The sequence below is a fragment of the Salmo trutta genome, chromosome 26 (assembly GCF_901001165.1).
Source record: "Salmo trutta chromosome 26, fSalTru1.1, whole genome shotgun sequence".
Taxonomy (NCBI): domain Eukaryota; kingdom Metazoa; phylum Chordata; class Actinopteri; order Salmoniformes; family Salmonidae; genus Salmo; species Salmo trutta.
The window spans coordinates 4,636,633-4,780,811 of NC_042982.1; the positions used below are offsets into that span (position 1 = coordinate 4,636,633).

At 42.6% G+C, this 144,179-nt stretch overlaps 5 protein-coding genes across 10 annotated transcripts in view; all 5 read left to right on the forward strand.

Annotated features, from left to right (window-relative positions):
- Positions 1-3,318: 3,318 nt before the first annotated feature.
- oafa (OAF homolog a (Drosophila)) lies at positions 3,319-25,666 on the forward strand. The gene is made up of 4 exons (XM_029714461.1): positions 3,319-4,185; positions 16,624-16,758; positions 17,227-17,407; positions 24,709-25,666. Exons 1-4 carry the CDS (start codon positions 3,955-3,957, stop codon positions 24,984-24,986), a joined length of 825 nt encoding a protein of 274 aa, XP_029570321.1. The 5' UTR covers positions 3,319-3,954; the 3' UTR covers positions 24,987-25,666.
- Positions 25,667-27,744: 2,078 nt separating this feature from the next.
- On the forward strand, positions 27,745-31,560 carry LOC115162936 (transmembrane protein 136-like). The gene is made up of 3 exons (XM_029714467.1): positions 27,745-28,079; positions 30,098-30,300; positions 30,611-31,560. Exons 2-3 carry the CDS (start codon positions 30,105-30,107, stop codon positions 31,141-31,143), a joined length of 729 nt encoding a protein of 242 aa, XP_029570327.1. The 5' UTR covers positions 27,745-28,079; positions 30,098-30,104; the 3' UTR covers positions 31,144-31,560.
- Positions 27,751-45,713, forward strand: LOC115162937 (transmembrane protein 136-like). Of its 3 annotated transcripts, none has more exons than XM_029714470.1 (3): positions 27,751-27,800; positions 35,564-35,766; positions 43,637-45,713. In XM_029714470.1, exons 2-3 carry the CDS (start codon positions 35,571-35,573, stop codon positions 44,167-44,169), a joined length of 729 nt encoding a protein of 242 aa, XP_029570330.1. In that variant the 5' UTR covers positions 27,751-27,800; positions 35,564-35,570; the 3' UTR covers positions 44,170-45,713. The 3 variants fall into 3 exon arrangements, with proteins under 3 accessions (XP_029570330.1, XP_029570328.1, XP_029570329.1); XM_029714468.1 differs by lacking the exon at positions 27,751-27,800 and adding an exon at positions 29,744-30,054; XM_029714469.1 differs by lacking the exon at positions 27,751-27,800 and adding an exon at positions 31,309-31,396 and having other exon boundaries at positions 43,637-45,631.
- Positions 45,714-46,780: 1,067 nt separating this feature from the next.
- On the forward strand, positions 46,781-120,440 carry arhgef12a (Rho guanine nucleotide exchange factor (GEF) 12a). 4 transcript variants are annotated; one of them, XM_029714463.1, is made up of 42 exons: positions 46,781-47,361; positions 48,365-48,495; positions 88,570-88,590; positions 89,391-89,485; positions 94,282-94,338; positions 95,855-95,953; positions 96,770-96,819; positions 98,121-98,178; positions 98,427-98,629; positions 98,865-98,942; positions 99,691-99,810; positions 101,186-101,302; positions 101,560-101,697; positions 102,004-102,102; positions 102,388-102,498; positions 102,676-102,774; positions 103,537-103,579; positions 104,365-104,470; positions 104,709-104,846; positions 105,038-105,070; positions 106,054-106,168; positions 106,281-106,389; positions 106,710-106,928; positions 109,233-109,377; positions 109,632-109,664; positions 109,930-110,084; positions 111,772-111,918; positions 112,097-112,182; positions 112,847-112,972; positions 113,391-113,505; positions 114,361-114,461; positions 114,817-114,894; positions 115,185-115,260; positions 115,489-115,656; positions 115,962-116,049; positions 116,296-116,373; positions 116,504-116,598; positions 116,921-117,142; positions 117,371-117,619; positions 118,024-118,250; positions 119,274-119,349; positions 119,485-120,440. In XM_029714463.1, the coding sequence occupies exons 2-42, from the start codon at positions 48,464-48,466 to the stop codon at positions 119,493-119,495; spliced, it is 4,416 nt and encodes a 1,471-aa protein (XP_029570323.1). In that variant the 5' UTR covers positions 46,781-47,361; positions 48,365-48,463; the 3' UTR covers positions 119,496-120,440. The 4 variants fall into 4 exon arrangements, with proteins under 4 accessions (XP_029570323.1, XP_029570322.1, XP_029570324.1 ...); XM_029714462.1 differs by having other exon boundaries at positions 46,781-48,495; XM_029714464.1 differs by having other exon boundaries at positions 46,781-48,495; positions 89,394-89,485.
- A 23,295-nt stretch (positions 120,441-143,735) lies between these two features.
- LOC115162938 (glutamate receptor ionotropic, kainate 4-like) overlaps positions 143,736-144,179 on the forward strand; it is a 462,700-nt gene continuing 462,256 nt past the window's right edge. Inside the window, exon 1 of the mRNA XM_029714471.1 lies at positions 143,736-144,179. This exon is cut by the window's right edge and continues 307 nt beyond it. The gene's annotated coding sequence lies outside the window, so the exon portion shown is untranslated.

The following is a 144,179-nucleotide window of genomic DNA, read 5'->3' on the forward strand; positions in this document are numbered from 1 at the left end:
AATAGTTGAACAATTAGTAGGGCTGTAAGTATACCCTGGGATGCATATTTTATATTACAATTGAGTAGGGCTGTAAGTACGTTTTCTATCACAATTGTACATATCATGTAGAATTCACTTGTAGAAGGGACAGCAACAGGTTCCCCCATTGCCGTGGAATGGCAGTGACCATTTAAAGTAAAACATTTCAACCTTGAGTCATGTTTATGTGGCACCTTGATAAAGAGCTGAGTCTCCACAAGCCCTCATTGCATAAAGATGAGATCCTTATGTGACTCTGTGTGTGTGTGTGCGCACGCACATGTTTGTGTGAATGTGTATGTCAGAGTGTGTGCGCTTGCGTGCATGGAGTGAATGCGTGTGTATGTTCGTGCATGTGTGTGTGTGTGTGTGTGTGTGTAGGGCAGATAATGTGGGGTACAATAGAACACAAACAGTCTTGGTACTAGTTACCGCTTGTTCATAATTTTGAACTCCCAGATACCACAAAACACCTGTAGGCACTGTTTAGACTGAGAGATGCAATATGCATGTACGTATATAGCAGAGCAGAGCAGAGAGTTGAGTGTGATCATTTCTTCTCAGAACTGGTACGGTTAAAGTGTGATGTCCAGGATAGGAAACCTCTGTAGCTGTACTGTGACAATGACGAAATGCAAAACATTGATGAGTTCACAGGCCAAGTAGGTAACCATAATGTCAATGATGCAGGTCCTACCTCAGGAATGCAAACACATTTCCTCCATCTACATCTCTTAGCCAACCAATTCTACACAACCCTCCTCTCAACAATGTCAGAAGCAATGTCGGAATGAGACATCGCTTGTGAAAAACGGTGCATTGTACCACAAGAGACACAGCTTGTGGCACAATTTGTCAAATGAATTATAAACAAACTGTAGCTCTTAGTTGTAAGAACAACAGGCAGATTAAACATGATGATCACGGAGCTTCACTCAGTGTCATTACCTATTACGTAGGATGGTTAAATCAACTGAGACGTAATGGCTAGTGATTTCGCAACCCAATATTTGAAAGGCTGTTATTTTGGCTCTCCCCAGTCATGCAGATGAGGGCGGTTGAATGACCCGAGTGTGTTCCCATCACAGTTGGTCCCTGACATCCACTCTTTGTCTGACCACAGACTAATAATTCAACACTTTTATGGGTCTGTGTATGTTTTTATTGGTCAAAGGGGTCCTTTGATGTAGAGAGGAAATTATACAAAAGGCAAGGCGAACAATCATCCATACACAGACAGGCCTTTGTGCTCTTTTGATAGCCGGATCACTAAATGCTTCGTTAATCATGAACACCTTTTGTACACGGCCGTGACTAACCTGTGTACTGTGCACTGGCAAGTCAAACAGTCCTGCACTTTGGACTGAGATGTTTGGATATACAATACGGAAATTATTAAGTAAATGGGAACAACGTGCCATATAAGGCAAGGCAAGCAAACAAATAAAGTCTGATGCTGAAAAAAACAGTATAAAATTGTATCTCTCAAGCTTCTTTCATGGGGAAGTGAGGGGTTATAATTCTGGCATGTCCTTTGTTTACTCTCTGACTTACACAGTTGTAAGCCTTTATATTTGTATCATTGATTCATAATGGGCTATACTGGTATTATCGACACTTAGGTCAAGAGCTTGTTACAAAACCTTGGTATTATCGACACTTAGGTCAAGAGCTTGTTACAAAACCTTTGTCTGATGTGACAGGTGTTACGCACTCAAGCAAGTAAGAAAATTAAAGCCTCAATATGTAACTTTTTGGGTGACCCTACCAAATTCACATAGAAACATGAGTTATAGATCTGTCATTATCATTGAAAGCAAGTCTAAGAAGCAGTAGATCTGTTCTATGGGCGCTAATTTCTATGCTTCCCGTTCTTAAGTTTAATTTTTGCATCTTTTACTTTCAGTTTTATACACCAGGTTCAAACAGCTGTGAAAAGACATTTCACAGCGGTTCAGATGGTACAATGATTTTCTGAATTCTCTATGCTTGTTTTGTCACAAACTAAAATTAGGCAAACTATTTGAATTTTTGCAACCAGGAAATGGCAGAGCGATTTCTGCATAGTGCACCTTTAACCATAAGTCGCTAAATGAAATTATCCCATGCTAAACACATACAGAGATCAGATAATAATCAATTTGATGACAAATCAGCATGTTCAACAAGGCTCTGCGCTAAGCCCATAACTGCTTGAGGTTTGCACACACACCACAAAGGATCTGTTTGCTTGACCTTCTTGGCTCCACCAATTCACCAATTCATCAATGTGCCTAACCAGCTGACACTGTTTGTTCAGGTTTAGAGCCCTGGTTATTTGTTTTCCCCTTCAGTGGAGCGCACCCCCACTTGGTTGCAGCAGTGCGTAAGTGCTCCTCCACAGGGTCACCAACCTGGAGGCCACCCAGCAGGCAGTGCATCACCTGGAGATAAGAGATCTGATGATGAGGTCTAGCTGTGGAACATCACCGCCTTCAGAGGTAATCTACCATTTAAATGTGGCACTTTGATTGAGCCACCGGTCTCCAGATGTTGCTCTCTGTGTGTGGCACTTCCTTTTACACACCTCTGTATTGTCAAAGTTCCCCCTTAAGGACATCATAAAAGTATAATAACACGAGTGAGTAGGAAAGAGGAGTGACTTTTTCCAACAAGGAAATCAGTGAATAGCCCATGTAGCTTGACACAACTAGTAATTATCTGAAGTTCACAAGCTATAATTCAATGGCCTCATAAATAATGGATGACATTGGGTTAGATAGTGGATGACTTTGGGGCGGCAGGTAGCCTAGTGTTTAGAGCTTTGGGCCAGTAACCGGAAGGTTTTGGATTGAATCCCTGAGCTGACTAGGTAAAAATCTGTCATTCTGCTCCTGAACAAGGCAGTTAACCCACTGTTCCCTGGTAGGCCGTCATTGTAAATAAAAAATTATTCTTAACTGACTTGCCTAGTTAAATGAATAAAATAAAAAAGATAGCTTTTAAGCGCAAATAAAAACAATGCCGCTTGTATGTTTTGAAATCATTAGATGTTTTTAGCCACAAATTTTATATAACGCCATATATAAATTCAGAAAAGAATACGGACTATTTTGATTAGGTGAATTAAAATCCATAATCAAATGTACACAATCATTTTCACACAAACGCTTATAACAACTGCAGTAGGTTTATCTTCTTGTGCAGTAGTGGCAACAACGCTTCATAATAACAAAAACGGTGTTATAATTATTCAGTTTACCTTCTCTTGTGGCCTATACCATACCATATGCTATAATTATTGCGACAGCTTGGATTTTCTTGTTGGATCACAACCAAATCATCACATGCCCTTGTGCTACCTTTCGAGGGTGCTGTGCCTTTAAGTGTTTGCAACGCTCATTGAATTCACAGCGCCGTCGCTGAAAGTTTTTGAGGCCATGCAAGTAGGATACTCTGCTGTGGTTTGGATACTGAAGGAAGTGACCGGACTGAATGAGAATAAAAGAAAAAATATGAGGATAAAAACAGAGAAGCAACGTGCTGTGTTACGATCAAGAGAGAGTGTGGGATAGTACATCGCGCATGATTCTGATATGCATTGAAGTCGTTTTAGTTGTTAAAAAATATCTGTGAAATTAAAAGCAGAGATTGAAGTCTTGATCGAGGTTGGTTTACCTACTGTATGCGTTTGACAATTCACCCGAGTCGCGTTAATGTTTGTACAAAATCAAATCAATCACGGCATGAATTATAGCGTAAAGCATGGAAGACGAACAACTGCTTGGATTTCATATGTATATATTTTTTTACAAAGAATAGATCGCAAAGGGGCTACCTGTTGAAACTGAAATGCAACTAAATAATTATCTGTTGATATTGAATAGAGACGGTTGGATTTCACCTGGACTTTAGTATTTTTCCTCTGTCAAGTTCAGTTCTGCGTCTTCTGGAATGTTTGGGAGTTGTGTTCCACCGGTTTCAGCTCGGATAAATGCATTTCTCTGGGCACTAATATTTTTAACAACGTTCGGACTTTGTTCAGAGCTGAAAGTTCGTGTTCGTTTAGCTGATGGACAAATCACAGAGGAAGTTCTAGAAGCAGACAGTGAAAAAGACTCCATCACACTTGAGTTCAAACAGGAAGATGGAACTCTCATAACATTTGTTGCTGACTTCAAACAGGTGAGTGGCTGCAAATGTGTTTTGCCCCACACCTTCACTGTTTTGTGTTGGGTTATTGCCCAAATGACCACCTATGTTGCCAGCCTGATCAGAGGTAATGCAGATGTTGAATGTAGACTAATATACCTCCATGTAACTAACTTAGAAAATAGTACACCATAGCCTAATCGTGTTAGTGTAGCCTGTGTCATTTCAGTGCTGATGAGTTGACTCCCTGGCCATGGGCCCTCCTCTCCTCATGCTGGTAAATTCCTCAACATGCATGAGTGGATAATCTGAGGTGGCACAACAAACTGAATATTGAATTAAGCTCTCGCTTGTAAGGATCGGTTTAGGAATGCTATTCTTACTCTTTTGCAATACAACTCATGTCTTTACTCTGAGCCTGCTCAGTCCTATCAACACAGAAGGGCCTAGTCGGAGAGCAAGGACACCCATCTACTCCAGTGGTTCACAAACGTTGTTGTGCCAGGGACCGGGAAGCTATGGTCCTTCTTTCTTGCAGGACCAGTTACGTTAAACAATGGCTACATTTTAAAACTAGCACAAAATAACCGACTAAGCCTAAACCAGTGTCGGCTAACCGTAAGGGACCTGTCATGCAGTATCTGCAGGACCGGTGCTGGTCCATGGGCCAGAGGTTGAGAAACACTGATCTACTCACTGCTTCAGTGTGACATGTGAACCAGCAAACATGCAGCCTGTTTCCCGGGTGCCTCTGGTCACTGTGCACTACTCTCAGACACAGACCAAAGGCATGCGTCTGTGATTGTTGCAGTCGCACAGAAACTGACAGCCTGGCAAGAAGTGAAGGGGGAGATTTTCTAGGATTAAGTGGGCATGTCTGACCTTTTTTGATCTGTGGTATGGTTCACAAATCAAATGGGGAAATTTTGTGATTAAAAGAGGCCGTCACGTTGCCAAATCGGTGATGACACATCTCTGAGCACATCACACCATGGCTGCGAAGCCTGTTTAGCCAAATTAGCTACAGGCACTCTTTCCTCTTGGTTTCCTCTCTGTTTGATCAGTTCCACTTGGAGGCCTGCCTCTCCATTCCGTTTACATGTGGTTCTCATTTAACTCTCTATCTCAAGTATATATGGGAAGTTGGATCAACTTTGACTTCAAGCAGCCATGCAGAATTTACTGCTCAGATCCGCATATGGAAAGGAAAGCTCTTAAACAGGAGATAACAATGGGTAGCAGTAAATGGAGTAGATATCTATATCAATGGATTTGTTGCTGTAATGATTTTGTTCACGGGACCAGCCAGCTAGGTGTGTAGATGCTGTTATTATCAGTCATAGCCTCATGCCAAAATCCCCATGAGTTGGCATGGGTTGTGGGAACAGGAGTACTGTAATCTATGGGATCAGTACAACTATGAGAATCGGAATGAGTCATTCCGTGATAAGAAGAGGGGGGATGAACTGAAAATTTTACACAAACATGGACGTGTGGTGAAATGATATGGCTACCTAACAAACCACACCTCAATCTGTAGGAATGGATTATTCTTATTCTCCATTTGCATGAAAACGGCTGGAATGTGTATATTAATTTACCATGTTCAAGCAAGCACTTGACCCCAAAATGTAGCCCCTGATTCCCAAAAATTACATTTTACTAAAAAGGGAGATGCAATTGCCAAAGTCTCTACACTAAAATCAAAAGACCACTGCTTTACATTGAACTCCAATGTTGTGGCACATTCAGAATTACCCAGGTGTAGCAGTTACGATAACAGAACTAGAGCCATCATAACAGTGCTTTTGCCAACCTGATAACAAAGTAGGGCAGGGTACCCCAACTGAATTTGGACCTCCAGTGTTTTTTTTCTTTATATATAATGATTATGTGTGTGTGTTGTTGGACTGTAAAAACACCAGCAAATCAGCACTAAGTTATTTGAATTTTGTAAATCTGTTCCAAAGTATTCCCATGCATAATAGAGACAGAAACGGTATGTAATCATGTACAAATGTAAGCAAGGTTTGAAATATTGATTTAGTTAAATATTATATCAGTTTGGGCTTCTTGCGGTCTATTTGCAGTTGACAAATTATTTGTAATTATGTTCCGGCCCCCTGACCATCCTCTCGGAAAAAAGATTGGCCCGCGTCTGAATCTAGTTGATAATCCCTGAAGTAGGGCATCATATTACAATTCTTGCATTTTTAAGTCTCTAGTCTAAGACGACCTAATGTAAAACAAGTGTAATGTTACCTTGAATGAAAAGCAAAACCTCCCCAGAGTTTCACTTCAGGGCACAACCTCCAGCCCACGACACGGGTGGAATAAAATAGTTTGTCCTTCCTTTTTGAAGACAATCAACTGGGAATGTCTAACATTTTTGAGGGGGAGAAATATCTGGGAATGGTCACGATGATGCAGGCCAGGCCCGCACACACTCATCAGTGAGAGAATGTTTGTGGTCTTTCCCAACAGTTTGAATGTGAACCACAAAACTAGCTTGTCTGTGTCCCAAATGGCACCTTATTCCCTAAACACTGAGTATACCCTTTCCCCTCAAAACAGCTTTAATTTGTCGGGGCATGGACTCTACAAGGTGTTGAAAACGTTCCACAGGCATGCTGGCCCATGTTGACTCCAATGCTTCTCACAGTTGTGCCAAGTTGGCTGAATGTCCTTTGGGTGGTGGACCACTCTTGACATGGGGAAACTGAGTGTGGAAATACCCAGCATTGTTGCAGTTCTTGACACAAACCGGTGCACCTGGCACCTACTATCATACCCCGTTCAAAGGCACTTAAATATCTTGCTCATTCACCCTCTGAATGACACACATACGCAATCCATGTCTCAATCCTTCTTTAACCTGTCTTCTCTCCTTCACCTACACTGATTGAAGTGGATTTAACGGTGACATCTATAAGGGATCATATCTTTCACCTGGTCAGTCTATCATGGAAAGAGCAGGTATTGTTAATTTTTTGTATCCTCAGTGTATATAGGGAAAACACCAGGAGACAACAAGCATACTATTTACACAAGGGAACATAATATTATTTACAGTACAGTTAAATTGGATCTTTAGAAAGAGGATACAATGTTTTTTTTAAGCTAAACTTAGCTTTTTGCCTGAGTAACCTCTTGTGGCAGAGCATTCCATGATGACATGGCTCTATACATAACTGAGCAACGCATTAAATCTCAATTTTTGGGTTTGGGTACCGCAACGAAACCATAGTGGCTTGTCTGGTGGGGTATGTACTCTATATATACTAAAGTATACCCTGGTTCGAATCCAGGCTGTATCACATCCAGCCGTGATTGGGAGTCCCATAGGGCGGCGCACAATTGGCCCAGCGTCGTCTGGGTTTGGCCGGGTTAGGCCGTCGTTGTAAATAAGAATTTGTTCTTAACTGACTTGTCTAGTTAAAGGTTACACATACACACACTGACCAAAACGTTATTTTGTTGGAGTTACGTATGTCCCCATTACCAGTAAAACATAATCAAAACCTATTTGTTTCACTTACTTGCTGTGCTGTTCATTTGTTCAGTCGTTTCATTCTCATCCAGGATTTCATCATACATGTCAAGCAGTGAAGTTTCAGCTCTCTGTCCGTGGCCTTTCTTCCTCGGTGCTGTCACTGTGTCCATTTCCATATTGTTCAGCTGTGTATGTAACATTTCACGTAAACCCTGTTTCTTGTCTGCATTGAAGTAGCGGTCCTTGTACATAGCATCGAGCATGGTGGCGACACAGTAAAGAGAGAATGCCACCGACTCGCTTGTTCACAGCCTGTGTTGGCAGTTTTGTTGAGCAGGCGTTTCAATGCCATGACAGAGGGCATCACGTATGCTGCAGGCGCAGTTGATGAGCTTATTTCTCGAGTCAGTTGTTCGACTGGAGCTAGCTAGTGTGTTCATGTTTCAAACATGTTCTCAAGTGCCATTGAAATGGCAGCAGCGGTATGATAACCAGCATATTCATGAGCATGCAATGCGACTTTCCTCAGTATGAAATCCTTGACGACCCAGTGTGCTATCAGACTTGGCATGCTCATGGGGCTGATATCGCTGGTCCAAATGTCACTCGTGACGCTAATAGCAGTGACGCTATTACTGTGCAACTCCGGTAGGGCAACATCTGAAAAATAGCTCACTTGGTAGTGTGGTCGAGCACCGGTACAATCGGCGAAAGCCAACATCACCCACAACAGAGAACGGTTGATTGTCAAGGGCAATGAATACCATTATCTTGGCATTAATGGATTTTGCCTTTTGAGTTCTCGCTGAAATCTTCTTACTCTTTGGATTGACTTCTCGACTTGTTGACTGCTCGATCCACACAGCAGACATTGTGGGCTAGGTTAGGAATGCTGGGTTGCACGTGTAGCGCAAAATTTTACGTGGCGTCATTACGTCATGTACCTACACTGACATTTAAAAGTATGGGGTCAGTTAGAAATGTCCTTGTTTTTGAAAGAAAATCACCTTTGTCCATTTTTAAATAACATCAAATTGATCAGAAATACAGTGTAGACATTGTTAATGTTGTAAATTACTATTGCAGCTGGAAACGACTGATTTAATGGAATATCTACATAGGCGTGCAGAGGCCCATTATCAGCAACCATCTGTCATGTCTATGGCATCATTAAATTTGAAGACTTGTTTTATCAAATCAATTCTCTGTAATTATTGTTACATGATTAAACTAATCATGTAAATGTAATTAACTAGGAAGTCGGGGCACCAAGGAAAATCTTCAGATTATAATGTTCTAATTTTCCTAATTGTCTTCTAATTAATGAATTATACTTTACCTCACGTTAGTCTCATTCCAAACATCGTAAATTGTTGGTTATCTGCACGAGCCCAGGCTTTACTATGAATTATCCATACATCAATTGTCTTAATCATTTATTTACTAACTAAGTAATCACAGAAATGCATAAACAAACACAGTAGATATGGTTACAAGGAAACGATAGGGGAGGTTCCCCAGTGGACTAAGCCGATATGACGGCTCGGCGGACAAAGGGAAGTGGGTGTGGACTGAGAAGGGCGGAAAAGACAGCCACTACACAGTTGATAATTATGTTAATTGAAATGCTAATCCTTTGCACTTGAACGCTCACTCATTCGGGAATAATTGCAAACAATATATATATATATATATATATATATATATATATATATATATATATATATATATATATATATATATATATATATATATATATATATATATATATATATATATATATATATATATATATATATATACACACGCCCAGTGTGTCATCGTGGCCTCTGTTGGAATCGTCAGTCCCCTCTGTTGGAAAGTTCATCCGAGCGTCTCTCTCGCTGCTTCCCTGAAGTCTTTCGTGGTTAGAATGGATACTTCAGAGTACCATTCAGAAATGTTCTTATAGAATAGATGTTTTGTCGGTCTTCGCATCCCAGGTTGATATAATTTCTAGCTGCAGACTAGTAATTAGTATCTAAGATTTGCTCTTATTCTGTCGGGATCGATATTCTCCGATTTTTATTTATTTTTTTCTCCGATTTCCAGCCGTGTAGCCAATGCTCCATGTGGTATGGTTAGGAATTCAACAACCATTACAACCTTAGCTTAAACTGAGGTTTTTGTGGTCTAAACTCAACCTGTGCCCCCTCTGTGTCCATCGATCTGAAGAGGATTTCTTCAGGAGGGGGTTTTATTCGTACCAGTAGAAAAGGGCTGTTCAATGACGCTAGATCATGTCTGTGCTCACGAGGGCAGGCCAATGACTTAGTTAAACTTTAAAGGGAATACAATTCTTTCACATTAAAGGTTTCACATCATATTACATTTCACAAATAGTTTCATTTTTACTCATTTATTTTATACAAGAATTAGATGCAAACACCATAATTGAGAAATGTACATATTCAGAGATAGTCATGTGTGTTTCCTGTCTTCTCTGAGGTCACCAAATGAAACACACTCGTCATACCCGTCCCTTTAGGAGTTTAGGAGTTCGCTATGTAAAATCCTTTGTTCTCTCTGTCTCTTTCTGCATGGCCCGGGGGAGAGGGTCTCCTCCAGGAATTTACGACCTGAGATAAGTGTGTATGTGAGAGAGTACCCAAAAAGGGCCACATCATGACGCATCACTCCTGTGTTCCAATGGCACGTTGATAGCTATTCCAAGTTTATAATTTTTAAAGGCTAATTGATCCCTTTTGATCCCTAGAAAACCCTTCTTATGTTAGCACAGCTGAAAACGGTTGTGCTGATTTAAAGAAGCAATACAACTGGCCTTTAGACTAATTGAGTATCTGGAGCATCAGCATTTGTGGGTTCAATTACAGGCTCAAAATGGCCAGAAACAAAAACCTTTCTTCTGAAACTCATCAGTCTATTCTTGTTCTGAGAAATGAAGGTTATTCCATGTGAGAAATTGCCAAGAAACTGAAGATCTCATACAACGCTGTGTACTACTCCCTTCACAGAACAGCGCAAACTGGCTCTAACCAGAATAGAAAGAGTGGGAGGCCCTGGTGCACAACTGAGCAAGAGGACAAGTACATTAGTGTCTAGTTTGAGAAACAGACGCCTCACAAGTCCTCAACTGGCAGCTTCATTAAATAGTACCTACAAAACACCAGTCTCAACGTCAACAGTGAAGAGGCTACTCTGGGATGCTGGCCTTCTAGGCAGAGTTCCTCTGTGCAGTGTCTGTGTTCTTTTGCCCATCCTTTTCTTTTTATTGGCCAGTCTGAGATATGACTTTTTCTTTGCAGCTATTTAATCAATTTTAGAATAAGGCTGTAACGTAATAAAATGTGGATAAAGACGAGGGTCTGAATACATTCGGAATGCATTGTATGTGTGACCGATTACTATAATTGCAGCTTATTTGTCTCACACATACACACTCTGGTTGAGATGAGCAACAGATGTTGGGAATATACCTGACACACTATCACTTTAAATTTACTATGCCTCTGTACCAACAATGCCACGGTCGTGTGAACGAGAGCATTAGCTCTCTCTTAAGTCTTTTATCTGTGTTCATAAATGTATTGTGTTTCACAACTCCCTTAGCCCTCAGGCTGTCTTATGTCTAGATATTCTCTCTTCAAAGAAAAGGTATTTATGATACGCCCAAACAGTAAGCGACTCTTGGGATGAATTGATTTATTTCTATCACACACCCACTTGTTTGTAAAGAGCAGCGAGCACAGCGGTTAGCCTTTTATGAGCAGACTCCCATTGCGATATATCTCTGACCCGTTTGGCAGCTGCCCATCCATTTTTATCCTTTCATAGCCATCGCATATCTCCCAGTAACCTTGGACAAGTAGTTGGAAACTTGAACAAGAACTTGGACCCCGTTGCAGCACAATTACCATTGCACCTTTTTTGTTTCCAACTTCTCATTATTATCTGGGTGGCTTACACGTTATTCGGTTGCTCGTGTGGGAATTCTGGGAAATTTCTCTCAGCATTTCCTCGTGAACATGAAGTTGGGTCCGTGCAATGCATCTGAAGTCAACTCGTTTACCAGATCTTATGCTTGACTGAGGCCATCCCACTTTGTCACTTGCACAAACTTGTCAGACTTTTTTTAAACAGGCAAGCAGTGTCACCTTTTCCAGGAACTATTGTGGTTTTAGGAATGGATGCCATACAGGTTAGAACTCTTGGACCACCGGGGCCATCCAGTGAATCCATCCACTGCAGTTGTGTAAGCTCCCACTACTGCACTGAGTCATATGGGAAGGATATGGACTCCAACTCCCACCATGTATTGATCCCTGTGTGGAAGATCTGCTCCACAGATAAGAAATGGGTAGTTGCTCAATACACAGGAGCTGCAGGGCATTTCCTCAGGATATCTTTTAAGGTTAGCAGACAGCCAGCATGCACACTAAAGAGGGGAGGTGTGGAGGAAGAATGGTGTCTAGTTTCTTTTTCTTAAGACAAGCTGCTTTCTGATGGTAGCCTTGTTTTGGTGTAGAAAAATAATTTAGGACGCATTGTTATTTAGTGGTTCACTCTAGGCCAAGTTTGCTGTTTTGGCAATTTTTAGCCTGCTGTTTTCAGAGCCTGTTCCCATATTTAAATATATATTTTTTTCTCACTCCTGTGGTTGTTGGCTACACAGCACAAACGGAGCCTTTCTCCCATACTCATTGTCCTCTACTCTGCTCTCCCTGAGGACTGCCTCCTGGCCCCGTCCACTAGCGGATGTCTTTATTCTGCTCTGGGTCGACAGGCAGATGTTGTGCTTTCAACACTGCTAATAATAAAAAGGTCTCACAGTCAAAGACCGGCAGGAGGGGAAAGGGCAGGCACAGTAACGCCGAATACCTTTTGAACTTTTCGCAATCAAATGCACCACAACACTAGACCTTTTTTTTATATTTTATTTTTATGACAATGGATATGATTTCTGCTTGGTTTAGCCTGTCTATACTCCATTTTTGGACTGCAGCTCAACAAGGAAAGCAAGCCACCTTGTAAAATCAACACTAAGAGATACGTTCTATCAGATATGGCCAATTTTCTATGTAATGTCAAAGGGGCCTGAACTCCAGTGTGTTTTTAAACTTATCAAGCAACAGATAATGGGAAAATGGCCATTCCTACACATTGTAGATGACATCATTGATAAGACCTGTTTTGATGGTGTTATTTATTTTACTTTAATGCGTCTTTTCTTTTCAAGGGATAACCAACTCAATCTCAAATTGAAGTTCGCTATGTTTATATTCAGGATCTTCCTGCCTGTCCTGTGAGGGTACTTTGGGTTGTCACTGTTGTGGTCTCCCAAACGTGATTGAGCTACGAAACGTATGATGGTCCATAAACAAATGTAATTTTACCATTTTCTTTGGGTCATAAAAATATACAACTTGTCTTATCTGCGTCGCACCATTTACAGTGCTAAAGTTTGGCATAAGGGGAAGGAAAACCTAGGTGGGCAGAACAATTACACCATGGAAATGATCAGTAAGTATTTGCTCAATGCCTGAGCAATTTGGATTCTGAAGAGGTTGCTCTGGATCTTGATGTCCACTGCCAGTTGCAAGATATGAACTCTGGGACAAAGGTGGGGGCTGGAGCTGTATGGGACTGAAGCAATAGCTGTAAGCAGGGGCGTTGCCAGCGTCGAGCCTTCTCATGAGCAAACTCATTTATAATGACTTTAAAGTTTTTAATTGTCTAGCTAACTGGTTTCCAATTGAAAGGATGACAAGGCTGTTCAACCTGTCTTGGCACATTGTAGATCTTAGTTAGTTCTTTATAAGTTCCAGCTTACTGAAGGCACGTTCACCTCCAGCAACTGTTCCAGGCATTGTACAGAAGAGTCGCGGTGCAATGCACACCTCTCCAAAAATGTTCTGTAGCTGCATCTTGTGGATGGCATTCAGGAGCTCTACAGGACGGAGACCATCTGAAAAAGTGGCACCATACCGTCTTTAATGTCGCACTTCATTTTCAAATCCATATGTGAGACCTTTGGTGTACTTGTTTCTCAATTTGTGGCAAGATAAGCAAATTTGTGTTTCAGTCATTTTCCTAAATGTGAGTATTGGTGAAAAACTCCTCGCATATAGCTGCAATCGTGTGGAACCGCATGTCCAAATGACTGATTTGAACTATCCAGAGCCACATAAAACACTGTTGTGAAATCCAGTGTCTGACTTCTGTTCATTTGCTATGTCATCTTCACTCTCATCAGGGGAAACTCCTCTGCTCCTCTACACCAACTAAGTGTGCCAATCAGTGCACTGACATTTTAAAACATTAGATAACAAATGGGCTTGGACTCCTAGGAAATGAAAGGCCAATTTTCTGAATGTCAAATGAGAAGCCATGTCTGTTCATTTTAGATATCAATGCAACACACTCCTCTTGTCAGGGATGTTGCTGAATGTTGGGTAAAACGCGTAATTCTATATAATTATGTGGTCATATTTCCGCTTTTAGCAGATGGGCTTATTTTATCATGTTTTCTCATAGCACTTGGCACATTTTAATTTAAAGCACAAATATGTAGTTCAAATATTAAAAGTGGTCACTGTTTTGGTAAAAAGCTGAAGGATGTAAATGTAACCACTCTCAAATTCATAAACAGCTATGGCTGCAAGGACAGACCATACATGATGTGTCAATTTATAACTTAAAATATATATATTAGAGTCAATCAATCTTATATTTTGGGCTGGGATGGGCTTCTATGAGGCAAAAGTAATATTTCAATATTCAATGGGTATAAATCATTATTTCAAAAGTCAAGAAATGGATGTACCAATCAGATTGCCCTTTTTAAACTTGTTCACAGAAACCCAGTTCCTGGTTTTGATAGAACAAAGCCCCTGATTTTATTTTATTTTTTATTACAGATTCTCCTGACTAGTGTACAATGCACACTTCAGTTTAGGGACATATTTAAACATGAAAATGCTTGAATAAAAATGACCAGCCGTACAGTTGTTACAGTCCTATCACACATGTGTCAACAAGTTCAGTTATCTTTGACAATTAAAATGACAGTCTTTTAGGTTTGGGCAACTGTGGATACAACCAGTGCCAGTCTCTGAAGTGCAAGGGAAGTAGAGTGGGCCAACAGGAAGGGTTGCACACACTCCTCACCCCATTAGCATTCCTGTATGTGTCCCAAATGGCACCCTATTCCCTACATTGGGCCCTGGTCGGGATACCATTTAGGACACAGGTCCTATCTATCGATTAGCTCTTTGGCCCTAGCCCCTTTTAGCTGTTTGCGAATCTGGATAACTAAATCAGACTAGTGGTGAAGCTTCCATCATATTGTTTCCACCTTACAGATGTACTAACATCAAAGAGTTAGGGCCAGAGGTAAATGGTAGGGAGTGAATTGGAGCCGACTATCTATGCAAATTGATTTGAGGTGGCCAGTAGCTTGTGCTCAGTCACCATCTGCTGCTAAAGACATTTGCCTTTGCCGACAAGGCATTTGCATAATGCACTGATTTAAAAAGAAAAGAGGAAAAAAAAACATTACCAACCCGCTTGCCAGATTTTTAAGTAGGATCTATCTTTTGATCGCTTTGGCTTTAATACTCTCTCGCATGGTGCCTTGCTCGTGACATGGCTTATTTGCATTCTGTCATCATATGAGCAGGTGTACTACTTTTTAGCCATTTTCTGACACCGCTCATCATTGGTTGCACATTTTCTCACTTATCCTGTAACCTGATGTCTGTCTTTTCTCGAGCGCACAGTGTTGCTGTGGTAGTTAGGCCTGGGACTGGGAGGGTGCCAACCTAGTGTGACTTGGCACAAGAGCTTCTGTTGCAGCCCAAAGTTAGGACTACTCCATGATCCTACTGGTGCTGTTGTATTTATAGAACAGAGGGTGTCCTCTTATTTGTTTTTAATAAATTATAGCCATTTACCAGGTTACTGAAACCACCCCCAAAATGCCATAAATGGTTTTAAAATGTGCCAAAAAAACATTTTTCTTGTACAAAAAAAAAACACTTACGTTTTCGCCTTTTTTAAATTCGCACACAGTAGGTCTCCAACATACTTTTAGAGCAGGATGTTAAATGTAACATATAGCTGTCACCCAGTCTTAACACCTGCCATAACACAATGCTGGGGTTGGAGAAGCCTTGGCTGCATTACCATGTCCTCCCCTTATACTACCCCCTGCTGCTCTCTGCCTGGGTTTCTTCCCTATGATGGTGGTTTCAGAGGAGAGGAGCAGTGCTGCTTTCCTGTAATTACCCTGAGTGTGCCTGAAGCAGTCCCTCCGCGGATTGTCTGGTTCTCCGCGGACTGTGTGTGTGAGAGATGTCAGGGAAGGGAGAGCTGATGAATGGGGGAGACGGGTCTGTGGCTTTGCTGTCCTCGGCTGGAACTTCTCTTTATGGCCTTGGGGCCGCAGCCAGATCTCTCGTTCGGTTGCCAACAGCAACAAAGTCGTGGTAAAACCTTCCTTCCAACATCTTCATTTTTCTGCTTTGTTCACATGAGTGTAACGAGATGATTCATCTTTTTGAAGTTATGGGTGTTAAAGTTCAAGAAGAACTCTTTGGGCACCGATTTGACTGTGTAAATAAACAGTGCTAGTGAAAGGAGACTGAATGTGAATTTATTTCCAAATCTTTCATTCTAATGTGGTTTAGTGTGTAACGGTGCAGATGCAGAATGAAGGATTCAGTTGCTTAACTTGCATTCCAACCTTGTTTCAAGGCTACTATACTGGTCCAAAACAGTATGGCACACCCTAGCAAAACGTTTTAAAAATGATAAATGAAAATCTTTCTTTCTTATTGGACAAGTCCAGGAAGTCCCTCTCTGTTTCAATAGTTTTTTTGTTTTTCTTCCGTATGGTGCGTAATGAACACGACCCAGATCCTTATGCAGTTGCAGTTACCCTGCCTCACAATCGGTCTCCCTCCTTCCCTCCCCTTCAGCATGTGAAGATCTTCCGGGCGCTCATCCTTGGGGAGTTGGAGAGGGGCCAGAGCCAGTACCAGGCCCTGTGCTTCATCTCGCACCTCAACCACAACGAGTTCATTCCCAGCGAGTCCATGGCCCGACTCAGACAGGTATGTGTCACCCACCGGGGTTCTAACCCAGGTCTCAGGTGCTTCAAGACTGTTAGTTGCTGAGTTAAAGGCATTAGCTCAGGGAGCTAACAGAAGTATTCAGGTCTCAGGCAAGTTTAGTCATTGCATGAGAGTGGATCCAAACCTCCTCTGCTACATATGCACTAGTAGTACAGAGAAATTAACTTTCTGAGTTGCTCTGTTTGAATATGTTAAGTGTATCCTTCCACTCCTTCAGGTAATCACTGATCTAACAACATGATACTTGCTAGCAAGAGGTTCCTATGTAGCTTCCACCTATTCCTGCTTTGTCAGATCAGTGATAACACCAAAGGAAGGGTACAGGGAATAACAAATAATAAGGCCAGTGGGTATCCTTGCTGGGAGTGTGGGGGAAGTGAATGAGCATTATCCCATTTGATAAAGTGACCATGGCGACATGACTGACTTTGTCCTGTGGTCCACCAGAAAAACCCTCAATCCATTCGCACGGCGGAGGAGAGGCGGGGCCTGGACCAGCTGACCATGAACGTGGCGGTGAACCTGAGCCAGGCGTGGCAGCTCAGCAGCCACATCCACAACATGTGCAGCGAGGCCCGGGAGGCTATCTACACCCGGGAGAGGGACGTCAAACATTGGCTGGAGAGAGGTCAATAGAATGAATATGAGGGCACATCGTCACACAGATTTGAATGGATTTTGGGCAACCGACATATACAACAAAATGCACAATGTGGACCCAGAGGATATCGCTTGAAAGTATTAACTAAAACGCTTATTTCCAAAGTGGTCCTCAATGGTAAAAACAATAACACATAATGATTTAAAAGTCAAAACAAAATTACGAACAACCGTAAATAAATGAATTTATATTGACTTCCTAAAAAGTGGCACTATTCACTGCACTTCTCCCTAACGTTAAAAATCTGCCATATTAAAACAATCTATCAATTGCACGTCATACCAATCCTTCAGATAATACACCTGACCAGCAGTAGGGGGCACAAGGGGCAGTGGAATGGTTTCCCTTACTATTACGACCTTGACCAAATTAAACTTTGCCTGCTTTTTAAAGCTATTTTTACTTTTTATTTGCTAGATCTCCAAGGGAAGTCTATTCCATAGACAAATGCCTACAGTGAGGGGAAAAAAGTATTTGATCCCCTGCTGATTTTGTACGTTTGCCCACTGACAAAGAAATGATCAGTCTATAATTTTAATGGTAGGTTCATTTGAACAGTGAGAGACAGAATAACAACAAAAAAATCCAGAAAAACGCATGTCAAAAAATGTTATAAATTGATTTGCATTTTAATGAGGGAAATAAGTATTTGACCCCCTCTCAATCAGAAAGATTTCTGTCTCCCAGGTGTCTTTTATACAGGTAACAAACTGAGATTAGGAGCACTCCCTCCTAATCTCAGCTCGTTACCTGTATAAAAGACACCTGTCCACAGAAGCAATCAATCAGATTCCAAACTCTCCACCATGGCCAAGACCAAAGCTCTCCAAGGATGTCAGGGACAAGATTGTAGACCTACACAAGGCTGGAATGGGCTACAAGACCATCGCCAAGCAGCTTGGTGAGAAGGTGACAACAGTTGGTGTGATTATTCGTAAATGGAAGAAATACAAAATAACTCAATCTCCCTCCACCTGGGGCTCCATGCAAGATCTCACCTCGTGGAGTTGCAATGATCATGAGAACAGTGAGGAATCAGTCCAGAACTACACGGGAGGATCTTGTTAAGGCAGCTGGGACCATAGTCACCAAGAAAACAATTGGTAACACACTATGCCGAGAAGTACTGAAATCCTGCAGCGCCCGCAAGGTCCCCCTGCTCAAGAAAGCACATATACATGCCCGTCTGAAGTTTGCCAATGAACATCTGAATGATTCAGAGGACAACTGGGTGGAAGTGTTGTGGTCAGATGGGTGGACTGGGTGGAAGTGTTGGCATCAACTCGCTGTGTTTGGAGGAGGAGGAATGCTGCCTATGACCCCAAGAACAACATACCCACCGTCAAACATGGAGGTGGAAACATTATGCTTTGGGGGTGTTTTTCTGCTAAGGGGACAGGACAACTTCCCCGCATCAAAGCGACGATGGACGGGGCCATGTACCGTCAAATCTTGGGTGAGAACCTCCTTCCCTCAGCCAGGGCATTGAAAATGGATGGGTATTCCAGCATGACAATGACCCAAAACACACGGCCAAGGCAACAAAGGAGTGGCTCAAGAAGAAGCACATTAAGGTCCTGGAGTGGCCTAGCCAGTTTCCAGACCTTAATCCCATAGAAAATCTGTGGAGGGAGTTGAACGTTCGAGTTGCCAAACGTCAGCCTCGAAACCTTAATGAATTGGAGAAGATCTGCAAAGAGGAGTGGGACAAAATCCCTCCTGAGATGTGTGCAAACCTGGTGGCCAACTACAAGAAACGACTGACCTCTGTGATTGCCAACAAAGGTTTTGCCACCAAGTACTAAGTCATGTTTTGCAGAGGGGGTCAAATACTTATTTCCCTCATTAAAATGCAAATCAATTTAGAACATTTTTGGCATGCGTTTTTCTGGATTTTTTTGTTATTCTGTCTCTCACTGTTCAAATAAACCTACCATTAAAATTATAGACTGATCATTTCTTTTTCAGTGGGCAAACGTACAAAATCAGCAGGGGATCAAATACTTTTTTCCCTCACTGTATATGGAAAACGTGCTCCTCGCAGTTCCGTTTACTCTTGGGATTTTACAAGACATAACACATGCTCTGGTATTGTGACTGTGTTGGTTATAGACCATATCAATGTGGTTTTTCATGTAGTCTGGGGCACGATCCTTTAAGATGTCAAGCATATGATTTAAGTTGGTCCACTCTGGACTCAAGGCAACAAGTCCACCTTCTGGAACTCCTGTATCCCTATGTGGGTCCTAGGGGAGACGTTCAGCATATACCTGATAACATTATTTTGCATGACCTGCGTTCTCTTTTTCAGCTTTTTTGATAGCCCACTATACCAAGCAGAGCAGGCATAATCAAAATGACAACTGAATCAGGGTTGAGACAAGCAGTTTAACTTTTTAATGTTAAAATATCTAGTGTTATGATGTAAATTTAATTTGTTTGCCATTTTAGATTTTTTTTAGCAGCAATCAGGTCTCCAGAAAGGGATTTATCTAGGGACACAAAGATAAGATACTTGTTTTAGATTCGTCCTCCTTGCCTGCACAGTTTACCATTATCTTGTCAGCCCTAAGCAATCTGTTTTGTTCCAAACAAAATCAATTCAGTTTTTACCAAATGTAGTGACAATTTGTTGTCAGACAACCAATCTCTAACAAAATGCAATTCCTTAACTCAGGGTCTCCTCTATGTAAACTGCATCCTTCCCTGATACCAGTATGGGTGAATCATCAGCATAAAGCAAGAGTTTGCACTTTACTGTATCTGGCATATCATTAATGTATATAAGAGAGGCCCTAAAATGTATCCCTGCGGTACTCCAAATGCCTCCGACAGAACATCACCAACATTACATACTTGTGTTCTGTTGGTCAGATAAGACCTAAAACAATTCACTGCTACATAATTTAGACCCATGCATTTCAATTTCATCAGGAGAATATTATGGTCCACAGTGCCGAAAGCTTTCTGCTAGTCTAACACCTGTATAGTTCCCCTTCTCACTTTCCTGCTTAATGTGGATATGGCAAGTATCAGTGGAATGAGCTGTTCTAAAGCCAGATTGTAGTTCATAAAGAAGTTTGCTCAAGAAGGTATCCCTCAAGTTGATTTTAAAAACGAATCTCTCAACAACTTTGGATAAGGTGCTGAGGATTGACACAGGTCTGTAGATTCCTACATTTGTTTAACTGCTCTTCTTGTGGAGTGGAACCACCCGGGTTGTTTTGAGATCCTTGGGAAATGTACCACTACTAATAAATGTTTACAATATGTTATCATTTTAGCAGTGACACAAGCACTATTCTTTGAATTGTGCAGGAAAGTTATCCAGCCCAGTTGCTTTGTTTATGATTAATGAGCACAGTAGTTTAACTTTGTCCTCTATTACCATGCACAGCTCAAACAAATAATTTGTGATACCTTTGCTATGGTAAAAGTAGTTAATGAAAGACTGGCCATAGTGTCCAGAGCAGAAGGGTAACTTCTTAACCAGAGATGAGGCTATAGTGGTAAAAAAAAAAGAATAATGTGCAACCTTTTGCCTGGTCATAACATAAAACATCAATATCCAGGCCAATACTACAGGGTTTTACATAAGGGAGAGTTTAAGCCAATGTCCATTTTAAAAAGTTCTAAAGTATACGAGGCTGATGTAAGTTGTCATTAACGGCATCTATATAATGTTGGGATTTGGTCTTATCAATTTTGTATCTTGCCTGGTTTCTACAGTTAATATAACCATCATAATCTTGTTGTAGATTTGTCCTTCTGAATCTGGCCAGGTAGCGATCCCTTTTCCTTATGAGGTATAAGATCTCGGAAGTGATCCATTTCCCTGACCGCTGTTTGATTTGAATTCGTTTCATCGGAGCATGAGTCGAGTGCAGACAAACAGATCGTTAAAAAGATACCAAGCTTGATCAACATCACAGTGTAGTACATGAGACCAATCCAAAATTCCAAGGACCTCTACATTAGCGTTTTTTTGAGTATTGTTTCATAGACCGTACCTTCATGAATATATTACCTGGCTCTAGTAGCATTATGGATTTCTTACGGGTACAGTAGGTTACCATATGATCACTAAAACCAATATTTAAGACTCCTGACTGGCAGACATTCTCTTGATCTGATACAATAATCAAATCCAAAGTTGATTTACTGTCAATACACACCCGGGTTGGCTCAACAATCAGTTGTTCTAGTCCAAATAACTGATTTTTAAAGTTATACAGGGCATTTACTAGTGTACTTTTCTTGGGTGATAACTGCACATTTGTATTAAAATCGCCGATAACACACACCAACAAGTATAGGACGACATTCAGGAAGAAGTATATCTACCCATGAAACCTCAAGACCATCCATTTTCAGATCTGAAAGAGGGTTAAAATGCCCATCATTCCTAGTAAAAACACACACGCCGCCACCGTTTCGGTCAATTGTATGAACGCTATAACACGGTAGTTCAACCTCATGGTTGGATGGGTCAGTTGAGGACGATGTCACAGTAAGTACTGCAGCTCGTGTGTGAGAAGCAAGGAATTTTAGTTCCTCTAATTTCAGCAAGGAATTTTAGTTCCTCTAATTTCAGCAGCAGGCTCTGCGTTCACATGGATAAAATGAAATCCTCTCCGGTTGAAACAGTCAAACATGTCATTTTCGGTGCCCGCTGCTGATACATCGACTATCTCATCTAGGTTGCACTCATCATCCCTGCTTGTGTCCAGCATCCCAATGTTTGGCACCGCATTTTAAACAGCATACATTGCAAACAAGCAAAATGTTACTTTGGGACTTTACAGCTTCATCATATGACAAGGGGTTGATAGTTCCACACTTTGTGAACAAACAAATGTCACAATCCACTGCATTTGAATTCCTTACTGTCTTACCACAGTTTGGGCATAGTTGTTTAGCTTGCTTTGAGGTGTTTGGGCCAGGACGGGTGTACAGCGTAGCAGGCTTAATGTAACACGCAGCCGGTCTCAGCGGTGTTTACTGTGTACCTTCCCCGAGCGGCTCAGCTGTTCCTGTAGGAAAGGTGATATCAGGTGCTGGTGTTGTGCCGAAAAATCTCCCCCTGCCATAACCCCCCCCCCTTCGCGTTCTTCATTGCTGCGACTTGCTTGCTAGTTGAGATTTCTGCTCTTCACTCCGTTGTCAGTTTAGCCTACATTTCACTGATCTCAGTAGCAGAAAGCATTTATGTCTGCAGTTTTCGGTTTGGCTATTTGTTTCATGTGTATGTGATGGTTCTAGCTTGTATGGCGCCCCTCAACGGTGGGTGGCTGCCCATGTCGTCCGTACATAAATCCGCTACTGATTTTATATTAGTCTATAAATCAATCTCTTTGCCAAAATTCGTCATCTCTCCCATGTGTTATTCGACTAGTATTTTTGAAAGTATAAGGATAATAATTCAGCTATAATTGTTCTGAAATGTATATTGCTTGCCAACATTTTACTCCCTCTGTTTAACATAACACACATTTATTAATTCGGTTTCCTATCCTGATGTGAAGTTTGTTCTATAGAAAGTATTTCACTCTGATGTGTGCCACAGAAAGTATTTGACTCTAGCCACAAAATTTAAGGAAATTAGAGGGGGGATTCTGGCAGGGGGGAGATTTTCGGCACAACACCTGTTCAGTTGCTCATGGCCGAAATTCACAATTTGAAAGCGAAGATTTCCATCCACGTCTTTCGGTGTTGGTGGAACGGGAGTTTAGGATAATCGCCATGTTTGAATTGTAGAATAAATCAGAAACGCCAAAGCAAAACTTCTGGCTAAAGCCATAATAGTATTGCACGTTGCGATATACATACAAACAAACAAACAAACAATACTCGAATAGCAAAAAATAAATTAAGAATCTGTTAGGTGAAAATAATAAGTCATCTGCAGTGGTGTAAAAATATTTTAAGGTAGTACTTAAGTAGTTTTTTGGGGTATGTATTTGACTATTTATATTTTGGACTACTTTTACTTCACTACGTTCCTGAAGAAAATAATGTACTTTTTACTCCATAAATTTTCCCTAAGACCCAAAAGTACTCATTACATTTTGAATGCTTAGCAGGACAAAGTGTCCAATTCACATCAAGAGAACACCCCTGGTCATCCCTACTGCCTCTGATCAGGTGGACTCACTAAACACAAATGCTTTGTTTGTAAATTATGTCTCAGTGTTGGAGTGGCTATCCGTAAATAAATAAAAATGGTGCTGCCTGGCTTGCTTAATATAAGGAATTTGAAATGATTTATACTTTTGATTATACTTTTGACATTTGATACTTAAGTATATTTAAAACCAAATACTTTTAGACTTTTACTCAAGTAGTATTTTACTGGGTGACTTCATTTTCTATTACGGTATCTTTAGTTTTATTCAAGTATGACAATTGGGTACTTTTTCCACCACTGGGGATCTGTATCTTTCACAGTCAATGTTTTGGCCTAGTGGCTTTTCTCAAGACAATGTACACATTAGTCCACCTTTGTGTGGGTGTGGAATAAAAGATGCAGATTACCTTTTCATTTTTGTCCTCCCAGCTTCTCTTTTTCATTTGGAGAGGTCAGCCCCTCCCTCGGTGAAGTATGATTGACTGGAGTGCTGAGCTGGAATAAAAGCCTGCACACAGTATGGCCTCCAGGAATTCAGTGCCCACCCTTGGTCTAGACCTTAATCACACTCTCGCTCCAAGTTAAATTCATCCAATACATGTTAGCTCTATATGTACACTACCAAACTAGCCCAGTTCTACTTCAATAACACTTAGTATTTGATAATGTAAAAAAATATGCAATTGACTGTAAAGTCAAACACTCTCTCCCTGATAGTCTGTTTTGCTCCTATAGCTCTCTTGCTCTGAGTGTATACATGGCACAACTTTAGGCAATCACTTTTTGTGATTGTTGATAGTTTTTTTTACGAGAGCTGACTGAAGAGCCCTGTGTCTTTTTTTGTTTATATTAAGTCAACCGTGTCTAGTCGTAGATAATGTACTACTGTACTGTAAAAAATGTAGCCTAATGGTCAGTGCCGTGCACGGTGAACCATCTGTGATTGAAAAGAGAGCAGCACTCTTTTGCATGGAAAAAGCTCCTTTATTACTAGCCTAGTCCCAGATCTGTTTGTGCCGTCTTACCAAATCCTATGGTCATTGTCACAGTGGGTGTTGGCAAGACCGCAAAAACAGATCTGGGACCAGGCTACCTTAGATTTGTGAGTCAATGCACTAATTGTTGCTTGCTGCACCTGTAGGAGTGGAGGGCTCCATGTTTGAGATCCTGCCCCAGTCGGTGGACGTGGTCCCGGTCCTGCTGTCGTGCCGCTCTACGAGAGACCTGTGGCAGCCCTGCTCCTGCAGCTTCAGCCTGCGTCTGGAGTGGTACCCCTGCCTGCTCAAGTACTGCCGCAACCGCGACACCACAGGCAAAGGCAGCCCCTACAAGTGCGGCATCAAGAGCTGCAGCAAAGGCTACCAATTCACATACTACGTCCCCCACAAACAGCTCTGTCTCTGGGATGAGGAGATTTAGCAGCACACTGGCCGTGCAGTCAGACCCCCCCCCCCCCAAAAAAAAAACCAAGCCAATGCTTTTCTTTTCCTCCCTTATTTAATTTGGATATCACGTTGGGGTTCAGTTCATCCTGTCGTGAGATAATAACAGTTTGATGCCTTAAATGGAACAGTTTAGGTTGAAATTGAGACCAAAGCTATACCCTCTCAATGACTCCTTTGACATTTCCTATAGTTGGGATATGATGCTGCCGAAGTGTCCAGGTACATACTGTGCAACCTAAAGTTACTCTCACACGTTTGTTACTCACACGTTTGTGCCCAGCTAATAGAAAATGACTACAAGAACCTCCTCTCATAAGGACACGTTTATGCATACGGCTGGACAGTGCAGCTTCTTTTCTACATTTCTTGCCCAGTGGGATGACTGGTGAAGGAACAATGTTCCCATTATGTTGTCACAGGAAACCGTGGGATGTGAGATCGGAACGGTCAGTTGGACAGTGACTTATGACGTCATAAACACAGCTTTAGCCAGCTCTCTTCCTGGTCGATGGCAACTCGGGTTGCAATCAACAATGTTTCTCTGATGCTGGGATTATTTATTTGGTTGCAAGGTGAAGTTATTGAAGATTCTTATGTATAAAATGACTAATCTGAAAAGTTTTCTTTGATATAAACTTCATCACATTTTGTCTTTGATTTGTGTCAATTACAAGCTTAATTTCCAAAAATTCTGCATTTGTTAGCAATTAGACAGAATTGTAGCAAAACAGACAGATTATATACACAGTGTTATAAAACATTAGCAACACCTTCCTAATATTGAGTTGCTCCCTCTTTTGCCCTCCGAACAGCCTCAATTCGTCAGGGCATGGACTCTACAAGGTGTCAAAAGCGTTCCACAGGGATGCTGGCCCATGTTGACCCCAATGCTTCCCACAGTTGTCAAGTTAGCTGGATGTCCTTTGGGTGGTGGACCATTCTTGATACACACGGGAAACGGTTGAGCGTGAAAAACCCAGCAGCGTTGCAGGACTTGACACACTCAAACCAGTGTGCCTGGCACCTACTACAATACCCTGTTTTTCAAGGCATTTAAATATTTTGTGTTGCCAATTCACCCTCTGAATGGCAAACATACACAACCCATGTCTCAATTGTCTCCAGGCTTAAAACTCCTTTGTTGACCTGTCTTCTCCCCTGCATCTACACTGATTGAAGTGCATTTAACGGGTGACAATAAGGGATCATATCTTTCAACTGGTTAGTCTGTCATGGAAAGAGCAGGTGTTCCTAATGTTTTGTACCCTCAGGGTATATAGTGAAAATGTCTGGGCATTGTATTTAGTTAACAGTATAGATGTTGATGCTAATTTAAAGTATATTGTTGAAGAGCAAGTCACTTCTATCTATTCTATTACAGTAGCCTCAATGTTGTTTTTCTTCTGTCAATGTGATTTTTCTTGGGACCAAATTTCATGAATCCCAATTCACAATGGAAGGTCACCTCTGAGTATTTGTAAACCGTCTGGGTTTGAGAGAGAGTGCCACTAACTTCAACATCATTCACAGCTCAATCACTGATGGCCATGATTTGATTTTTCTTTTACATATATAACATTTCATTTTTGACAAAGGTCTCCAAGTTGATTTGCTTATATTTCATTATTCTTTAAAGTTTGGCAGCAAACCACAGTTAAGATTCACAAAGGAAATATTCTCCAAGGAAGGGCTGAAGTTGCAACTTATTTTATTTGTGTTCACTTTTTTCACTTATCATGGAATGGAACTTTCTGAGCAATACTTCCACCTGCCGTTAATGCATGAATGGAATGCATTAAACTTCAACACATTGATTATTGGGGGAAAAAAACATCTTACCATAGTCAGTGAATCCCTTTTACCATTATTACATTTCACCTGTCGGTTCATTTCATTAACATCACAATTTGTTAAATGTACGGGTAGGCCTTCCTGATTATCACTTAGATATGTGATTCCATTGCACACAACACTTTGTTCAGGTAGGACTAAAATAATCAGCAATCTGTAGGGAAAAGTCCAATTTTATTCCACAATATGATCTCTTGTCTGCTATCCGATTCCTATACCTCATTACATAATTTTACATCTTGAGTAGCTTAATGTGTTTAATCATATTCAGTAGTAACTGGTACCTAATTGTTTTGTTTAATTCTCCTGATTTTATTCTGTCACATTATGCTAATGCAATGTCTTTGTTCGCTTTGTGTATGACATCTTCCATAATTGACAAACCAAAATGTCCTTTTTTGTTGTTGTTGTAAAAACCCTTCAAACTGTGGCCATTCTATGGTAACCTATGTGCCTTAACACTTCAACTGATATTTTTGCAACGTAAAACTAGAGTAAAGTCTCATATTTTTCTATGTAAGAGTTGTGTATGTTTGCAAAGAGCAATACCACAGAAAATGAAGTAATTTACAATTCAAAAGTATATTTTGCCTGTAAGGGTTCAATAAAGGCACCTCTTTTTTTTTGCACTGCACTTTTGTGGGTGGTTTTATTCAGCAAAAATCTTAGCAGATTCTAAGACTTCAGAACGAGATTCACTGACACCTACCATGCTCCAGGTACAGTATACATTTTCATGTAGCTTCCATGTTCCCCACTTGTACCAGAGAACATTTTCTACAGAAGGCTTATACCTGCATCTCACCTTTTCACCTCCACGTACTGATGGAAAAATAACAAGATTACCAGCGGATGGCGCCCCAACCCCATTCTAGTTGACAAGTAGACACCACCCGACCACGTTAAAGCTACTGCTACATTCGGAACCAGGCTAGCAGTAATTATCTTTTGTTTTTGTATATTGAGTGCTGGAAACTAATTCACTAATTTCGTTTAGGGTTGGGCAGCTATCTGCAGCACCATTTGCTGACACTGCAAGGTGGGGGAGTTGGCTACTGAGATTAGATACCCGAGACGCAATTTTTCGTTTATGAGCCGAGTAACGTAATGGACACAAAGAACCAAAGATGAAGTGACCGTCACCCGAGGGACCATGCTGGCCACAAAGAGACTAGAGATGTCACCGACGTGAACGTGCAAGCGGTGCAGAAATAAGGTGACGTTACAAAGTAGTTATTTCGCTTTGTTCGGTTTGCCTACATTTGAAAGCTTGAGGAGCCAAGCTCTTGTCCATCTCGCTTGCTGTCTTCTAGCCTGCCTTAGGAAACTGATATTGTCTAGACAGCTCATCTGGATTCATTTTTATTCACTTTTTAATGTGTTTTTACCTCAAATATTCGCATCTTTATAAATGGCTCAGTCTGAAGTAATCTGGCAATGTTATTTTCTCTCTTTGCTATAGAGCCCTACAGTGGAGGTGTCATAAAACCCCTGAAACGTAGTGGTCAAACGGGGAAATGGTTCCAATCGTTTTTCCACCATTAATTTTTCACATAGGGGATTTTAGAAACACTTAAAATAAGGGCTGTGTTTCGTGTAGGCTTACCCTGGCCTGACGTTTTGGTAACCATGTAAATCTCTTTTTTTTTCTCAATATATTCAGCTCCATGTACTCTGATTCGAAAATGCTAGTTAGCATCAAAGTAGACATCATGCAAAACTACAAGTCCCTGCAAGCTCCTACAAATCATCTCTTTGCAAACGGGTATTGTGTTTTCAAAACTGTTAAGAAAATTGTTCATTTAAAGACATGTAGCCAATTTATTAATTACTACATTTAACTAACATTAGATAGTTCATCCAGAGATTCTTTCCTTTGCCTCAATTTGCCCGTCTCGTCCAGATCATTGCGTTTGTAGTTCTTTATGATAGCCACATTAGCATTTAATTTTGGGGGGCTAAATACAGGCTAATACATTGATAAAAGTCACAATGTCTTAGAGAGATTTACAAGGTTATAAAAATGTCACGCTAGGGTAAGCCTACACGAAACACAGCCCTTAGTTAAGTGTTTCTAAAATCGCCTATGGGAAAAATGAATGGTGGAAATATGATTGGAACCATTTCCCTGTTTGACAGCTCAGTTTTATGGGTATTATGACTCATACTGTGGTACTCTATACTAGCAAACTAGCTGCTCTCTCCCCTTCTGCACTGATGTCAAAACAACTGAACAGGGGAAATCATAGCTAGCTCTATAAATAGTACGCCAAATTCATGATATTAATAATAAACATTTGCATTTGGATAATGTACATAATGGATAATGTACATAATACATTATCCATTTGGATAATGTACATAATAAAGGTGCAAGTCTAAATAATAAATAGGTACTCTAGCTTGCTTTATGACAGTTTACTGGCAGATATGGCTACTGTCTGCACTGCAGCACAACCTGGTCTCAGAGCATTTTGCGTTATTCAGTATGTAAAACCGGGACTCCATTTAGTATGGTAAGTATTAATTTGTGAATATCCATTTCGTATGATATGTTACGTGATACGTACATGTTACGAATTAGCTAAACGTACAATGTTATGGATTTGCTAAACATATATGTTACAAATTCCAATTTGTTGTGCCTAACATTAGCTAGGTCGCTAACGTTAGCTAGTCAAGCGTTTAGAGTTAAGTTTAGGAGTTAGGTTAAAGGGTTAGAGGAAGGGATAGCTAAAAGTGATAAGGTTGTCTATGATGCGATTCGAACATGCAGACATTTATGTTATACACCCATCCATCCCGACCTACCACCCTCTCTTGTTTTTTGCCTTAAATAACCTTCTGTCTTATGTAAGCATACCAAACGTAATATACAGTATGATACTGATTTGAGTGCCCCGGATTTGAGTTTACTATGTTACGTCTTGTCTATGAGACCAGGATGTGCTGCCCCACTGCCCCAGACACAATAACTTTTGGACTAGTTTTGAAACTCCCTGAAGTGAGCTAGCATGAAATGTCCCCTTACCAACGAGGTTGTATCATGGTCTCATTTCCCAATCCTATGACATGAGATGTCCCCCTCCCCAGACCTTCACTACTCAGACTGGCCAGAGCACTACAGCTGCTCAGTTCAGATATACACTGTTTATCAGTCTCTTTGGATTATAACAAGGGTTCATTGAAAGGTAATGTATTTCCGTATTGCAATTTATGTTTTTGTGTTTTTAGCTGAGGGATGACATCGCTGGCTGTCGGCGTGGTCCTCTGCCTAACAGGCTGGATCACTCTCTACATCCTACTGTGTAACACCAGTGGCTGCCATGGCTCTGAGTGGAACTGTAGGCTGGTCACACTGCTCCATGGAATCCTTGCAGTCTGTATAACAGCATACATAGGCTATGTGGATGGACCTTGGCCCTTCACACATCCAGGTAAGATGCTCACTATCTAATCCCATGCAGTGTTGATCCTGCACCACCTTTCTGTAAAGGTTGGAGCTACATGTTTTTTAATGTAGTTTCTTGATCAGTGTACTTTGATGTGTGTACAGTACCAGTCAAAAGTTCCATATGTGTTAGTTCATCGTTTTGATGTCTTCATTATTATTCTACAATATAGAACATTGTAAAAAATAAAGAAAAACACTTGAATGTGTAGGTGTGTCCAAACGTTTGACTGGTACTGTATGTATGTTACTAACCATGAAGAGTGTTTACAATAACGTTGTGATCTTGTTTCTAGGCACAAAGAACACCCCCCTTCAGATCACTGCCATGGTCATTAGCCTGGGCTACTTCATCTTTGACATGGGCTGGTGTGTTTACTTCAGCACAGAGGGCCCGGTGATGCTGGCTCACCACACCATGAGTATCCTGGGTATCTTGTTGACCTTGAGCTTGGGAGAATCAGGCATCGAGTCCTGCGCTGTACTCTTTGGCAGTGAGATCACCAACCCCCTGCTGCAAGCTCGCTGGTTCCTGAGACAGTTGGGTCGCTATGAGAGCCTGACAGGGGAGGCGGTGGATGTTCTGTTTGTAGTGCTATTTGTGTTTATGCGCATAGTGGTTGGCGGAAGGATGTTGTACTGCGAGCTCATCTCCCCACAGCCCAGGTTCATTATAAAGTGTGGGGGAGTTGCCATGTATGTGCTGTCCTGGGTGTTCATGGTGGACATTGGTCGTTTCGCCTACCGCAAGAGTCAATCCAAATACAGACGCTGGAGAAACCAACACAGATCGGAAACAGATAACAGACATGATGGAAAGACAGACTGAAAGACTTCCTGATCTTTAGAAGATTAATATAAACATCCAATGTGTATACTAATATACCTTTAACAAATGATTAACACATGGTTGTGTGTAAGCGAAGGGTCAAAGTCAAGCGATTCTTTAAGTCTGTATGATTATCGGGGAATAGTCTTTGGTATTCAGTTTACACTTTTTTTGTGCTCAGTTCAGAAAAAAACAAGCTGCTCAGTTTAGACATACACTGTTCATCAGTCACTTTGGATTATTACACTGGAAGGTAATGTACAGTGCCTTCAGAAAGTATTCACGTCCTTTTTCCACATTTTGTTCAAATCAATTTCTATTTGTCATATGCTTTGTAGACAACAGGTGAAATGCTTACTTACGGTTCCATTTCCAAAAATACAGAGTTAAGATACAAAATATAATACTTTAAAAAAATATATTGACACAAGGAATAAATACACGGTGAATAATTAATAAAAATAACAAAAATAACATGGCTATATACAGGGAGCAAAAAATAACATGGCTATATACAGGGAGTACCAGTACCGAGTCGATGTGCAGGGGTACGAGGTAATTGAGGTAGCTATGTACTGTAAATATAGGCAGGGGTAAAGTGACTAGGCAACAGGACAGATAATAGACAGTAGCAGCAGTGTATGTGGTGACTGTGTTGTGTTACAGCCTGAATTAAAATGTATTAACCTTAGATTTTTGGTCGCTGGCCTACACACAATACCCCATAACATTAAAGTAGAATTGTTGTTTGAAATTTTGACAAATGAATTACAAATGAAAGCTGAAATGCCTTGAGCAGTGGTGGAAAAGTAACCAATTGTCATACTTGAGTAAAAGTAAAGATACCTTCATAGAAAATGACGAAAGTGAAAGTCACCCAGTAAAATACTACTTGAGTTAAAGTCTAAAAGTATTTGGTTTTAAATATAGTTAAGTATCAAAAGTCAATGTAATCGCAAAAATGTACTTAAGTATCAAAAGTAAAAGTATATAAATAATTTCAAATTGCTTTTATTAATCAAACCAGATGGCACAATTTTATTTATATTTTTTTATTTATTGATAGCAGGGGCACACTCCAACATCATTTACAAACAAAGCATTTGTGTTTAGTGAGTCCGCGAGTACTTTTGGGTGTCAGGGAAATGTGTGGAGTAAAAAGTACATTGTTTTCTTTAGGAATGCAGTGAAGTGAAAGTTGCTAAAAATTTAAATAGTAAAGTTTAGATGCCCCAAAAAACTACTTAAGTAGTACTTTACACCACTGGTCTTGAGTCAGTAAGTATTCAACCCCTTTGTTATGGCAAGCCTGAATAAGTTCAGGATTAAAAATGTGCATGACAAGTCACATAAGTTGCATGGACTCACTCTTTGCAATAATTGTTTTTAATATGATTTTTGAATGACTACCTCATTAACCCCACACATACAATTATCTTTAAGGTCCCTCAGCCGAGCAGTGAATTCCAAACACAGATTCAACCACAAAGACCAGGGAGGTTGTCCAATGCCTCCCAAAGAAGGGCGCCGTTTGGTAGATGTGTAAAAAAGGATAGTGTATCAATACACCTAGTCACTAGAAAGATACAGGCGTCCTTCCTAACTCAGTTGCCAGAGAGGAAGGAAACCGCTTAGGGATTTCACCATGAGGCCAATGGTGACTTTAAAACAGTTACAGAGTTTAATGGCTGCGATAGGAGAAAACGTTGTAGTTACTCCACAATACTAACCTAATTGACAGAGTGAAAAGAAGGAAGCCTGCACAGAATTAAAATATTCCAAAACATGCATCCTGTTAGCAACAAGGCACTAAAGTAATACTTCAAAAAATGTGGCAAAGCAATTCACTTTTTATCCTGAATACAAAGTGTTATGTTTGGAGCAAATCCAATACAACACATTACTGAGTACCACTCTCCATATTTTCAAGCATAGTGGTGGCAGCATCATGTTATAGGTATGCTTGTAATCATTAAGGACTGGGGAGTTTTTCAGTATAAAAAAAGAAACGGAATGGAGCTAAAAACAGGCAATATCCTGGAGGAAAACCTGTTTCAGTCTGTTTTCCACCAGACACTGAGATATGAATTCACCTTTCATCAGGACAAAAACCTATAACACAAGGCCAAATCTAAACTGAAGTTGCTTACCAAGAAGACAGTGAATGTTTCTGAGTGAACGAGTTACTGTTTTGAATGAAATCTTCTTGAAAATCTATGGTAAGACCTGAAAATGGCTGTGTAGCAATGATCAGCAGAGCTTGAAGAATTTGAAAAGAATAATGGGCAAATGTTGCACAATCCAGATGTGGAAAGCTCTTAGAGACTTAACCTCAGAGACTGACAGCTGTAATCGCTGCCAAAGGTGATTCTAACATGTACAGTATTGACTCAGGGGGTTGAATACCTACAGTGGGGGAAAAAAGTATTTGATCCCCTGCTGATTTTGACTTTTGCCCACTGATAAAGAAAGGATCAGTCTATAATTTTAATGGTAGGTTTATTTGAACAGTGAGAGACAGAATAACAACAAAAAATCCAGAAAACCGCATGTCAAAAATGTTATAAATTGATTTGCATTTTAATGAGGGAAATAAGTATTTGACCCCCTCTCAATCAGAAAGATTTCTGGCTCCCAGGTGTCTCTTATACAGGTAACGAGCTGAGATTAGGAGCACACTCTTAAAGGGAGTGCTCCTAACCACAGCTTGTTACCTGTAAAAAAGACACCTGTCCACAGAAGCAATCAATCAATCAGATTACAAACTCTCCACCATGGCCAAGACCAAAGAGCTCTCCAAGGATGTCAGGGACAAGATTGTAGACCTACACAAGGCTGGAATGGGCTACAAGACCATCGCCAAGCAGCTTGGTGAGAAGGTGACAACATTTGGTGCGATTATTCGCAAATGGAAGAAACACAAAAGAACTGTCAATATCCCTCGGCCTGGGGCTCCATGCAAGATCTCACCTCGTGGGGTTGCAATGATCATGAGAACGGTGAGGAATCAGCCCAGAACTACACGGGAGGATCTTGTCAATGATCTCAAGGCAGCTGGGACCATAGTCACCAAGAAAACAATTGGTAACACTACGCCGTGAAGGACTGAAATTCTGCAGTGCCCGCAAGGTCTCCCTGCTCAAGAATACATATACATGCTCGTCTGAAGTTTGCCAATGAACATCTGAATGATTCAGAGGACAACTGGTGAAAGTGTTGTGGTCAGATGAGACCAAAATGGAGCTCTTTGGCATCAACTCAACTCGCCGTGTTTGGAGGAGGAGGAATGCTGCCTATGACCCCAAGAACACCCTCTCCACCGTCAAACATGGAGGTGGAAACATTATGCTTTGGGGGTGTTTTTCTGCTAAGGGGACAGGACAACTTCACCGCATCAAAGGGACGATGGACGGGGCCATGTACCGTCAAATCTTGGGTGAGAACATCCTTCCCTCAGCCAGGGCATTGAAAATGGGTCGTGGATGGGTATTCCAGCATGACAATGACCCAAAACACATGGCCAAGGCAACAAAGGAGTGGCTCAAGAAGAAGCACATTAAGGTCCTGGAGTGGCCTAGCCAGTCTCCAGACCTTAATCCCATAGAAAATCTGTGGAGGGAGCTGAAGATTCGAGCTGCCAAACGTCAGCCTCGAAACCTTAATGACTTGGAGAAGATCTGCAAAGAGGAGTGGGACAAAATCCCTCCTGAGATGTGTGCAAACCTGGTGGCCAACTACAAGAAACGTCTGACCTCTGTGATTGCCAACAAGGGTTTTGCCACCAAGTACTAAGTCATGTTTTGCAGAGTTGTCAAATACTTATTTCCCTCATTAAAATGCAAATCATTTTATAACATTTTTGACATGCGTTTTTCTGGATTTTGTTTGGTTATTCTGTCTCTCACTGTTCAAATAAATTTACCATTAAAATTATAGACTGATCATTTCTTTGTAAGTGGGCAAATGTACAAAATCAGCAGGGGATCAAATACTTTTTAACCCCACTGTATCTAATCAAGATATATTAGTGTTTTATTTTTCCTAAATGTTTTAGAATTTTTTTAAAAGTAATTTTTCTTCTACTTTGACATTAGAGCATTTTGTGTAGATCATTGACAACATTTTTTTTTACAATTAAATCCATTTTAATCCCACTTTGTAACTAAACAAAATGTGGAAAAAGTTGAGGGGTGTGAATACCTTTTGAAGGCACTGTATTTCCATATTGCAATTATGCTGCATTTTACAGAACATTTACTGAACATAAAATGTAGGTTAATCGGACTTGCTCACACAAATCTTGAGCATAGCTAATATTTTTGGTTATAGTAGAAAGTAAAGTGTGTTATGCAATCTTTTAAAACTTCTATATGTGTTTGTTGGTCATTAAGTGGTTTTTGTCTTGTTTTTGTGTATTTAGCTGAGGGATGACATCACTGTCTGTTGGCGTGGTCCTCTGCCTTACAGGCTGGATCACTCTCTACACACTACTGTGTAATACCAATGGAAGCCGTGGCTTTGAGTGGAACTGTAGGCTGGTCACACTGCTCCATGGAATCCTGGCAGTCTGCATAACAGCCTACATAGGTTATGTGGAAGGACCTTGGCCCTTCACACATCCAGGTAAGACGCTCACTATTTAATTGCACGGAAACAGTGTAATCGTTTCCATGTAGAGTGCTGCTTCTAGAACACCTTTTTCTAAAGGTGGTTAAGTTGGTATAGGGATCATTCCGTGTCATTTCAGCAAGCCATGACACCCACCCTCTGATATTGTTCTGAAATCGCTTGTTCTGTTCTGAAATCTTTCTACAGATAAGATTAGCATTTTTGCAACATTATTTTGTTCAGATAAAATTTGATCTGTGAAATTAAGAAATTAAGCTAATTGATTTTACCCAAATTGGCAATTTTAATATGTAGGCTTCATATAATATTCTATAAATATAGTACCTTACATCCAATTACAAACTTTTTTGTAACGATGAGTAAGACATTAGGAATCCAAATAAATTGTTAAAAGCCACCCAGGGACCACCACACCCCACGCCAATCCCAACCCAACAACGAGTATACAGTATCAGTTCTCTATGTCTGACAAGTAGTATGGAGCTGTGGCTCGGAGTATTGTTTCTGCATCCTATGTAATGTCTTCTCAGAAATGTGTAATTTTAAATTGTTAGGTTTATGTCGCATCCTGCATCCTGATATTACCAGGTTCTGACCGCTAGATGGTGCTGTTGCAGGACTATATAAATACTTACGGTAATATAGTAATATACACTGAGTGTACTAAACATTAGGAACACCTTCCTAATATTGAGTTGCACCTCTTTTTGCCCTCAGAACAACCAATGCTTCCCACAGTTGTATTAAGTTGGCTGGATGTCCTTTGAGTGGTGGACCATTCTTGATACACACGGGAAATTGTTGAGCTTGAAAAACCCAGCAGCGTTGCAGTTCTTGACACACTCAAACCAGCCCGGCACCTACTACCATACCCCTTTCAAAGGCACTTAAATATTTTGTCTTGCCCATTCACCCTCTGAATGGCACACATAGACAATCCATGTCTCAATTGTTTCAAGGCTTAAAAATCCTTCTTTAACCTCTCTAGTGTATGTGGGAAGAAATCGTCCCACCCAGTCAACAGCCAGTGGAATCGAGTGGCGCGATATTCAAATACCTTAGAAATGCTATTACTTCAATTTCTCAAACATATGACTATTTTACACCATTTTAAAGACAAGACTCTCGTTAATCTAACCACATTGTCCGATTTCAAAAAGGCTTTACAACGAAAGCAAAACATTAGATTATGTCAGGAGAGTACCCAGCCAGAAATAATCACACACCCATTTTTCAAGCTAGCATATAATGTCACAAAAACCAAAACCACAGCTAAATGCAGCACTAACCTTTGATGATCTTCATCAGATGACACTCCTAGGACATTATGTTATACAATACATGCATGTTTTGTTCAATCAAGTTCATATTTATATCAAAAAACAGCTTTTTACATTAGCATGTGACGTTCAGAACTAGCAAACATACCGAAAACTTCCGGTGAATTTACTAAATTACTCACGATAAACGTTCATAAAAAACATAATTATTTTAAGAATTATAGATACAGAACTCCTTTATGCAATCGCGGTGTCCGATTTTAAAATAGCTTTTCGGCAAAAGCACATTTTGCAATATTCTGAGTAGATAGCTCGCCATCACGGGCTAGCTAATTTGACACCCACCAAGTTTGGCGTTCACTAAACTCAGAATTACTATAAGAAAAATTGGATTACCTTTGCTGTTCTTCGTCAGAATGCACTCCCAGGACTTCTACTTCATCCACAAATGTTGTTTTGGTTCAAAATAATCCATAGTTATGTTCAAATATCCTCTGTTTTGTTCTTGCGTTCAAGACACTATCCGAACGGTGACGCGCGGACGCGTATCGTGACAAAAAAATTCTAAATATTCCATTACCGTACTTCGAAGCATGTCAAACGCTGTTTAAAATAAATTTTTATGCGATTTTTCTCGTAAAATAGCGATAATATTCCGACCGGGAGACGTCTTTTTCGTTCAAAGACTGAACATGTAAAATGGCCTTTTCACGTGCACGCGCGCGCCCGTCTCATTGTTCTCAGATCGACCACTATCCAAATGCACTACTGTTTTTCAGCCATGGACTGCAAAGTCATCATTCAACTTTCTGGCGCCTTCTGAGAGCCTATGGGAGCCTTAGAAAGTGTCACGTTACAGCAGAGATCCTCTGTTTTCGATAAAGAGAGTGTAGAAGGCCAAGAAATGGTCAGAGAGGGCACTTCCTGTACAGAATCTTCTCAGGTTTTGGCCTGCCATATGAGTTCTTTTATACTCACAGACACCATTCAAACAGTTTTAGAAACTTTAGGGTGTTTTCTATCCAAATCAAACAATTATATGCATATTCTAGTTTCTGGGCAGTAGTAATAACCAGATTAAATCGGGTACGTTTTATATCCGGATGTGAAAATACTGCCCCCTACCCTAGAGAGGTTAACCTGTCTCCTCACCTTCATTTACAATCAGTGGATTTTATAGGTGACATCTATAAGGGATCATAGTTTTCACCTGGATTCATCTGGCCAGTCTATGTCATGGAACACAGTGTATAGATATAAACAGGAGTAATGGTGATCAGTAACAGGATAAATACTAATAGTAATGGCAATCAATAATCAATGGAGTAATAAATCAAATCAATAATAATTTTGGCAGCAGCGTAGGTTGTGTCGGAGTTGGTAGAGACCTGTGGATGGGAATATATAGAGTCAGTGTGGACAGTCTGTGGGAGATGGAGAGCCATTTAAGAGTATTATGGCCCGGGGATAGAAGCTGTTTAGGAGTCGGCTGGACGGGAGCATGGAGAACAGTCTTTGGCAGTTTTTTGACCCTTTCTCAGACACCGCTTGGACCGTCCTCAACTAACTCTGTAGGGCCTTCCTGTCATGGGCGGGGCATTTGCCATACCAGAGAGTGGTACAACCAGTCAGGATGCTCTCAATGGTGCAGCTGTACAGCTATGCCAAATCGTTTCAGTCTCCTAGGGGCTTCTTCACGACTGTTCTGGTGTGAAGAGACCATGTTAAGTCCTCAGTTATGTGGACACTGAGAAACTTGAATCTATTGACCCATCCCCCCCCCATTTCCTGTAGTCCATGATCAGCTCCTAGGACTTGCTGATATTGAGGGAGAGGTTGTTGTCCTGGCAACACAGTTCTCTGACCTCCTTCCTGTAGGCTGTCTCATCTCCGTTGGTGATCAGGCCTACCACCGTCATGTCATCAGCAAACTTGATGATGGAGTCGGAGATGTGCGTGGCCACACAGTCATGGATAAACATGGAGTACAGGAGGGGGCTAAGCACACACCCCTGTGGGACCCCCGTGTTGAGCGTCAGCGTGGCGGAGGTGTTGTTGCCTACTCTAACCACCTTGGGTCGGCCCGTTAGGAAGTCCAGGATCCAGTTGCAGAGGGAGGTGTTCAGTCCCAGGGTCCTGAGCTTGGAGGGCACTATAGTGTTGAATTCTGAGCTGTAGTCGATGAACAGCATTCTCAAATAGGTATTCCTCTTGTCCAGTTAGGAGAGGACAGTGTGGAGTACTGTAGATCTGTTGGGGCAGTATGCAAATTGAAGTGGGTCTAGGGTATCTGGGATGATGGAGGTAATATGTGCCATGACCAGCCTTTCAATGCACTTCATGACTACAGATGTTAGTGCTACAGAGCAGTAGTCAGTGTGGCAGGTGGCCTTAGAGTTCTTGGGAACAGGAATAATGGTGGTCAGCTTGAGACGTGGGGATTACAGACTGGGACAAGGAGAGTTTGAAAATGACCGTGGAGATGCCTGCGAGCGAATGTTGACCAGATTAAAAACCTTATTCACGTCGGCCTCGAGGTGCAAGCTCACTCAGTCCTCTGGGACGGCGGGGCCCTCGTGCACGGCTCTGTGTTGTTTTTGTCGAAGCGTGCATGAAATGTATTGAGTTCGTCTATATAGGCGGGAGTCTCGAGCCAGGATTTCGCTACGTATTTAGGCAGGAGTCTCGCCCCCTAAGCTCTACAGATCAGAGCTGATGCTTAGTGTTGCTAGCTATTCTCTCAAAGCATCCGAAGCAGACACCGAGGCACCAGTTCGCAGCATCAAAGCAGACACTGAGGCACATCAAGACATAAAGCTATTTAGCATATATTTTTTTATTATAGTTGACTTTTTCTTGGAACACACTTCTCTTGTGTATCCAATTGTATGAAATCCATTCCTTGCACACAGATTCAGTACTGTACTCAGAATGTCATTCCACCCGTGTCAACAGTGTGAGAAACATCTCCCGGCCTCAGATGAGCACACTCATCTGCTTGGGACCTGAACATGCTCAAGTGGCTTCACAGTGTAGCAGCTGTTGTACTCAGTGTCAGAAATTCAAACAGAGAGTATTAAAATCTCGACTTGAGAGCTTTGTGGGCAGAACCTCTGGACTGTCATCAGATGAGTCTGCCACACAGATCATTGATCGTAGACCTTCTACAGATTATTCCAAACGCTTCAGGTCAAATGACAGGTCTCACTCACCTCGTGATCCACCGCCCAAATAACACCATTTCTTATCCTCGCCTGGGCACAAATCTCGCCATATTGAGGTGCACAAGGAGATTGTCACTGGTCAGCCACATGGCAACCATAATGCACATCCTGGCCAGACTTCCTCCGCCGGTACCAAACTCAACCCCTACCTCTGAACAGAGTGTGGTTGTTGAATCGGACGAGACTGATGTACTGTCCACAAGAGCTTCCCAGTCTTATACCACTGACTATGATCACTCTGATGATGATGATGGTATGCACCATGGCTCTAGCATCGTCCAGTCCCAGCCTGTCGGCCTGGCAGTAGCAACGCTCATGCCCCGCCCACCTGCGGATCTGTATTTTTCAGCCATCAATTTCCTGTGTTTGAGGGGTGCAAAATCCACTTGTCACTTAAATCTCCCTGGATTGATTGCTTTCATTTTACTCCTGCGACTCTTTCGTACTCTTGCTTGTGCCTGACGTTTTTTCACGTTAACGTTACGACGTGGAAATGTTTGTAAGGACCTGTCAAACACACCCCGGTGGCTGAAATGGGCTCAATGGAATACATTCTCTTTCTGTTGCATTTATAAGAATGCTAAAGCTTAATCTTGGATTTAACACATCATCTCGACACTTGCGTCACAAGGAAGAGAAGAATGATAACTTTATTTTGATGGGTGTTCATTTTTTGTTGAATTGAAAAAAGTTATAATTTTTATAATAATAAGATGCACTGAAATGAAAGCAACTTCTGAAAATGAAGACTTATAGTGAGTGATATTATGTCTGATCTCGCAAACAATGTAAATAAAGTATGTATAGATATATGTAATATAGAGCCAAGCATGTTGATTTTTTTTATCAGAGTGTATCCTGCTATTGACTCACTTGTTGAATTATGCAACAGAATGTGACAACAACAGTAATTAATGAGGCAGTCTAGACAGCACAGGTGAGTGCAGGTAGGCCTAGACATTTTTGTGGTTGCAGCCTTGTTCCCCTTTATCTTAATGTATTAATATATGCCAGTACACCCAGTGTATTTATGCAAATTAGGCACATATAGTTTTCTTTATTTTAACACAAAATATAAAATAAATACCTGATACCATTAGAAAATGTAGTATATATGAGTGCATTCTAAGAAAAAATGAGTGAAATTTGACAAATTGAATACCTGAATTCCCACCAAAATCCCACTCCATTCATTATTTGTCTGTGCCAGTAAAATGTTTTTTGCGCTATAATTGAGTCAATACTTGATGGATTCAAACCGTTTGGAGTATCTTCATCCGTTGTCCAACTGTTGCATTTATTACAATTGTTTTTAAACCTTTTAACAATTTTGATGACCGTTGTTGCTACTGGCAGTAACAGTCGACCAGAAAATATCCTTTGAAATCTTTGAGAGGGCAAGCAGGAACCTCAATGTGGAGCACGCCCCTTCTGCCATGGTGTCCACATTCAAGTTTGATGAATTCAGTTCTTCAAAGACTGAGGTATGCCTCCTGTTGTTCAAAGACTTTGTGCGTGAGCTCCAATGCACATGAAACACGCCAAATCAAAGAACCCCTGCCATGCCAAGCAAATGCACTCGCTTAGCTACAGTTCATGATGCAGACAAGAATGATTTTGGCCATTTCCACCGTATGGATAAATAATTTGCTTCACTTGTTCTGCCTGCTTCTCTCTGTCACAGTTCAGACCAAGAGCTGGCTTACAAACAATGCAGGGCATTTGATTGCTTCCTACGCAGGACACACGACAGCACCTCTAGCCTCTAGGCTTGGCAATTCAGAAACGATACTGGCTTCCTTTCAGGAGTAGCTGCAGGCACGCCTCTCCGCAATCTACGACACTAAAACCATGAAGGAACTGTCGACAGTGACAGATCTGCTCATCCAGTGCCTTCAGGGCAATGCTAAGATGGTTGGGAAAACTTTGGCCACACTGTGTGTTGCACAGCGCCACCTATGTTTAGCGCAGTCCAAGCTCCCTGACAAAGAGAAAGTTCCACTCTTAGATATACCCATATTACCTGGCAAGACTTTTGGCTCAGCAGCGGCCCACTTACAAGGCTCAGATAGGCTGCACCTGCTCAGCAGTGGAGAAACAGACACTCTCAGCCATACCAATGAGGTGGAGGGCCTTATCGCCCTCGGAAAAGGCAGAGATGCACCACATGCAGACTGCGTACACAGAGCCTTGGTCCTACTGCAAGTTGCTCGCTTGCCCCTCGCGCTTTCACAAAGTGCATAAGCGCAGTGTCAACACCCCTTCGCCAAGAAGGAGTCGGGGTCCTGGAGTACTTAGACGATCGGCTAGTATGTGTAGGGTCAGAAAGCCTCGGCACATACATCCATTGTCTCGCATCACCTCTCCGAGTTGGGACTAACAATGAGCTTGGAAAAGAGTTCTCTGGTCCCTACTCAGTGTGTGCGCTTCCTGGGTTTGAAACTGTACACTGGAGGAAAACTCTTGCCGGAAAGAGTGGTATTGTTTAGAAAATCTCCTTCAACATTCAAACTGAGGAAATAGGTGACAGTGCTTGTTTTGTTGGGCTTGCTCCACATGAGGCCAATACAGTGATGGTACAACAGACACAGTCTATGTCCCAGAATGGACAAACACAAAAAGCTGACAATTTCAATGAGTTGCTAGAGAGCATTACAATGGTGGTGAATAGCACTTCAAACTCCCAGTGAAGTTCTCCTAGGCGCAGGTCACAACCAGAAGACTTTGATTACAGACACATCCCTACATGGATGGGGAGCCGTCTTGAACCAGTAAAGGGTTCGTGGTGTATAGTCAGCACCATGGACAACAGCTCACATCAACGTACTGGCGTACTACGTACTATTCCAACAAGTGGAACGTGAACAGGAAGTGGTGTTGCCCATGCAGAATCGCCATCTTCCTGCCCAATTACTGACATTTTGTATTTTCTCCAGAAGCTTATTTCTGCAGGGATGTCCCCATCTACATTGGATGTGTATATGACAGCCTCCCCACTTCTCACAGGAGAGTTGTGAGTTGCGTACACTTTGCACGGTTAGGGAATTGAGTGACCATCTTGCCGCAACAAGAACTGTTCGTCAAACATCTTGCCGCCTTTTATATTGACAGGTCACATGGGTACAGTAAGGGAGGGGCCTAACTGTAAACATCTTTGATATTAAGCATCTCATCGCGTGAAGGGGAAGGAGTTTCCATAGGTCGTTTGGCGACCCGTTAATCTACTCAGAGAACCAAGGCTTACATTCATAACCAAATGGTCTTCATGAAGAGTTTCTTGCCTACTATAATTTGATGTGTGTATGACAATGTTACTAACCATGAAGAGTGTTTCCAATAAAGTTGTAATCTTGTTTCTAGGCACAAAGAACACCCCCCTTCAGATTACTGCTATGGTCATTAGCCTGGGCTACTTCATCTTTGACATGGGCTGGTGTGTGTACTTCCGCACAGAGGGCCCGGTGATGCTGGTCCACCACACCATTAGCATCCTGGGTATCTTGTTGACCCTGAGCTTGGGGGAATCAGGCATTGAGTCATGCGCCGTAATCTTTGCCAGTGAGATCACCAACCCCCTGCTGCAAGCTCGCTGGTTCCTGAGACAGTTGGGTCGCTATGAGAGCCTGACAGGGGAGGCGGTGGATGTTCTGTTTGTAGTGCTATTTGTGTTTATGCGCATAGTGGTTGGTGGAAGGATGTTGTACTGCGAGCTCATCTCCCCACAGCCCAGGTTCATTATAAAGTGTGAGGGAGTTGCCATGTATGTGCTGTCCTGGGTGTTCATGGTGGACATTGGTCGTTTCGCCTACCGCAAGAGTCAATCCAAATACAGACGCTGGAGAAACCAACACAGATCGGCAGCAGTTAACGGACATGACGGAAAAACAGACTGAAAGACTTCCTTATCATGATGAATAAAAACATCCAATGTTTATACTAATAGACCACCTTTATACAATTGGTTGTGCATACTGTAACCATGGGGTCAAATTCAAGCCATTCTTTGGGCCTATATGATTATTGGGGACTATTTTTTGGTATTTAGCTAACACTTGTACATTTTTTGTTTGCTTTTTTATTACAAACAAGTGTAAGAGAATATTGCAAAAGCATCTTGAAAAATGTACAACTGTAGCAAAAACAATTGAGACATAGTTTGTCATTGAAACCAAAGGACCTAGTGCCAATATGATGAACAGATGTATTTCACAAGCTTACTGCAATGAACTGTAACCTAATAGTATATTCTTCTAACCTTGTATCCAGCAATAAGTTGACTATTGGGAAACAGACACTTTTGATATCCATCCATTGATTCCCTCCATCCAGATTACCTAACATTCCCTCTCCATCATAGGTTAGGCCACACCTGTTTTGAGGCAGTGAAATTGAACCAATACTGACTGTTTCCTTAGTGCAGTAGTTTTCCTGCAGAAATGCAACTTTTTTTGCAGTGTGTTGTATAATTTTTCTAATTTCAGTCTAATTTGTCTAATTTAAATTGTGGTACTCCTTATAAGCCGTGGAATATCCCATGTTCCATTTCGTTTTCAGGAAGATGTTTATAAATGCTCGTTGAGATTGCAGTGTTATAGATTGTGTATTGTATGCATATTCATACGGAGTACATGACACTGGCTTTTATATAACATAAAACTCAGTAAAAAGCGACATGTTTCTTATGATATCTGTCTTTCGATTTAGCTAGTATAATGCTTTTCACAACGGTTTTTCGTTTAAGTTCACAGCAACAACAAATCAGTAACAAATTTGGAATAAAGTAATTATATGTTTAGTGGCATTCCATTGCTTGATTGGGTATGTTAGTCATTAGTCATTGTAAATTTGTTGAAAATACCAACTGGTAAACAGTGATTTGTGCTAAATGTTTTGTATTGGTTGAAATGTTCCAGTATGACGCTAGAAGGTCACATTTCCCAATATTGTATGCATTCATATTTGAAATTCACTACTTTTATATTAAATATTTAAATCTGGTGCCTAAATAGTTAGATATGTGGATTTGTATGTCAACATTCACCACCCCTGTGTCTTAGTTTAAAAATACCAATGGTCACTGTATTGCTTCAAATCTTCCAGTATGACGCTAGAAGGTCACATTTCCCATTATTGTTTGCATTCAGATTTGAAATTCCCTACTTTTATACTAAATATTTAAATATGGTGCCTAAATAGTTAGATATGTGGAATGGTATATTAACATTCACAATCCCTGTGTCTGTAATAAGGGAGAATCATACAAGTGTGCCTTTGTGACTTTATACGTGTTCAAATGTAATGTTTACTTTTGTTGTGTGTTCAATAAATACCCTGAATACAGAGCTGGTATAGAAATATGTGCTGTAATATCAAGTAAATTATTCCAAAATGATTGCATCCCGGTAGGCCTATATAGTATAAAAACGTTTTTGAACAATTTGAAGAGGTTGTTTTTTTTTACTCAGGGAACTACAAGTTTGCCATTTGTTGCAATGAACTTTTACATGTATTTATGTTTTATTACAACAATTTTAAAGAGATACAAGTCTACATTACAATCAGAGAAGTAGTGTAGCCTTGTCCCATACTGTAGGGTAAGCTTATTGTGCAAAAGCCATCAGTTCTCTGTGCTTGAAGTATTCAAATTGTCCACATGGTGGCATATGTAAATCACCAATCCTCCATTATACTGTAGTATAGTCCTCAACCAAAGATGTTTGAACACGTTTTGCTGCTAAATGTCATAAACATTTATCCCTGTAAAGTGTTATGATTTATGAGTTATGATTGTCACAGCAGGAAATTATTGTACTTTATTAACTGGTCATTTTAATGGGATAGTTCACCCACAAATTAAAGTTTGTCAGAAGTTGTCAGACCCCAAAAGGTGAGTCCTGATGAGTCCACCTCCTAACCATCTGCTGTGTAGATCCAATTATACAGTATACTTGAATCCCAAATGAATGGGTGTGGTACAGGAATCTCATTTTATTCTGTGCCTTGTTTTCATTCATTTGGGTTGGAGGCATACAACAGTTAACATGGACTGCTCTTGACATTAGACCACTTTATGAGACCTAAAAACATCTGTCAAACTTTGATTTTGGAGTGTCAGATGTTTTCAAGTTTTAGAAGTGGTCTAACACAAATATATAAGTAGATACAATGAGGGGAACATAAGATGGTGTTGTAGAATACCAATGTGATAATCATTAGGCCAATAATAACAATGATAATTTTAGGTTTCACAGAAAATGTATCTACATTTTAAGTTCAAAATAGATTTGGTCTACAATAAAATATATTTGTAATCCTATCTGCCAAGGACATCCAATCAGACACTATAATGAAAAAGGCGAATGTATTATTATTGTTATTACTATTTTTGAAAGTCTGGCAAGGTTTTTATTTGAATCCCATCTGCCAGTGGCATCCGATTAGACACCATAATGAAAAATGAAAAAGACAAATGTATTATTATTGTTATTATTTATGATAGTCTGGCATGTTTTTTTTCTGGCGGAAGTAGACAGACGCAAATTGGGAGCTGTTGGCCAGGGCGTAGTTATCCTGATATTTTGTGAAATTGTAGAAAGTCGGGTATTTTTCTCCTCAATAACATATCTGGAAACACATTCTAATAATCACATTATTCTAAAGTGATAACCGGTTCAGTGTTTATTTTGTGTAAATGAGATAATTATTTTGTTAGCTAGCTATCCTTGTTAGCATAGCATAGACATCCAAGGGAATTCTGCAGAGAAACAACTGAAATTGTCTGAATTCTGGAAACATGGAGTCAATGAAAACTGCGCTCCGTTAAGTTTTGTGGATGTTTCTAACCCGAAGGAGATCTACAAGAAACATTTTGAAACGGTTCCTTAGGTCGTGAGGACTTCATATATATTCGTCGGGACACGTTTTATATTTTTTGCTAAGCTTCTTTTTGTGATTTCGTTTTTGGGAATGACATTCAGAATTGTCGGAGCATACGAAGCAAAGTTTTCTAGTTACTGAAAGTATCCCGTTTTCGTTGGTACAGTAGATAGCTAGCTAGCCACCGTTGGCCGAGACTCAGCAGCAAGGTACAGTAGTTAGCTAACGTATTCAGTCGGCTGAATTTCAATGATTTACTTTTGTTTCGTAGCTAGCTATCACTCTTAACTTTTAAGGAAAACGTATATTATTGGACACGTTTCGAGTCTACTGGAGGAAAAGACGTTAGGGTTTCCACTCCCTGGAGTTAACTAACCGCTAGTTAGCTAGCTAACGTTAGAGTCTGGCTAGCTTCAAGCTATCTGAACTGAACCTCCCAACAAATTTAGACGGGCACATTGGCTAGCAAGCTAAATAGTGCAATAGCTAGCTGGGGGGGAAAAATATGCATTTACTATAGCTAGCTGATCAAGCTAAGAATATTACATAGTTTGTTATTTTGCTGCAATAATTACTAATAGTCATCTAGTTAATTCACAACACGGGTTTCAACTCAGACTTGTCAGTTTTTAGAAATTCTCATGGTCACGAGGGGCTGGCTGCTCGTCTACCGATAAAGGCAAACCTGGAGTCTGGGAACACCAAATGGGACTGACTCGATTTTCAACATCTTTAAAAAAGATACGCTGGCTGTTACTACACCAGGCCGGGTTAACTGGTTGTATTTTCTATAGGGCAGAAAGAGTGAAAGTGGAGCCTGTATCAATATTTTCCAAGGGAACACATTGTCAATAGCAACATCATCCCCGACCCTGGTGTCTGGTGCGATAAAGTGGAGAGCTGCACGACGTAAGACGAGGGCTTATTAGAGGTCCTAATTTATCTCAAGAAATTGCTACAGTAGCGAAAATTGCATTATCATCAGTGGCTTCACTGAATACGTACCATTTCATTGCAAATGATTGCAAAACTATTACATTGAGGTATTGAATTCAGTATTAGGACATACCCAGACATTTATTTTTCACTGGGAGTCTATCGCCGACAATTGAAGGTGTTTTCATGACATTGTTATTTGGAGATTCAGCTCTCAATGTTGTTGATTTTTTGTTGTTGATGTCATCACCTTTTTCGATCATCTCTTCAACATAGACGGATGTTAGGGGAGGGCTATTCAAAGAGTCTGTCTTATCATACTTTGGAAAATGATAATTGGATATAAATCACAGCAAATCTAGAAACGGAAGCCCAATGAGCGACACACAGTCCAGTATCACTGATAGGTAAGTACGACCTTTTCCAGGTATTATGTAAACACACTTCACAATGTCATTGAAGACAGCATGCCTCTTGGCTCCCGTACTTATGCACCTTTGCTTTATCAGATATGTTATGTTTGATCTCAAGTCTTGTAAAAGCCTGCAAGGATTGTTATGGCCACTATGGGAATTTTCCACCGGCTGCATGCAAGTGGCAATTCTTCTGATGTTATGTTATGGCCAATTGTTACAGTTTCTGGAGTCAGCTATAGACTTTTTCTATCACCCATATGGTATAGCCTAAGCTGTATGTAAGTCATTTGTATTAAATGTGTATTAGTACTGAATATTACTCAATATGTATTCCAACATCCCAGGCAAGGATGTTGCCCCATTTCAAAACGATAAACCAAAAGGCAGGCCTACGTGGGGCTTTATTTTTCATTACAGTATTGTTTTTAAGTAGCACAATAACCCCCAATATATTTTCTCAACCCAGCACTCTACTCAATTCTCCAATTTGTCGCACCGCTGAAATTGCCCTTTTTGGTCGGGGCAGACCTCTGACCATTTTACCATGATTTTGGCACCAACAACCATTTTCATTTAGAAATAGGTCTTGAGCAGGTTGTTTTTACACCACCAAAGAGTGAAAATGGAATTTGATCTGTTCCAAGAGCATCAGCCACAATCATGGCAATAGTGTGTGTAGAGCTGAAGAGAGCCTGACAGCCAAATGAAGGCATGGTGCAATTGTGTCCTCTGCACCTGAAATCCACTTTCCTGCAAAGAAGGAAATTAACAGACCAGATATTCCGCGTGTAGGCTAACCCTGTAGCCTGTACTGGAAGCTGTTTCATTCATCTTATCCAAAATAGCGAAATTACATTTCCAACATGAGTAGCGTTATGGGGTGTTTTGAATTAATAGGATGCTACTTGGTCAAACTAGGCCTATAGCCTAGTACATTTTACATTTTAGTCATTTAGCAGACACTCTTATCCAGAGCGACTTACAGTAGTGAGTGCATACATTTCATTTCATGCATTTTTTATTATTTTTATTTTTTATATATATATATTTTTTTGTACTGGCCCCCCGTGGGAATCGAACCCACAACCCTGGCATTGCACACACCATGCTGGCGTTGCAAACACCATGCTCTACCAACTGAGCCACAGGGCCTTCCCTGTGGCTCAGTAAAAATAGTAATGCTGTAGCGTTAAGATTTCCCTTCACTGGAATTAGTAAAAATAATTCTACCAATGCAACTACATTTGTGTTTAATGACAGGTGTTATCTATCGGTGGCTGCAGTGCAACGCTCTTCTCTCCTCTCTGTGAGCTGCATTTTGTTTATGCTTTGGCTTGTCTAAAGGCAACAATACACTACACAATTTTGCTTTCTATGGGCTCTAACCATCGGAGAACCTCACATTTAACGATTCAGTCAGGCCAAATTGTAGTGACCTAGTAATCGGTATAGTACATACACCTGGCCGCACCTCTGTGGCAGTACGATTGGGCAGTTGGGCCAGAATCAGGCTATATTTGCTGGGCAGGTTTGCACATGTGCAGGCCTAGTAAGAAAACCATCATAGCAACTGAGGAAGCATAACAATGCACATACAAGGAACACAACGTCTGTGCACATGGACTACTGATGTCCTGTTCAGTTTGAGAGCGCGAAGATGAGTACTGGAGGTAAACTTTGATAGCTTGCTGCAGCTATAATTGATTTGAATAAACACTATGTTTTGTTGCCCATGGGTAAGCTATTTATCAGAGATGTTGCCCTCACAATAAGCCAGATTCGAGTAACTTACATAACTTGCATTACATTGATTGTGCCGTGGCTGCCGCTTCAATCAGAGATGGACAGCGCATGGGTGCTGAAATTAGGATTCATTTTAATTTGACTTTACTAACAACTAGGGCTTTGTGTTGAAACCTATTTCTTGTTATTTAAGAAATAAGAGCTAGGGCTGTGGCGGCCATACATTTTGTCAGCCGGTTATTGTCATGCAATTGAGTAATTGTCACAGTAATTGACCGTTAATTAACATAAACACATTTAGCATCGCTAGGCCTCCACAGATATAAGCCGCTGATGCGTGCCTTTTGGAACATCTACATTTAAAAAAAAAAAGTATAATAAATCAATTTAATATACATCACAATAAATTCATTATTTATTTTAATATACATCACAATGAATTCATTATTTATTTTAGGCAGGTCTAAAGAAACATGATATGAAGAAAATGTATTTCAGAAGAACAGAATGAGTGACTTGGCTTACTGTATGTTATCTGGCTATATACCATCCCATAGGCTGTAGGCTTGTTTATTTAGCACACAAGATATGCTTAATGGCAAGGGACTTACCCTTGCCATTATTTTATGATTTTATAGTAAGAAGAATATCATTGAACTTAGCTGAATAAAATGGAAAGGATATTTTTCCCGTTTCGGAAGTAGTGCACATATGAGGTGGCTGTTCAGTGTAAAAGTGATAATTTGAAACAGGTCCTATACGCTATATTTATAATTATTTGGCAACTTCAGTTGTAAGTGATACAAACATTTAGAATGTCTTACAAATCAAAACCTACACGAAATGACCAAAAGTATGTGGACATCTGCTCGTCAAACATCTCATTCCTAAATCATGCCTATTAATATGGAGTGGTCCCCCATTTGCTGCCATAACAGCCTCCACTCTTCTGGGAAGGCTTTCCACTAAATGTTGGAACATTTCTGTTGGGCGATTAGGACTGGCTCGCAGTTGGCGTTCTAATTCATCCCAAAGGTGTTCGATGGGATTGAGGTCAGGGCTCTGTAGGCCAGTCAAGTTTTTCCACACTAATCTTGACAAAACATTTCTGTATGGACCTCGCTTTGTGCACGGGGGCATTGTCATGCTGAAATAGGAAAGGGCCTTCCCTAAGCTGTTGTCTTAAAGTTGGAAGCACAGAGTCATCTAGAATGTCATTGTATGCTGTAGCGTTAAGATTTCCCTTCACTGGAATTAAGGGGCCTAGCCCGAAAAATCAAAAACAGCCCCAGACCATTATTCCTCCTCCACCAGACTTTACAGTTGGCACTATGCATTTGGGCAGGTAGTGTTCTCCTTGCATCCGCTTAACCCAGATTTGTCTGTTGGACTGCCAGATGGTGAAGCGTGATTCATCACTCCAGAGAACACGTTTACACTGCTCCAGAGGACAGACGATTTTTACACGCTACAGCACTCGGTTGGCCTGTTCTGTGAGCTTGTGTGGCCTACCACTTCGCGGCTGAGCCGTTGTTGCTCCTAGACATTTCCACTTGACAATAACAGCACTTACGGTTGACCGGTGAAGCTCTAGCAGGGCAGAAATTTGACAAACTGACTTGTTGGAAATGTGGCATCCTATAATGGTGCCACGTTGAAAGTCACTGAGCTCTTCAGTAAGGCCATTCTACTACCAATGTTTGTCTATGGAGATTGCATGGCGGTGTGCTTCATTTTATACACCTGTCAGCAGCGGGTGTGGCTGAAATGGACGAATCCACAAATTTGAATGGCTGTCCACATACTTTTGTAAAATGAGTTTAGATTTAGAATGTCCATTATCAAATGGGCAGGGGGAAAAAGACATGTCAGATGCTGCTTTCCCGTGTGTTTGTTTTTCAATCATGCCAGGTAGGCTACTCCAGTTATTTCACTCCATGCATAAACCACTGTTTGAGGAGCATGCACTCTCGCTGCATGACCGATGATATTCTGCCCAAACACCATATGCCATGACCCCTCCAACCCTGTTCCTGCAGCTACCCAGTGTTTTTAATTTGGGAAACCAAGTGAAATTTGTTCTGGAACATCGAAAGTAACATGTTTTCACGAGGGATGCATGATATATCGGTGAACTTTTTCGGAATCGTACGATATTAGCTAAAAATGCCAACATCTGTTTCGGCCGATGTCTAGTTTAACGCCGAGTTGCAAAACCGATGTCAAAGCTGACGATCATACCCATATAACATAATGATGCCACGTAAAATGTTGCGCTATACGTGCAACACAGCATTCCTAAACTAGCCCGCAATGTCTGCTGTGTGGATCGAGCAGTCAACAAGTCGATCAGTCATTTGAAAGAATAACAAAATTTCAGCGTGACAACTCAAAGGCGAAATCCATTAAAACCAAGATAAAGGTATCCATTGCCCTTGACAAACAATCATTCTCTGTTCTGGGTGATGTTGGCTTTCGCCGACTGGTCGAGCACCGGTACACACTATCATGTTCGCTATTTTTCAGATGTTGCCCTACCGGAGTTACACAGTAATAGCGTCACTGCTATTAGCTTCATGACATACATACTATGGAACACCGTTTGGGTCTTTTGCGTGTCAAAAACGATACAGTAGCACTGTCAAAGCAGTGCAAACAAGCAAACACCGGCCATGAACGATGTGTTTACAATACCGCGTTGGTAATAAAGCATCATTTGTTTGACCGCAACTTCTGGGGTAGCTAGCTTAAGCTTGGTACCTAGCTAGCACCAATACAACCAGCCTGAAAACAATGACCAGTAGAAACTGCAGTCATTTTCATTATTCTTAGCAATGATTTAGGAGACCTTGTGAGTAAGTATTGTTGTTTGCCTATTGAAATTGAAAATAAATAGCTAGCCAGCTACTTCACCCTGTTGCCCAAAGCTAACGTTATAAGCAGCCAGCTAGCTTCATCTGGCTAGTGATGCTCGACCGGACCGGGTTTTGTGTTGTGTAGCTAGCCACAATAAGGATTAGGCACAAGTGAAATTTGTGGTTTGCCTTCAAAATAAAAGTATGTCATTGACTGATGCAAATTAATACAAAGCTTAGTAGAATTATGCCATACTTTTATTTTGAAGGCTAACCGCAAAGTCCACTATTGTGGCTAGCTTCACATAGATGGGTCAAACCACCATTAATCAAATAAGAACTGTCTTATAAATTAGGGTAATTTTAGATGATGACACCTAGCTGTATAGTTAGCTAGCTAACTATAGCTACTGAAACAGATTGTCATTTTGCTATGTTTTTGGGGAAGAACATTGTTTGCATCCATGAGCTAGATATCTTTTTTTTATGACCAGCACTACAGGTGGGTGACACAACTTTACCAGCAATGTAGCATACGTATCGATTAATCGTTGTGATATATGAAATACGAGTGATTTGTGTAATAACTACGTGAAAATGTATGAACGCATTAAATTATTATGTGACGTGCAGTCATATTCAGGTCCTGATTGGTCAACAAGCTTATTTGACACATCAAATAGTATTAAATAGTACCTTTTTTGACACGCAAAGACACAAGCGGCATTCCAAAGAAATTCTGGTTGAGAATGAAACGACTGAACAAATGAAAAACGAAACAGCACAGCAAGTAAGTGAAAGAAATAGGTTTTGATTATGTTTTACTGGTAATGGGGACATAAGTAAATGCCAACAATTTATTATTTTTTGTCTGTTAAGAATAAATTCTTATTTACAATGATGGCTTACCCCTGCCAAACCCGGACAGCGCTGGGCCAATTGTGCGCTGTCCTATGGGACTCCCAATCATGGCCGGATGTTATACAGCCTGGAATAGAACCAGGGACTGTAGTGACACCTCCTGCAATGAGATGCAGTGCCTTAGACCACTGCGTCTGTGTTTGTGTGTGTGTGTGTGTGTTCTATTTAACTACTAGAATGCTTAAGGCCGCAAAAATGTTAAATATCGGTTATTGGTATCGTTTTTTTTGGCAAGAAAAATATTGGGATTGGACAAAAATGTAATATCGGTGCATCACTAGTTTTCACAACAAAAGCTATTTCATTAAACTGTTGATCGTCCCTCTCTCTACTAGCTTAAGAAAGGAATGAAGGAAAGACGGGAGGAGATGGAAACGCACGGTGGTGAGCGATTCTGTAGCTAAAGTTAATGTCAGTCTATTAATTATGAAAATATGAAAAATGCTCTATTACTAGGCTATTCAAAGTCAAATACAAATTCACTGTAATTGTAGGCTAACTCTGTAAGCAGTCCTTCACAAGCAATAATCAAACAGCATCGCCTTGCTCTATACATTCTCTCCCAGACTCATGGATAGAAAGTTTGGAGCGTAGCATGAGGTAACCAGTCCATCCACTATGCATAATAATACAGTCACGCTCAAAGGCGATTACTAGAATTTGTTTAATTTTGGAGTTATAGGCCAGATCAATTATTCACCAGACATCTTAAGTCTGTTTTTTTTTTTTTTCTTCTTCTTTTCTGCCGTGTGCAATATGTGGTAGGCTATGTATTGTATAACAATACAATCAATATTTTAATTCTTTTTTTTTTCCGGGCTTGGGCTCATATATAGGCGTATGCATAAGCTCTATAATTTATATGGGTGTTTTGAATTAATCATCACCTTAGAAACCCCTGTCCATTTCATTGTTAATCCTGGTGGATGTTGTTTCAAAGCCTATGTTTTCCACTCAGTAGTCAACCTGTTGTTGAACTCATTTCTAGGGATGCACGACATATCGGTGAACATATCGGAATCGGACGATATTAGCTAAAAATGCCAACATTTTTTTTTTTGGTAAGGAAAATATCGGATATTGGTATCAGGCTATAATGTCATATGGGCTGCTGCGTTACATTTTACTCTAGGTGGGCTCTGATTTCCTACAATTTGGGAAAATGCTTTGGGAGCTGATCGGGAGCCCGTAGATTGGCCTGAAAACGTGTCGTGTCCGACCGGCTTTAGTTGTGTCCGACCGGCTTTAGTTGTGTCCTTTGCACACACTGACACTTGTCAGTGTGTTGTTATCTCTTTGTCATATATCGTTTTGCTGATCTCCACGTTCCCCCCGAGGCTCTCTCGGGAAGTGGTGACATCGCTGATAAACAATGCCTGTTAGTGTGATTTTTAGCGGCAAAGCCATTTTGGACTTCAAGAGGTGCCCAGTCTGCCAGGGTACAAAGCCGTCTGCCAGGGCATCAAGCCGTTAACCAAAATAGACCATTTTAAATTGATTGAAAAACACTAAGTATTCTGTTCAGAAAAACATAAGTGTATGTAAATGTACATAATTAGCTTACATATCAAAGTGTAGGTGATAGCCTATGCGTATTGGCTACAGCCTCTCATGTCCACACCAATGCTGACATTATGGAGGCGCCATAAAACCTAGCCAAACTTTAGAGACGTTATATATCCCTTTATGTCTCTTTCCTTGTATGTACAGAAGTATGTGGACAACCATTCAAATTAGTGGAGTCAGCTATTTCAGCCTCACCCGTTGATGACGGGTGTATAAAATCGAGCAAACAGACAAACATTGGCAGTAGAATGGCCTTACTGAACAGCTCAGTGACTTTCAACGTGGCACCGTCATAGGATGCCACCTTTCCAACAAGTCAGTTTGTCAAATTTCTGCCCTGCTAGAGTTGCCCCGGTCAACTGTAAGTGCTGTTATTGTGAAGTGAAAACATCTAAGAGCAACAACGGCTCAGCCGCAAAGTGGTAGGCCACACGAGCTCACAGAACGGGACCACCGAGTGCTGTAGCGTGTAAAAATTGGCTGTCCTCTGTTACAACACTCACTACCGAGTTACAAACTGCCTCTGGAAGCAACGTCAGTACAATAACTGTTTGTCGTGAGCTGAACAGGCCGAACAGCCTCACATAAGCCTACGATCACCATGCACAATGCCAAGCGCCGGCTGGAGTGGTGTAAAACTCGCTGCCATTGGACTCTGGAGCAGTGGAAACGCGTTCTCTGGAGTGATGAATCACGCTTCACCATCTGGCAGTCTGGAGGACGAATCTGGTTTAAGCGGATGCCAGGAGAATGCTACCTGCCTGAATGCATAGTGCCAACTGTTAAGTTTTGGTGGAGGAGGAATAATGGTCTGGGGCTGTTTTTGATGGTTCGGGATATGCCCCTTAGTTCCAGTGAAGGGAAATCTTAATGCTACAGCATACCATGACATTCTCACTTTTCGGCAACAATTTGGCGAAGGCATGACAATGCCCCCATGCACAAAGCGAGGTCCATACAGAAATGGTTTGTCGACATCGGTGTGGAAAAACTTGACTGGCCTGCACAGAGCCCTGACCTCAATCCCATCAAACACCTTTGAGATGAATTGGAATGCAGACTGCAAGCTAGGCTTAATCGCCCAACGTCAGTGCCTGACCTCACTAATGCTCTTGTGGGCGAATGGAAGCAAGTCCCTGCAGCAATGTTCCAACATCTATTGGAAAGCTATCCCAGAGGAGTGGAGGCTGTTGTAGCAGCAAAGGGAGACCAACGATTTTGGAATGAGATGTTCATCGAGTAGGTGTCCACATACCACATACGGTCATGTAGAGTATATAGGCTACACGCCAGTCATGTTTGACAAATATTTAATGTAGGATAATTAATATTAACATCTAAAGCAGGGGTATTCAGCTCTTACCCTACGAGGTCCGGAGCCTGCTGGTTTTCTGTTCTACTTGATAATTAATTGCACCCACCTAGTGTGCCAGGACTAAATCAGGCCCTGAGTAGAGGGGAACAATGCAAACATGAAGTTGAACTGGCTTCGAGGTCCAGAGTTGAGTTTGAAGGGTCTAAAGACTTGATTCTGTCAACATACTCGAGGCACGGTTTGTTCAGATAGGAGTTGTGTAGCTTACCGGATTGGATGCAACTCAATCCAACTGCAGATTGGGATTTTCAATCATTTTATTTAGGTTGTTCACCATAAGAAATAGTGTAGTAAGTTTTATATATTTATTTTGTTCTTTAAACAGTCAGTGTATTTTGTCAGTTTTAAATGAACAGGGTAATTTCATAAAGGACTCATGCTCATTCTGCCCTATCGCTGAGCTCAGGTGCCTTAACACACCATTGACATACACACACACACACACACTCACTCACTACAGCTGGGCGTTATGGCCTACAAATCATGTCTCGATATTTTTCCTAACTGAGTGTACAAAACATTAGGAACACCTTCCTAATATTGATTAGCACCCCCTTTTGCCCTCAGAACAGCCTCAATTCATCGGGGCATGTCTCCTCCCCTTCATTGATTTGACATGGATTTAACAAGTGACATCAATAAGGGACTATAGCTTTCACCTGGTCAGTCTGTCATGGAAAGAGCAGGTGTTCCTAATATTTTGTACACTCAGTGTATATCTCGATTTTCTAAAAATAAGCTTTGTTGTACAATTTCAAGATCAAATACACTGCATTTCAAACAGTCAGCACCTAGGCTAGATAAAAGCCTTCCACAACCATAATATCCGCTAATAATTATTTTATCAACATAGATAAACCTGCTTTTTTTTTGTAGTAATCACTTATTTGGCTTTCAAGCCTGTCTTTGAAAATGCCCTTTTTGTTACAAATGTAATCAGAACCATCATAATAATGCACATTCACTAATAATGAGTAACTTCTTGTAGCAGGCATTATAAAAAATGATCAACTGGGTTGTTCGAGCCCTGAATGCTTGATTGGCTGACAGCTGTGGTATATCAGACCATATACCACGGGTATGACAAAGCATTTGACTTTACTGCTCTGTTGTTAACCAGCTTATAATAGCAATAAGGCACCTCATTTGTGGTATATGGCCAGTATACCACAGCTAAGGGCTGTATCCAGGAACTCCGCGTTGCCTTGTGCATAAAAACAGCCCATAGCCGTAGTATATTGGCCATATGCCACACCCCATCGGGCCTTATTGCTTAATTAACATAGTTCTCAGAAAACATCTCTCAAGCCCACGTACTAGTGAGTAGCCAGATAATCTTTATATTTCAAGTTTCGCCAACTTGGATCTATTTGCTAGCTAACAAGGCAGAACAGTTGAGTTGCTAGGAACACACCCTTCTGTCCATCTCCAGCTGTTTGAATAGCATGCTAGCCTGTCCACTTTGTTCAGATGTTAAAGTCAAGTGGCCTACCTTATTTCACAGAATGAGGAGTTGCCAATTCCTTATATAATTGTATTTTATGATTATTGCACATTTATAAATCACAGACCAAACAGCTAGTATTACAGCCTTTGGCTAAAATGATGCTAGTGGTATGTGGTACCAAAGTGAGCAGGAATTTCCCCATATCAATATTAATTAATACCTTAAACATAAAAAGGGTAACTTCACCTCTGAGACATTATTTTACTGTAATAATGTGTTTCGGTGTCCATATGACTGATTCTGTTGGACCTAAACTCAAATGCAAATGGTGAGTTGTCAGAGAGGAAGAAGTGATCTCTCTTCTTTGTTGTTAGTGGAAGGGGAGGGGCTTTGTGTGTGTGTGTGTGTGTGTGTGTGTGTGTGTGTGTGTGTAAACAGAGAGGAAAAGGGCGAAGCGAGAAGTTACACTCCCCAAAATCAGTCCAAAATAAGCCCAGTGCGTTTCTATTGGCTTATTTTGGACCTAACCTTGTCGCCTGCCTTTTGGACAATGACTCCCATTGTTTGGGTGGAGACATGAGAATCTCGTCGTTATATACAGATCCCTGGCTTAAATGGGAGGTGCACACAGCACAGAAGAAGCGAAGGAGACGAGACCAAAAAGACATCAGAAAAAGCGGACATAAACAATCATAAAAATAGATGAAATAACTTTGATTCTTGCGATAAAGACACTTCACGCAAAAACATACATTCGATATATAGCCCAGCCCTAACAGACACACACCCAAACACACACACATACACTAACAAAGAGCCACTCAGCTTAGAGAAGTGATCTCAGACAATTCCAGCTCAGAGGCCCAGCGCCTGAGTTCCCATCAGCAGCAGATATTCATTTTTAATTGGAAAATGAATGTGTTCATGCAAAACGTTTTTTTTGCATCGAATCTTATTTAATCACATCAATTAGTTCCCCGAATCGCACACAATCGTTTCAAACTAAAATGTATCATATCGGAGCAAATGTTTCTAGATGCGTATCGATTTGTTCATTTACAGGAGAGCTGCATATCCCTATGAGAGACCCATGTGAGGTGCTTCGAAGCACGGCTATTGGCAGCCGGGAGAATAATTATTCTATATTTAACTTAAGGGCACAATGGCCACTTTTTAGTGGCCATTACAGCCACACAAGGGGGCATCGACAGCCATGGCTGGGAAATTCAAGGCCTGCTGGGACCACACTCCCTCTCGGCCCTCTCCCATAGGTCGGCTTGTCTGTCAGTGGAAGGGAGGCTGGAGTGGTCTGTTCTACCTGGCTGTTGAAGGCCTAGGACACACCATCGGAGACCCTGTGAGTTGGGATCTGACTAAGGTTCGCTCCGCCAGGTTTATTTTTGAACTGCGTGTTAGCCTACTAGATGACAGCAAAACATACATGTGTACATTACTCCCAGCCTGTGGTGCACTCCACTGGTCCGTGTTCATGCAGAGTAAGCTCTTTTAGCAGGTGTGAACTGAGCATGCAGGGGTCAAAGTAAAAAGGGATGTCTCGTGATGAGCTGTGACGACTCCAGCTCCATGGAGGGGAAAATGTCAATATTGAATCAATATTTCCCTGGTACTATTAGCTAGAGCTGGGAATTGCCAGGGACCTCCTGATCTGATATTATGACGATACTTTGGTGCTGATTCGATATATATTGCGATTCTATATGTATTGCGATTCGATTTTCCAAACATTTTGTTCACTATAAGTCTCCTGCAGAGAGACTTATTATTATTATTATTATTATTATTATTATTATGAGTTTTGATCAGTCATGGAAATAGAGTGCTGGAAACATGTTGGCTAAATATTTTAAAAGAAGATGAACAAGCTTTATGATGAACAATATCAGTGTTTTAGCGCAGGTACAGCCGACTAGCGGTAGGTAACGCTACCTAGAAAAAATGCTTTCATCTTTTGTCTTGAAGTCAATGTATCGATATAATATTGTCTAAAATAACATCACGGTATATAACTGTATAGATTATTATTTTCGTCACTACTATTAGCACACACTTAAACATTACAGGCCAGAACATCTGAAACAGAAAACCTTGTTGAGCAACCGATTTCATGTTTTCAAGGTTTGTTCTGACTGGATACCCTTATTATGCCTGGAATAGGTGTTGAGTCAGATTGAATTACTGGACATACAGTCTGTTGGGTGCCCTCTCACTAGAGATGCCTCCTCATGGGGCCTTTCATTCTCTTGATGGAATGTTATGGCGATGGCTGGTGACGCAACATGGCCGTCCCAGCGGTCCCATCCGTTCACTCTCAACTCCTACGTCGTTATTTTACTGCTCTCTCACTACCCTTCCCCAACGTTGGGTTGGGCACCTGATTTTCCTCTGGGTTTAATTGCCTTGGAGGCTCATCGTAGATCGATTCAGTCTCTCACTGGGGTGTAAATGAGGAGCTGTGGAGGGCTTGCCTCACACCTTGCTGCCACTTTGGCAGGTACACACCAGCTCCTCTACCACTGCAAACTCCTAGTCCCTATCACCAGCCCCAGCAGCTCTAGAAGGAACAAGTACATTATAAAAGATTACTGTAATGTTGAAGAATGACCGGTCAGGCGGGCCACACCTATAAATGCAATCAATGTTCCCCCCCAAAAAATTAGCACTGAGCAAATTTCATGTCTGCTGAGCGCAAACTTGTAGTTCGCATTTACTGTGAACATTGAGGCTCTCCCCGCTTTAAGTTACAGCTTTAAGTGGTCAAGTAGGCTACTTTGGCTATTTGATCATAATGTAGGCTTACCAGAGTGGCCTACCATCAAAAACAATGGAGAAAATGCATCCCATAACATTTTAACATGGAAGTAGCTGTTCTATCATTCAGCCTAGAGTGGCAGCCAATGTGTGGTGTTCAATGTAGGCCCACATTCCATGAGACTTTTGAAACAAAACATGCAGAGCTTGACATGAACCTGCTTATCCACTTGTCTTTCAGAGAAGGTGACTGAAAATGTTGTTGTTTGATGCAAGAAACCCCTTTGCAAAATAAAATGCATTATTATTCCCATACCATTATTACAGAAAATCAGACAAATTATGCTCCACTCTGCCTATTGGCTACTTAGCTTATTCAAGACATCTCAAAATACAACACTGCCCCTTTAAGACAAAAGAAAAGCTATTAGCTGACTCGCTTTTCAAAGATGTCTAGAAATGCACCCAATTTGTGCTCTTGTTGGAAGCGACCACACCCCCATTGTTGACTAGAAATGATCTATAACTGGGCTAATAACGCACTAACTAGCAAATAATATCAGCAAATGTGCACATGTGGCTACATGCAGCGCTCGTTTTGATCTAAAAACAAGTGCATCTACTCAGGGGTGGCAGGTGGCCTGGCAGGTAGGAGCGTTGGGCCAGTAACCGAAAGGTTGCTGGATCGAATCCCCGAGCTGACAAGGTAAAAATCTATTGTTCTGCCCATGAGCAAAGCAGTTAACCCACTGTTCCTCGGGCGCCAAAGACGTGGATGTTGATTAAGGCAGCCCCCTGCACCTCTCTGATTCAGAGGGGTTGGGTTAAATGCGGACGATGCATTCAGTTGTACAACTGACTAGGTATCCCCCTTTCTTTTACTCGCGACCGGTCATACTGTAGCCTGAACAAATGGCGCAGATCCATATATGGCAATAGCTATTTGCATATAGGCCTATTGCAGCTCTGCTTGGTTAATGACGCACAGGTCTGTGTTGAGTACGGGCCTGAGTCATGCCTGTCAATACAATAGAATCCCACTCCCATGAGCTCTGCCTACAAGAAAATCTAATGAAGTTTTGTCACATGTGCCAAATACATCAGGTGTAGGTAGACCTTACCGTGATATGCTTTCTTACAAGCCCTTTATCCAACAATGCAGTTTTAAGAAAATATTTACTGAATAAACTAAAGTAAAAAGTAGAAAAAAGTAACACCATAAAATAACAATAATGAGGCTATATACAGGGGGTACCGAATCAATGTGCAAGGGTACAAGTTAGTCAAAGTAATTTGTACATGTAGGTAGGGGTAAAGTGACTATGCATAAAAACATGCAAATATTTTGTGTGACCATTTGATTAATTGTTCAGCAGTCTTATGGCTTGGGGATAGAAGCTGTTAAGGAGCCTTTTGGACCTAGACTTGGCGCTCCGGTACTGCTTGCCGTGCGGTAGCAGAGTGAGCAGTCTGACTTGGGTGAGTCTTTGACACTGCCTAGTATATAGGTCCTGGATGGCAGGAAGCTTGGCCTCAGTGATTTACTGGGCCATACGCACTACCCTCTGTAACACCTTACGGTCGGATGCCGAGCAGTTGCCATACCAGGCGGTGATGCAACCGGTCAGGTTGCTCTCGACGATGCAGCTGTAGGATCTGTGGACCCATGTCAAATCTTTTCAGTCTCTTGAGGGGAGTAAAGCCATTGTCGTGACCTCTTCACAATATTCTTGGTGTGTTTTTGGACCATGATAGTTTGTTGGTGATGTGGAAACCAACTTAACTCTCAATCTACTCCACTACAGCCCCGTCGATGTGAATGGGGGTGTGTTCGGCCCTCCTTTTCCTGTTGTCCACAATCATCTCCTTTGTCTTGCTCACGTCTCCTTTGTCTTGCTCACGTTGTTGTCCTGGCACCACACTGCCAGGTCTCTGACCTCCCTATAGGCTGTCTCATCATTGTCGATGAACATCGTTCTGTCATTAGCAAACTTAATGGTGTTAGAGTTGTGCTTGGCCACACAGTCATGGATGAACAGGGAGTACAGGAGGGGACAAAGCAATCACCCCTGAGCGGCCCCTGTGTTGAGGATCAGCGTGGCAGATGTGTTGTTGCCTACCCTTAGCACCTGGGGTCGGCCCGTCAGGAAGTCCAGGATCCAGTTGCAGAGGGAGGTGTTTAGTCCCAGGGTCCTTAGCTTAGTGATGAGCTTTGTGGGCACTATGGTGTTGAACGCTGAGCTGTAGTCAATGAACAGCATTCTCACATAAGTGTTATTTTTGTCCAGGTGGGAAAGGACAGTGTGGAGTGCGATTGCATCATCTGTGGATTTGTTTGGTCGGTATGCGAATTGGAGTGGGTCTAGGGATTATGAGATGATTGTGTTCGTGTGAGACATGACCAGCATTTCAAAGCACTTCATGACTACTGATGTAAGTGCTACGTGGTGGTAGTCATTTAGGCAGGTTACCTTCGCTTTCTTTGGAAGAGGGACTATGGTGTTCTACTTGAAACATGTAGGTATTACTGACCCGGTCACGGAAAGGTTGAAAATGTCAGTGAAGACCCTTGCCAGTTGGTCCGCGCATGCTCTGAGTACACGTCCTGGTAATCCGTCTGGCCCGGGGCTTTGTGACTGACCTGTTTTAAAGTTCTTGCTCACATCGGCTACGGAGAGCGTGATCACACAGTCGCCCGGAACAGCTAGTGCTGTCATGCATGCTTCAGTGTTGCTTGCCTCGACGCGAGCATATAAGGCATTTAGCCCGTCTGGAAGGCTCCCGTCACTGGACAGCTCACGGCTGGGTTTCCCTTTGTAGTCAGTAATAGTTTGAAAGCGCTGCCACATCCGACAAGCGTCGGAGCCGGTGTAGTAGGATTCAATCTTAGTCCTGTATTGATGCTTTGATGGTTTGTCTGAGGGTATAGCGGGATTTCTTATAAGTGTCCGGATTAGTGTCCCGCTCCTTGAAAGCGGCAGCTTTAGTCTTTAGCTCGGTGCGGATGTTGCCTTTTAATCCATGGCTTCTAGTTGGGATATGTACTTATGGTCACTGTGGGGACGACGTCGTCAATGCACCTATTATTGATGAAGCCAGTGACTCAGGTGCTATACTCCTCAATGCCATTGGATGAATCCCGGAACATATTCTAATCCGCGTCATCTGACCACTTCCGTATTGAGCGAGTTACTGGTATAGTTTTTGCTTGTAAGCAGGAATCAGGAGGATAGAATTTTGGTCAGATTTGCCAAATGGAGGACGAGGGAGACCTCTGTACGCTTCTCTGTGTGTGGAGTAAAGGTGGTCTAGAGTTTAAAAAAAAAAAAAATCTATATTAGAGGTCGGCCGATTTTATGATTTTTCACCGCCGATGCCGATTATTGGGGGACCAAAAAAGCCGATATCGATTAATCGGCCGTTTTTTAAAAATGTATTTTATTTGTAATAATGACAATTACAATAATACTGAATGAACACTTATTTTAACTTAATATAATACATCAATAAAATCAATTTAGCCTCAAATAAATAATGAAACATGTTCAATTTGGTTTGAATAATGCATAAACAAAGTGTTGGAGAAGAAAGTAAAAGTACAATATGTGCCATGTAAGAAAGCTAACGTTTAGCCTGTCTGCGTCCCACCCTAATCAACAGCCAGTGGAATCGCGTCGCGCTAAATGCAAAACCTCATAAATGCTATAACTTCAATTTCTCAAACATATGACTATTTTACACCGTTTTATAGATACACCTCTCCTGAATCGAACCACGTTGTCTGATTTTCAAAAAGGCTTTACAGCAAAAGCAAAACATTAGATTATGTCAGCAGAGTACCTAGCCAGAAATAATCACACAGCCATTTTCAAAGCAACTAGCATGCATCCCAAATACCCAAAACACAGCTAAATGCAGCACTAACCTTTGACAACCTCCATCAAATGACACTCCTAGGACATCATGTTACACAATACATGCATTTTTCGTTCGATAAAGTTCATATTTATATATAAAAACAGCATTTTACATCGGCGCATGACGTTCAGAAAATCTTTTCCCTCAAATGCTTCCGGTGAATTAGCGCTACAATTTACAAAATTACTATTCGAAAACATTGTTAAAATGTAATATTGTCATTCAAAGACTTATAGATTAACATGTCTTGAATGCCATCGCTTTGCCAGATTTAAAAATAACTTTACTGGGAAATCACACTTTGCAATAAACGACGTGGTATGCCCAGAAAAAAAGTCTAGGCTATACATGTTGGAGCCAACTTGGAACGATCAACCATCAAAATTACTATTGTAAATAATACCTTAACTTTGATTATCTTAATCAGAAGGCACTTCTAGGTATCCCAGGTCCATAACAAATGTAGTTTTGTTCAAAAAAGTTAATAATTTATGTCCCAATAGTGTTAGCGCGCTCCGAAGGCTAGTGAAAATGTACCGTGTGCGTCTGACTTGTCGCCAGGAATGAGCAAAAAAATATATATTTAAGTTCGTTCAAACATGTCAAACGTTGTATAACATAAATCTTTAGGGGCTTTTTCAACCAGGGCTTCAATAATATTTCATTGGGACGGTTGCATTGTTTTTCAAAACGTTTCGAAAAGGGAGAGTAGTCATGGTCGCCGACGTCACAATGGTAATGGCCCATCCCCTGTGACCAAGTGCCACAGCCTCTCTTTGTGTCAGTTACTACCATAGGAGACTCAAACCACTTTGTAAAGACTGGGGACATCTAGTGGAAGCCATAGGAAGTGCTAAATGATTCACAAGTCCCTGTGTGTTTCAATGGCAAATGTTTGAAGTGATATCCACACATCAGATTTCAGTTTCCTGTCAGGATTTGTCTCAGGGTTTTGACTGCCATATGAGTTCTGTTATACTCAGACACCATTCAAACAGTTTTAGAAACTTTAGGGTGTTTTCTATCCAAATCAAACAATTATATGCATATTCTAGTTACTGGGCAGGAGTAGTAACCAGATTAAATCGGGTATGTTTTTTATCCGGCCGTGCAAATACTGCCCCCTATCCCCAACAGGTTAAGTACCTTGCTCAGAACATGAGAACATATGAAAGCTGGTGGTTCCTTTTAACATGAGTCTTCAATATTCCCAGGTAAGAAGTTTTAGGTTGTAGTTATAGGAATTATAGGACTATTTCTCTCTATACGATTTGTATTTCATATACCTTTGACTATTGGATGTTCTTATAGGCACTTTAGTATTGCCAGTGTAACAGTATAGCTTCCGTCCCTCTCCTCACTCCTACCTGGGCTCGAACCAGGAACGCATCGACAACAGCCACCCTCGAAGCAGCGTTACTCATGTAGAGCAAGGGGAACAACTACTCCAAGTCTCAGAGCGAGTGACGTTTGAAACGCTATTAGCGCGCACCCGGCTAACTAGCTAGCCATTTCACATCGGTTACACCAGCCTAATCTTGGGAGTTGATAGGCTTGAAGTCATAAACAGCGCAATGCTTGAAGCACAGCAAAGAGCTGCTGGCAAAATGCACGAAAGTGCTGTTTGAATGAATGCTTACGAGCCTGCTGGTGCCTACCATCGCTCAGTCAGACTGGTCCTCTATCAAATCATAGACTTAATTATAACATAATAACACACAGAAATACAAGCCTTTGGTCATTAATATGGTCGAATACGGAAACTATCATCTCGAAAACAAAAAGTTTTTCCTTTCAGTGAAATACGGAACCGTTCCGTATTTTATCTAACGGGTGGTATCCCTAAGTCTAAATATTTCTGTTACATTGCACAACCTTCCATGTTATGTCATAATTACGTACAATTCTGGCAAATTAGTTCGCAACGAGCCAGGCGGCCCAAACTGCTGCATATACCCTGACTCTGTTCGCAAGAGAAGTGACACATTTTCCCTAGTTAAAAGAAATTCATGTTAGCATGCAATATTAACTAAATATGCAGGTTTAAAAATATATACTTGTGTATTGATTTTAAGAAAGGCATTGATGTTTATGGTTGGAGCAACGTGTGCCTAAGTGATTATATGCAACGCAGGACAGGCTAGAAAAACTAGTAATATCATCAACCATGTGTAGTTAACTAGTGATAATGATTGATTGATTGTTTTTATAAGATAAGTTTAATGCTAGCTAGCAACTTACCTTGGCTTCTTACTGCATTCGCGTAACAGGCAGGCTCCTCGTGGAGCGCAATGTAAAGCAGGTGGTTAGAGCATTGGACTAGTTAACCATAAAGTTGCAAGATTGAATCCCCGAGCTGACAAGGTAAAAATCTGTCGTTCTGCCCCTGAACAAGGCAGTTAACCCACCGTTCCTAGGCCGTCATTGAAAATAAGAATGTGTTCTTAACTGACTTGCCTAGTTAAATAAAGGTCTAAAAAAAACAGCCAAATCGGCGTAATACCGATTTCCGATTGTTATGAAAACGTGAAATCGGCCCCAATTAATCGGCCATTCCGATTAATCGGTCGACCTCTAATAAATATATATATATTATTTGAATTTTTTTTCTCTGGTTGCACATTTGACATGCTGGTAGAAATAATGTTTTGCAAAGTTAGCTTTGCATACTATCTCTTGCATAGTTTTGAAAGTGGCTAATATTGTGGTTATTCAATCACAATTCCCATAGTAGTGTGAAATGTTGATAGTGTTAACTGAAAGGGAAATCTCTAGAAAGTTGAGTAAATTTCAATCTAGTGCTTCTCTGTGCAGGCTCCTATTTCTTCTGCATGTCAGTCCGAGGGGAGCTGCGCGACTGCACGCAGCTTAGAGGGAATATTGAATGCAGTATGCAGGTGTTAGTGCCGGCTTTTTCTTTGACAGTCTAAAGACGTAGCTGGTAACTCAAAAGCCGCCTGATGGAAATATGTTTTGTCAGACAGAGGTGAGTCATTCTCTTCAAGTCAGAGCCCAGTATTTTAATCCCAGCCCTGGTTGGTTGCCCATCCCTTCAGTTAGATCACTTTCTTACCTAGAGTTAGGTTAGTGGAGCTAATATTTAGACTGCAGAAAAAATAAATGCTGCCTAGAGCCTACTGCACTGAAGAGAAAAAAAACGCCTTATCCATTAACAAGTTAGTGGAACAAATGAAAGTAAGGAGTGGATAAAATAGAATACCATCTGCTCCCAGTATTTTCTATAATTATGTAGCCTAGTATTTTCTCAGCAGTGGGTGGTTGGGAGTTGTTGGGCCTGCATAGCGAGAAAGAGATACTGGGAGATTCAGATAAATCTAGGCAATGCCCCAGGGCTGGTGGTGGAAAGGGGGTGGGGTAGGAGTCCAGGCTAAGGGGTGGGGGACCACCACCACGCATCTCGCTTTGTGCTGCTGATGCTAGTGGACACATTGCAATCTCTTATTTGCAAAGAAGTGCTGTAGGGCCCAACATTACTTTCACTTCACAAAAGACAGGATCGCAACAATGGAGAGAAGGACACGGAGGAAGGCAGCGTTGCCATTGTGTCAAGTCTTCACATGTCTGTGCTGTGATTTCAAAGACCAAGAAAAAGTAGGCCCATTCAAGGCATTATACTCCCTCATGACTCTGCATGTAATTGTTGTTTTTGCCACTTAGGACTGTCAGCTCTCTGTTTTTACCCAAAGGGTTTAGGAACTTTCTCGTTTTAAATGAGAGCTGCATGGACAGATAACGTTGCATTTCTTACTTCAGTGGAAGACTCGTTTCCTGACTTGGATGCTCAAAATACTGCAAATCAGAAACGAACTAAAACCAGGGAAGCAGTCTTGCCAGCTAAAGCTCACCGGTAGGTTTGTCAAATGTTTGCCTGGTGACAGTACTGACCACCTCTGAACGGTGCCGGCAGTAAATCTTATTTGTGTTCACACAGCAAAGACCTTGGAAGTTGTCAGCCACTCAGCCTTGTTAAAATACTCCAAACCAGAAGGTGGCAATAGCGTTGTTTGGCAATGCATATCTGTGCGTGTTGCTTATGGTCTAGATTCCAAGCTATCTGAGCTAATGTTGCTATTTTGTAGAAAGCCCTTGTTGATACTAGCCAGATGGCCATAGCTAGATGACTTCCTAGCAAGATGACAAAACAACAATATAATTCACTACCCATATGGCCAGTGCCAGCTCATAGCCAAATGTTTAGCTAGCTAGCTAAAGTTAGCTATGTTGTGCTAGCTAGTGAATATGCTAACTAGCTAAGGACACTGCGCTAACACAGGCAGCTGATTCATGGAAACTAGCTAGTCCATTGTGATTTAATTATGTCAGTACTAGCTACAGTGGTTAGCTAGCTTGGAGGAAGTATTGGTGCTCAGTGCATTGCATCTGTGCACTTAGATTAGCTACCATCCCATAGCCTACATTGCATATGAAGTGTGCCAGGCTCATCTGTGGATGTACAGAGAAAATGTCTATTTTTTTGTTGGCTCCCCCACTTGGGGGTCCGTTCTCTTTGATTTGCTCAAGTCAAGTTGTTGGTAACTGACGAGCATTGTGATTCTACAAGAAGAATCGGTAGGTTCGTCGCTACCGGGTTGGCACGCAGCTTTTCTTCTAGCAAGAGAAGAAACGGCCTCACACTGTGATGTCTATCGGCAGAGAGATTCTGTGTGTTTCATGCTTTAGGCCTATATAACTTAAATGGGCAATCTGCAGTTGTTACATACATTTTTGGATTTTTCAATGAAAGATATGTACACGTTGATTCTTGAAGAATATAACTTAGAAATGCCTCATGAACTTAGTTCAACTGTTGTACTCCGTCAGAACCCCAAATATACTCTTGTTTTACTCCAATGTTTATAAACAAAGTAAATGTAAACAAACACTGTATAGCCTCAAAACATGAGTGGGTACATTTCTCAAGCCCCATCCCTCAGCATTTACCGAAACAGGGGCGGGGATGACACTTTCTTATTGTTTCAACTGCTGATTGACCCTTTAACACACAACCAGCCTCCTAGTTTTTCCTCTATCTAGGCTTCCACTAGGTCCTATTACACTTCTACTACAATGGCATATGGGAAGGTGTTTGTGTGAGGGAGCAGGGTCTGCTTCTCTGCAGAGGCCGATTAGACATTATTTATTTTGCCCGGTTCCCTTTCCCTGCATCTTGGTGAGGATGCTCAAATTGAATGCGGTCTCAAGGGGTAGTGTGGAGCGGAGACTATCAGTGGCTGCACTGTGATTTAATGACCGACCAGAGCCTAGAATTCTGTGGTCTCGAAGATTAACTCCCCAAAGCAGAACATTAGGAAACAATACAACATTTCCACACTCTCCGGGGGCACAGATGCTGTCGTGAGCCCCTCCCATGCGCGTCAGTTGAGGAAGTGCATTAGGCTAGATGTGCAAAATACACTTAAAGGGAAATTTCACCTCTGCTCTTTCACTGTATATGGCCATTAATATTTTATTAACATATAATGTACCATAAAAGTCAATTTCCTCACGCAAATACAAGCGTTTCTGCATCTCACCAGTAGAAATGAGCCATCTACACTTTCCTGGTTGTAAGCAAACCACAATATCCAGAGTTCCATAGCAATTTCAGGACGCCTTCGAGGGTGGGAACACAGTTGGATAAGGAAGTATGGCTCCCGTCAGCTGTAGTCTTTACAAAGCCAGAGAAAATGTGTCAACCTTGATATCCTGCAATGTCCTGGCAGATAGGTTGTTGAGAAAGTGCAATGGCTTTATTGAACAAGGGCAACCATATCAACTCGCTGCTAGCGTGATCGGTGAAACACAAAGGCCACAATAATTGCTACAAAACAATGACTCCATACATTTTTAGATCAGATGGCAGGCTCAATCAACCGATGACGTCATTGGTTGAACTCTCCCAGCATGAAAATGTAAAAAATACAGCTATAGTTCATAATTACAGTAGCAGTCAAAAGTTTGAACACATCTCATTCCAGAGATTTTCTACGTTGTTGAATAATAGTGAAGACCTCAACTATGAAATAATGCATATGGATTCATGTAGTAACTAAAAAAAATATTTAATTAAACAAATCTAAATATATTTTATATTTGAGATTCTTCAAAGTAGCCAACCTTTGCCTTGATGACAGCTTTGCACACTCTTGCCATTCTCTCAACTAGCTTCATGAGGTAGTCACCCGGAATGCATTTCAATTAACAGGTGTGCCTTGTTAAAAGTTCATTTGTGGAATTTCTTTCCTTCTTAATGCATTTAAGCCGATCACTTATGTTGTGACAAGGTAGGGGTGGTATACAGAAGATAGCCCTATTTGGTAACAGCTCAAATAAGCAAAGAGAAACGAAAGTCCATCATTACTTTAAGACATGAAGGTCAGTCTATCCGGAAAATGTCAAGAACTTTGAAAGTTTCTTCAAGTGCAGTCGCAAAAACCATCAAGCGCTATGATAAAACTGGCTCTCATGAGGACCGCCACAGGAAAGAAAGACCCAGAGTTACCTCTGCTGCAGAGGATAAGTTCATTAGTTAGCTGCACCTCAGATTGTAGGCCAAATAAATGCTTCACAGAGTTCAAGTAACAGACATCTCAACATCAACTGTTAAGAGGAGACTGTGTGAATCAGCCCTCATGGTGGAATTGCTGAAAAGAAACCACTACTAAAGGACACCAATAATAAGAAGAGACTTGCTTGGGCCAAGAAACCAGATCAATGAACATTAGACCAGTGGAAATCTGTACTTTGGTCTGATGAGTCCAAATTTGAGATATTTTGTTCCAACCACCTTGTCTTTGTGAGACGCAGAGTAGGTGAACGGATGATCTCCGCATGTGTGGTTCCAACCTTGAAGCATGGAGGAGGAGGTGTGATGGTGTGGGCGAGTTGCTGATGACACTGTGGTTTTATTTAGAATTCAAGGCACACTTAACCAGCATGGCTACCACAGCATTCTGCAGCGAGACGCTGTTCCATCTGGTTTGGGCTTAGTGCGCTTATAATTTGCTTTTCAAAAGGACAATGACACAAAACACACCTCCAGGCTGAGTAAGGGCTATTTGACCAAGGAGAGTGCTGCATCAGATGACCTGACCTCCACAATCACCTGACCTCAACCCAATTGAGATGGTTTGGTATGAGTTGGACTGCAGAGTGAAGGAAAAGCAGCCAACAAGTACTCAGCATATGTGGGAACTCCTTCAAGACTGTTGGAAAAGCATTCCTCATGAAGCTGGTTGAGAGAATGCCAAGAGTGTGCAAAGTTGTCATCAAGGCAAAGGGTGGATACGTTGAAGAATCTCAAATGTAAAATATATTTTAAGACTTTTTTTGGTTACTACATGATTCCATGTGTGTTATTTCACTGTTTTGATGTCTTCACTATTATTCTGCAATGTAAAACAATAAAGAAAACCCTTGAATGGTTAGGTGTGTCAACTTTTGACTGGTACTGTATGCCTGAAACACCTCTCATCAATCAGAATTATGTAGGGAGACTGGAAAAACAGCCCAAACAGTGTCTAGCTGTGAATGTTTCCTTTAAGAAACAATTCAATTGCAATCCTCTTTAAAGTGCAAGTGCATAACAGACCTGCTACACTGGAATCGATGGATGCGCCTACATTTCCTCCAAATCGCCGCACAGCTCGTGAAGGTAAACACTTGATGTAGCCTAGTGGCTTGCGCTTCCTCTGGGATATGCTTCCAGTTTTAAAGTTAAAAACCTACAACGACGGGCTGCTTTTGTTAGGTGAACATTATGCCTCCAGTGTCGCTGCACTGTGACTGACGCAGAGTCACGGTTGCGTTATGATGGTGGAAGGTGGTCCAAGATCTTATCACTGGCCCTTGCTATATGATCTGACTCATCAAGCAAAACATAAATGTTGTGGCTTGATCTCAAGTCCTTGTGTTTTGGATCAGACTGATACTAGTGCCGTATGGAGTTTCCTGTTTTCACTGCAGGTTCAACCTTACCCTCAGACGACACTGTCTGGCCTAAAAGGTAAAGCCAGTTTCTCGCACCCTGCTTTGCAATATTAAAGGGCAGTTCCAGACAGTCTAGGGTGAAAAAATGTCTGTCCCCAAGCTCTGTCAGAAATCCTGATTGGGTTTATTGGGGCAGAAACGGTGCCTTCCCCCTCAGGCTGTGACTGTAGGAGCTCCCTTTTCTTCTCACCAAGGCAATGCTTTGATGTCATAATTGGGGAGGGGCTGTGCCTGACAGTGCCTTAGCTTTGACCCTGCCACTTCAGCCTGGAAGTCAATCCACTGGCTCTCTTTTACCTCTATCTCTCTGTCCTCGGTAATCAACATGGAATCTTACAGGCAGAACAAGGGTCACATCTTCCAAAGTCACTTGACTGGCAGTTTCTCTTTTCGCTTGTATCGTGACTCATCTTGACTTGGTTCTTGTAGCACATATCTTTTAGCTGTGCAAGACAGGTTGTAGCCTATTATATGGCACTATATATCTTTGAACGTTGGACTTTGACTCCTCTCTCAGACTTCACAAGTCAACCAATTGCTTTAGCCTAAATGCCCATAGGTCACATTGGTTCATTGGCTAATTGCAGGGGTGTCAAACTCATTCCATGGAGGCCCTAATGTCTGCAGGTTTTTGGTTTTTCCTTTCAATGAAGACCTAGACAACCAGGTGAGTGGAGTTCTTAACTAATTAGGGACCTTCAACTACAAGGGAGGAGAAAAACCCCGCAGACAGTCTGCCCTCTGTGGAATGAGTTTGAAACGTGGCTTATTGGCTTTGTGATTATGTTCACATGAAGGTAGCATTTCTTTGCACAGTATTGTATGTAATGTATAGCAACCATATATAATATTGTAACCTGTCTGTTCAATCAGACATTGCATTATCAACCTGAATCCCCCAAGAGAGTTTTTCAAATCATGAGCTCTGTGTGTTTGCGGGAGGACTTCTCCTCTGTTAGTGGTAAGACAGGTGATGTCATAGTTGTGACCACAGTGAGTGAGTGTGATGTTGGTGTGTGTAGTCTGATACAAACAGCATGTGTTCTCTCTCTCGCCCACATTGGCTCTGGAAACATGAGTCACTTTTCTCCCAGCCCCTTGGGCCAGCAGCCCTGAGATCACCCATTCACAGCTCTCAGATCATTGAGGATGTCAGAACAGAAGAAAGTGCCCCTCTCTCTCACTATAACACCTGTCTGTGCACTACTACACTGCTGCTGGAACCTTCCTTAAAATTACAGCAGTTAGCTCAAGTTTTAGCCCAGTTTTAAACCACACTTTGGCCTGGATGGAAAAGTAGTTCTAGGTATGTGTTGCAGCTACCTTTGTGCTGCTAAGCCCTAGTTGTTTGTCAGGTACCCAGTAGTAACTGTTCACCAAACCCTCAGTTCAGAACGTATTGCGGTTCTGTTTGGTTACGGTACAGCGGAAAAATGAAATGCCAACAGTTTCTGTAGTCAATTTTTGTTTATTTGGCAAAAGACGCTAAATTAAAAAGCACCCTATTTGTGGCCCAAGTTAGGGCTGGGCGATAGTATGACAGTATTTTATGTTTCTTCATTTGCTTTATGAGTAGTGCGTGATCCTAGGGTGGCAGCACACATTCTAAGTGATTTCAATGGGTCTTCCTCCATTTTGATTGTTTATACTGTTTTAATTCAACTTCAACCCAAAATAATTGAACATTTTCATACATTTCGGCATTTCCTGCACTCATTTGAGATCATTTCCATACTGCCATGTAAGGCTGTGTAATATTGGCAAACAATCTAGGCCTTATTTTTAACCAAATGTTGCAATTGGGATTTGGCTTGCGATTTAGAGCGAAACACTTGAACTGTTGGAATCATGTAAATGGAATCATTGATTATTCTAATTCTACAGTTAGAATACAATAGTGGGCACTTTGACTACAGTGTTTGACACAACAACGAATGAAAATACCAGGGAGAAGTTATTGTGACAGGATAGGAACCAAAGTGTTTCCTAGGGGACCCTATAATATTTGGCTACAGTTGTTTTCTCATGTAGCTAACATATTCTTGATTTACGTATAACGCTTTGATTTAGGAGATACTGTTGCATGCTGATTTAGATCTACACCATCGCTAGTATTATCAGGCTGTATAGCTAATTACCTTTGCGCTGACTGAGTACATTTATTAGCTAGCTAGCAATTAGCATTAGTGATAGCATTAGCGGCTAACAGGATTTAGGCCAAACTTGCTAAGAAAAGACAAACTAGCTGTTTGCAGATGTAACAGAAACAAACTAAACGTATAAATATAGAACGCTAGTGAATTTGTATTGAGAAGTAAAGTGAAAATGGCATCGTTGTCATCAACATTGTTGCATGTGCTGCATTGACCATGCAGACTATTCGCAAGTGTCTTGTGGTTAAGGAACAACAAATGCACTCCTAGATCTGTATGGGAAGCAGGATGGAGAGAGCGAGAGCGCCTCAGAGAGATGACACAAGCAGCGAAGTAAGCTATAAAGATTAATGTTACACACTGTGTATCACATTTAACAAATCAAACATTAAAATCCCGTTATAGAAGGTAAAGTTAAAACCCAAAACGATCCGTGCATCAATACCAGTATATCATAAAATACGGTATACTGCCCATCCCTACCTCCAAGTCCAGCTTCTGTGGCAGAATTTACGATGTTCCTTGCATTGTCTGTTGTAACAGGGATTTATGTTGGGCCTCTCAAGTAGCAGTCTTCACGGAACCGTTCCGAAATGGGCCTGGGGCTTTCCTACCTGGACCCAATATGCATAAATCTTTTTTTTAATATAGAGACATGTTCCTAACGGACCCGATGACAAATGGACCAGTTCCATATAGACCTGGTTGGACCGGGTCTGGATCCGATCTGAGTGAGGGATGCAGCATCCTATGGTTCTCCTAATGATGCATTTAGACTTAAGATGCTTTTGGGAAACCGAGCCCAGAGCTGATAAAGCACAAGGGAGAAACGTTCTAGCAGGCGGAAGAAGGGCCTTGCAGTGTGTGTGTGAGTGACACGGGTAGCAAGGAGGGAGGGAGAGACCGCAACCAACCATACCAAGCCGACTCGCGCCTGTAGACTAACTTCTAGCTTGTCATAGCTAGGTTATTTGACATCTATACTGAACAAAGACATAAACGCAACCTGTAAAGTGTTTCATGAGCTGAAATAAAAGATTGCAGAAAAATATTATCTCAAATTCTGTGCACAAATGTATTTACATCCCTGTTTGTGAGCCTTTCTCCTTTGCCAAGATAATCCATCCACCTGATAGGAGTGGCATATTAAGAAGCTGATTAAACAGCATGATCATTACACAGGTACAGCTTGTGCTAGAGACAATATAAGGCCACTCTAAAATGTGCAATTTTGTCACACAACACAATGCCACAGATGTCTCAAGTTTTGAGGGTGCGTGCAATTGGCATGCTGACTGCAGGAATGTCCACCAGAGCTGTTGTCAGAAAATTGAATGTTCATTTCTCTAACATAAGACGCCTCCAACGTTGTTTTAGAGAATTTAGCAGTACGTCCATCCGGCCTCACAACCGCAGACCATGTGTAATCATGCCAGCCCAGGACCTCCACCCCCGGCTTTTTCACCTGCAGGATAGCCTGAGGCCAACCACCCGGACAGCTGAGAATTTCTGCGCAAACTGTCAGAAACCATCTCATGGTAGCGCAGCTGCATTCTCGTCTTGACCTGACAGCAGTTTGGCACCGCAACCGACTTCAGTAGGCAAATCCTCACCTTCGATGGCCACTGGCACGCTGGAGAAGTGTGCTCTTCATGGATGAATCTTGGTTTCAACTTTACCGGGCAGATGAAATAAATGTGTATGGCATCGTGGGATCGAGCGGTTTGCTGCTGTCAATGTTGTGAACAGAGTGCCACATGGTGGGGGTTATGGTATTGGCAGGAATAAGCTACGGACAACAAACAAAATTGCATTTTATCAAAGGCAATTTGAATGCTCAGAGATACCGTGGTGAGATCCTGAGGCCCGTTGTCGTGCCATTCATCCTCCACCATCTCCCCATGTTTCAGCATCATAATGCACGGCCCCATGTCGCAAGTATCTGTGTACAATTCCTGGATGCGGAAAATATTCCAGTACTTCCAAGGCCTGCAAACTCACTAGACATGTCACCCGTTGAGCATGTTTGGGATGCTCTGGATTGATGTGTACGACAGCGCGTTTCAATTCCCGCCAATATCCAGCAACTTCGCATAGCCATTGAAGAGGAGTGGGACAACATTCCACTGGCCACAACCAACAGCCTGATCAACTCTATGTGAAGGAGATGTGGCACGCTGCATGAGGCAAATAGCAGTCACACCAGATACTAACTGGTTTTCTGATCCAAGCCCCTCCTTTTTTTTTATTTTAAGGTATCTGTGAACAACAGATGCATATCTGTATTCCCAGTCATGTGAAATCCATAGATTATGGCCTAATTAATTCATTTCAATTGACTGATTTCCCTATATGTACTGTAACTCAGTAAAATCTTTGAAATGGTTGCCTTTTATATTTTTGTTCAGTGTAATTTGATGATGTAGTACCGGTCTTGACTGCATCAAACCGAGAGAAGCTGGTTAGCTAAGCTAGCCATGTTAGGTAGCTAGCTAGGCTAATTGGGGCTGCATTCGCTTTCTCCATGTCCTACAGTTACAAATAACACCTCCATTCAGATTATTAAGTAGCAGCATACTTGTTGGCTCTTGGTCGTTGTAGCATACAGTTGAAGTCGGAAGTTTATATATACCTTAGCCAACTACATTTAAACTCAGTTTTTCACAATTCCTGACATTTAATCAGAGTAAAAATTCCCTGTTTTAGGTCAGTTAGGATCACCACTTTATTTAAAAAATGTGAAATGTCAGAATAATAGTAGAGAATTATTTATTATATTTCATCACATTCCCAGTGCGTCAGAAGTTTACATACACTCAATTAGTATTTGGTAGCATTGCCTTTAAATTGTTTAACTTGGGTCAAATGCTTCAGGTAGCCTTCCACAAGCTTCCCACAATAAGCTCCTGACAGAGCTGGTGTAACTGAGTCAGGTTTGTAGGCCTCCTTGCTCGCACACGTTTTTCAGTTCTGCCCACAAATTCTCTATAGGATTGAGGCCAGGGCTTTGCGATGGCCACTCCGATACCTTGACTTTGTTGTCATTTTCCTCTGAATCAGGGTAACAGCATTGCTACTTCCTCTTACAGTTCACTGTTTTCTATCCCCCCAGCCACTCCTCTCGTCGAAAATGACTCACAGACAAGCTCTGTTTTTCGGCGTCCTCCTCTGTTTGGGGTGTCCCTGAACCAGGCCCTCTTGGCCCATTGCCAGTTTCCCAAGAAAACACAAAACCTCAATTGAGTATTCAAGTCTGGCCCCGCCTTTACTGCCCCTCCTATTCCCCGCCTTGTTCTCTGCTGCTCCCTTTAGTTCCTCCCACTTTGTCCTCTTCCTACTAACTCCCCCCTTCTCCACCTCTTCTTCCAATGTGAATCCTGGTCCGGGCGCCTATAGCTGGATGTTTTGTGAGGACTCTGCCCCGCTGGCATAGCAGTGCAGTGAGAAACCTGGCAAAAACATCCAGGGACATTCAGGCAGAAGGCCATGAGTTCACAACAGACATTTGTCTTTGTAATAATTTTTTTCTCTACACTGACTTTAAAAAAAAAATATTACAAAGAGCACATGTGTGTGCCTATGTTGAAAAAGTGTAGGAGCTCACAAAGAATTTTAGGAGGACAATTAAAAATATTTTATGCAACAAAGCATTTTCTTTGTAGTAATGGTGCATGCATGACTGTCATGAATCTGCGTTCAGTGTATTCTACATGGCACTCAGGGGCTGCAACAACTATCATCTGGGTGCTTCTTTTTTTAAATAGGTGCTCTGGTGCTCCGAAATTTAAAATTCCAGGTCACACAGCTAAATATTTAGGTGCATATGCAAGTAAAATGGTCGCACTGTAGAGCCCTGCTTTCTTGAAATACAGCCCAATATCTTAATATAGCATCCAGGAAGCCTTCTAGCAAATGCTTTTGCTCAATGATGATGAATGTTGGTTTTGAAAGTTAACAGATACTGGTAGCGTATATTCTTTTTGAGAGCGACTGCTCTTCGTTTTCTTTCCGTTTCGCCTATGATTCACTGAGGGAGAGAACAACACATCTTCAAGCTATGATTATAAGTCCCTGGGTTTAACCTCATTGAGGTTGTTTGTGCTTACTTTTCCATTTCTCCTCTATGGCTTTTTGATGGAGTTGCAGGCAGCCGTCTCTGGAACTTATTACAGTCTGAGAACATTTCATAAATGGGCCATTCAGCTCGTCATTGCCTCGCTGAATGGGATTCAGTGTCGCTAGAAAAGAGATTTAATATGGGTAGTTGGTGAGACAAATGTCTCATACGGTTGACATTCACTCTTACAAACAACAATACAAGATTTGGTCTCACTTCAGTATTGCTGGAGAGGAACTGGAACTTTAGTTTACTAGTTGGTCTTTAGCCTACTAGATCAGCTTCATGCGTAAATCAATTTGAATTCGATCACTGTTTGATGGCACACGAAACCTTCCATACATATTTTCCCATTGTAGAAATACTCAAAAAGTTAGTTTTTGGACTTGAATGCCAAAACAATCGAGATAAAGGTGCTCAAACCTATTTTGCATACCCCACCATACTATGAGACATCCATGTCCTCATCACTGGAAAAGATAAACGGTTGAGATTGATATAATTTAAAAGTTAGCAAAAAGGACTATTAAACAATTTAATAATTTATTAGAAAGGGGAAAAAATTAAAAAAATGTTATACCTTAAATGTAAATGATCTAAACTTTTTTTTTCTTCTTCAAAAAGTCACTTTCTGACCACTGCCATGGGAAAACATGTATGGAAAGTTTTTTTGATTTAAATCAAGACATGCTGTCAAAAGGTGATGTACCCTTTATGTATTTGTAACCCATCACCCCTTTTTATGAGACAATACCAATGATTTAGCTTACTTAATCAGCCTAAACTCACTTATAGGGCTGATTTTCAAGAGGTAGCCTCATTATTATATTGAGTCATGCCTAAGAAGGCTGCAGCTTACCCAAGTCATTAATAAGGAGCTTGTTTAGGCTTCGTGTTTGAAAACCGTAGTCATCAGAATAAGTTGTACCCACAGACTGGGGAAACTCCCTGAATCTTAACTAGGGCCCTATAAAATCTGCGATACGGAGAACGTAGACAGAATCGCGGAATCCAGACATTAAAATGCAATTCAACAACCTGCATCCCACTACTGGCTTGCCACTAAAGCTAAGCAGGGTCGGTCCCTGTAACTATTCCCCAGGTCGTTGCTGTAAATGAATGTGTTCAGTCAATTTAACACCAATTTATATCGCAAAATTACAAATACAGTGCACATTTTCCACATTTTGTTAGGTTACAGCATTACTCAAAAAAAAAAAAATCCTCATCAATCGAGACAGTGCCCCATAATGACAAAGCAAAAACAGGTTTCTAAATTACATTTACATAAGTAGTCAGACCCTTCACTCCGTACTTTGTTGAAGCACCTTTGGCAGCGATTACAACCTTGAGTTGGGTATGACACTACAAGTTTGGCACACCTGTATTTGGGCAGTTTCTCCCATTCCTCTCTGCAGTTGCTGCACAGCTGTTTTCTGATCTCTCCAGAGATGTTCGATCGGGTTCAAGTCTGGGCTCTGGATGGGCCAATCAAGGACATTGACACTTGTCCCGAAGCTACTCCTGCGTTGTCTTGGTTGTGTGCTTTGGGTCGTTGTCCTGTTGGAAGGTGAACCTTCACCCCAGTCTGAGGTCCTGAGCGCTCTGGAGCAAGTTTTCATCAAGAATCTCTCTCTCTTTATTTTTGCTTCGTTCGTCTTTCCCTAGATCCTGACTAGTCTCCCAGTCCCTGTCGCTGAAAAACATCCCCACAGTATGATGCTGTCACCACATGTTTCCTCCAGACGTGACGCTTGGCATTCAGGCCAAAGAGTTCAATCTTGGTTTCATCAGACCAGAGAATCTTGTTTCTCATGGTCTGAGAGTCCTTTAGGGGCCTTTTGGCAAAATCCAAGTGGGCTGTCATGTGCCTTTTACTGAGGACTGGCTTCCGTCTGGCCACTCTACCATAAAGGCCTGATTGCTGGAGTGCTGCAGAGATGGTTGTCCTTCTGGAAGGTTCGCCCATCTCCGCAGAGGAACTCTGGAGCTTTGTCAATGTGACCATCGGGTCTCTCCCGATTTGCTCAGTTTGGCTGGCCGGCCGGCCAGCTCTAGGAAGAGTCTTGGTAGTTCCAAACTTCTTCCATTTAAGACTTATGGCGGTCACTGTGCTCTTGCGGACCTTCAATGATGCAGAAATGTTTTCATACCCTTCCCCAGATCTGTGCCTCAACACAATCCTGTCTCGGCGCTCTACGGACAATTCCTTCGACCTCATGGCTTGGGACCTCATATAGACAGGTGTGTTCCTTTCCAAATCATATCCAATCAATTGAATTTACCACCGGTGGACTCCAAGTTGTAAAAACATCTCAAGGATGATCAATGGAAACAGGATGCACCTGAGCTCAATTTCAAGTCGCATAGCATAGGGTCTGAGTACTTATGTAAATATGGTATTCCTAAAACCTGTTTTTGCTTTGTCATAAAGAGGTATTGAGTAAAACATTTCATTTAATCCATTTTAGAATAAGGCTGTAATGTAACAAAATTTGGAAAAAGCGAAAGGATCTGAAAACTTTGAACTTAGGGAATTAACTAAATGTATTGGAAAGTAATTACTTTGCCCATGTTTATCATAAGACATGAATAGAATGCATCAGTGTTTTATATTTCATGCAACTTTCTGAGGAGGCAACAAGAATTCCCCGTCTATGTGTTGTGCTCGCGTCTACCACTTTGTGTAGCAGGTAGCGATGATGCTAATGAAGAGTCTTCTGGTAGATGGAAAACTTTCCCAAATGTTCAATTTTTTTACTGGACTGTGACTTCTGTGTGCATAAATGAGAATAATTTGCTGGTGTCAAACCTTGAATGAAAACATGATACGTATTTTGAAATCTGAGAAACCGCTCTTTCAAGTGATTTGACATACAATGGCACCACATCAATCAAATTGTAATCAGTCAAGAAAAAACACTTGTGAAAATGTGTATCTTATATGAAAATCAATGCTTTTCTCCCCAACAAGTGCCATTTACCCAACTTTCTAATGGCGATAGAGAAAAACGGAGTCTTCATTATTTTGTAAGGTTTGATCATCTAAAATCAGAATAGAAATACCTTTTACTGTGAATGAGTTAGATGTATTAGTGACCGGTTATATTTTTCTGTGATCGGACACTTATCTTATCTGGATAGTATATTAAACACATATCTGCACCCTCAAAAAAACCCAAATATAATTTAGTTTTACATATGATAAGGAAAGACAAACAAGTGATAATATTAATAAAACAAGAATAATATTAGAGGGAATACATTTCTCATTCAAATTTGAAAATGAAGACTAATTTATATCGCTTTCATAACCATAATATGATACAGCATTCATTTCAGGGCTACTTTAATCAACATTTTTACTGGATTTACAAAATCTGGAACAATACAAGGCATATAACAATTGGCTTTTTTACATCTTCAATTTCTACATTCAACTAGCATATTGTCTATCACACGAAGATTCAGAAAGGGAACAATTCCAAAAGCACAACATTATTTTACAGTCATTACATTTCCAAGTCCTTTATATCTCCAAGGTCATTAGTCATGAAGAAAGGGAAAACATGCAAGGGAGAGGGAAACATACAAGAGAGGTACAATTACTACTTAATATCTGAGCTACATCTGAGTACCTTTTACTAGTGCCTTTTTCCGCAATAAGTCCGTCACTGGAATGCCACAACCTAAAACAATTTCGGTCCTCTCCGATGCAAAACCGTTTGCCCTCGTATTCGAGTGCCACACAAACAAACCAGGTCCTGTTGTCCTTTATCTTTCCTGTAACAATATCTAGAGGGGGCCTGTAAACTAGGCACGTGCTGTGTGTGAAAAGTGTGTTGATAGATGGATACCTGTCATTAACATCAATACCTCCTAACCGATGAGCAAAGTACTTTCGGAATGTAATCTGTCAGTAACCAGTTTGACAACTGCAATGTGAACACAGTGTAAAAAGTGTTTTCCACCACTTATGGGTCTTCTGCAAAACATTGTAGGAGTTGATCACTTGATCAGACTTGTCAACCCCACCCATCTGTTTATTTTAATCGTGGATTACAGCAGGCTGGCAGACCACTTTCCTATTCCAAACATCATCCTCTAGCCTCTTTACTTGAGTGGAATCCTTTGCACTGGGAAAATTGGAAAGGCAAGTGACAGTACGTGTCTCTCTCCACTGTATGGCCAATACATTGCCGTCTAACCTACACAAATGCATATCCCCACACTCAGTTTGATGCTCCCACTTTTGAAAGACCTTAAATGTGTCAGGAAACTGTTTCCAGTTTACCCTAGAAGTCCCACATGCATTGAAACTCTGTTCTCTCAGACTACTTACGCGCGGGGGTGATGTATAAAAGTTGTCGAACCAAACGTATCCGTGGTTTGCATATGGCCCAACTAATTCCTCGCTAGGTGAACCACACAACCATCCCAACTGCCGGTGTAAACAGGCTGCATTTTAAATGTCAATGTGTCAGAACAAGCAATGACCCATCATTTAAATCCCCACCTAGTTGGCTTCCCTTATCATATACTGCTTGAATCCTGATCGCCCCTTTGATTTGACCATGCGCTCATCTATGGCTTCATTGCGGTTTGCTGATATAGCTTTTTACAAATCTTTTTCAGGTGGTCCAGTAAGTACTGCGATTTTCTAAGCCTATCTGCATTATCCTCAGTGGCAGGATCCACATGTAAAGCAGCCAAGAGAGCTTTGAAGCGATTACCCTAGAACCCTGGAGAGACTTTGTACCCCAGTATCGATGAAGGTCAGACTACCTAGATCTAAACCAACTGGACGTTCTGGCCTGAAAGGGATAGATTCCGGTACCCATGTATCAACATTATCATAGGACTGAACATGCTATTGGGCAAGACCGTGTGTTTACACTTACGGGGATATGGAGCACGAACGTGAAGACAAGATGAGAGAAAATAGATAATTGTTAGTATACTTAATAACATATTTTTTAAAAACAGTCCTTTTCCAATTGTATTTATTTTATTTTGTATTTCACCTTTATTTAACCAGGTAGGCTAGTTGAGAACAAGTTCTCATTTGCAACTGCGACCTGGCCAAGACAAAGCATAGCAATTTGACACATACAACAACACAGAGTTACACATGGAATAAACAAAACATAGAGTCAATAATACAGTAGAACAAAAGAAAACAAAACGTCTATATACAGTGAGTGCAAATGAGGTTATTTAAGGCAATAAATAGGCCATGGTGGCGAAGTAATTACAATATAGTAATTAAACACTGGAATGGTAGATGTGCAGAAGATGAATGTGCAAGTAGAGATACTGGGGTGCAAAGGAGCAAGATGGATAGATACAGTATGGGGATGAGGTATGCAGATAGATGGGCTGTTTACAGATGGGCTATGTACAGGTGCAGTGATCTGTGAGCTGCTCTGACAGCTGGTGCTTAAAGCTAGTGAGGGAGATATGAGTCTCCAGCTTCAGAGATTTTCGCAGTTTGTTCCAGTCTTTGGCAGCAGAGAACTGGAAGGAAAGACGACCAAAGGAGGAATTGGCTTTGGGGGTGACCAGTGAGATATACCTGCTGGTGCGCGTGCTACGAGTAGGCCAATATATCAAGGCCTGATGATACATAACAATAACACGTCATTTAAAGTTACCTTCCAGTTGAAGAGCTTGGCTGAGAGGCCTCAGGTGGTGGCTTCTCAACTTCCTCTGGCTCCTTGATCTCATTCTCTTCATCCACATATTTTCCAAGTTGCTCAGCCTTAAGGTCATCTTCCTCTAAGAAGGCAATGCCTTCACGGTCCTCCTCATCTTGCAGGTCTTCAGCATTGACCCGCAGCTCATCTGTCTTCAGTGTCCTCCTCCTCAAGGACAGGAACTGAGTTTTCCACTAGTGCTGGTCTCTGTACATTTCTAAAACTAAAACATAAAGATGAAAATGAACATTTTAAAATGTAAATCAGTGACAACCCCTCCAAAGAATAGCCTAAGATTAACAAAGTTAAATTCCGAATACATTTATGTAAATAAAAAAGGGAATAATCAATGAAAAGTGGTGTATCCACAAGTTATCAATTGCATATATGATAGTCCATAACTGAAATCATATGATCATGTATGCCTGTAAGTAGCAAAGTCACAAACCAGCTAGACCAGAATCATTTCGTTACCAAGCTGACCACCACAAACTCATTATTTATAAGCGATTATCATAAGGCTTAGGCTATAACGTTACATTCATTCTTGTAATCAACAGCCAGAAGGCTTAATATTTTATATGAATCATATCACAGATAAACAGACAACTAATGAGATATACCCATGTAGTCATCTAGCTAAGGGATATGACTAGCTGGTAAAATATAGCTAGCCACCCAATTTTCCTTCGCAGCACCCCTGTCTCTTTTGGCTGGTTAGCTAGGGACAAAATATAATCACTGGCCAGTTTGTTTTTAGCTCTAATACCTAATGACAAATGCATTTTATTTTGTACAGTTATCCAAGTAAACATTAACATCAAACATAGAAGACAGAATCTAATTCAAGTAGGCTATCCTGCTTCGTTTTGGGTGACTGACTTAGCCTGTGTTGGGAATCTAGTTATCATAGCTAGCTAGGTGACTAGCTAGCCTTCTAGCTTGATAGTTTACATTATCTGAGGAGATTTTTTCTTCATATAGCTTTTAATGTACTTAAAAAGTATCTATGCCATTGATCAGATAATATTAACTTTTAGATCAAATGTCAACTCACTTTCAAGCTGATTCTAACTTTCAAGTCTGCTGGGCTTGGTAGCTAGTTAGCTCACCTAGCTTCCAAAGTTAATTTCACAATCTAATTAGCATAATACACAAATCCCCATTTTAAAATCTGTCAGTTTAAGCTAGAGAGAAGGTTTTTTTTGTTGCATTGGATGCGGCTCAATCTATCGCATCGGCCTATGTAACACTTCCGCATCTGCGGTGAAAGGTGACAGCTAGAGCTGTGTTTTGTTTAGACCATGAGACATCCCAAAAATCGGTTTTCTCACAAAACACGATGATGTTCTCTGTTTTGCTCTACTAATCCACAAGTGTCAGGAGAATCATCTGAAGTCGGTACATCTGCCAACTTCTGTCTGTAGCGTCCGAACCGTTTGGGCTAAACACTAATATGACCCCTCTGTGCAAAGGTGAGACTGTTTGTTTTGTTTTGTTCTAGGATGCCCACAGGCCTCACAAGACTTGTCTGGTCCCGTGGTCCCAGTAAAAAAATGAAGGCCAAAAATATATTTTCTGCAAGTATTTTTTTCTTTTATACTTCAAGTGGCCTTAACTCTAAATCAAATAGCTAAATGATCCTTGGTATGACCTTCTTAAAACAATTCCATGTAGCTTAGTCGAAAACCCCTCCCTTGGCTAAGACATGGCTTAGACTCTGATGGGATAATGCAGACATTATAACCTATCAAAAGAGGGGTTTTATGAAAATATTATTTATTGTAGTGCAGAGATATTGATGTGACAAACATCGAAAACATGTTTCAGATTTTTATTTTATTTTTATGAATGGGCTGGAAAGAGTTAAATGTCAACTACAAAGTAGTCTATGCTTACCTGGTAGAATTATATCATGATTATCAATCCAGTGGGTATTTGTTTCGTGAACTCTACCATCACTTGCACTACGAAAACACAGCTATATACAATTTTTCCCAGACTGCAAAAGTGGTCATCTGATGTGGTTTAAGCATTGTTGTGGAAATCCAACTTAATAATTTTTCTATTAAAATCTTGTGATTTTTGAGAGCGGAAACCTGGAAAAACAAAATGGAGAGAACTGAATTTGGGGAGAATCAGGCAAAACATTCAACAGATTTTATAGGGCCCTACTTAACTGGATCATAATGGCTAATCCTTCAAGTGGTCTCTTTCACTTCCTGGACCCTGTGATAATGTGGGCTTAGCACTGTTTGCTGACAACTGAAGCAAGCTTAAAAAGTTAATAGGGAATGAGTGAGATTTTCCAAATCCTGACGGGTGCTGCCTTTTCTCCTCGGAGCCGCAGTGCTGCCTGCTACCTCTGCAGCCTGGACGTTTCTAACTCAGGAAACGGGAGCTATGCCAGGAGTGCTCATTGTTTATGGGAATCTGTCCCTGTTTTCAGCCTTGGTGCTGGGGCTGGTGAGGTTAGCTTTTCCCCCCCAAGTCTGGGTCAGGGCCCTTGTTTAAGGAAAATAAAAAGGGGGAAAATGGCATGATATGGATGTGTCTGTTCTCTGGCCTGTTTTTTATTTTTATCCTTCATGGGATAGCCTATTTATTAATTTGGGTTATAAAAATGGATCATTAAAATTATTAGCATTGGTACATAGTTACCAATGCTAACCTAAGCTATAATGGCTTGCTGAAGCGCCTATTCGGCCTTCTGCATGTGCTTAACCGGCTTGTTCACTGTCATTACTTCACAGCCACAGGAAATTAACTTCTAAAGAACTAGCCTAATCCACACATTGGCCAGCAAAGATCAATGACAGTTCCTCCTCAGTTGTTTCCTCATGAGAAGACTCAAACTGCTGGAACCTGCCTCATTATTGATGTGATGGAGCTTAAATAAAAAAAGCAGATTCTATGCTGTTCATTTTAAAGTCAATCATTGTGATTAATGGTCTTAGCCCTTCCAATCAAGCAACCAATGCTTCTCTAGAAAAGTTCCCTATTTCAATATATTGATACCCTACTTTACCCCCTACCCCACTTACAGACACTAATCCCTGCAAGGCACTACAGGCAGCCAGCCAGTCTGCATCCCAGTCGACAGACTGAGCAGAGCATGACTCAGATTTTATGATCATGACAGTGGTCTGTTTTTGAACTGTAAAGGACACAATTGGATAAGATCTGAGAAGGGGGGGGGGGGGGGATTTGACCTGGCAAAGCCTTTAATCTTTGAGCTGCTGCTGTCTGTATTAAAGAAAGCTGGTGTAGTTTCACCAGGATTATGATGTTTACGAGGGTCAGTCTCGGGAGACGCTTCAGTAGACCTCGTGTTTTTGCTGCTCCCAAAACCCCTTGCAAAGTACCTGCATTGTACTGTACAGGCTCACATGTTCTTGTTTGAATCTGCTGTCTGCTGATGTTGTCATCACTCTATGATGTTGCTCGAATCGGATTATGTTGATGATTGACACTCTCCCCTCTTTTACCCTGCAGGTTTCCCAATAAAGCAAACAGGTAAGAAACCTCATTTCATACAACCAAGCGGTAAGCTGTTTTATACGTGTGTTTCTGACGTTTCTACCCAACACAGAAGTAATGTTGTAGGCCTAACCACCAACAGAACACACAGGCCAGATAAAGGAAATGAAGCGGTCTTTAGGAGAAGCCTGCCTGCTACCCACACACACACACACACACACACACACACACACACACACACACACACACACACACACACACACACACAGTGGTCCTCCTCACTCAGAGTTCAGCGTCAGACAGGGGAGGGGGACAAAGGGGTCCTTCTTTTAGCACGGCCCATCTCTGCCTAGTCCGGAGAGAAAACAGAGGCCTTTTACAGCCACATGTATGCAGAGCAGTGTCCAGGGTCTGGCCTTACGACATTCCTCTGACGAGGGCCCATTCACTCGCTCCTCCAGCTCTTACAGACCCACTCAGCAGCACAGCCAGTCCAGATCATCTGTCAAATGCAGTTATCATATTCATAAGATGTCACCTCGTCGTTGACGGGATGGCCATTGAGTGAACAATTATGTTTCTTTGTTTTGTGCTTGTGAATATTCCCATCAGCATTGCAGTTATTGGTGGCACTCTCCGACATTTAAATTGTATGTTATGTTTCCTATAGAAAAAGGACAGTTGTCAGTGTTGTAGGCCTAGTAGCTGCTCACAAGTAACGTATTGTGTTCTTCGATAGCACACTGGCTGTGCTCCTCAATTCTCATCAGGTTAACTCTTATGGTTTACGTTTTTCAGAGGTTTCCTTGTTTTTACAAAGCTCTCTCTCTTTTCAGAAGCAGTAGCATTCTCAGTAAAGATCACCCCCCTGATAAGAAACCCAAAAGTGATAAACCGGCAGTCTCCTCTTCACATGAGTTTGACCCTACAGGTAAACTTTCTGACACACACACATACACGCACAGATGAATGCTTTGCAATCGGCATGATGGGATGGTGAGAGTCGATGGTGTATGCTATGCACTATGCTTTATGTTCACTGTGTGGATATGCACTGTTTTTTTATCTCTGATCTGCTCCTGAATTTCTGAACCTTTAAGGCCACCATGTCTTTATTCGGTCTTGCAGAAGTCTCGCTCTATTTGGTTAAGCGCAGATCTTTGCACAATCACGTCTTCTGTTCAGTGTTATTGTACACAAACTGTTTGGTGTCCTTAATGCCAAATGGGAAAAAAACAGCAGACAACTTTTTCGTTCATTCACACTATTGAAATCTGGGCGTATAAGAGAAAAAGCACAGATTATGTTTGGGTATGATGACTCAACACTAGCTCTCTTTATTCTCATCAAACAACCAGGGCGATTTAAAGATAGAATTTTCATGCCCTCCAACTTATCTCAGAATGACGCAACGAACACGGACAAGACGTGTTCAGCGAGAGGTTACCCAGGACAAGTCTCGGAGTGGTTGTATCACTTCCGTTCATTTTCTTCTGACGTTTAGGCCCACACTCTAGTCTCATTCTGTCAGCCTAAAGCACAGTTACGTAGAGAAGCAGCAAGCAATGTATTCCAATCTTTAGTGGAGTAATATTATCAAATAATTATTCCCGTTGAAAGATGAGAGATTGGATGAGGTTTCATTCCGATGGACTTTTCTTTACCCCTGTTGCATGTGCACGTTTCTTACTCTATTTCACCTTTTGGCTTGCCTTTTTGTGTTGCATGATTCCTATTTCCTAACAATGATATCCCCAAATAGTTTTCAGGCGCCATCATCTTTCTTTAACCTGATCAGGATTTCTAAATGAATTGGCTGTTTTTTGGGGTTTAAGTCAGTTGTCTCAGTGCTAGTCTCAAGACATGATCTTTCACTGGCATGTTAATAGTTAACAATAACAACAGAGATTGGACTTGGGTTTGGATGGAATACTACCTTGTACTTGAGATTGGACTTGGGTTTGGATGGAATACTACCATTTTTAACTCTCTATTGTCACAGACTGTCATTATAAGCAGAGGCATATATTTTTCGTAGTGTAAAATAATTGTGCAAAGAAATTTGCGTTAAGGTGATTATTTAACTAGAGTTGAGTAAACTGAGCAATACATAAATAGTCGGCTCTTTGTAACACACATTGTTGAAGAAATGTTTCAAATAAAATCACGCTGCCAGCTTGAGTTTTGCACTTTGTACAATTATTTTGCACTACGGAAATATCGCCCATAGCCTATAAAGATACAGTGCCTTGCAAAATTATTCATACCCCTTCTTCACATTTTCTTGTTACAAAGTGGGATTAAAATGTATTAAAACATATATTTTTTTTTATTAATAGGAATTAAATAACAAAAATATAGTCTTTGCATAAGTATTCAGCTCTTTGTAACAATAAAATGTGAAGATATCGAAGGCGGTATGAATACTTTTGCAAGGCTTCATAATGTAAAAATGTTTTTTAAAGTGTGACGCAATGTAGGCATACAATGAACATCGCATATAGGCTACTGTATATAGAAATCAAAATCTATTTCCATGTGAAAATGTCTTGGGATTTGCTCCATTGGTTTTGTTGGTAGGCCCTACGTTATGCTCAAATAGCCACAATAGCCTATTGGCTACTGTCTAAAACTGTAAGGGTACAGACTAAGTGTTGACTGTAAACGCGTGCCGGAAATTGCACATATTTCTCACAAGGTTCAAGTTTCCGCTCACAAGACCTAAAATGTGCCCTGTGCCCCCCCAAAATTGAGGGAACATTGGTCCCCACTCTTATGGAGTGCCAGCACATAAGCTGCCTTTACTTTTGGAATATTTCCCGATATCAATGTTACATTTAAAATGTGGGTTATTGAGCCAGTGATGAGGGGTGCTGAAGGACAGGTGGTAGGTGTCATAGTAAGTGTCAGTAAGGGCCGGGAGAGGAGAAAGAGTGGGTTTTCTCAGTCTTGCTTTGACCACTAGATGACACAAAGATAACAGTTATGAGCTGAACATAACAGTATGCCAGTGGAAGGGAGGACAGTAGCAGGTCACCCAACTGTGGTTTGTAACCACTATGAATTCCCATTGTAGCTAATTCAACTGCTGTAATTCCGTTACAGATTTGGAATCAGAAATTCTGTGTTTTAATTACTTTAGTTTTTAACAAACTTTATCAGTAGAATCACTAACTAATTGGTAGATCTACCTTGTTATTTTTGTGCACTTTCATCATCCTCCCCCCTCATGAGGATTAGAAAATATTTTAAAGATATTGTGGCTTTTCCGTAATGGAATTTGAAGGCACAAGGCAATGTTTCTTAAACTTTCAGAATGCAAAAACTTTCTCCAAAACGAAATCTAAGTGTTGATATTATTTGGCAGGGGTCTTTACTTCAACATTATTGTGTTTTGATGTATTTCTAATACCTTTTAAGACTTTTTTATGTTAGATGTTGTCTTAGACCCCTTTTCCATCTGTTTGACCAGAAATCAAGCCTTTGCTTATTCCACATTTGTAGGATGGGAAATGGTTGAAAAATGTATATATGCCTAAATTTCACAAAAATATAGAGTCTTAGCTTTCATTTGACAGCCAATCCTATGAACTTCACATGTTGGTGTTCATGGCTCCTTTTAAATTTTTTATTTTATTTATTTTTTATTTCACCTTTATTTAACCAGGTAGGCAAGTTGATAACAAGTTCTCATTTACAATTGCGACCTGGCCAAGATAAAGCAAAGCAGTTTGACACATACAACAACACAAAGTTACGCATGGAGTAAAACAAACATACAGTCAATAATACAGTAGAAAAATAAGTCTATATACAATGTGAGCAAATGAGGTGAGATATGGGAGGTAAAGGCAAAAAAGGCCATGGTGGCGAAGTACATACAATATCGCAAGTAGAACACTGGAATGATAGATTTGCAGTGGGAGAAAGTGAAAAGTAGAAATAGAAATAATGGGGTGCAAAGGAGCTAAATAAATAAAAACAGTAGGGGAAGAGGTAGTTGTTTGGGCTAATTATAGATGGGCTATGTACAGGTGCAGTAATCTGTGAGCTGCTCTGACAGCTGGTGCTTAAAGCTAGTGAGGGAGATAAGTGTTTCCACATGGAAATGTCCAGATGCTAGCTAAATTTGTTGATGATGTAAGCATCCTTGAAATATCATGAAAGCTATTACTTTTACAAATTTTTGTATATGTCGTCATCAATAAAACATCACAATAAGATGCAGAGTGTTCAATTTGCCTGCTGGGGGGTCAAGGAAACTCCCAGCTCTGCTAAAACCATTGACAACTGCGTGCTGTTTTCAAGGGATTGTTAAATAAATGTTAACTATTTGGTTGTAATACCATCACCTCTTGAAGAGCAGAGTCAGAACAAAAAATGTCTGATTATTCCATGCAAAACAATTGCGCATATTTAGCGCTCATCAGAGTTATACAGCACGTATCTGCCTGCTTTTCCTGATCAGTAAGCATCAATTGATCATGTCATTTCACATACGTGAGGGTAACCTCACGATATCTCTCAATATTGGCCACCATTAATTGGATATTTGAGTGATATAAAATAAAAGTGAATTATACCTGACAAGTATGAGTGGTTTAGATTAATTTCCCATTCTTTGTGGGCTCTGCCTGTCAAGCAGCAGAAGGGCACGTTTGCTGATGTACTGTTAGCTGATAATGTTTACTTTACAAGCTACTGGTAGAAACGTTGTACAGTTGGCTAAACATAGTGGTAAGTAGACCTAATGTACTTTTCTTCAACCAATGTAGGCCTACCTAGCGAAATTACTTAACATCCCGTTTTCAACATTGTTTTTAAGAGTGTTTAGTCACGCTTGCTGCTGACAGACATGATAGGCTACATTGATTGATGGACCATGTCAAATTGGCTAGCTAGCTAATAACATCACGTCAATATGGCTAATTAAACAAGCTAACTTTCAGGGGATAAAACTAGATGGCTATATTTGCTTGCCGTCCATAGTGGTGATGAGAGTAGTCTGACTGAGAACGTTACCAGGACTTGCTGATGCCAATCTCTTTCCAAAAGCCTAATCTCTGATGAAGCATGCAAAATAACACGTTGTTTGCTTAGCTAGCAAGCTACATGCCAAATGGATAGGCTACCCTCATGTAGCTGAAATTGCATGATCAATTGGTGTTTACTGTTCATGAAAAACATGCAGTTACTGGCTATATTACTCTGATAGTTCCTACTATGCTCTTCAAGAGGTGATGATATTACAACCAAATAGTTAACATTTTATTCAACAGTCCCTTACAAACGGCACGTAGTTGTCAATGGTTTAGTGGGGCTGGGGTATCCTTGGCCCCCCAGCACCCAAATCGGACACTCTGCACCGTATTGTCGTTTTTTTTATTTTTATTGATGACAAGCTATGAAATCTATGCTGTTTTTTAAAATTTGGTTCCAATCCTGTGATAGGCCTAAATTTCAACTGGTGTAATTAAAACATATAGGTGTAGTCAAATGTAATGTTTCAGCTACCTACTTCATTCATACTCAGACAGCCACACCCCTGTCATTCCATCCCATTATTTATTAGCTAATGTTTTATTTAGATTTCTCTGTCCCCATGTTTTCTCCTATAATTTTCTTTCTTTCTCTTTGTTTGTCTCTTTTTTTTTTCTTTTTGCGCTGGTTGTTGTTCTGTTGGGTGTTGTGTTGCTCTGCCTGCCCGCCTGCATTCTGGTGGGCCAGATGTTCTGGTGCAGAAGAGTGACTGTGTTCTAGTGGAGGGGAAGCCCGAGTCCTGTGGTAAGCTGCTCCTGGTTGGTGTCGCTAGGCTAGCTAGCTGCCTGCCTCTCTGCTGGCTGTTTCTCTCTCTCTCTCACTCACTCTCTCACTGTGACCCCCTCTGCTCCTCCCGATTCAAAACCCTCCCCCAGCCTAGAGCTCAAATCTCGCCTGACCCAGCCTCTCTTTTGTTTTGCTCCCCCCCATCTGTGTCAGCTACACCCCCGACCAAACGTCCCACCCACACACCTCAGAGGCCCCCCCCCCCCGCTTGGGTGTATACACACACTGCATCGGATGCGTTGCCTTTGTCACAACCACAATAAAGCAAGGTTTAAGGGCCCGCTAGGAGGTTTTGATGTAAAACACTCAGGTTTGTGGAGGTCATGTCATTGTTTTATGGAGAGAAGTCTATGTATATCAGGACAAAGGTGGCATGATAATATGCCAGCAGAGATGCATGCGGTTTGTCCGTCGTGACCAAACAGTACGAGTGTGAGCTTCTAGACTGGAGGGACTCTGCTACCAGAGTTGGGTCATGTTCAATTATCTGCCAGATTAGATAAGATTTTACCGACGTCTCTCGATCCTTGGATGAAATTCAATCTCTGTGCAGAATCTATCTAAACAACCTCAATAACAAATGGAGATAAAAAAAGACCTTGGTAAACGGCATTGAATAGACTAGGAATGTGTTCATTGACCATCAGTAGAAGCCCTTACAATAATGCCTTGTTTAGCCTATACCTTCCACTTCAATCAAACGTCCGCTCCCTTCCGCACAGGGTTCCAGAGATTTGGGAGTCCGTGCGGATGGGGGTGGACTTCGATATTGCATGATTTGGTTTGAGCGGACCTCGCGGACGCCACATAAGTGTAAGGTGTAGGACAAACTAAGACTTAAGTCTCATGAAGTGTCATGACGGTGAATCAGAAGGTTGTGTGGCGTCTGAATGTCATGAGCATGGCTCTCCATTCCAAGACCCAGGCAAGCACAGCTTGCCTGTTGGAAGAGCTCAAGGAGGGCACAGTACTAGTTCTCCACTCACTGACCCTCTCCAGCCTAGTCAATTACTAACTCATTGCCATCCAAACACCTGTCTGCCCTCATCTCCCAGTACAGGAGGTCTAGGTGTGTGTGCGCACATCAAGCATGCACGTGTTTATGTGTCCCTGCATGTGCGTGCCCTTCTGTTTCAATGATTTTTGTGTGGTTTTGATTACAGTGCCTTGACATCTCAACACTCTACATACACTGTTCTACTAACTCCACTCGCTAACAGAAGTGTGTACATTAGCCTACAGATTTCAAGAACTCTTTGCACTTATTTGACCATAACCTTTACAGTGACCAATGAGTGCAGTAGTAGTCTTAATTTGAATCCTTCACCCTCAGTTCACAGTGTTGTTCTTTAGGCCTGCTACCTCTCCTTCACAGGACACCACTGGGTGTCTGGGTTCGCCTACCAAACTGGCCTGCGTCAAACTGAATCTGAGGCCCCCGTTTGTGACATTGTTCTCTCTCTGTACTGCGAAGGGCTTGTCCAGCGGTGTGTGATCATTCAGAAAGATGAGAATGGCTTTGGGCTGACGGTGAGCGGAGACAACCCAGTGTTTGTGCAGCTCGTCAAGGAAGGTAAGGTTGACCCCCCCCCACACACACACACACACACACACACACACACACACACACACACACACACACACACACTACTTTTCATCCTCAATAGTCTCAGGGACAAATCTTAGTATCAGACCATCAGCCAAATACTGGTAAAAAAAATTACAAAAAATAATCTGTGTGAGAGATGGGAATTCTAGCAGGCCCTGAATCCAAGGCAGCTCTTGTCTTGTCCCTTTATAGAGGCTGATGTGTGCGTAGTGAGCTGCACACATGAGACCTTTCGGTTACTAGCCCAACGCTCTAACCACTAGGCTACACTGCCGCCCCAAAATATATATATATATAACGCAGTAGCGTGACATGGTAGGAATTTCTGCCTGCTTGCCTAAGCTCCAGATTGACGTGTACAAAGCCGCACTGGTGTTTATGTTGTGACAGCAGAGGCACTAATTTCTGGTGCCACCTATGTCTCAGTTGTCTCCTGACCCTATAATATTCCTCTGAATCCTATCCCATAATGAACCCTCTCTCTGGCTCCTAAAGCCCTATGTCTGGGGAGGAGCAGCCTAATGGGCTCCTTCAGCACCACACAACCACTGTGATGGTTAGAGGCCCGGATTTCCTCCCGATTAGGTCTGGAAAAACTCAGGCCCCAAGTTATGGTGTACGATATGTTACGATATACGATGTACTTTGACATTACTTTTATAGCGCAAACAGTGGTATTGTAATGGGTATATTGGGCGTTGTTCATCTTATACACTGTTATTTTTCCCTCCTAAAGGGATGTTCTGTGTTTTCCTGACTCTCGTCCCCTCTGTTTCCTAGATGGCGCTGCAGAGCGTGCGGGTGTACAGACAGGTGACCGGATCATCAAGGTACACTAATCTATACAGTTGCGGCCAAATATATTGGCACCCTTGCACTTTTCTTAAATAACTCCTATTTCTTCTCAAATAAGTTTAAATTAAAAACAACTTTTGGTCTCTACACGTTGTTGGATTTTCAACATTGTAGAACCAATTTTATTTTTGTTAACTTTGAGTTTGTAATTTTAATTTAGAAAATAAAGATAAATGGCATGGACAACACTATTGGCACCCCAGAGCTAGTACTTGGTTGCACAGCCTTTTGCCAAAATATCTTGTAGCCATCACAATGAGCTTGCTGCGCCTTTCTACTGGCAGTTTTGCCCACTTTTCAGTATCAAACTGCTCTAATTTTTCAGTGTTTGATGGGTACCCTCCACCAACTGCTGTTTCAGCTCTTGCCATAGGTTACAGATGGGATTTAGATCTGGACTTTTCATTGGCTACTCCAGAATAGTCCAGTGTTTCTTCTTGATCCATTCCAGAGTGCTTTTGTGTTTGGGGTTTTTGTCTGGCTGGAAGACCCACAACCACGTTTGGACACAGGGTTGAACATTGCCCTCCAAAACACTTTGATAATTGGCTCATTTCATGACATCACAGGGTAGGATTAAAAGTAAAAGAAGATTTTCAAAAGCTGCAACGAGTTTTCAGCCCAAGGGGAGGGTATTTTCCTGCTCCTCACTTAGAAATGTGCCGTTTTCATATGTTCACACTGGTATTATGCTGGAGATAATAAAAATGAGTTAGAAAATTGGTTGCCCTTTTTAAGTTAAAATTGGTTCTGCAATGTTGAAAATCCAATAACAAGATGTTATTGTTATTTGAGAAGAAATATAGGGAGTTATTTAAGAAAAGTGCAAGGGTGCCAATAGTTCTGGCCACAACTGAGTGTGTATGTATGTGTGTATATATGACATAGTAGTTGCAGGGTCCTGTTCATTTGGCACCAAACTGAAAATGTTTTGAAATAGAGAAATGAAAATTGGTGCTCTTATTGGATAAGTTTCGTGCCTACTGATCACGACCCAGGTGCCTTGTTGCCATCTCCGTATAGTCTCCAGTCACAGCTTGTTTTGTGAACCGAGGCTTCTAGCCAAAACACCAGCTCCATAATGCCACCTGCTGGTTGGATTAGATCCCATCAAAAAACACACAAACCTAAACATTGCTGTCACTGGGGTGTGTGCGAAGAGGGGTGGATGAATGAATTACTGAATTGACATTAGGCTGGACAGGAAATGAACTCATTTGATTTCCAAGCAGCGTTGAATAAAGTTTCTCATTATGACTGTTTTACTTAATTCCAGGTGAACGGGACCCTAGTAACACATTCAAACCACGTGGAAGTAGTAAAGCTCATCAAATGTAAGCATTGTAAAGTTTTATTGTTCGTAATTGACACCGGAAAGTCATAGCCTGGTTCCTATTTGTGCTGTATTTCCAACTAATATTTTTGCCGTGGTTCTTCCAAAGACCATAGACGTTGGTAATACAGCACAAACAGATCTGGGACCAGGCTAGGAAAGTCCTACAATGATAATCAGAATTAGGCCTAGTATTCCGAATACACCTTTTTTTTTAACCTCATCTCCGTATCCATCTTATTTCTTCAGCGGGCTCCTATGTGGCCCTCACAGTGTTGGGGCGACCCCCTGGGTTGCCCCAGATCCCCCTATCGGAGAGCGAAGCTAAGCTGGGGTTCCCGGGGCCCCAGACTGGGTTGTCCCCTGTCACCTCTCCAAACACTCCTGGACAGCCAACGGGGGAGCGCCCATACAGCCCCCATGACCACATCACCTTTCCTCTACCAGTATGGGTATGACCGCCTCCTCTCGCCTTTTACCGTCTTCTGAGATGCATTCCTCTTTTGTGCTCCATCTTCTTCATGTCATCCCTCTTTGCCTGTCTGTCCTCTGTGTGTGTTTCCATAGTTTACATTTGTTTGTTCACTTAAACTCTGTTGTCCTCCCTTGCTACTTCACGTAATTTCTTCTACTGTGTGTTTGGTTCCATGTCCTGATCAAGCGCTGTGTATCCTTCCCATTGTACAGGAAGAGAACAACAGCGTACACAGCCAAAAAGTGGACATCCTGCAGAAGATGTTGTCCAAGGAGCAACAAGATTTGCAGGTGAGCATTCTATCTGGTGCAGGAGAAACCATCTCGGTTAGTATTTGGGCATATGCAAAATTCAGGGCCCATATTCATGAAGCGTCTTAGAGTAGGGGTGCTGATTTTAGTTTAGCCTTTTAGATTATAATGACTAAGAATTCATGGAGACCTGATCCTAGATCACCACTCCTACCCGAGACGGTTTATATATACGGGTCCTAGTCTATGAATTGTTTTTCAGAGACTGCTCACTCTGGACTTATGAGGTCAAATACTGAGCGACTGTCAAGAAAAGCAATGTTTTGTAGTTGGATGAGGTTACATTTTGAAGCATGTGAAGTCATGGTGTTTGTCCTAGAATTGTATTCTAATAGGTTTTGAGACGTTCAGAACAACACTGGTGTATGGCTTGTGTTGATAAGAGCAAGCCTTTTCCTGTGGTTTTGGACTAGAACAGTCACTCTAGCAGACAGCCACTCAGAAGAGAACCAGTCAACCCCACCACCTCCACTCCAATAATTCTCTCTTGTGCTTCACAGAGCCACATTACCCACTCCACTAAGCACACTTTACTGCTGCTACGTGTGTAAACATGACAGGGCCAGGACAGTATAGCCACAGCAAGTGTGTTGAGAAACACTTTTGAAAAGGAGTGCAAGTCTATACCGTTCAAAGTCAAAAATACTTTTATGGACTTGGCTACTTTGGATTCCAATGACTGTCTGACTGAGTGTCTCGACTGCCCTCCCCCTCTCCCTCCCTACAGGCAATGAAGGAGGAGTACAGCAGGAATCCGACGCCAAAACTACTGAAGGACATCCAGGAAGCCAAGAAGCACATTCCACAGCTGCAGGGGCAGCTCAGTAAGGCCACTGGAGGAGCACAGGTAACTTGCATCCCCCCCTGCCTGAATAAAAAACAAACATATTGTACAGTGCATTCGGGAAGTATTCAGACCCCTTCCCCTTTTCCACATTTTGTTACGTTACAGCCTTATTCTAAAATGGATTAAGTAAAAACATTTACTAACAATCTACACACAATACCCCATAATGACAAAGCAAAAACAGGTCAAAAAACAGAAATAATTTATTTACATAAGTATTCAGACCTTTTGCTCATCCTTGATATATTTCTACAACTTGGAGTCCACATGTGGTAAATTAAATTGATTTGTACATGATTTGGAAAGGCACACACCTGTCTATATAAGGTCTCACAGTTGACAGTGCATGTCAGCAAAAACCATGCCATGAGGTCAAAGGAATTGTCTGTGGAGCTCCGAGACAGGATTGTGTTGAGGCGCAGATCTGGGGAAGGGTACCAAGCATTGAAGGTCCCCAAGAACACAGTGGCCTCCATCATTCTTAAATGGAAGAAGTTTGGAACCACCAAGACTCTTCCTAGAGCTGGCAGTCCGGACAAACTGAGCTATCGGGGAAGAAGGGCCTTGGTCAGGGCGGTGATCAAGAACCCGATGGTCACTCAGACAGCGCTCCAGAGTTCCTCTATGGAGATGGGAGAACAACCGTGTCTGCAGCACTCCACCAATCAGGCCTTTATGGTACAGTGCCAGACAGAAGCCACTCCTCAGTAAAAGGCACATGACAGCCCACTTGGAGTTTGCCAAAAGGCACCTAAAGGTGACTTTGACCATGAGAACTGATGAAACTCTTTGGTCTGAATGCCAAGCGTCAAGTCTGGAGGAAACCTGGCACCATCTCTACGGTGAAGAATGGTGGTGGCAGCATCATGCCGTGGGGATGTTTTTCAGCGGCAGGGACTGGGGAAAGATGAACGGAGCAAAGTACAGAGAGATCCTTGATGAAAACCTGCTCCAGAGCGCTCAGGACCTCAGACTGAGGTGAAGGTTAACCTTCCAACAGGACAACGACCATAAGCACACAGCCAAGACAACGCAGGAGTAGCTTCTGGCTATTGTATTATTAATAACTAATAGCTAGTGTGAGAATCTGTGGTTTTCTATGAGTGCCATAATCAGTCCAATGAGTTTTCCCTGACTATGTAACCTTACCAGGACAAACTTTTGGCCCAAGTTTTAGCCTGGCCCTAAGCAATGATATTTATAGGTAGTTGATCTGTGCATGTTCTGCTCCATTTCTGTAGACTGTGTGTGATGAAATCATGACAATATAGATGCTCAATGCTTACAGTCAGACAAAATACTTGTTGGTTTTATCTTTCAATTATGGGGAATATTTATATTATCTGCGTGTGACTGACTGGGATTTCATTCTAAGGATGCCCTGCAATCGGGTGATGGAGATGATGGTAGCATGGTGGACATGGACCACACACCTTCCTCCAGGGGGGACAGTAGCAATGACCTCTCGTGGAGCAGCAGTACCATGTCCCCTGTAAGTGTTACTTTCAGTTTTACACCTTGCAGACAGTACACTACAACCCAAACCTGCAACCCACTGCTGTGTTCCAAACCTGGGTTCTGTTCAAGAGGACATGAAACCAATAAAGAAAACAACTGTTTGTTATTGGACAGGTCCAGATAATCCCTCCCTGTTTTCAGTCGAGTTTCTTCCATTTGGTTCCTAATGAACACCACCCAGGTCTAGCTAGATGAATGTTTGATAGCTTACCAAATGTTCTCCATTTGCAGGTTCCCCGCAGTTTTGCACCTGCCTCCCCGGAGAGCCTGTGCCAAAGAGACATGTTGTCCTACCACAGCCCAAAGAGCACGCCCCGAGACAGCTTCAACTCTTGCCACTCACCCGACCCAGAAGACACTCCAGACCTGGTGAGATCGAGACCTGGCTCATGTTCATTAGGGCATGCAACTGAAAACATTTAAATGTTTTGCAACGTAAAACCAAAATGAGCATTTCTGATTGGACAAGTCCATGTAGTCCCTCCTTGTTTCAGTAAATTTTCTTCCATTTGGTGTCTAATGAACATGACCCGTGCTCTGCAGATGTGGAGCCAACTTCATTAAACACCCCTTTGATGGTATATGAGGTTGTTAGCTACCTCAGTGAACGGAGCAGTCAACGCTCAATGAGTGAGAGATCTAAGGGCTGTGTTCCTCCTCTCCCCACCCCTCCAGGACTCGCTGTCCCCCTCTGCTGTTAGCAGCCCTTCCTCACGCTTCGTCTCCCATATCATCGGAGCTGAGGACGACTACTTTGACTCTGATCAAGAACAGGTAGGCCCTAAATACATCCAAAATAAGGGGAAAAATATAACTTCTTTGCATTTTGAAAATTAAGATTCTAGGCTGCGATTATGGCCTATTGACCCAAACGTTTGTTTTAAACATTCATTACAAACAGTGTGAAGCTTACCAGGGTGCTGGAGTTTTTTTGTCCAGATTTCTCTCCCCCTAAAAGGGTGAAAGACTGACAAGCCTCACTGAGGATTTTCTAACGAGGTCAAGCTAGCTCGTAACATACACACACACACTCTGACACACACACACTGTGTATCTCAGGTCAATGGCCAGTGCAGCTGTTTCCAGAGCATGGAGCTGCTCAAGTCCAGACCTGCCCACCTGGCAGCGTTCCTGCATCACGTCGTCTCACAGTTTGACCCTGCACCGCTGGTAAGAGTCCCTACACACGCGCACACACACCCTGACCATGTTTGTGTTGTGACCAGTTACAGACAACAATAGAAGTTTATATAAAAATACAGGGAGTGCAGTGCTGACACAAAGACATGATGGTGTAGAACGTGTTTGTGTCACCTCACATTGATCATGTGAAACGTTTCTCTTCAGCTCTGCTACCTCTTCGCTGACCTGTGCAAGCAAACTAACTCCAAAGAAACCAGACGGGTGTTCATGGACTTCCACAACTTCTTCATCGACCGGGGAGCTGTGAGTTGAGTCGAACTAGCCTACATCTGGGCCCACATTCACCAAGAGTCTCAAGAGTAGGAGTGCTGATCTAAGATCATGTAACCCCTGTCCATATACTCATATTTAGTATGCTCTAAAAGTATAAATTGATCCTAGATCAGTGCTCCTATTCTGAGACTATTTATGAATACGGGCCCTGTAGTCTCAAGTGGCTTTCATCCAGTCACTACATGATCACAGCTAGCTTTCATCCAAACTGCAGGCCCAAGCCAGCACAGACTTGCACAGTGCACTGTTGTTATTAAACAAACCCCACAGCACTGTGGCAGAAGTTATGGTCTCCCCCACATCAGTTGTGATTAAACACCTACATCCCCTGACAGTGTTGGTATGATATGCAACACTAGTGTTACTATACAGCAGTGTGTTTGTTTGATTGGTTTATTCTGTCAGGAGTCCCCTCTCCCTGCAGTAATACATTTCTCCTCAGCTGGAGCCGTCATTTCTCTGATCCACTGTTCTGTTGACTCCCATTGCAATATATTGTAGTGCCTTAGACCAATAAGACTGCAGTACTTGAGGGACCCAGAGATTTTCTTCTGCAGTTTTTCTCATACACTACTAACACACACACGGCGTACATTTAGGAATTCTTCTGCACTTGTCATTTTACTCTTTTTGTTAAATGTCAAATATTTTTACTCTGGTGTTTCTGTAAGCCACATATAAACAAGTCTGGCTTTGTCAATGCCCGTCTAAATGGGTTTTATTTTCATACAGAATTTAAAAGTAGCTGTTCCCGAGTCCATCTCCTCTGACCTTGGTGAGTATTTGTGACTTTGCTTTCATTTCCATTAGTTTCTCTGGCTGACAAATCCATGCCAAGTCACATCTGGGTATATTGAGGAATGACTATTGTTATCTAATGGAATGCCAAATATAGCCAACTCAAGTTTCCTTACTTCAACGGTGTACTAGCGTCATTATCACAAAGCCTCAAAGTGTGTGGTTGGTTGTATAACCAATCTAACACATTTAAAAAAAAATGTTAGACTCCAGTCACCCCAGTCATAGACTGTTCTCTCTGATACCGCGCAGCAAGCGGTACCGGAGCACCAAGTCTAGGACCAAAATGCTCAATAACAGAGTCCACCCCCAAGCCATAAGACTGCTGAACAAGTAATCAAATCCCCCCCCCCCCCCTTTGTTTTTACACTGCTGCTACTCGCTGTTTATTATCAATGCATAGTCACTTTACAAATTACGTCAACTAACCTGTATCCCCGCACATTGACTCGGTACCGGTACCCCCTGTATATAGCCTCATTATTGTTATGTACATTTCTTGTGTTACTTTTTGATTGATTCGATTTTTTTTAACTTTCGTTTTTTTGTAAATATTTTATTAACTCTATTTCTTGAACTGCATTATTGGTTAAGGGCTTGTAAGTATGCATTTCACGGTAAGGTCTACATCTGTTGTATTCGGACCATGTGACAAATAAAATGTTATTTGATTTAATACTACTATCCCACATCAGTTGTTGAGAAATCAAAGCTTAAGCTGTATTTTGTGTCAACTTACTTCCTATCTGTGTGGCTGTGCAGACCGGCGGAGGACGGAGCTGATCCCTGAGGAGCTGAACAGACAGTTAGTCCAGATGATGCAGGACACCCTGCTCCCTGACATCCAGAGGAACCTGGAGGACTTCAGGTCAGTCACCTTGCTCGTGCTCTTCCAAAATGGCTGCCTTTCCCGTTGGTGCCTATGTGTTAGTCATATGTAAAGATAGATGCAAGTGAGTCTTACTTGTAGACAGTGTAACTGTTTGTCTTTATAAACTTTAAGTTATTATAATCCTGTTTATAAGTATGCGGTAAGTTGATGTAAGCATGTTATAAGTAAACATACTGTAAATGGGATCTGACACCGTGGTTTGTGGGGTGTGCAGGCAGAAGCGCAGTATGGGCCTAACCCTGGCTGAGGGGGAACTGGCCCGGCTGGACACTGAGCGCGTCAGAGACCGGGTAGCACTGGAGAGAGAACGCTCCTGTGCTGAAAACATCATCACCAAGATAGAGGATGTCCTGTTAGTAGCAACACTCACAGCCAAGTTTCTTGATGTAGAACTTCTTTAACATTAGTTTAACTTGCTGACACATTTTAATTGAGGCTGATAATATATTGATTGGAAGTCTACTACTTTTTGTACTCTGACATGTTAAAATCATTTTCTGTGTAATATAATTTGTTCTAATGGAATTTCTTGACATATTTTAGGTTGACAACTCAATCCACAGAGGAGGAGAAATGGTGAGGGGATTCTCTTTTGTTTATCCATTGGAAAGAACCGATATGAGCCCTACATATTTCACACTATCCATTTGATTTTAGTCGGTGTGATGTTTGGGAATTGTCAATGTAAGACTTTATGGTCACAGGCTGACTGGAGACCATGATCGTGTTCAGTAGGGCACAACGTAGCAAAACATTTTGCAGCCAGAAAAATAAAAACCTGTTGTTATTGGACAAATTCATGTAGATTGTCCCACTGAGCACAACCGATATTTACTTGTGGCTGCGAACACACAACATACTCAGTGCTCAATGTGTTTTTTATTTTTTTTATTTTTTTTTACTGCACACCCCCACAGAACACTCCATCCTCTAAAGCTAGATTTGGGAGCACAGGCTGTTGAGCTTTTGGAAGGATGTGGTGAAGTGCACTGCACTCCCTGAGGGGTTTAAGACACTTTGGGGCCTTGCAGACTCTTGGCCTTTCTAACCACTGTCTCTGTCATTTCTACTCAATGTCACACTGGAGACAAACCACCTAGTTTCAGTTCACTGCACAGAAAGAGGACAAGAACCTCATATTAGATGATTTTGAGGTTGAGCAGTTAACATTATAACAGAAGTCACGTTGTATATGTGGAGTATCTCTTTGCCAGGGGGCAATCTAGCTACATGAGCTTTTGGCCAACCTCCTTTAATAACAAATGACATTTCTCTAGTTCTTTTAGATTCATTAGGGACTATTTCCGACGTTGTGTAACGACCTTATTTCAAATACCATATGGTCCCGGCATATCCCAAAATGATTAATGAATGGACACGACATCTTGCCCGTCGCCGTCACTCGTTTTCACAGCATATGGTCAAAGCCACACTAAAGACACGTCAAGATGTAGTTCACTTCAACTTCATCCCAATCTGTTCCATTGATATAAAACCGAGAATATGGCAATTGAGCCTGGGTCTCTAAATCCGGAATCCTCATTGGTCTGTTGTTGCAGCGCTACTATGCAGTGCGTCATCCTCGCGTACATGAAGCACCTTGGAGTGAAAGTCAAAGAGCCACGGGGCCTAGAGTCCAAAAGGGTCCGCCTGAACTTCCTCCCCAAGATCAAGGTATGAGCCTACCCTTACACTGAACCCTCCGCTAACCTAGCTCGGTTTGTTAACCGTCACCCCCTGCTATATCTCTCTTACTGACTGATCATTTGATGTCTGTGATCAACAGAAGAGCGTCAAGACCGAGAAGGAGGGAGGGGAGGAGAAGGTGAAACGAACCAGGTTTCCCAGCATCCTCGGGCCTCCGCGCCGGCCCAGCCGCGTCGACCCCACGTCCAGTGAGTGTCTGCGTTATAAACAACACCGGCTTTCATTTAGTCATTTCAGATAAACAACAGTGACCAACACTAGTGTACTATAGGTCTCCCAATTTACTGAACCCCTGGAGAGGCATTTGTATTGGTAGATGGTTATCATCACCCACATATCAAAACAAATCATTGTGTTACTATGGAAAAAAGGAGGAGCAACAGAAAAGTAAATGGATCCTATAGTATTGACTCCTGCTACACCTCTGTGTGTCTGTCTGTCTCTATGTGTGCTTCCTGCCTGCCTGTCTCTCTGACTGATTGTCTGCCTGTCTTGTCTGTGTGAGCAGTCGGCAAGGCCATGGACCTCAACAAGCCGCGGCCCCAGAAGCAGCTGTCCCAGCCCTGCCTGACGGCCGTGGAGCACCTGGAGGCGGGTCGCCTGACGGCCAGTCAATCCAGCGATGGCTCAGAGCTCACACATTCCTCCAATACCAACGCCACCTCGCCAACCAACAGCACCACCAACAGCCACGCCTCTGACGGAGGCAGCAGAGACTCTGAGTTTGGTGCGACCCTGAACTACCACATACTGTACAAGACTCTAGCTAGTATATACCTACTAAACTCTCTAGCTAGCACAATTCCCATATACTGAATTCTAAACCAAGTACCCTAGTCTCTAGACCACATACTAAATCAAGCGCAGGCAACGCAAGACCAATTACGCTCCCCATAGTGTTTGAGGAGCACGGTTTGTCTGCGGCGCTCTCTAAATTCCTGAATCCTGACATCTCTGTAACTTTGTATTTGGTTTTATGTCCTAATTGTTAGCTGTCAATATTACCTATTATTTTTGGGTCATTGTAGCTGTAGTAGAGCTGAGCGATACAGTGCATTTGGAAAGTATTCAGACCCCTTCCCTTTTTCCAAATGTTACATTACAGCCTTATTATAAAATGGATTCGATATTTTTTTTTTTTTTTTTCCATCTACACACAGTACTTCATATTGACAAAGCAAAAACAGGTTTTTAGAAATGTTTGCAAATGTATTACAAATACCTTATTTATATAACTATTCAGACCCTTTGCTATGAGACTTGAAATTCCGCTCAGGTGCACCTGTTTCCATTGATCATCCTTGAGATGTTTCTTCAGCTTGATTGGAGTCTGTGGTAAATTCAATTGATTGGACATGATTTGGAAAGGCACACACCTGTCTATATAAGGTCCCACAGTTGACAGCATGTCAGAGCAAAAACCAAGCCATGAGGTCTAAGAAATTGTCCGTAGAGCGCCGAGGCAGGATTGTGTCGGCACAGATCTGGGGATGTGTACCAACAAACGTCTGCAGAATTGAAGGTCCCCAAGAACACGGTGGCCTCCATCATTCTTAAATGAAAGACATTTGGAACCACCAATACTCTTCCTAGAGCTGGCCGCCCGACCAAACTGAGCAATCAGGGGAGAAGGGCCTTGTTCAGGGAGGTGACCAAGAACCCGATGGTCACTCTTACAGAGCTCCAGAGTTCCTCTGTGGAGATGGGAGGTCAACCATCTCTGCAGCACTCCACCAATCAGGCCTTTATGGTAGAGTGGCCAGACGGAAGCCACTCTTTGGCCTGAATACCAAGCGTCACGTCTGGAAGAAACCTGGCGCCATCCCTACAGTGAAGCATGGTTGTGGCAGCATCATCCTGTGGGGATGTTTTTCAGCGGCAGGGACTGGGAGACTGGTCAGGATCGAGGTAAAGATGAATGCAGCAAAGTACAGAGAGATGCTTGATGAAAACTTGCTCCAGAGCGCTCAGGGCCTCAGACTGGGGTGAAGGTTCACCTTCCAACAGGACAACAACCCTAAGCACACAGCCAATACAACGCAGGAGTGGTTTCAGGACAAGTCTCTCAATGTCCTTGAGTGGCCCAGCCAAAGCACGGACTTGAACCCGGTCAAATAACTCTGGAGAAACCAGAAAATAGCTGTGCATCGACACTCCCCATCCAACCTGACAGAGCTTCAGGGGATCTGCAGAGAGTAATGGGATAAACTCGCCAAAATGCAGGTGTGCCAAGCTTGTTGCGTCATACCCAAGAAGACACAAGCCTGTCATCACTGCCAAAGGTGCTTCAGCAAAGTGCTGAGTAAAGGGTCTGAATACTTATGTAAATGTGATATTTCAGAAAAATTTATAAAAAACTGTTTTTGCTTCGTCATTGTGGGGTATTGTGTGTAGAATCATAAGGGGGGAAAATTTCAATAATACATTTTAGAATAAGGATAAAGAATAAAGTGAAGGGGTCTGAATATTTTCCGAATGCACTGTATGTACCAAAATGGAGCGCTCTGCTCCACTCCACAGCGCATCAAAACCATACTACGCTACAGCCTACTCCGGTTGGAAAGTGGTGCAATGAACTCCATATTAAGAGAAATACATAATCTATTCACGGGAAGTTATGACTCTCCTCTTTGTAACTAGAACAGTAGTTGCTTTGAAAACTGTCTTTTCCCCGCAATAACAATTTGGCGCAACGGTCATATTGTTGTGTTTCTCAGAATGCAGCTCTACATTCTCCATGTGCTGCCTGTCCCAGCGAAACAGGGACAGGCAGATGCTTTCATATCAGGAGTCAACATATTGCATTGGCTATTACTGTCGACCAAATAATGGTTTTAGAACAATCTACAGGAACGTTGTGTAGCAAAATCACCTTCCTCTTATTGAACAGCTAAATGTTTCAATAAGAGGAAAGCAATTTTCGTTTTTTCGTCCCGACTCTAATCTGTAGTAATGGTCTTCCCACCTGGCCTGATAGTTGTACAATGTAACTGATCTCTCCGTCTCTCGCTCTCTCTGTCTCTCTCCTCAGTTCTGACCCCTAACTCTGCCTTCCTCAAACTGAGCGAGGGTCTTGGAGACCTGGACAGTCTACAGTACACTCCAAACACACACTTTGACTACAGCCTGAGCCCATACAGCCTGGACCAGCTGCAGGAGGAGGACAGGGAGAGCAGGTAAGATGGACCCCAAGAGTAGTGCACTAAAGAGGGAATAGGGTGCCATTAGATATTTGTTTTATCTACCCTCTATATATATATAACATGTAATTCCAAACAACTGTTTTTTCCAGTCAGCCCTTTACATTTTTTTTTACTCCTGTTGCGTACAGTTGTTTTAGTAGTTGTTTCATGCAGGCGGAGAACATCTTGATGAGTATGTGAAGCGTTGTCATTCAGGCCTCGTAGTTAATAGTATCCACTTGTTACAGAATCCTTGAAGGAACACCCAAGTCTATCAGAAGGTGAGTGTTTTCGTTTTGACCTGACCTGCTACTATTTCTGATAAAGACAATGGTCAGATAGTTTGAGTTTTTAGTTAGTCTCCTAAACCTCTTCGGTCAAAATGTGGACTACCTTTTATCAAACGTGATGTAGGCTATGGTTAGAAACAGTTAGTTTTTAGATATTTCCTAACATCTTCTGTTATATTTCATGACTGCATTTATCTTAGTCAGATAGTGTATTTTAAGGTTGTAACCAGTGTAACTGCTGCCGCCTATCTCCCAGGTTGGATGGCCTTGTTTCTGCAGAGGTGCAGAGTGAAGATGATCAAGGAGGCACGGACTCTGAGCACGACCCCCTCAACTGGCAGCAGCTGGTCGGACGTGAGGTATTGGCCGGACTCAGGGCCCACGAGATCAAGAGACAGGAAGTCATTAACGGTAACTTCCTGTTCGAACTGTAACCCAGTCACCATAATATAAATAAATAGGGCCCATGTAACCTGACCAGGAAAAACTCTGGGCCCTAGTGATTGGCTTTGCATGATTAGGAAAAACCCAGGGCCCTGTACATACTTTATGTCTGTGTTAGTTATTCATTTTTTTTAGTAGGCAGTTTATTGTTCAAAAGGAATAATTACTGTGTTAACCCCTTACACTAGTGGGATTTGGCCTGTATGGATAGGGCTAAATTGAAGTGTTACTTACAGAAGAAATATGGGAAGCGTATGCATGGTAGCAATCAAAAGGGAACCATTTGGGGATAATGAAAACATTATTAGACTGAAGGTGAGGATAAAACCGATAATCTGACACAAGACTGAATCCAAACGGTACACTGTTGATTTTCTGTGAATTTTATATTTACTGTACTTTTCGCTGCATTTGTTGATAACAAAATCTGAAAATAATCTGGATACAGTCGGTAACAAGAATATTCATGGTAAATTTGGGGTAGGTTCAACATAAGACAAAAAAAATTACATGGGTTTGAGTGAGAGGTCTAACTGGTCTCTCCAAGTGGCCACATTCCTCTCCAAAGTGTGAACAGGTCCTATGTAATTTCAACTCAATGAATAGTCTTCAACTTTAAGGTGGCATTTTGAGCTTCCCTAGATGTGCCGTTGAACTACAGCAAGCAGACGTGTAGTTGTTTTGTTTGGAACACAGCCCTGCATCCCCACCTTTACAAAATTACTGTTGTTGTTTACTCATTCCAAAAACGGTCCATTATAAATCGCAATCTAGTCAGGTGGACATCATTTGAAAGCGTGTTGTATTGTCAACATGGTTAGCTAAGTTACAAATTAGAATCTTACAGTGTTAGGCTTTCACAAGTCAATTCAGAGATGCCGATCGTAATTTTGGTGCGCATAGAATAGAGTGCATTCAATTAAGTCTGAGGAAATCCACCAGAAATATGAATTTATGACGCCATGTCATCTTGTAACTGTACATCATGTGTAGTGATCATAAACGTTGGCACTGTATATTAAATTCGTTTTATGATATGGAAATATGAAGTGCCCATTTGGACTAACGGGTGCTTGGCTTGCTTGTATGACATCAAAGTGGTATTAATTATAATCCTCAATGTCTCATCTTTCAAAATACATCAAGCCCTCTTTATTTACAGTATTTCCCTCACTCCGACAACAATTTTTTTTCCCCCAAGGTAGCGGGAGGGATGGGAGCAACTTCTTGTCGCTATTGTGTTCAAGTTCAGGACCGCTGTCAGTAAAAAAAAACTGCGCTGTGAAGTGGAGACCTTGAGCTCTGAAGTCATGTATAGCATATTACTAAACAGCCACTGCGTTCCAATTTAGGCACTTATCAGTGTCCAAATCTGCTATTTCTAACCCATATATGGGTATGAGTGTAAAGAGTTAAGAGTGCAATGAACAGACATATACACTAGCAGTGTGTGTAGTAACCACTGCAAACTCAATCAAACAAACTTTATTCATTTGTCACTTTTACAAATGCATCTTCCTAGTAGGAACCTGGGCCAAAGAACAAGCTAAAATAACCGTTTTCGTTATCACTGTTTATCGCTTATTTATGGTTGCCTAATGAGGTCATTTATCAGTCTACGATAGTGATGAGCGCTGTCGGTCTGTGTCTACAGAGCTGTTCTACACTGAGAGGGCCCACCTGCGGATGCTCAAAGTGCTGGACAACATCTTCTACCAGAAGCTCACCAGAGAGGCCATACTGCCTCCTGCCGACATCAAGAACATCTTCACCAACCTGGGGGACATTGTTCAACTGCATGGTACTTGCACGCGTGGACATAAGCAAACACACACACACACACACAAACAGGAATGTACATGCACAACCACAAACATGTACACACACACTTTCCCACTTTGATATGACATGACCCCACACACACACACACACAGACACAATGTCAGAATGACCCTCTTACATTCCCTTTCATTTTTCAGTTTTGATATCTGAGCAAATGGCAACAATTCGGAAAAGGAACGAGACGTCTGTAATCGACCAAATAGGAGACGACTTGCTGTCCTGGGTGAGTACAGCTCTTTTTCTTTTGAAGCCTTTTCCCCGACGGAATATGATTCATGTAATAATTGTGTTCTTGGAGAGAAGTCTTTCTCTCTCTCTCTCACAAACCACGAAAGCTGTGCCGTTGCCTGAAATTACTTTTCACTGCGGAAATAAACATCCACTTTGTTTTATGGGATTGCTTATCTTTTTAATTGGCAATGAACTGGAGGGTGAAGATGGTTGCTCTGTTTTGCAGAATGGAAGTAAAATTGTTAAATGATAGTGTGCCTCAGATGGACTGGCGGAACCCATCCGCTAACCTGGTCCCAGATCTACACGTGCTTCAGCAAAACCCCTCTGTCTATACATGTTTAATAATGTGAAGCACCCGCTCAGGTGGTGCACGGCAACCAGTTGTGCCAGAACGCTCACCACACATCAGCTATCACGGGCGGAGACAACCATGAGAACCAACATAAAGTTATGACAGAATCATGACAGCAATGATAGTCAGAGGGAATTGGCTAAAGCATGTAGAGGCAGATTTAGACCCCCCCCCCCCCCCCATCGATCTGGCACTGTGCCACCACACACACACACGCAAGGACCAAGGGCTTGGCTTGGCGGCAGGGAGTTGCCATGGCGACTGACCCCGATTCGCCTGGCTCGCCTGTGTTGTTTTCCAGTTCAGCGGGGGCGAGGAGGAGAAGATCAAGCAGGCGGTGGGCACGTTCTGCAGCAACCAGCCCTTTGCTCTGGAGCTCATCAAGAGCAGGCAGAAGAAGGACTCGCGCTTCACCTCCTTCATGCAGGTAAGTGGAGGAATGGAGGAGAGAAGAGGAGGAGATATGGACAGGGGGGAGGGCAGCGCAGGTACTGGAGTGCACACACGGGGCTATTGGGCACTGCCTGTTACTTGAGGTTTAGGTCAGGTATATGACTATGTAATCAACTTGTGCAGATTGTACAGTACAATGTATATGACAGGGAATGGGATGTATGAGGGAAGCTTGTGTAGTTCAATGGTAGCATTTGAAAATGATTTGTTCAAATTCATTTTAAGTAAATTAAACGTTGTAGAAAGTAACCATTCAAGATGTAGCTCTGTTAAAGCCACAGTCACTGGTGGGCGAAGTATATACATGAGCGAGAAGGATACATTGTGCCTGTTTTGTTGCTCTTTTCATCATTCCTGTGGCCTTCTTACCTAACTTCACTGTGCATTTGTAGGAGGCTGAGAGTAACCGACTGTGTCGAAGACTCCAACTGAAGGACATCATTCCTGTGGAGATGCAGAGGCTCACCAAGTACCCTCTCCTACTGGAGAACATCGCCAAGTACACAGGTAGGCCACACACACACACACACTCCTATGCCTCGTCCACTCTACTAAGCCAAGCTGCACTGTACTGGGCTGACTACACACCCACCATAGTTGCTGGAACCATGCAAGTTCAAGAATGTGAAAATGCATACAAATACATTTATTTATTGAGGCAAGTCAGTTAAGAACAAATTCTTATTTTACAATGACGGCCTACCCTGGCCAAACCCTCCCCTAACCCGGACGACACTGGGCTGATTGTGCGCCACCCTATGAGCCAAAACAGTACAGGTTCGTTGTGTTTGGCATGATAATGTAAAAAGGGTATTAGACTCTGACAATGAAGTGATGGCACTGGGCTCGATGCAGACTAGGCCATCACAGTGATGCAGGGCAGCGCGCTTACAGTAGCGTTAATGATAGCAGTGTCGTTCCACTGTGGTGCCCCAGTGACCACCCTTTCTCTCTCTGTGTGTGTTTGCGCGCCTGTGTGTGTTTGCGCGCCTGTGTGTGTTAGGAGCTGCCAGCCCAGCGCAAATGAAATCTGCTCTCGGTTAAACTGAGATGATTATTTTGGCATTTTCCGAAGTCGGTAATGCACATTTTGGGAGATGTTCTCGCATTATTTGGGTCCCATCATTTTTAATCTTGGCTCTGGTTTAGTTCTCCCTCGCGGAAATAAAATGCACTAAACATAAAGTAGAGCCAGCTGTTAAGGAATGTTAATGACCTCTACTTGGTCTTCATTTCCGGATATGATCGGCTGCTAATGGGTGCAGGAAAATATCCATTTGCTGGGCAGTACCCCACAGAGGTGTTTATTTTTCAGTTTTTCTCCACAGAATCTTCATTACCCTTTCTCTCTTGTCATTTCAGATGACACCGTGGAGAAAGACAAGGTAAAGAAGGCAGGCGACTGCTGCAGGAAGATTCTCAACCACGTCAACCAAGCGGTGAAAGAGTCTGAAAACAAACAAGTAGGTGTGATTTAGCGTCATCTGGGAACGGCGGGTACGGAAGCACAGCCTATCCCCCTCGGTCTCCCACATCTCCCCTGTCTCATTTCACCCCTGTTCTGCCTAGAAGGCTTCTCAGCCACTCTGAAATCTGTCCTCCCACTGTTTCTCTTAGAGCCAGCAGAGATGATGGCAGGTGATTTATTGCAGAGAGAATATGGGGTTTGTGTCTCTTGGTTAGTCTAATAGTGCCTGTAGCAGCAGAACATACAGCTTATGGCTGTTTTTCTGTGTGCCTATCTTTCTTTCTCTTTTTCTCCCTCTCTTGTTCGCTCTCTTTCTCCGTCTTTCTTTCTCTCTCTCTTTCTTTCCACAGAGGCTGGAGGACTACCAGAGGCGGCTAGACCTCTCGTCTCTGAAGCAGACGGAGAACCCCATGATTACAGAGCTCAAGGTGAGGCGATCTATAAAGCATTTCTCAAAGCGTATTAGTCTGCAGACTACCCACAATTGACTTGAAGCAACATTTTTGCTTCAGTTTCTGCGAGGGAGCCACTGCAGTTATTAAAGGGGGAATTTTTTGTTTAAATGTCAGCTGGTAGTGCTTGAAATTGGACTAGGTCATGCAGCTCCATTCATTGGCGTGGAAGAGTACCTGTTTCCAAAGTGAAAGTTAATGGGGATGTGACTAGCTGGGTTTATTTGTTTAATCTGACCTTTGACCTTAACTCCCTCCACACTCAGAACCTGGACCTGACCAAGAAGAAGATGGTCCACGAGGGACCACTGTCATGGAAGGTCAACAAGGACAAGACTATTGGTACGCTTACGACTTCATCAGGCGTTTATGTGGATAAGTAGGGCCGGGAGGATTTTCCTGACCAATGTGATCCAACCGGGGAAAACTCTTGGCCCTAGTTGTACACTACAACTGCAAACAGGGCCCAAATTAATTTCATGTCAGTTCATGTGGTTAGGAAAAACTCCTGGCCCCTAAGATTAACCATATGTAATTCTGTGATTAAATCCCCTCTTCTTCTGGTCTCAGAGCTGTACACCCTGCTCCTAGAGGACATCCTGGTGCTGCTGCAGAAGCAGGACGAGCGGCTCGTCCTCAAGTGCCACAGCAAAAACCTGTCTGGCACCGCCGACACCAAGCACATCTTCAGCCCCATCATCAAGCTCAACGCGGTGCTGGTGCGCTCTGTGGCCACAGGTGAGTTACCATATAGATGCAATCATACTATTAGTTTCCCTGACTAAGATGGCCGCCCTGTAGTCATGCTACCATGGAATGCCAATATCCATTCTAGTGTTCTATTGAAATCTGTTTGTTAGATCCAACCTTGTTAACACAATCACACCCTATCCCCCTATATAGTCCACGACTTTTACCAGAGCCCTATGTGGCAGCCCTATGTGACTGTGGTCAAAAGTAGTGGATTATATGGGGAATAGGGTGTGATTAGAGACGCAGCCAGGAGTCTGACCCTGTTTTCCTGCTATTCTCTTTCCCAACAGACAACAAGTCGTTCTTTGTTCTCTCAATGTCGGACAACGGGGCACAGATCTACGAGCTGATGGCCCAGACCGTATCAGAGCAGAGAATGTGAGTTCTCCTGACACTGTGATTGTCATTATAACCACTACTTAAAAACCCCATTTAATTCACTGTAGGTAGAGTAGGTAGAAGTTGGCCCTAACCACTGATACAGGGTCAGATCTTTTTCTTACCTGTCTTAATGGTTAAGGTTAGCAATGCAGTTAGGGTTATCTGGTCTGAGGTAAGGGACACTTTTTATCCGCAGTCTACTTGCCTCTGTCTGCCTGTGAATTGTTATCCTCCCTCCACCAGGTGGCAGCGGCAGATCACCCAGAGAGCGGATGCCATGAAAGTGAAGCCACACAGCGGCATCCACTTACCTCAAACGGAGTAAGTTCCTCCTCTCAGTATAAAACGTCTTTGGTGTCTTTTTGGTTTTATTCATCAGCAAATGTATTTCATGATGACCATGACTTTGCTTCTCCTGGTACTGACTCTGTGTTCACTCCCACTGTGTCAGTGGAGAGAGAGACGGTGTGGAGACCATCGCTGCAGACGTAGCCCGACTCAGTAAGGACCCGGACCGCATCTCCTCTGGAAGCAGCCAGTCTATAGGTAATTAAACTAGCACCTCACCTCTCCCGTGTTCCCCCGTCTAGAGTGATCAGTGTATTTGACAACTTTTTCAGTAGCAGTTAGTGACATTGCGTAATGTGCAGTGGAGGCTGACATCGCTTTAGAATCGCGGACGGGCTTATTTCAATTGCTGGAATGGAATGTATGAAACTGACTTGATGTGTTTGATACCTTTCCATGGATTCCATTCCAGCTATTACGTTTCACCCTCCACCAGCCTCCACTGGTAACATGCTTCACTAGTATCTAGATTGACCGAAATGCACGTAAAAGTGTCCTTGTTCTCTCCCCCTAAATAAAGAGTGCAGCGCTGCCTCTGGTGGCGTGATGCAGACCTCTCTCCCAGATGCCAACGCCTTTGTAGGACTCAAGCCTGAAGAGGAGGAGCCCAGCCGGGAGGAGGGGCTTTACGGGGACCCAGACCTTGCAGATAGGCTGCCCTTCCGCATGGCCGTAGACGGGCTCAGCGAATTGGATGGGCTGGGCGTCGGTCCTTCTAGGGCTGACGATGCCTTAAAGACATGTGAGTGAAAGGACATCTGCCTCAATCATCAAGATTGATTCTATCCAGGAAAAACTCTAGTTAGAGTTATATTAACCCGGTCAGGCCGGTTGGTCAGGCCGGTTGGTAAGGGATAGCTCTCCGCCCTAAACAAAAATTACATATATAGATTTTATCTGGTGGGGAATCAATTCATCTAGAATCACACAGACTCTCCTCCATTGGTCTAACCGTATCTGTCTCCTCTAGTGTCGGCGCTGAAGCAGATCCTGGTGACCCAGCTCATGTCGCAGGAGGACGGTGAGTGTGCCGGGCGCTCCTCCTCGGGGGGCGGGCGTCTTCTCAGGACCACGTCCCTGAGGACCCCCGTGGACAGCCGTGCTCGGGTGGCGGTGCAGAAAGGCTCTGGGATGTGCACCCAGGCCAGCCACCCTGAGGACCCGGCTCAGGACCTGGTGTCTGGGGACACGGGTTTCTTTGAGTCCCCCGAGGATTATGGTGAGCTTGCGGTCGTGTGTGAGTGAGCGAGAGATTGCACATTTTTGTTCTAGCTCAGCACCAACACACCTGATTCAACCAACCAATCTCCCAATCCTTGCGTTGAATAAGGAGAGTGTTAGTGCTGGAGAAGAACAGAAATAGGCACTCCTGTCACCTTTGGGTTCCCCGGTATTAAAGAACCCTGTGCTAGATAACTCTAGGTTTGAGGACCTCCAGTGTGTAGGTGTGCTGAACAGCAGGGACTCAGCTTGATCATATTCATTAGGGCACCTTGTAGCAAAACATTTTGCGACGGAAAACAAAAATGAGCGTTTTTCTTTTCTTCCTATGGACAAGTTGTTTCAATCCGTTTTCATCCCTTTGGTGCCTAATGCATTGGGCCCTGTTATTGCGTCTCCCAGCAGGGTACCTGGTCCTGGAGGGCTACGGGGGCTCGGGGGAGAGCAGCACGGACGATGACCTCCAGGCCACCGGGAAGCAGCTGAGCGCCTCGCGGGGCTGCGGGGCAGGAGACTCTGGGATCAGCCTGAGGTTCTCCTCTGCCTCACAGGCAGGTAGCATCTCCAGCTTTAGCCGACAGGTCCTGTCCCACCTCCGCAACCTGCAGACCAACCTCAACCACCTCAAGGTACGCACACATGGTTCAACCAACCAATGGTTGGTTGGTTGGTTGGTTTGTGACTGACTGACTGACTGACTGACTGATTGGTTGACTGGTTGATTGACTGGATGATTTGCTTACTGAATTGTTGGTTGGTTGACTAACTTTTGACTGACTGACTGACTGACTGGTTTGTTGATTAGGTGACTGCTTGGTTGGTTGACTAGGGGACTGGTTGGTTGGTTGACTAGGTGACTGGTTGGTTGACTGACTGTCTGACTGGTTGGTTGGGGGGGGGGGTCTAAGCTAACATGGAATTGTTTTAAGATGGTCATACCAAGGATCATTTAGCTATTTGATTTTAAGACCCCTTAAGGTATCAAAAACAAAATATGAAACATTGAATTTGGCATTACTGCTATTAGCCGTTGAAACGCATTTTATAACAGATTCACTACACGGAACAACAGATGGTGGCAAAAAAAAATCTAAATTAAGTTTGTTGTAAAGTGTCTGTCCTATATCTGAGACTTATAAGGTCAGGAAACTATTTAAATGTTGTTTTTTTACATGTTATTTATCCCCTTATTTTAGTTTAGTGTCTATCTCCATATATACTTCCATGATTATTTTTTTTTACTGGTACCGGGGACCTTCAGACAAGTCTTGTGAGGCTTGTGGGCGTCCTAGAGCAAAACAGAGGACACCATCAAGTCTCAGATGTCCACAAAGGGGTCATAGTGTGTAGCCCAAATTGTTTGGACACTACACACAGAAGTTGGTAGAATAGGCTGTACCGACTTCAGACGAGTCTTGTGAGGCTTGTGGGCGTCCTAGAGCATCTCACCTTTCAATAGAGTGGTCATAATAATTTTGTAGGCCAAACTGTTCGGACGCTAGACACGTGGAGATTTGTGTATTATGTTATTATGTCCGCGGGACAGTGAAATTGTAGGATAAGGGTTAATTAGTAACGTTGATTGTACATTTTATGTTCATGCGTATCAATTCTGATTGCGGACTGTTCCCTGCTTGTCTGTTTTCTATCAGGAGGTAGAGGCCAAGTATCACAGTCTACTACGCCAGAGGCCGGCCAGGTCATCGACAGACACGGACATCAACAAAGGTAAACATGGCTCTAGTCTTAGGGATTTCAGTGTCTGTGTTTATAAGAAAACCCATGAGCATGTGAGGCGTGACAGCTGAGTTATTGTTTAAGGTCTGACTGCCCTGGCCCTTTCTGTTATTATCTTGTTCCTAGATAAAAGATAGTCGTGGAACTTCAACCCCTTCCCAGGCCTCTGCATCAGGCCGTAAGGGAGACGGTGAAGGTGGAAGGGTTGATTTCTTGCCTCCCTGCTGTCTCGTTGACCTGGATGTCCTCTTAGCTTGTCCACTCAACTGCTGAGTACCCTCTTCCTCCTCCCCCTGTGGTTCTCCCCGAGAGACTGAGCATGAGCGAGAGACAGTTGGAGGAAGGGGGGGTTTCTCTGGATTTCTCCTCCCGCCCTCTCCGTCAGCACAAGGCAATCAGGGAAGAGGGACTGTCCCGAATCCAGCCACCCCCCGCGTGTCCCCACTCCAATTGCTGTGGGTCGCCCTGTGCCTCCCCTCCCATTTCTCTCTACTCCTAGTCATCCCTGCAAGAAAGAGAACTATACCAAAATGTACAAAGCCGTGTGTTTAGGATATATATTAAACACACAAAAAGAAGCGACAAGTGAAAGGAACATTTTAAGATAATGTATTATGTTTTTTTTTTTTTTTTTATCCCATGATGTATTTATTTTCTCTCTTGTGTTTTCCCATGTTGCTTGCATGTTTTGTTGGGGGCCATTTCGACCTCCTTTTAGGCTGCTCCACCCATGTCAGTGGGCACACGATCCTATCCCTAATGAACACAGGAATAATACGAGTGGGCATAGAGTTGCACTTTGTGTGGAGCACCCCATAGGATGGTGTTTAAGCAGCATGGCAAAGTCAGGGGCTCTGTCCTGATCCTCAGTGCATTTTTACAACTGGCTAAAACTCATCCCTCCTCCTTCTGTTTGGTAATCATGTCTGGTTTCCCTCCCTGTGCTGCCCATGCTACCGCTGATGTGCCAGTGATCTGACAATTCTAGCTGATAATGTCATAAAGTTCACACACAAACTATCAAGTTGGAAGGTTATGCATAACTTTAATAAAAAATGCCATGACACATTTCTAAACCTAAACACAGTTTATTCCTTTAGTCCTGTTCTCTTTGCTTAGGTTTTTTCCCAATGTGGCATTGTGGTCAGAAATGGGGATAGACTTGAAATGTTCTCACGTTCCCTTACTTCTAACCCTGTAGATATATCACTAAAACTATTTGATAAACAAGATGACAAGATGGACAGAAAGAAACACCGAGTTACTTGGACTGCAGGACGTACTTCCCTGTGGCTGTGGGAGTTTTTTTCAGCACCATTTTCCGTCGGAGTGAGAGTGAGGTAACAATTGGAGGACAATGGAGTTAGCCTACTCATGAAATGTAACCATCATAGTAAACGTACAGCCTTTTTCACTACAGTTTTGCTCAATACTGACCAATCAGGTAGGTAGGTGAACAACATAGTGCAGCCTATGAGTTTGACCATGCAGGAACATGTTGCTATGCTTTTGTTAGGTAACTAACTTCGGTTATCCCATATACAGTAGTTTTCTATTTCTCAGATTTCAGCTCTTTTTGTTTCGTTGTTGTTGTTGTTGTTGTTGTTGTGCTATTACATGGAATGGATTCAGCAATACCATGACTTACTTAATAACAAGGCAATCACGTTGTCCTTTTCCTCCTATATGAAGATTCAGTCACTTGACAAATGCCAGTAGGGGGCAGGCTTTTACCATCTACCAGATAGACACAAGGAGGACCCACCCTGAAACCTGCAGTGACATCAGTTTTCTCTGTCTGAAACAAGGTGTTCTTTTGCTGCTAGATCTGTATCTAGTCTATCATTATATGATTCAGGTCAAAGTATCAAATTCCATTTTTTCTTCAGGCATCTGTCTGAAAGCTCAGTTACTGTCTGAAAGGTTGATGGCTAAATATACCTGAGAGAAAAGGCCATTGTACCCTGTTAATGCAAAGCAATGTAATGTCTGAAGAACTAAATCTGCTTTGGAATTTGACTTATGTAGTTATCAAGGGTTTCGAGTTAAATCTATGCTTGACAGTGTGTGCACATTACTTGACGCTTTTACATCTTCTTGCTGGAGAGGACCGACAGAAGCCTCTACAAAGGGTTAAGCTCTAATTAATTATCCTTTGAGTGACACATCTCCTGCCTCTGCCTATCCTCCTGAAGACATTCTGCACCGAAATGGAGACCAAGAAGAGAGGGGTGGTAATTGATTGTCACACTTTCCACATGCACCTGTCAATTACCTAATTGAAGTTCTAGACAGAGGCGTGCTCTGTCACATCTCAGTTTGAGCTACCGACAAGCCCATCGTTTTTCCTCATTCTGCCAATGTATAAGATGGAAATAGGATCTATGACTCTGATCTATGAGTAAAGGTGTGTTCGAGTGACTGTTTAGTCTAGCCAATAATATACAATTGTATTGTCTATGTAATTTCCATGCACCACCTTTGCTGCTTTAGTTATTTTACAGAAGAGTGAAAAAGTTTCCTGCGAGGTTTAATGCAAGGAGATTTGTGTCTCCTTGAGTCTCATCTTGACAATATTAGGAATTTTTCTGCAACTTGACGCTCAATGTCACCGAGAAGGTTTGCCTGTTTGTGACATTCAGGTAATTGTGGTGCTTTAAGTGTGGCTTGATTCTAAGGATGTTTGGCGATATGACTCACTTGACAGGAGACGTGTGTGTGCGTGCGTTTCCACCAGGAGTGAAGCAATTTTCACTTCGGCAACTGTGTGAATATTATAGATGCGTACATACCCACAGAATAGACACATACAAGTTCCACCAAGGCCATGTGTTTTAAAAGCATTGCCTCTGACCCTGGTGTGACATTGACATTCATTCCGTCATTCATTGTCACTTGACAATGACAACGCTCAATCTACTGCATACATGCAGCAGTCAGCCACTAAGAACTTGTCCTAAAGAATGTTTATAGGCTAAAAGCCGTGGTACAATCTCATGTTTTTGTATTATTAGAATGACTTCACTCTGGTTAGAGCAGTGCTCATCAGGGACAGTCTTTCCAACAATATTTAGTAACCTTGCACAAGAGAAAGAAAGCTTCTCGTACAAGTGATTGCTGGCAAAAATAAAACGTAGATTTTAAATAATTCAGGCATGTAGACGGTAATTAATGGCACACTGCCTTTGTAGGTCTTTTTTTAAAGTGTTTGTCTCGTTTCTTTGTACATTTCCTTGTGTTCAGGCACCCCACATCCTATTCACTGTTAAACATGTTCATATTTTGGTAACACTTTACTTGCTTCTAGGTATAATTCTTTACAATTTGTTAAAAGCATGTATGAGCCTTTCTAATGTCGTGTAGTGTAATAAGGTGTGTATAATGTGTTGATGTTTATAAAAATGACTACCTTGTATCTAGATCTAACACCACTGACCTTAAATGTTTACAAAGTGACCAGTAAACGAAAGGTTGCTTCTTCGAATCCCCGAGCCGACTAGGTGAAAATATGTCGAGCAAGGCACTTAACCCTAATTGCTCCTGTAAGTCGCTCTGGATAAGACCGTCTGCTAAATGATTTTTTATTTTTTTTACTCAATACCCCAAAGACACCAATGTCAGATTGATCACACTGAGGATCAATACGCCCCAAAGATTGATGAATCTTTCCTCTGCACACTGGAGTAATCACACATCAATCAGTCTGTCACTGTTGCCGTGGCAGCTCAGAGGTATTTCGTCATATCCAAATCTATGTCTCCCCTAACAATGGGATTCGTTGTCCACAGAGTGGAACGGCGGGTGTCAAGCTCCCGACCTATTCCCCTCTGGATTTGTGGATACATCTCGTTGTTTGAAAACGTACAAAAAAAATAATCCGTGAGGGGTGTGTTGACGTCAACCGCCTATATAATGGAGAGTAAGATGCTCTGCTAGCCTCATGAATATGCATAGATTGTCTCGAATTTCAACAGGGAATACTGATCATTTTTTCTCAAAGTTGCCGGGATGTCATGTGCATCACACTTATATCAGTACACTTGTAACAACCTAAGCATTACGAAACTTCTATTAGATCAAATAATCAAAAAACATAGCAAATAAATCATGTTTATCTTGACTAAATTTGACACTCATTGCCCTCCATACAAAAACTCACCTCTTTAAAAGTAATTAAGGATCTGCTTTTGGGCAGAAATAGGGCTCTTGCTTTGCCTCCCTCTGTCCCCTAAGTGGGCGTGGCCCAGTAGATATCAGGTGGCGAATCACCATGTGTTTCCTGTGGGGTGGAGATGACATCAATGTTCTCGTTGACTGGTGAGTGGGAGGGATAATGGTGTTTTCAAGACAACTAGGACCTCGGAGGAAAAAACAAGGTCAAATCATGACGGCAGTGGTCTTCAGGTAGGAAAGTTGGAGCTCTAGAAAGATGCCATTGTTTCCGAAATGAAATTCAGAGTTGGATGACCATTCAAAATATTGTTTTTTCGCCAAGTTCCCAGTTGTCTTGAACGCACTGAAGTTGGAAGTCAGAGATTTCCGAGTTCCGAGTTGTTTGGAACACTGTATGAGCCCTTAGCTCTAGCTCAATCAGCTTTCCCCACATCTTTGTCTCCTCAGAACACATTGGACAAGAAGATCCAATGTGATGGACCTTGGACCTCCAATAAGGTGGAGGAGGATGCGAGGAATCGCAGAAAGACAAATTGAGATTGAGCCCTTGTCTTGTTACCACACCACATAGTGATGAACAGTCCAGGCGGATACCTCTTCCAGGGCTGTGGGTAGGCTGTATGCCATGAGGCCCCTAGGTTCAATCTGCTTTGACAGGAAGACCAAAGGAGATCTAGGAGGATATAACCTTCAGGGCCTCCTTTTCGAGTGTGGCTTCTCACGCCACTGAAGCAGTATAGAAATCAATGACTCTTCCCAATGCTGGTGATTACAGTGAACAAGGAGGTGTCGAGGTGCGCACATGCCGGTGTGGGTGCAGTTGTGCAAATGTGTGTGTGCGTGCGTGCATGTATATGTGTATTTGGTTATAAGAAGGAGGCTGTGTCGTCAGGCCAGCTCAGCCTTGGATACTCTTAGCTTCACACCTTGGCACAACAAATCAATAATGTATGCGTGTGCGATCGTGTTTGGGGGTATAATTAAGCAGCCGGACAGCTTCCTCCGTTAGCGATTTCTGTTGCGTTGTTACACATTGAGTTAAACAGTGCTTTGGCTGTCTAATGAAATTCTCCCATTCAATTGACTCCTCAGTCATGTGACAGGGGTCAGGAGGACTCCATGGCGGTGCCCTTGGAGTTGGTGATTGATTGGCTGTTTATTAGCTACCACACTCCGAAGGAGGGATAGAAAACTCTTGACTGTGGCCCAGTCAGGTGGACGTGTCCCTGTGTAGAGAAGAGGGCAAGCCTGTTCCCTCTCCACCTCCAAGGTTCCGGGTACTTGGCTGTAGATAAAGGAGCTTTAATGCATGGCTAGAATCTCAAGAATTACTGGGGAAACCTGGTCAGTTCAGGTTATTTAATCTACCTGGAGCGCCTTGTTTCACTTTGCTCTGGTCCAACCGAGCTGTGATCAATACCGGTCAGATGCTAATGTCAACTTGGTCAAGAATCCATCCAGAGAAAAAGAGGCCTGGAGAATAACAAAGCCAAAACCTGACCGAAATAAAAAAAAATCACTCTTTTGTTAGCTTGTCTGCATTCTCCACAACCCCCCTGCAGGCCAGACGTTAAACTAGTCATTTGGAACATTCAAGAGGATCTCCTGCTGACCGGTTTAGCACATCTGACAGTGTCCTGCTGGCGACCAGAAAAGGCAGCCGATCCAGCGGTGCATATAATCCTCTGGGCTAAAGTTAGAGGTTAAAGCTTCCTCAGGCACTACCACCACCACTTACCTAAAGTTCAACCCTTTGGCTGGGGAGGAAATGATCCCAGTCAAGGGTTGTGATAATCCCACACTCACAGTTAAACCATCTCGCATATATCGGGAGTGAGAAGGCAAGGCCTGTAAGAAAGGGTGGAAGGCATACAGTGTATGTAGACGCATTAACATTTTCACCCATGCCATGCACTGGTTTTTGTATTGTTAGGGGTTAATAAATATTAACTATTCTCACACATATCCATATTATATAGGCCTATTCATCTGATTTCCTCTCATTTGTTGTGCATTGAGATAGGGCCTAGTGGAGTAGGGAAGCTTTTAGCATGGTCTTTGTTTGCAGTGGTCTCTGTGTGCGCTCTCGTTGATAAATGCTTGCTTTTAGCTTATTGTTGTTGCCGGACTCTCTCTTATGGACATCCATCCACTGGTAGAAGAAGCCTATCACTCTATCTGAATTGCCTTTTGTGCCATTCTAAGTCCCATTCTAAGTCTCTCTCCAGAAACTGCATGTTTGAGCAATTGCCAAGCGTATTTCGGTATCAGTCAAACATAGCACAAATATTGTCCATGAAAATGCTCTCCATATTTTTTTCATAGCACCAGCATGAGATCCATCCCGGTCCTTTTTGAAACATCTTATTTAGGTAGTTGCTGATCTGGAATGGATGTTTAAATCTCCACCTGATATGGATATGCACTGATGGCTCTTCCACTGCCTGCCAGCCGTCAAGATGCGGTGGCCTGATTGCAAATACTCTCAATGTGAATTCAATCCTCGAGAGAGGGAAAAGTGCCTGTTTACTCCGGGTTAACCCCTAATAAAGTCAGGGCCAAGTGATTGACACCTCCTCCAAAGGACATACGGTGGAAATGAAGAAACAAGTGGAGGGTGGAGAGATTGAATTACCTAATCTCTCAGAGGTTTGTGTCAGTAATAAGAGGGTCACAGAACCAGTTCTCCTGTGGCGTTTTAATGATAGAGCTCACTACAGCCCATCTGTGTTCAGAGTTCAAGAGGGATTGCAGGTACAATAACTTGATCTTGCAGGTACAACAACTTGATCCTAACCCATAGCCAAATTGTGAACTTCTGACTCATGTCAGTTTTGTTACCACAGATAAGCTCGACAAATAACATAAGGATTGCACCATAAGGTGTCTTGGCATAACACTGACTTCCCCTCCCCTCCTCCTCCCACCCTCTCTTGTCGGTAAATTTGAGAGCAGGCAGATCCCCGATGCAGTAAAGGTAATTCAAACCCAGGCGGCTTACTCCACCTAATGGTGTAATTGTTTTAAGCATTGTCACATATCATTTGCATCTCGATGGCGGGGCTGCGATAATAACATCCAAAACACTTTCTTTCCCTCCTCTCCCTCTCTCTCTCTTGATGCTGGAGGAGAGCCATTAGCCAGCTGTCAGTCTGTAGGAGGACAGGAATCTATACTGTTAGTTGATGCAAATGGAATACCACCACAGCAGCAGCGCCTTTGGACTCTGAAGACAACACAGTGCCTGTGCGGTCGAGTCTGATTCATGCCTACTGAATATTTACCAGCCGGTCCATCCTTATACCTTGCTACTCAGGCTAAGGCTCCAGTACACAGAGAGAAGGCAAGGGAGGTATTGAACCACTGGATGACTGTATGCTTTCAGGTGAAGCCCCGAACCTCATTCTTCCTGTGGCAGTGTGCTCTCTGATTGGTGCAGAGGGGACGAGAGCATCACCCAAGGGTGGCCTTTGTGCTAAGGGTGGCCTTTGTGCTAAGGGCTGGTGTCTGGTTGGTTGCTCGGTTACTCGTAATGCAGGCTCCAGGTGTTTGAATGGAGAGCCCGGTTATTATGCGGTTCCATGGGCCATGGTGGTCATTGGGCTATGTGTGTGCACTGGAGCCTGCACTGACACATTGACCACACTCTGATGCGTACAGTATGTTCAGATCAGTCAGAATCCCCAGGTGGTGTCATCAAGTGTTTTAAATCAGCAGTGGGTTAACTGCCTTGTTCAGGGGCAGAACGACAGATTTTTACTTTGTCAGCTCAGGGATTTGATCCAGCAACCTTTTGCTTACTGGTCCAACATTCTAACCACTAGGTTACTTACCGCCTCATTTTACCTTGTACGTTTTTTTTCTTTTTTCTCAGTAGTTCTTTTGAAGCCTTTTAGGTGACAAGGTATCGGACAGCTTTGTCACAAGGTGCATGCTGGTCTTTAGAGGAATTAAAAAGAATAAGTAGAGTTATGTAATTCTAGGTTAATTACGGGGTTGTACTGTTATTAGAACTTCTGAGCAGAAACACAGGGCGATGATGAAAAACCCTTGCTCGTCTAGACACAAAAAAACAAAGGTTCAGCGGCAAGCCCACTATTTGATATTCATAAACTCACTGCACTACCCTGATTATATCAAATGGTTTCAGATTCTGCAATCAAGTGTTGTGTAGTTCAGAGAGGCGTTGACACTAACAAGGGTACACGATGTCATGGATGCTTGTCCATTTCACAGTTAGTTGAATTGTCAATAGAATATGCTCTGAATGCAAAGGAGGCACATTGCTGACAATACATGTTCTGATATTCGCTAGTAAATTTTACCCCAATGCACCTTTCCCTTGCCAGCACTTTCAATCAATACGTCAATGCGGATGCACCGGCTTCAGCATTAATGTGTCATTCATTATGAGTTGGTTCACGCTCTCTTGTTCACATCATTCCGAGGTGATGGCGCCTCCCGACTATGGTCTTTCCCTGCAATTTCACGTCAGCACTCTTCTATTCAGATCCCTACCCACACACCTCTGCCTCCCTTTCTCTCTCTCTCTCTCTCTCTCTCGATTTCAGATCCTGTCTGTATTAAATTCCAACGTGTAAATTAATAACACACAATTTCAAATCTCAGTCTATGAAATAACACATATGGAATCATGTAGTAACCAAAAAAGTGTTAAACAAATCAAAATATATTTAATATTTTCAGTAGCCACCCTTTGCATTGAAGACAGCTTTGCACACTCTTGGCATTCTCTCAACCAGCTTCACCTGGAATGTTTTTCAAACTGTCTTGAAGGAGTTCCCACATACGCAGAGCACTTGTTGGCTGTCCAACTCATTCCAAACCATCTCAATTTGGTTGAGGTCGGGGGATTGTGGAGGCCAGGTCATCTGATGCAGGACTCCATCGCTCTCCTTCTTGGTAAAATAGCCCTTACACAGCCTGGAGGTGTGTTGGGTCATTGTCCTGTTGAAAAACAAATGATAGTCCCACTAAGCCCAAACCAGATGGGTGGCGTATCGCTGCAGAATGCTGTGGTAGCAATGCTGGTTAAGTGTGCCTTGAATTCTAAATAAATCACAGACAGTGTCACCAGCAAAGCATCCCCACACCATAACACCTCCTCCTCCATGCTTTACGGTGGGAAATACACATGCGAAGACACTGCGGTTGGAACCAAAAATCTCAAATTTGGACTCCAGTCTCTTCTTCTTATTGGTGTCCTTTAGTAGTGGTTTCTTTGCAGTAATTTGACCGTGAAGGCCTGATTCACACAGTCTCTGAACAGTTGATGTTGAGATGTGTCTGTTACTTGAACTCTGTGAAGCATTTATTTGGGCTGCAATTTCTGAGGCTGGTTACTCTAATGAACTTATCCTCTGCAGCAGAGGTAACTCTGGATCTTCCTTTCCTGTGGCGGTCCTCATGAGAGCTAGTTTCATCATAGCACTTGGTGGTTTTTGCAACTGCACGTGAAGAAACTTTCAAAGTTCTTGAAATGTTCCATATTGACTGACCTTCATGTCTTAAAGTGATGACGGACTGTTGTTTCTCTTTGCTTATTTGAGCTGTTCTTGCCATAATATGGAATTGGTCTTTTACCAAATAGGGCTATCTTCTGTATACCCCCTTACCTTGTCACAACACAATTGATTGGCTCAAACACATTATTAAGAAGAAAATAAATTCCACAAATTAACTTTTAACAAGGCACATCTGTTAAGTGAAATGCATTCCAGGTGATTATCTCATGAAGCTGGTTGAGAGAATGCCAAGAGTGTGCAAAGTTGTCATCAAGGCAAAGGGTGGATACGTTGAAGAATCTCCATTTTTTTTGGTTACTACATGATTCCATGTGTTATTTCATAGTTTTGATGTCTTCACTATTAGTCTACAATGTAGAAAATAGTAAAAATAAAGAAAAACCCTTGAATGAGTAGGTGTGTCCAAACTTTTGACTGGTACTGTAGATATTCCTCTTGTCCAGGTGGGTTAGGGCAGTGTGAAGTGCAATGGCGATTGGGTCATCCATGGATTTGTTGGGGTAGTATGCAAATTGGAGTGGGTCAAGTGTGTCGGGTATGGTGAAGGTGATATGGTTCTTGATTTTCAAAGCACTTCATGATGACAGAAGTGAGTGCTAAGGGGCGATAGTCATTTAGCTCAGTTACCTTAGCTTGCTTGGGTACAGGAATAATGGAGGAAATCTTGAAGCAAGTGGGGACAACACTGGGATAGGGAGAGATGGAATATGTCCGCAAACACTCCTGACAGCTGGTCTGCACGTCTGGGCCAGCAACCTTGCAAGGATTAACACGATTGAATGTCTTCCTCACGTCGGCCACAGAGATCGGGAGCACACAGTCCTCGTGAGTGGCGGGGGCCCACGTCGGCGGCTCTGTGTTATTTTCCTCAAAGGTGTTTAGCTTGTCCAGGAGTGTGGCATCTGTGTCCGTGACATGTCTGGCTTTCCCCAATCCGTGATTGTCTGGAGTTCCTGCCACATGCATCTTGTGTCTGATCCGTTGAATTGCGACTCCACTTTGTCCCTGTACTGTCGTTTTGCCTCTGATTGCCTTGAGGTCGTAGTTTGTCTGTTTGAATATATCCATGTTACCATTCACCTTGCCGTGGTTATATGCGGTGGTTTGCGCTTTCAGTTTTGCGTAAATGCTGCCATCTATCCACGGTTTTTGGTTTGGATAAGTTCTAATCGTCACAGTTGGAACAACATCCTCTATGCACTTCCTGATGAACCCAGTCATAGAGCCAGAGTATACGTCGATATTATTCCCAAAGGCGTGATATTCCCAGATATTATTTTCCAGTCTGCATGATTAAAACAGTCTTGAAGCATAGATTCAAGAGTCAAGTGTGTTCTCTCCGAATGTAGCACAGGAGGCTTGTTGATAGAATTTCAGGAGCATTTTCCTCAGATTTCCTTTATTAAATCCCCCAGCTGCAATAAATGTGGCTTCAGGATATGTGGTTTCTAGTTTGCACAAAGTAGTTCCTTGAGAGCCATTGTGTTGTCGGCTTGGGAGCGAATATACATGGCAGTGACAATAACCGAGGAAAATCCCCTCGGGATGTAATGCCGTCTGCATTTGATGGTGAGGTATCCTAGATCGAGTTGAGTTCCTGTACATTACCACAGTCACACCATGAGTTGTTAATCATGAGACATACCCCTCCACCTCTGTTTTTCCCAGAGAGTTCTTTCTTCCTATCTGCACGATGCACGGAGAACCCCGCTGGGTGTATGGACTGGGACAATATATCTGTACAGAGACATGATACCTTAAAACAGAGTATGTTACAGTCGCTTATGTCACTCTGAAAGAAGTTCCTCGACCGAAGCTCATCTACTTTATTGTCCAGGGACTGAATGTTAGCGAGTAATATACTCTGAAGCAGTGGATGGTTTGCTCGCCGCCTGAGTCTGACTAGAACCTCACTTCTACTCTGGCGTTGACGTTTTAGTTTAGCACCCGGGATGAATGCAGCTGCCTCGGTAAGTCCAAACAAAGGATCCACGTCAGTGAAGTTGAATTTCTGGTGAGTGATCGCCGATCTAATGTCCAAAATGTATTTTCGTCTGTAGGTAAAAATACTAGATACGTTCTGAGCAAATAATGTAATAAATAACACACACACACACAAACAAATGTACTGAAAAGTTGGCTAGGAGCTATAAACAGGGCGACCTTGTCTTATTTCAATTTGCCCTGCTAACTTTACTAGCAAGTAGCTAGCTAGGTACCAGATTGCAGTTGTCTCCACCAGAATGGCTAGCCAATGCTAGTAACAATGTAGTGGATTTTGGGTTGAAGAACACCTTTCATTGCCCAAATCAGATTCACACTTCTGGGAAAAAATGGATCGATCATGTAATGTACGACGGTCGGCATATTCGAACTGTGCAACACAACAAGAAGGTGAGAAGAAACAGTGATACTGCACTTTTCAGCATGTAAGAATTCGCTTTTAGGGGGCACGTTGCTTCGTCCCGCGACGAGCCATTGTGGGATGAAGCAAGGGGGCACAATGAGAGGGAAAGTTCCCCTATCAAGGGTAACTACAAGAAACGTGGTAATTGCTCGTTACAATGCTTTACTTGCTGAGCATATGGACGTTTCTACTGACTTCTCTGGGATGTTGAAATCAATTCAGAAGGATTTGATAGCTTCCATCGCATCATCCATTAAAAGTGAGATTAAAAGAGGTTGGCGCAGTGAATGTTTTTGCATTGGCAAATGGATGAAACCACAGACATCTGCTGTCGCTCGCAGTTGTTAGTTATCGTCAGTTATGTGGATCAAGGCTTTATTCAGGAACCTTTCTTGGGCTACTTTGATGTGTCAAGTAGTCTGTGTTTGACTTTGTGAGTTCTGAGATGTCTGAGTTTATTAACTTTATGGAGAAACGTGTTGCCCAAACCTATGATGGCGCTGCTGTAATGGAATGTATCTGCTATTTGTATTTACAGCTATGTCCCCCCCTGTTCACTGATTTAAGAGGAGATGACCACTCCACTACCAGTCTTAACAACCTCTCCCTCAATGTGAGCAAGACAAAGGAGCTGATCATGGACTACAGGAAAAGGAAGGCCAAACAGGCCCCCATTAACATCGACAGAGCTGTAGTGGAGTGGGTCGAGAGTTTCAAGTTCCTTGTTATCCACATCACCAGCAAACTATCATGGTCCAAACACACCAAGACAGTCGTGAAGAGGGCACGACAAAACCTTTTCCCCCTCAGGAGACTGAAAAGATTTGGCATGGAGTGGTCATCTCCTCCGAAAGTTCTACAGCTGCACCATCGAGAGCATCCTGACTGGTTGCATCACCGCCTGGTATGGCAACTGCTCAGCATCTGACTGTAAGGCGCTACAAAAGGTAGTGCATACGGCCCAGTACATCACTGGGGCCAAACTTCCTGCCATCCAGGACCTATATAATAGGCAGTGTCAGAGGAAAGCCCATAAAATTGTCAGAGACTCCAGTCACCCAAGTCATAGACTGTTTTCTCTGCTACCGCGCCAAGTCTAGGATCAAAAGGCTCCTTAACAGCTTCTATCCCGAAGCCATAAGACTGCTGAACAATTAATCAAATGGCCACCGGACTATTTGCATTGACACCCCCCCATTTGTTTTGTACACTGCTGCTACTCGCTGTTTATTATCTATGCATAGTCACTTAACCCCTACCTACCCCTACAAATTACCTCAACTAACCTGTACCCCCACACACTGACTCGGTAGCCTCATTATTGTTATTTTATTGTGTTATATTTTATCATTTTTTACTGTAGTTCATTTTGGTAAATATTTTCTTAACTCTCCTTGAACTACACTGTTGGTTAAGGGCTTGTTAGTAAGCATTTCAAGGTAAGGTCTAGACTTGTTGTATTCGGCGCATGTGACAGATAAGGTTTGATTTGATTTGGAACTCTCCTGATGTGAACTGAAGCCATGTCTCATGTGCCCACTCATCCACTGGCACGTTGAATGTTCCCTCTCCAAAGCACTATGATCAGCCCTGTCAATTTTCACATTATTACACATCAATGTGATTTGAATCCTTGATTGGACTAACTCATTCTTAGCTATTTTGTGTAACTGTGTAGTGTTATAGTTTTTTGTCTTCCCAGCCAAATTCTGTCCTGCCCTCGGTGGAAGAGTTGAGCTCTTCTCCAATACCGTCCATCCATGATGAGTCTGTCCTGCACTGAAGCCTTTCCTCTGAACACCTCAACTCATGCCTCATACCCTCATTCAATCACTGCTGTGATCCTTTCCCAACACCAGTAGCCCTCTCATTCCCCATAATATTTTACTATAAATGTCTTTATTAAATGTTTCAGGTTTAAGTAATTTGTCTTTGCCATTTTTTTTAAATACTCTTTGTCATCTCTGTGCGGTCCACGCCTATAGTAAAACCAGCTTCAGTTTTAGAGATTTACAACGGTAAATCATTGTATTATTGTTTCTCCACACTGTTTGCTAGTAAACTTAGCTAGCTAGCTTGCTGGATATACAATACATGTTATTTAGATCCATTTGAAATCCTATCTTGCGTCATGCATATAATTTTGTAAGATTGAAATGCATCCACGTTTATAATCATAACCACTGTCAACCCTCATCAATTATGTTACATAGCTAGCTATTAAAATGATTTACAGTTGCTGGTGTTACACGCTTGCTAACAAGTTACAAACGCGAGACGTGGTGCATAACAATTTAGCTGGCACCAGGCTAACTAGCTAGTCATGTGCTAACGTTTGCTGGTAAACCTAGCTTTAGGTGGCTGGTTGTAATGTTTAGTAGCCATATCTACGACAAAAAAAAGAAGAGGTTTTACAATCGAGATATAAAAGATCTCAGATTGTAAAACCTCTTCTATTATTAGTCATAGATATGGCTACAGGTAGTTGTTTAAACATAAAAATAGTGCGATTTCACCTCACTGTAACACAGTAGTATGTTAGCCAGCTATATGGGTTTCTGTAGATAAACTAAAGTCAGCTAGCTAGGTGGCTTGCACCTAGCTAGGCACCGTATTTTGTCATCTGCCCTCTTGGTGCTGGCATCAGCTGTAGATGAGCTTCTAACGTTAGCTAAATCCAACTCTTTGTTTTGAATCCTTTTTGCTATATTCCGGTTGAAATATGTATGGTTGAATTTTACCATGTAGCTCATAGAACATAAAAAAATGCTCCATCGTCAAATTCGTGTTGATGAGAAGAATCACTTGAAGTCATTGCGTCTGGCCAGTTCTTTCTGTTTTGCCTAAAGGATTGTGTTGTTACTAGCCCTCTCCTTTTCAAAAACATGGGCCAGAGCACAAAGCACCGCCCAACACAAGTTGTAGTCTTTCAGAGACTGGAAAGAATGTGCCCGCTTGTATATTTAGCAATGAATCTGCTGATAGGAACATTGCTGAAGGGCATCGATGGCTCTATCGAACAAGGACAACCATATCTACACGCACAAAACAGTCTAGTGCGATCAGTATAATGTAGAGCCTTCGCAATATGCCACAAAGCAATACCACATGTATTTTTAGAGTTCACCTCCCCATCAATACACTGGAAGTCATCATAGGGTGTATCATTCAGCTCGCGAAGCCCAGACCTGCCCTCCTCCTGGGCAATTATGTGTGAAACACATCTCACTGTCCTAGAAATGCCTCGGACATGATGAAAACAAGCCCAGATTCCTCTAGGGTGAAATTCCCCTTTAAAGTCATGTTCTCATGTTGTTACGAAAACTTTAGGAAACAAGTGTTCAGTGGGAATTTCAGTACTTCAGCCTAACATTTTCTACAGCACCTCTCTGATTTAGAGGGGTTGGGTTTTATTTCTTTCTTTATTTCACCTTTATTTAACTAGGCAAGTCAGTTAAGAACAAATTCTTATTTTCAAAGATGGGCTAAGAACAGTGGGTTACAAAGTCAAGGTATTGGAGTGGCCATCACAAAGCCCTGTCTTCAATCCTATAGAAGATTTGTGGGCAGAACTGAAAAAGCGTGTGCGAGCAAGGAGGCCTACAAACCTAAGCTTTTTCACCACCGTCTTCAGTCCACCATCCAATTAGACATGTAATAACACAGCTACTTAGGTTAACTGTTTTGACCTCCAAGCACAGTTTATGCATACAAACCCCATTTATTTTTTGTGTCATGATGTCAGTGAGATTCAAACCCATGATCTTCTGTTCTCTATCAATAGAATTAGTCCACTGTGCCACCAGGATAGAGCTAGCTTTAAGTAAAACCATGAGGAAACTTGCAGAAAACATTTTGCTGAAGTACTGAAATTCCCACAGAAAAACATTGTTTCTTAACGTTCTTGGAACAATTTGAGAACATGACTTTAAATAGAACCATGAGGAAACCTGCAGGAAACATTATGCTGAAGTACTGAAATTCACACAGAAGAACGTTTATTTTTACGTTCTGAGAACATGACTTTAAAAATAACCATTAGGAAACTTGTAAAGGGAAAGGGAGATACCTACCTTCCATATTTAACCGAATTCCTCCTTTGGCCGTCTCTCCTTCCAGTTCTCTGCTGCCAATGACCAGAACGAACTAGAAAAATCTCTGAAACTGGAAACACTTATCTCCCTCACTAGCTTTAAGCACCAGCTGTCAGGGCAGCTCACAGATCACTGCACCTGTACATAGCCCATCTATAATTTAGCCTAAACAACTACCTCTTCCCCTACTGTATTTATTTATTTTGCTCCTTTGCACCCCATTATTTCTATTTCTACTTTGCACTTTCTTCCACTACAAATCTACCATTCCAGTGTTTTACTTGCTATATTGTACTTACTTTGTGTTGTTGTATGTATATAACTGCTTTGCTTTATCTTGGCCAGGTCGCAATTGTAAATGAGATCTTGTTCTCAACTTGCCTACCTAGTTAAATAAAGGTAAATAAAATTGTCCATTTGGAAGACCCATTTGCGACCAAGCTTTAAATTCCTGACTGATGTCTTGAGATGTTGCTTCAATATATCCACATCATGTAACGGCTTGTCTGTGGTGTGGCGGAAAGAAGCGCAGGAAGCAGCGAACACTGTGTGGTAATTTTAATAAACCACATGTACAAAATAAAAGGTCTCCCAACAACAGGGAAAATACAATCGACAAGCACAGTCGAACAAAACGCAGTCGACACACAGAAGGACAATCCCGCACAATAGGGAGCGGGCCAGCTGAACTAAATAGCCCTCTTAATTGACTAACTCAGGGCAGGTGAGAAAACATAAAAAAAGGGAAAAACAAAAAGGGAATCGGTGGTAGCTAATAGGCCGGTGACGACGACCGCCGAGCGCCACCCGAGCAAGAGGGGGCGCCACCGTCGGTAGGAATCGTGACAGTACCCCCCTCCTGACGCGCGGCTCCTGCAGCGCGCCGACACCGGCCTCGAGGCTGACACGGAGGACGAGGCGCAGGGCGATCCGGACGGAGGCGGTGGAACTCCTTCAACATGGATGGGTCCAAGACGTCCTCCGCCGGCACCCAGCACCTCTCCTCCGGACCGTACCCCTCCCAGTCCACGAGGTACTGCAGGCCCCCCGCCCGGCGTCTCGAGTCCAGAATGGCCCTTACACTGTACGCCGGGGACCCCCCGATGTCCAGGGGGTGTGGAGGGACCTCCGGCACCTCATCTTCTTGTAGGGGACCAGCCACCACCGGCCTGAGGAGAGACACATGAAACGAGGGGTTAATACGGTAATAGGAAGGGAGTTGCAACCGATAACACACCTCGTTTATCCTCCTCAGGACTTTGAAGGGCCCCACACACTGCGGCCCCAGCTTCCGGCAGGGCACGCGGAGGAACAGGTTCCGGGTCGAGAGCCAGACCCTGTCACCCGGTGCGAACACCGGCGCCTCACTGCGGTGGCGGTCAGCACTCCTTTTCTGCCTAGCACTGGCCTCCTTCAGTGAGTCCTGTCCTGCTTTCCAGGTCTCCTTGGAGTGCTGAACCCAGTCCTCCACCGCAGGAGCCTCGGTCTGGCTCTGGTGCCATGGGGCCAGGACCGGCTGGTACCCTAACACACACTGGAAGGGTGACATGTTAGTAGAGGAGTGGCGAAGTGAGTTCTGGGCTAACTCTGCCCAGGGAATATACCTCGCCCACTCCCCTGGCCGGTCCCGGCAATACGACCTCAGGAACCTGCCCACCTCCTGGTTCACCCTCTCCGCCTGCCCATTGCTCTCGGGGTGATAACCGGAGGTTAAACTGACCGAGACCCCCAGCCGCTCCATAAACGGCTTCCAGACCCTGGATGTGAACTGGGAACCCCGATCAGAGACAATATCCTCCGGCACCCCGTAGTGCCGGAAGACGTGGGTAAATAGGGCCTCCGCAGTCTGCAGGGCCGTAGGGAGACCGGGCAAGGGGAGGAGACGGCAGGACTTAGAAAACCGATCCACAACCACCAGAATCGCAGTGTTCCCCTGAGAGGGGGGAAGATCTGTCAGGAAGTCGATAGACAGGTGCGACCATGGCCGTTGCGGAACGGGGAGGGGCTGTAACTTCCCTCTCGGTAAATGCCTAGGAGCCTTACTCTGGGCACACACCGAACAGGAAGAGACATATGACCACACGTCCTTAGCCAAGGTGGGCCACCAATACTTCCCCCTTAGACTCCGCACTGTCCTCTCTACACCAGGATGACCCGCCGCAGGTAGCGTGTGCGCCCACCGAATCAACCGATCGCGAACATCGAGCGGCACATACATGCGCCCCACGGGCACCTGCGCAGGCGCAGGTTCCAACACCAGTGCCCGCTCGATGTCCGCGTCCACCTCCCACACCACTGGTGCCACCAGCCTAGACGCTGGAATGATGGGAGTTGGATCGATGGGTCGGTCATCCGTGTCATACAGACGGGACAGCGCGTCGGCTTTAGTATTAAGGGAACCCGGTCTATATGAGATGGTAAACCTAAACCGGGCGAAGAACATGGCCCACCTTGCCTGACGTGGATTCAGTCTCCTCGCTGCCCAGATGTACTCCAGGTTTCGGTGGTCGGTCCAGATGAGAAAGGAGTGCTTAGCCCCCTCAAGCCAGTGTCGCCACACCCTCAAGGCTTTGACTACCGCTAGCAACTCCCTGTCCCCCACATCGTAATTACGCTCCGCCGAACTGAGCTTCCCTGAGAAGAAAGCGCAGGGGCGGAGTTTCGGTGGCGCACCCGAGCGCTGTGATAGCACGGCACCCACCCCAGCCTCGGATGCATCCATCTCTACTACGAACGCTAAAGACGGGTCCGGGTGCGCCAACACGGGCGCGTCGGTGAACAGTGTCTTCAACTTCTTGAAGGCTCCGTCCGCCTCCGTCGACCATCTCAAACGCGCCGGCCCCCCTTTCAGCAGTGAGGTAATGGGAGCTGCTACCTGGCCAAACCCCCGGATAAATCTCCGGTAGTAGTTGGCAAAGCCCAAGAACCGCTGCACTTCCTTCACCGTGGTTGGAGTCGGCCAATTACGCACGGCCTTAACGCGGTCACACTCCATCACCACCCCCGTGGTGGAAATGCGATAACCCAGAAAGGAGACGGCTCGTTTGAAAAACTCACACTTCTCAGCCTTAACGTATAGGTCATGCTCCAGCAGTCTACCAAGCACCTTGCGCACCAGGGACACATGCGCGGAGCGGGTGGCGGAATATATCAGAATGTCATCGATATAAACAATCACACCCTGCCCGTGCAGGTCCCTGAGAATCTCGTCAACAAAGGATTGAAAGACGGCTGGAGCATTTTTCAACCCATACGGCATGACGAGGTACTCATAATGGCCTGATGTGGTACTAAAGGCGGTTTTCCACTCATCTCCCTTCTTGATACGCACCAGGTTATACGCGCTCCTGAGATCCAATTTTGTGAAGAGCTGTGCTCCGTGAAATGATTCCACCGCCGTAGCGATAAGAGGTAGTGGGTAACTAAACCCCACCGTGATCGCGTTTAGACCTCTATAATCAATGCACGGACGCAGACCTCCCTCCTTTTTCTTCACAAAAAAGAAACTCGAGGAAGCGGGTGAGATGGAGGGCCGAATGTACCCCTGTCCCAAGGATTCCGTGACGTATGTCTCCATAGCCGCCGTCTCCTCTTGTGACAAGGGGTACACGTGACTCCTGGGAAGCGCAGCGTTAACCTGGAGATCTATCGCACAATCCCCTTGTCGATGAGGTGGTAATTTAGTCGCTCTCTTTTTACAAAAAGCGATCGCCAAATCGGCGTATTCAGGGGGAATGCGCACGGTGGACACCTGGTCTGGACTCTCCACCGACGTGGCACCTATGGAAACTCCTAGACACCTCCCTGAACACTCCTCCGACCACCCCTGGAGAACCCCCTGTTTCCATGAAATGAGGGGATTGTGACCAGCCAGCCAGGGGACCCCCAGCACCACCGGAAACGCAGGTGAATCAATAAGAAAAAAGTTAATGCTTTCCTTATGATTCCCCAGCGTTACCATGTCCAGCGGCACCGTAGACTCCCTGACTAGCCCTGACCCTAATGGTCGGCTATCTAAGGAGTGCACGGGGAAGGGGGAATCTATCGGCACCCGTGGAATGCCCAGCTTAATGGCAAGTCCACGGTCCATAAAGTTCCCAGCTGCGCCTGAATCGACTAGCGCCCTATGCTGGGAAGAGGGGAAAAAAATAGAAAATGAAACAGGCAAAAACACATGACCAACAGGGGGTTCTGGGCGAGTCTGGTGCTGACTCACCTGAGGTGACCGAGAAGTGTTCTGCCTGCCTTCTCGACTCCCAGACTGGCTCCTCCAGCACCGGTCGGCCGTGTGTCCTCTCCGACCACAGCTGGTGCAGGAGGAGCCACCTCCTCCGGTGCCCCTTGACACGGCCCCCCCTACCTCCATAGGGGTAGGGGCGGGGGTGCACGGGGGTGGAACGGGCAGGACCCTCTCCGAACGCCCGCGGGCAGCCAGCAAATTGTCCAACCGTATGGACATATCAATGAGTTCGTCCAAGGATAGATTGGTGTCCCTACAGGCCAGCTCCCTGCGGACGTCCGCCCGGAGACTACACCGGTAGTGGTCTATGAGGGCCCTGTCATTCCACCCCGCTCCAGCAGCCAAGGTCCTAAACTCCAGCGCGAAGTCTTAAGCGCTCCTCGTCTCCTGCCTGAGGTGGAACAGCCGTTCACCCGCCGCTCTACCTTCGGGGGGGGTGGTCGAAAACAGCCCGAAAGCGGCGGGTGAACTCTGGGTAGTGGTCCCTCGCCGAGTCCGGAGCGTTCCAGACCACTTTAGCCCACTCCAGAGCTTGGCCCGTCAGGCAGGAAACGAGGGCACTCACGCTCTCCTCTCCTGTAGGAGCAGGTCTGACGGTGGCCAGGTACAACTCTAACTGGAGAAGAAACCCCTTGCACCCAGCCGCCGTCCCATCGTACTCCCTCGGGAGTGCCAGGCGAAGCGCGCCAGAGCCAGACGTCGTAGGAGGAGGAGATGGTTGTATCGGGGGGGGGTGTAGGTGGAGAGAGGATACCACTCCTCTCCCATCGGTCCATCCTCTCCATCACCTGGTCCATGGCGGATCCGATGCGATGCAGGACCGATGTATTATGAAGGACACGTTCCTCCATCGAGGGTAGTGGAGTGCCCGCTGCTCCCGCTGATTCCATGCTCTTTGTGGTGCGGGATTCTGTAACGGCTTGTCTGTGGTGTGGCGGAAAGAAGCGCAGGAAGCAGCGAACACTGTGTGGTAATTTTAATAAACCACATGTACAAAATAAAAGGTCTCCCAACAACAGGGAAAATACAATCGACAAGCACAGTTGAACAAAACGCAGTCGACACACAGAAGGACAATCCCGCACAATAGGGAGCGGGCCAGCTGAACTAAATAGCCCTCTTAATTGACTAACTCAGGGCAGGTGAGAAAACATAAAAAAAGGGAAAAACAAAAAGGGAATCGGTGGTAGCTAATAGGCCGGTGACGACGACCGCCGAGCGCCACCCGAGCAGGAGGGGGCGCCACCGTCGGTAGGAATCGTGACACATCATTTTCTTTCCTCATGATGCCATCTATTTTGTGAAGTTCACCAGTCCCTCCTGCAGCAAAGCACCCCCACAACATGATGCTGCCACCACCATGCTTCATGGTTGGAATGGTGTTCTTCGGCTTGCAAGCTTCCCCCTTTTTCCTCCAAACATAATGATGGTCATTATGGCCAAACAGTTGTATTTTTGTTTCATCAGACCAGAGGACATATCTCCAAAAAGTCTGATCTTTGTCCACATGTGTAGTTGCAAACCGTAGTCTGGCTTTTTTATGGCGGTTTTGGAGCAGTGGCTTCTTCCTTGCTGAGCGGCCTTTCAGGCTATGTCGATATAGGACTCATTTTACTGTGGATATAGGTACTTTTGTACCCGTTTCCTCCAGCATCTTCACAAGGTCCTTTGCTGTTGTTCTGGGATTTATTTGCAGTTTTCGCACCAAAGTATGTTCATCTCTAGGAGACAGAATGCGTCTCCTTCCTGAGCGGTATGGCAGCTGCGTGGTCCCAGATGAACGTGGTACCTTCAGGCGTTTGGAAATTGCTCCCAAGGATGAACCAGACTTGTGGAGGTCTACAATTTTTTTCCTGAGGTCTTGGTTGATTTCTTTTGATTTTCCCATGATGTCAAGCAAAGAGGAACTAAGTTTGAAGCTAGGCCTTGAAATAGATCCACAGGTAAACCTCTTGACTAAAATTATGTAAATTAGCCTATCAGAAGCTTCTAAAGCCATGACATAATTTTCTGGACTTTTCCAAGCTGTTTAAAGGCTCAGTCAACTTAGTGTGTATAAACTTCTGACCCACTGGAATTGTGATATAGTGAATTATAAGTGAAATAATCTGTCTGTAAACAATTGTTGGAAAAATTACTTGTGTTATGCACAAAGTAGATGTCCTAACCGACTTGCCCAAACTATATTTTGTTAACAAGAAATTTGTGGAGTGGTTCAACCCAACCTAAGTGTATGTAAACTTCCGACTTCAACTGTATATTATTTATAAATACATAAAAACTAGGACAATTTATGGAATAATAAATCCCCAAATACAAGGAACTGGAACACAAAAGTAACCAAAGCCCGAAATTAGTCAGAAATAAACTAGGGAGGAGTTTTTAAATGCATTGGGGTCATTACGGGCCTATATGTTGGCATGCTTTCTCTATATATGCAGCTTAATAGGCTATATTCGGTTATTATGATAGGTGTTTAAAAAACAGGTGTATAAAATCGAGCACACCGCCATGCAATCTCCATAGACAAACATTGGCAGTATAATGGCCTCACTGAAGAGTTCAGTGACTTTTAACGTGGCACCGTCATAGGATGCCACCTTTTCAATAAGTCAGTTTGTCAAATTTCTGACCTGCTAGAGCTGCCCCGGTCAACTGTAAATGCTGTTATTGTGAAGTGGAAACATCTAGGAGCAAACGGCTTAGAAGTGATAGGCCACACGAGTGCACAGAACGGGACCGCTGACTGCTGAAGAGCGTAGCGCGTAAAAAAAATATCTGTCCTTGGTTGCAAGACTAACTACCGAGTTCCAATCTGCCTTTGGAAGCAACGTCAGCGCAACAACTGTTCGTCGGGAGCTTCATGAAATGGGTTTCCATGGCCAAGCATCCGCACACAAGCCTAAGATCATCATGCGCAATGCCAAGCGTCGGCTGAAGTGGTGTAAAACTCGCCGCCATAATACTCTTAGCGAAGGTGTAAATCTTTAATTGACAATACGTAGGAACTATGCGAATAGAAAGGTTCAGAACTTATGTGAAAGAGCACAGCACAGTGGGAAAATATATGACAGCTACAAATCTAAACTGGATGGTATTCAGAGATAGATGAGGGTAGCTGAAGGCTGGGACTAAAACAATCAATACATAACTATTGGAAATATATACTGTCCGTGAATTTGATGTAGTATGTATAAGCTGGAAGTGGAAGCTTATGCATTGCTATCCATTAGTTTACTCCAATAAGGGGAGAGGTGGTAGGGTTAGGGGAAAATAATAAAGAAGGGAAAAAACATATAAAAATAATTATATATATTATGCAGATAATTTCATTGATAGAAGACACAATCTATCCGCAATATTAAAGCTGGTCTATCTAAAAACTATATATACAAATAAAAGTCTAATTGAAACATTCAGTGAAAGTTTTAAGTTATTCAAAAACTTCAAAAATAACCTTTACATTTCATTCAAAACATTCACAACATTTAGCTAATGTTTCCAGAAAGTTACATAATTATTTTCAGATAGCCTATAATTTCCTTTCTCATAACGATAATAAAATCTCCCAGGAAAACTTTCAGGGAACAGTAGTTAAACATTTTCAGAACCTCCCTGCTACCTAAGGCTACATTTTTTGACTGATGTTCTCAGAACGTTTAAAAAACATTCCGTTTTACCAGTCAGGAAACGCATGGCTTCCTTCGTCCCCAGAACTAATGGGAAACCAAACACGTACGTTCTCACAACTTCCAAGGAACCAAATGTGCTCGCTGGGATTACACTCCATAGGCTGTATAGTGATGCACCTGTAAACTCACTGCACAGAAACAAGTGCTGGTTCCTTTAACATTGGATGTACTGTAGTAAGGCACCAAAAGCTACTGTGAGGGGGACTTCACTTTACAGCGGCGTCTTTCTCCAGCATCGTTCCGGCTGGCACTTGATGTCCATTCGATTCTTAAAAACGAAATTTAAGATTGCTTATTCGGTAAATGCTTGATCTAGATTTCGAGAGATTGAATTAACCGTTGACATTTGGATGCATTGCGTTCCGTACCCTCCCTGAAGCTCAAGCTGTGGCAAAGCATTTTCAACTACGGTCGGTCGGCCGCAGGAGCAAAGCGAAGGATGCAGAGCCCTATTTTTTTCTTGAGAATAAACTGAATAAGATAGGCTGAAATAAATTCAAGCTACTTGTCAATTTCAAGGCAAGAAAGTACTCTAAGGAAACGACAATTGTTCACGTTTGGAGGAATATACCACTCATTTTCTTAAAAGAAAAGTAGAGGATAATTTCCAACTATTTTGGATGCGGATATAAGAGAACGAATCAATGCCCCATATAACTGTTACCGCAA

Coding starts and splice junctions, on each gene's coding strand:
- oafa (XM_029714461.1), top strand. CDS start 3,955: ATGTTTGGGAGTTGTGTTCCACCGGTTTCAGCTCGGATAAATGCATTT. Junction 4,186..16,623: donor TTGTTGCTGACTTCAAACAG/GTGAGTGGCTGC, acceptor CCTCCCCTTCAG/CATGTGAAGATCTTCCGGGC. Junction 16,759..17,226: donor CCATGGCCCGACTCAGACAG/GTATGTGTCACC, acceptor GTGGTCCACCAG/AAAAACCCTCAATCCATTCG.
- LOC115162936 (XM_029714467.1), top strand. CDS start 30,105: ATGACATCGCTGGCTGTCGGCGTGGTCCTCTGCCTAACAGGCTGGATC. Junction 30,301..30,610: donor TTGGCCCTTCACACATCCAG/GTAAGATGCTCA, acceptor TCTTGTTTCTAG/GCACAAAGAACACCCCCCTT.
- LOC115162937 (XM_029714470.1), top strand. CDS start 35,571: ATGACATCACTGTCTGTTGGCGTGGTCCTCTGCCTTACAGGCTGGATC. Junction 35,767..43,636: donor TTGGCCCTTCACACATCCAG/GTAAGACGCTCA, acceptor TCTTGTTTCTAG/GCACAAAGAACACCCCCCTT.
- arhgef12a (XM_029714462.1), top strand. CDS start 48,464: ATGAGCGACACACAGTCCAGTATCACTGATAG. Junction 103,580..104,364: donor GTCCATCTCCTCTGACCTTG/GTGAGTATTTGT, acceptor GTGGCTGTGCAG/ACCGGCGGAGGACGGAGCTG. Junction 113,506..114,360: donor GAACATCGCCAAGTACACAG/GTAGGCCACACA, acceptor TTGTCATTTCAG/ATGACACCGTGGAGAAAGAC.